At 44.9% G+C, this 117650-nt stretch overlaps 3 protein-coding genes across 5 annotated transcripts; 2 read left to right on the top strand and 1 right to left on the bottom strand.

Annotated features, from left to right (window-relative positions):
* The first annotated feature begins 4772 nt into the window (after nt 1–4772).
* Nucleotides 4773–53497, top strand: DMC1 (DNA meiotic recombinase 1). The gene is made up of 13 exons (XM_007975763.3): nt 4773–4852; nt 5435–5479; nt 6633–6779; nt 11039–11121; nt 19172–19224; nt 21522–21563; nt 23899–23971; nt 34315–34406; nt 35433–35506; nt 35636–35750; nt 36756–36816; nt 48606–48722; nt 53183–53497. The coding sequence occupies exons 1-13, from the start codon at nt 4802–4804 to the stop codon at nt 53250–53252; spliced, it is 1023 nt and encodes a 340-aa protein (XP_007973954.2). The 5' UTR covers nt 4773–4801; the 3' UTR covers nt 53253–53497.
* A 12793-nt stretch (nt 53498–66290) lies between these two features.
* Nucleotides 66291–90211, top strand: DDX17 (DEAD-box helicase 17). Of its 2 annotated transcripts, none has more exons than XM_007975760.3 (13): nt 66291–66677; nt 71766–71916; nt 73829–73928; nt 75057–75190; nt 75490–75555; nt 77795–77936; nt 78381–78541; nt 78621–78793; nt 79638–79748; nt 79998–80059; nt 81652–81711; nt 85640–85882; nt 87192–90211. In XM_007975760.3, exons 1-13 carry the CDS (start codon nt 66628–66630, stop codon nt 87695–87697), a joined length of 1959 nt encoding a protein of 652 aa, XP_007973951.1. In that variant the 5' UTR covers nt 66291–66627; the 3' UTR covers nt 87698–90211. The 2 variants fall into 2 exon arrangements, with proteins under 2 accessions (XP_007973951.1, XP_007973952.1); XM_007975761.3 differs by having other exon boundaries at nt 85640–85876.
* On the bottom strand, nt 90209–105685 carry KDELR3 (KDEL endoplasmic reticulum protein retention receptor 3). Of its 2 annotated transcripts, none has more exons than XM_038007438.2 (5): nt 105393–105685; nt 99154–99254; nt 93863–94021; nt 92136–92388; nt 90209–91120 (listed from the first exon to the last, which is right to left on the bottom strand). In XM_038007438.2, the coding sequence occupies exons 1-5, from the start codon at nt 105481–105483 to the stop codon at nt 91080–91082; spliced, it is 645 nt and encodes a 214-aa protein (XP_037863366.1). In that variant the 5' UTR covers nt 105484–105685; the 3' UTR covers nt 90209–91079. The 2 variants fall into 2 exon arrangements, with proteins under 2 accessions (XP_037863366.1, XP_037863365.1); XM_038007437.2 differs by having other exon boundaries at nt 105348–105599.
* Between the last annotated feature and the right edge of the window lie 11965 nt (nt 105686–117650).

Consider the following 117650-nt stretch of genomic DNA (forward strand, 5'->3'; position numbering starts at 1 on the left):
GTGGCTTGTGCCTGTAGTGCCATCTATTTGGGAGGCTGAGGTGGGAGGATCGCTTGAGCCTGGGAGATTGAGGCTGCTGTGAGCCAAGATCTTACCACTGTACTCTAGCCTGGGTGACAGAGGGAGACCCTGACTCAAAAACAAAAAGCAAAACAAAACAAACAAATATGTTTAAGGGGAATTCTACCCAGTGAAATTTGTACGTGATGAGCCTTCATTCTTTAGTTCTCTATTAAAGCATTTCTCAAATTCAAGCTCTTGAAATTTCAAGAATATGTATCAGCAAGCATCACTTTGTAGAAGCCCAACTATATGTGCTGGAATCCTGTGCCTCTATTTGGTTATGAGGTGACTGTCCACGGAGGGGCAGTAAAGTGTAATAGTTTAAAATTCAGGTCTTAACTATAATCCCACTGCCTATTTCTTTATTTCTTAAAATACTATAAAAATGACACAAAATGTTAAAATTGTATAGAGAAATTGTGGACTTCCTGAAGGATTTGAAAAATTAGGCAAGCTATGCTATCCAGTTAATAATTGACACAAAAGCTCTGGTTTGCCATGGTCTATATTGTGGATAGGAAAGTACCATTTTGCCATGCAGAATATATTTTTTAAAAATATAAGCATACTTATCAATTTTTCTTTTCCTTTTTTTTTTTTTTTTTTTTTTTTTGAGACATCTCACTCTGTCTCCCAGGCTAGAGTGCAGTGGCACGATCTTGGCTCACTGCAACCTCTGCCTCCTGGGTTCAAGCAATTCTCCTGCCTTAGCCTCCCAAGTAGCTGGGATTACAGTTGTGTGCTACCATGCCCGGCTAATTTTTGTATTTTTAGTAGAGACAGGGATTCACCATCTTGGCCAGGCTGGCCTCGAACTCCTGACCTCGTGATCCACCTGCCTTGGACTCCCAAAGTGCTGGGATTACAGGCGTGAGCCTCCGCACCCAGCCACTTATCAGACTTTCATGGCTTCTGAGTTTTGTATCATACTTAAAAAGATGTTCCTTATTACAAAGTAATTTTGAATGTCCCATATTTTCTTCTAGTACTTTTATTATTTTATTGTTCAGATTTAATTTTTTGATCTGTCTGGAATTTATTTTGGTATAATGTGTAAAATGTGGTTCCAATTTTATTTTTCTTCCAGATGGTTACCTAGTTGTTCTAACACTATTCACTGAATTCATCATTTCTCCACTGATCTGAAATGCCACCTTCATGATATTCAGAGTTTTTGTATGATATGAAAGACTAATTTTTTTTGGTTCCGACTTTGAGTCGAAAGGTCTTCATGTGCACTTGTTAACTGCCCCAGAGTTTGTTGTTGTTTTAAACATTTTAAAAGTTGTCTCTAACCATCAATATGATACCCAAATAAGATCTTTCTCCTCCCTTCATGAATTTGTCATTACCCAGCTCATTTTAGTTTCTTTAAGTGTACTGCACACAACCTTCAAATATTATGAACATTTCTCTCTCCCAGCTGTCACTACACCAAACTACATATGTTATATTTCCCTAAATCATCTTGCTGTGCTCTTTGCAGCTCTTCTGTAGACTGTTGATGTCTTCACCTAACGAGTTGCTCAAAAGTTCCCATAATTATTTAGGTGATGCCTCAGAGTGAAAGCCTTTCATCACTATCCAGTTCCTTCCCCAAATGGGCATTCATTTCCATATAACAGGGACGGCTATGTTTGGGCGAAAATAACAGATTTGGAAGCACAATGGCAGTTATTTGTTGGATCTTGAAACGATCCACCTGTTGGGGGCGGGGGAGCGTCCTACACAAAAATGCCAACTGCTATTGTGGGAATGTTTTGCTATTTATTCCAGCAAAATGATTCAGACAGAAAAAACAAAAAAGGATCGCCCTGTACTAGGTCTTGAACCCAAAGAACTGTTTGCACAGAGATTCATCCAAGATACATCACAGCCTCCACCTCGGCAGCTGCTCTCTCAAATGTTTCCTGACTCTCCTCAAGTCAGTCTCCGCGTGAGGGGAGGAGGAGGACGCTGCCAGCGATGGCGCTGCTGGCACGAAGGCTGGCCTGCGACTTCTATTTAAAAGCTGAACCAAAATATACTTGGCGTCTGTGGTCTATTTAAAACTTCAAGTTAAGACAGAGAAAAAAATTACTCTCCATCCTGAATGGGCCTTGGGTATCTCAATCACAGACAAGAGTGGCAAATGGTGAGAGTCAGAAAGCGGGAAATTAGGAACGCTGAGGGAGCACGGCCAAACTCTGAAGCCAGGCATGAAAACCTGGAGGCGAAAGAGAAGCCATGGGCAGCGGCGGCGGGGGGAAAGGGGCCCGGATTCGACCTTCTAACCCAAGGCTCCATCTGCTACTCTCGCGACCAAGACTTATCGCCAACGTCAGCCACCTCTGCTCAGCGCCCCTCCCCCGACTCAAGGCGTCCTCCTCAGAACCCTAGTCTCAGGGTCCTCTCCCGGACTTTAGGGAGGTGCACAGATCGAGGGACGCCCCAGCTCAACGGTCTCCTCCCTTCAAGGCCCCGCTCCTCAGGGCGCTCCCTCCACAGCGCCCCTCCCTCACTCCCTCACCTCAGCGCGCCACGCGCCGCAGGCTCCTCTTGGTTTCCTGCCCCTCAGTCCTCGCCCCGCCCCCTCGCCCTGCGCCCTGCCCCGACTCTCCCCTCGCTACGCCCCCTGCAGGCCACGCCCTCTGGTTCCCCCAACTGTGAGCCCGCTCTTCCCCCGCCCCTCCTTCTTCGCCCCGCCCCCATAGCGCCCCTCCCCGCGTCGCCCCCTGTGGGCCCGCCCGCTCCCCGCCCTTCCACCCTCACCCCGCCTCCTCACCCTGCGCCCCGCCCCGGCCCCTTGGTCCTCGCCCCGCCTTCCTCATTTGGCGCCAAACCCTGTGGTCAACTGCGCGCGGGTTTCCAGGCTCCGCGTTCTGGGCCCGAGTTAGAATCCTGTCAGCTGAGGACTGGAAAGGTCGGGCGGGGGCATAGGGGCTTCACCTTGAAAATCTCGGGGAGACTGTGGGTACGAGGGGGGTAAGTGGCATAAACGGACAGCGTGCGAAGACTGAGCGGACGCTCGTTTTGAGAAGACGCGCTTCCCTTTCTAGCTCTTTTTTTAGGGTTCCCGGGCTAGTGACTCTGAGCGTTCCGCTCCGACCCCTGGGGAGGAATTTTAGTGACCTTGAGAGATTTCCAACCTCCTTATTTTCAATCTAATCGGACCTAAGTCTAGGAGAGCCCGCCTCATCCTCCTGACCAGGGAATCCCGTGTCAGGAAAATGTCCGGCGGCCGCACGGGGTCTGCCCAGGCCTCCTGCTGAGGGAGGCGTTGAGGGCGACCCGACCGCGCTGCTGCCCCCACCAGAGAGGGGACAGCTGGGTGGTCTTAAACCGGGGGATTGGGGAGCCCTGCCTTCAAGCCAACCGTTGAGTCCATCGACGGCTCTTTGAGAGATGGGGGACAATCTTTTCATTTCATCACGGGGAGAAGAAATGGATGTTTTTTTCTTCGATGGGGACAGTAAATGTGGAATTGGGGTAGTCATAGCTAGCCATCTGAAGGACAGTGTCCCCGAAGATCCCATCCGAACGGTCTCGGTTGCCTTCCATCCTTTGCGGTTTGAGGTGCTGGGTGGTAGGACCCTGCTCCTGCCTTCGTATTAATAGTTCGTTCCCTTTGTTCTAAGGTCCAACCCCTGACTTTGGTATCAAATGAGGAAATGGAATCGACCAAGAAAAATGATTATTTGTACCGCATTTTATTGTAATAAACACAATCACGCCTTGTGGATTCCTGAGATTTCTCTTTGGGTCTACAATGTTAAAAACTTTAACTGCTTATCAGCCTTACTATAATATTATGATCCACCAATTTTTTTTTTTTTTTTTTTTTTTTGAGACTGAGCCTCTCACTGTTGCCCAGGCTGGAGTGCAGTGGCGCAATCTCGGCTCACCGCAACCTCCGCCTCCCAGGTTCAAGCGATTCTCCTGCCTCAGCCTCCCGAGTAGGTGGGATTACAGGCGCCCACCACCATGCCCGGCTGATTTTTTTTGTATTTTTAGTAGAGACGGGGTTTGGCCAGGCTGGTCTCGAACTCCTGACCTTGTGATCTGCCCTTCTTGGCCTTCCAAAGTGCTGGGATTACAGGCAGTGAGCCGCCGCGCCCGGCCCACCATATTTTTAAATCTTAAAAAAAAATCATGAAACTAGTAAATACTGTGAAAGAAAGTATAGCTAATGTTCTATGAAACAAAAAGGTAGGTGTTACAGGAGTACCCATTCATAATCAGCAGACAGGAAGGCATTCATCATAGATGAGAAAAATAAAATCCATTTATTGAGGACAAAGTTGGAGGTGCCAGGGAGGACACAAGGAAGAATGATATATTGTCAAGGTTCTTAGAGTTTTGTTGTTAAACATAAACAAGAAAGGTTAAAAGCAATAAGCAATTTTAAATAACATTTCAAGGCAGTAATAAAGTCGTGATTAGCTGTGCAATGGAAACCAGATGATAAGTGATCACTATTGGGGAAAGAGAAGAAACTAATCACCCCCCAATTTGCCCCTCAGGCACCTGTGTGCATGTGGGGACACACACAAACACACACACAAGAAATAATGCCACATGCCTCACAGAAAGAAGATAGACTGGCCTAGTCTTTCCAAGTTAAATGCTTCTCTTATTGTCCTTCTAGTCCTTGGTGACTTTGAAATGAAATCAGAGGCCCCTGGACAAAGGACTACTTCTTACATAATATTTCTTTTTTTCCCAGAAGTGTTTATTTTTCTGTTGTTCACCTTTCAACATGAAGGAGGATCAAGTTGTGGTGGAAGAACCAGGATTCCAAGATGAAGAGGTATGACTAGAATGTTGAAAGATACCTAGATATTCGGTCATTCCACAAAAATCAAGTTCCTTCTCTGTTAGCTACTATTTTTAGAAACTGAAAGTAGAAATAACACATAGTTATATATTGCAAATATGCAACAACTTGTTTGGCAAGGATGCTAAGATTAGCTACTTAGCAACTGGTATGAAAGTATTTTAATAACTTAACAGCTGATATGGCCATACTGGTACCTGTATACACTGGTACGGAATAGCAGCCTGGTCCTAGAGGAAGGAGTTTAGGATCTGGAGGGGAAGAGGGTTGAGAAAACATATTTAAAATAGGTCAAATGTTGTTCCAGTCCTTTGGGTAAAGGTTTCAAAATTTTAGGGAGGACATGATGAAGGTAACTGGCTTCCCAGCCCTTTCAATGTTGGTGCTTCTAAGTATGTGTTTGAAAAACAGTATTGATCCTTCCTCAATCTCTAGAGAAGTGGAATTTGAGGCATTTTGGAGTGACTCATAGTATTGAATTACCTCTTTAAAAGATGTGAAATAGCTGGATATGAAGAATCAAAGCTTCATTTTTTTCTGTTTCATCTCCTTTAGGAATCTTTGTTTCAAGATATTGACCTGTTACAAAAACATGGAATTGTAAGTAGTTTTTCAATGCTGTGTTAAATTATCTGATTCAGGATTTCTCAGCATCAACCTTAGGGACATTTGGGCCTGGATAATTCTTTGTTGCAAGGGGCCGTCCTGTACATTGTAGGGTGTTTGCAACATCCTTGGCCTCTACTTACTCACTGCATGCCAGTAGCACCCCTGCAGCTGTGACAATCAAAATGTCTCCAGACATTATCAAGTGTACCCAGAGGACAAAATTAAGTTCTATACGTCAGATGACTGGAATAAATGATGTTGGCAGAAATCCAGCCTTTGTATAATGAACTGGGTGGATTTCTTTTTTTTTTTTTTTTTTGAGACGGAGTCTCCCAGGCTGGAGTGCAGTGGCGCGATCGCCACTCACTGCAAGCTCCGCCTCCCGGGTTCACGCCATTCTCCTGCCTCAGCCTCCCGTGTGGCTGGGACTACAGGCGCCCGCCACCGCGCCCGGCTAATTTTTGTATTTTTTTTTATTAGAGACGGGGTTTCACCATGTTAGTCAGGATGGTCTCGATCTCCTGACCTCGTGATCCACCCATCTCGGCCTCCCAAAGTGCTGGGATTACAGGCGTGAGCCACCGCGCCGGGCCGAACTGGGTGGATTTCAACAGCAATCAGTTGATAGAACTGTGCTGACATTATCTGTTGTAGCCCTAACATTTAATCTCTTTCAGTGGTTTTAGAAAATAGAAGCAAGAGAAAATCCTGGTCCTTTGGTGATGTAGTTATTTGCATTCTCCAGGGGCAGAAGAAAAAAAAAAAGTCTTTAAAAATTTAAAAGAACATGTTGGTAATGAAGTTCTGTAGAAGGAAGGAGCTGAACTGAGGGGGTGAATGTGTGATAAATTTGTTAGCTTTTCCACCAACAGACTTTTCTTTTGAATTCCTTGTTACATTGCCATGGTCTCACTAACATTCGTGGGAAATCAGGGCGCAGTCAGAACATTTGGCAGCCTGCTGAGTATGTTCTACTCAGATATTTCCAGAACATTTGGCTACATGGTGGGAGGGTTCCACCTGGCAGCTTGTATAAAATTGGCATCATGGTGGAAGGAGATGGACACAGAAACACATGACATAGTATGGGAGCCTTTCAGGCTGGCATCTTAGCAATCTGCTGTGCCCATTCTTTAATTTACAGAACGTGGCTGACATTAAGAAACTGAAATCAGTAGGAATCTGTACCATCAAAGGTATACAGATGACAACAAGAAGAGCTCTATGCAATGTCAAAGGACTCTCAGAAGCCAAAGTAGACAAGATTAAAGAGGCAGCGAACAAACTAATTGTAAGCAAAATCCATTCTTTGTTGTTTTAGCTTAGAAGGGCCTTGTGAATCTTTATAGGCTTTCTCATGAAAACTAGAAATTATTGTGGGAACTGAGTTCCTGTAAATCACAATATGTTATACTCCCAATGTTAACTTTTTATCAATTCAGTTTCAAAGCAAGAGCAATTGATTTCTGAAAGATGAAGGTAGGGATTAAGAGACCTTGAACACTAATGAAGGTAATTATTTTTGCCAAAACTTTTTTGTCTCCCTTTATATTACTTTTTCTGGCTGTCTCTGCCTTTCCTTCTCCTTTCCCTTTTTTTTTTTTTTTTTTTTTTTTTTTTTTTTTTTTTTTGAGACAGTCTTGCTCTGTCACCAGGCCTGAGTGCAGTGGCGTGATCTCGGCTCACTGTAACCTCCACCTCTGGGGTTCAAGCGATTCTCCTGCCTCAGCCTCGTGAGTAGCTGGGACTACAGGCACACACTACCACGCCTAGCTAATTTTTGTATTTTTAGTAGAGACGAGGTTTTACCATGTTGGCCAAGATGGTCTCGATCTCCTGACCTTGTGATCTGTCTGCCCCGGCCTCCCAAAGTGCTGGGATTATAGGCATGAGCCACCGTGCTTGGCCCTCATTTTTATTTTTTACCTTCCTCCTCCTCAGTTTTGTCTTGTCTCCTCAAATATCATACCTATGGCTGTTGTGAAGCACTCAGTACCAAAGAAGCTGCTCTCTCCTGGTATAGGAGATTGATATCTAGCCAATTGATAAGAGAGCATTGGGTTAGAAAAAGACCAACGGTGGTTGGGTCTATATATATATGTGCAGTTGAGATAGATATGAATGTGCTCACTGAAGCAGCTGAGCTAAGCTAACCCATACTGATATAGGGCAGGTGAGCCCCCAAATTGGGGCTTAACCTGGGAGGGTTCTTGGCTTTGCCCAAAGGTGAGCCAGTGGTGTTGGACAGTAACTTTTGTTGAAGTAGCCCAGTACAGCACAGCAGAGATACTGCTCCTTGCAGAGCAGGGCTACCCCATAGGCAGTGTGCCCAGAAGTAGCAGCTCAGAGGCAGTTTTGCCATTATAGTTATACCCACTTTTAATTACATGCAAATTAAGGGGCAGTCTATGCATAAGTTTCTAGGAAAAGAGTGGTAATTTCTGGGCCATTGGGTCATTGCCATGGAAAGGGGCAGTAACTTCCAGGTGTTGCCATAGCAATGGTAAACTGACATGGCACATTGGTGGGCATGTCTTATGGAAAGCTGCTTCTGCCCTGGACCTTGTTTTAGCTAGTTCTCAATTTGGTCTGGTGTCTGAGCCCCACCTCTGGAGTCAAATCCCACTTCCTACCTTACTACTTTCTAGCAGGGCTCACTGGCTGTGAGGGGCCTTTGCAACTGCCAGGCTACCAGACAAAAACATATATACACCTTTGACTCAAGCTTTTATGTAGAGCTTTTGGAAACCACTAGAGGTACCAGCTCTTGAAATAGGAAAGCAAAGAAAGGTAGTCACTAAGTCTTCCTCCTCATTTAATAGCAGGCCTCTCCATTTCTCTATTGGTATATGAGGGTCTCATTCCCAGCGAGTCTGAGAAGCTCTCTTCACCAACAGCCATTTGGTTTCCTTCTTCAGAGCCAGTCAAGGCAGGAGAGTGATGCAACTGGCAGTGTGATCCTGAACTTGGAGAGGACCCAACCGAACTGAATTACTCTGAACCCAGCTCAGTTGCTCTAGCTTCTGAGTACACTCAGGCAGTGTACCCACAAGTGAATTCCACAACTGCCAGGGTGTTTAAGAAAGCCCTGGAGCAGTACCCAGGGTTTGGGAAACTGCTCTATGACATTAGAGTTGTTTTTTTTTTGGAAATTAAATCTTATTACCAAAGAAAAGAACCTCTCTCCTTCTCAAGCACCCACTACTGCACCAAGAATCTTCTCCTTTTTTAGCTTAAACTATTTATCCTTTTTTATTTTTATTTTTCAAGAGAAGGGATCGGGCCAGGTACAGTGGCTTACGCCTGTAATCCCAGCACTTTGGGAGGCTGAGGCAGGCGGATCATGAGGTCAGGAGTTCAAGACTCACATAGTGGTCAACATAGTGAAACCCTATCTCTACTAAAAATACAAAAATTAGTCGGGAAACATAGTGAAACCCCATCTCTCCTAAAAATACAAAAATTAGCCAGGCATGATGGCAGTTGCCTGTAGTCCCAGCTACTTGGGAGGCTGAGATAGGAGAATTGCTTGAAACCGAGAGGCAGAGGTTGCAGTGAGCCAAGATTGTACCATTACACTCCAGCCTGAGCAACACAGCGAGACTGTCCCAAAAAGAAAAAAAAAGAGAGAGAAAGAGAAGGGTATCTCACTATGTTGCCCAGTCTGGGCTTGAACTCCTGGGTTCAAGTGATCTTCCTGCCTCTGCTTCTGAAGTACATGGGACTACAGGAATATGCCACTGTGCCCAGCTTTATTTATTTATTTATTCATTTTTTCATTTATTTTTGAGACAAGGTCTCACTCTGTCACCCAGGCTGGAGTACAGTTTCTCAATCACAGTTCACTGAGGCCTTGACCTCCCAGGCTCAAGCGATCCTCCCACGTCAGCCTCCTGAGTAGCTGGGACTACAGGCACATGCTACCATGTCCAGCTAATTTTTTAAGATTTTTGTGGAGATGGGATCTTGCTATGTTGCCCAGGCTGGTCTTGAACTGCTGGCATCAAGCAGTTCCCGCCTCAGTGTCTCAGTGCTGGGATTACAGGTGTGAGCCACTGCACCCAGTTGTTTATTCTTAGAGATAGAGAAAGAGATTTAGAGAGAGAGACAGAAAGAGAGAGACGAGAGAAAGGAAGGAAGTTAATTTCATAGTACAGTGGTTCTAAACAATGATGTGTATCAGTATCACCTGGTGTGGCTAATAAAGAAAACAGAAGCCCAGACTTGGCTCACTGAAGTAGGATAGGACCTGGGCTTGGCTGTCCCCATTCTCCTAGTTCTCCAAAGTTTGAGAACCACAGTCATAGTATAAAACAACAAAGAGGGACACCCATTAGACTACATTGGTACCCATTTTCACTAGTCCTCCACTGCATCAGCTATACCTTTTTAATCAGTCAATAAGTAGTATATCTACCGTGTGAAAAATGTTGTCTCAAGAATAATGAAAACTGGAATTTCTGTGCCCCTTGAAACTTCTACAGCTGGAAAAAAATGATTCTGTTGAATGAAAAAAAAAGTGAATTGTTAGTAAAATACCCTCTGCTTTATACCATAATTATATCTCATTTGGCTGGGCATGGTGGCTCATGCCTGTAATCCCAGCACTTTAGGAGGCCGAGGCGGGTGGATCACCTGAGGTCAGGAGTTTGAGACCGTCCTGGCCAACATTGTGAAACCCCATCTCTACTAAAAATACAAAAAATTAGCCGGGCATGGTGGCAAGTGCCTGTAATCCCAGCTACGTGGGAGGCTGAGGCAAGAGAATCACTTGAACCTGGGAGATGGTGGTTGTAGTGAGCTGAGATCGCACCATTGCACTCCAGCCTGGGCAACAAGAGTGAAACTCCGTCTCAAAAAAAAAAAAAAAATATATATATATATATATATGTATGTATGTATAAAATTTAAGGGCGGGTGCAGTGGCTCATGCCTGTAATCCCAGCACTTTGGGAGGCTGAGGCGGGTGGATCACCTGAGGTCAGGAGTTCGAGACCAGCCTGGCCAACATGGTGAAACCCTGGCTCTACTAAAAATATAAAAATTAGCTGGGTGTGATGGCGGGCGCCTGTAATCTCAGCTACTCGGCAGGCTGAGGCAGGAAAATTGCTTGAACCTGGGAGGCAGAGATTGCAGTGATCCAAGACAGTGCCACTGCACTCCAGCCTGGGCAATAGAGCGAGACTCAGTCACCCCCCCCAAAAAAAGAAAAAAAATATATATATATATAAAATTTAATTTTCACAGCTACTCTTTGAAGAAACACTTATATCTGTTTGATCCAAAAGAGGAAGCTGAAGTACAGCAAGATTAAGTAGTTTACTCCATATCATACAACTAATAACTATTAGAGACATGATTTGAACCTAGAAAGGGCAGCTCTAAAGCCTGTGTTCCTAACCATAATCTTGTACTGCCTTCAAGGACAAGTGAACTGCAGCTTATACCAAATGATATCTTAATAATTGAGTATATCATTTTGGGCAACATTTGAAAATAAAACCATCATCTTTAAACCCTTTTTGAACATTTCGTTTTATCTTTCTGTAGGAACCAGGATTCTTGACTGCATTTGAGTATAGTGAAAAGAGGAAAATGGTTTTCCATATCACCACCGGGAGCCAGGAATTTGAGTGTGTATCTTACATTTTTTATAACCACTAAGCATAGTCTTTGGAATACCATGTTTCTTTTCCTCTTTCTGGTTATTTCTACTATAAGTAGTAGAAGTAGCTTCTTCATTTGAAGTTTGGGTGTGTGTGTGTGTGGTTTTTTTTTTTCTAAATGCTATCAAAAAATTCCAGACTGCTTGGAGGAGCAAGATTAAATGTCTTACAAGAAATTCAGATCTAAAATCTAGTTTCTGAATCAGCCAATATTAATCTCAAACCACTTTTAAAAATCAGTTTTTCATTTACTTTCCTTCTCCATTGATGAAGGAGGTTTCATTGCAAATTTTGATTTTACTCAAAAAGCAGTTGTTAGATTAAATATTTCAGAAATAATGCAGAGTTATTTTTGCTCTTCTGCAGGAGAAGTTTTAATATCCCTTTTTATTTACTGTTTTATGATTCCCAAGACATATCATCATCTTCTCAATGCAAGTTTACTAAAATGTGGGGTTTTTTCTCCCTCCCTTACTAGAAAGAATTAGCGTTTCATATGTTATAGCAGTGCCCAAGAGCAATTAGAACAAAAGCAGTATTTCCTCTAAGTATTCATCAAAACCCTGGACTCACAAGATACATTAAGAAAAAAAGGATTTCATAGTCAAATATACCTCCACTTGAATATCTAATTGATAGCTCAGACTTCACAGGTCCAAAAATCAAACTTCTGACCTTTGCCCCAAATCTACTTCTCCCAAAGGCTCCCTCATCTTAGATCTATCTCTTTCCTGATCCTCTGACCTAAAACCTGGGTGTTATTCTTGACATCTTTTTTCTCTCACACACCCTAACTCTAACCCATTAACAAATCATGTCTGTTCTACTTTCAAAATATATTTAGTCAGAACAAACCTCTTTAGTTTCCTCAACAAATAAATTACAAGGAGGAAAAAAGAGATGGAGTCAGGGAGAAGACCTATAGATTAAAGAGATTTAAAAGACATATCACCTGGCCAGGTGCAGTTGGTGACACCTGTAATCCCAGCACCTTGGGAGGCCAAGGCTGGAGGTGGGGAGGGGATCTCTTGAGATCATCGTAGCAACAAAGTGAGACCTTGTCTCTACAAAAAGAAAAAAAAAAGTTCACACCTGTAGTTCTAGCTACTCAGGAGTCTTAGATGGAAGGCTTGCTTGAGCCCAGGAGGTAGAGGTTGAGGCTCTAGTAAGCCACGATCTTGCCAGTGCACTCTAGCCTTGGTGATGCACAGAGAAACCTTGTCTGGAAAAAAAAAATTAAGGAATTACTAAATTTTTAAGTGTGATAGTGGGAATATGGTTGTTAAAGATGAGAGTCTTCATCTCTTAGGGATACATACTGAAATATTTATAAAGAAATGATATGTTACTTAGTATATGCTTAAAATAATATGGGAAGGGAGGTAAATGGTTAGCGGTCTATATGAAAAAAGATTTACCCTGAGTTCGTAGTTGACAGTTGTTGAAGCTGAGTGATAGACATGATAGTTCATTATATTGTTTTTGTCTACATTTGTTTATGCTTAATATTTTCTATAATAAAAGATTAATATATAATATATATTATTTTATGTGTATATGTGTGTGTGTACACAGAGAGAGTGAGAATATAATTCAACTATTTCTTACCACCTCTACTGTTACCTCACTGGACTAAACTACCACCTATTAATATCTCCCCTGGATTTTTTTTTTTTTAATTTTTTAATTTTTTGAGATGGAGTCTCGCTGTGTCGCCCAGGCTGGGGTGCAGTGGCCAGATCTCAGCTCACTGCAAGCTCCGCCTCCCAAGTTTACACCATTCTCCTGCCTCAGCCTCCCGAGTAGCTGGGACTACAGGCGCCCGCCACCTCGCCCGGCTAGTTTTTTTGTATTTTTTAGTAGAGACAGGGTTTCACCGTGTTAGCCAGGATGGTCTCGATCTCCTGACCTCGTGATCCGCCCGTCTCGGCCTCCCAAAGTGCTGGGATTACAGGCTTGAGCCACTGCACCCGGCCTCCCCTGGATTATTATAATAACCTCTAATTAACCTCCCTCCTTGAGACCTTGCCCCTACTGTTTTTTAAATTCACAAAACAGCCAGAATGGTCATTTTAAAACATACGTTAGGCTGGAGTGCAGTGGCTCATAACACCCTAATGATTCCCCTTCTCACTCAGAAAAAAAGCTGAAGTCCTCTCCAATCTCTAATATTTCACTTTTCTAGTTTTCTACGTACCAGCCATAGTGACTTCTTTGCTATTCCCAGAACATGTCAGATACACTTCTGCATCAGGGCCTTTGCACTTTGTGTTGCCTCTGCCTACCATACTCTTTCCTCTTAGATCTACATGGCTTGCTGTCATCTCTTTCAGGTCTTTGCAAAAATGTCCACATCTCAATGAGAACTTCTCTGATCACTTTATTTGACAATATAACCTCCTCACTTTCATACTCTGTCTTCCTTATCCCCTTTCCTGGCCTTATTTTTATCCATACCATTTAATAACATCTGACGTACCACATATTTTACATATTTGTGTTTATTTTTTATTTTTTATTTAATTTTTTTTTTGAGATGGAGTCTTGCTCTGTCACCCAGGCTGGAGTGCAGTGGCGCAATCTCAGCTCACTGCAACCTCCGCTGCCCAGGTTCAAGCGATTCTCCTGCCTCAGCCTCCCGAGTAGCTGGGATTACAGGTGCCCACCACCATGCCCAGCCAATTTTTGTACTTTTAGTAGAGACAGGGTTTCAGCATCTTGGCCAGGCTGGTCTTGAACTCTTGATCCCGTGATCCACCCGCTTCAGCCTCCCAAAGTGCTGGGATTACAGGTGTGAGCTAACGGCGCCTGGCCTATTTGTGTTTATTATCTCATCTCCCACTAGATTGTAAACTTCGTGAGAGAAAAAATTTCGTCTCTTTTGTTCTCTACTTTATCCCAAGTGCACAAAACAGTCTCTGGCATAAACTAGGTGTGCAATAAATATTTGTTGAATGACTAAATGAATGAATAAACAAATAGTGAATAAGTTTGAGAAGTACTGTATACTATATATTCTTCTTAAAGATTCACAGTGCACACTAGCCTGTGAAATCCTGCAGTGATACAAAACAGCTGTTTGGGCAGGGCACGGTGGCCCACGCCTGTAATCTCAGCACTTCGGGAGGCCAAGATGGGCAAATCATCTTAGGTCAGGAGTTCTAGACTAGCCTGGCCAACATGGTGAAACCCTGTCTCTACTAAAAATACAAAAAAAAAATGGCTGGGCACAGTGGCTGACACCTTTAATCCCAGCAGTTTGGGAGGCCGAGGCGGGTGGATCACCTGAGGTCAGGAGTTCGAGACCAGCTTGATCAACATGGAGAAACCCCGTCTCTACTAAAAATACAAAAAATTAGCCAGGCGTGGTGGTGCATGCCTGTAATCCCAGCCGCTCTGGAGGCTAAGGCAGGAGAATTGCTTGAAACCAGGAGGCAGAGGTTGTGGTGAGCCAAGATTGCACCATTGCACTCTAGTCTGGGCAACAAGAGCGAAACTCCATCTCAAAAAAAAAAAAAAAAAAAGAAAAGAAAATTAGCCAAGCGTGGTGGCATGTGCCTGTGGTTGCAGCTACTCGGGAGGCTGAGGCAGGAAAATCGCTTGAACCCGGGAGAAGGAGATTGTAGTGAGCCAAGATCATGCCAGTGCACTCCAACCTGGGCAATAGAGTGAGACTCAGTCTCAAAAAGAAAAAGAAAACATCTGTTTAACCCGGCATCGTCCCAGACTTTTAAAATCACAGACCCTTTTTTCAAGTAAAGTTAAGGAATAGTCTTGGGGAAATCCTACCCCTAGGCAAATTGGTCAAAATGAGGTTGATCAGCAAAACACTTGATTCAAATGACAACTTGGTTTTCTCTAGTCACTCTACCACATGGTGGTCTAAGAACCACTGGGCTAAAGAAATAATTACTGTCATTGTGAGTTTTCTGGTGCCCTTGATGTTTGCTCTTGAGAACAGAAAAGATCATTCAGGAGCTAGGTTTTTTTTGTTGTATGTTTGTTTTTGAGACAGAGTCTTGCTCTCTCGCCCAGGCTGGAGTGCAGTGGTGCGATCTCGGCTCACTGCAACCTCTGCCTCCCGGGTTTCCCCGGGAGAATCCCTCCTGGGATTCTTCTGCCTCAGCCTCCTGAGTAGCTGGGACTACAGGCGTGTGCCACCACACCCGGCTAATTTTTGTATTTTTAGTAGAGACAGAGTTTCACCATGTTGGCCAGGCAGGCCTCGAACTCCTGACCCAGGTGATCCACCCACCTTGGCCTCCCAAACTACTGGGATTACAGGTGTAAGCCACCAGGCCCAGCCAGGAGCTAGGTTTTTAAAAATTAATATTTAATTAATTAAAATATTACACATTTTTCCTTAAGCTTTAAGTCCCTTTATAAATCTATCACATTTTAAGGGAGCTTTTTTTTTTTTTTTTTTTTTTTTTGTTTGAGACGGAGTCTCGCCGTGTCACCCAGGCTGGAGTGCAGTGGCGCGATCTCGGCTCACTGTAAGCTCCGCCTCCCGGGTTTTACGCCATTCTCCTGCCTCAGCCTCCGAGTAGCTGGGACTACAGGCGCCCGCCACCACGCCCGGCTAGTTTTTTGTATTTTTTAGTAGAGACGGGGTTTCACCATGTTAGCCAGGATGGTCTCGATCTCCTGACCTCGTGATCCACCCGCTTCGGCCTCCCAAAGTGCTGGGATTACAGGCTTGAGCCACCGCGCCCGGCCTAAGGGAGCTTTTATAACAAGATTAACTAAATTATCTTAGACATTTTAATTATGTTCATACATTTAGTGTATTGTATTTTCTCTAAGAACTTTATTTGTCGGCCAGGTGTGGTTGCTCACGCCTCTAATCCCAGCACTTTGGGAGGCTGAGGCGGGTGGATCACAAGGTCAGGAGTTCAAGACCAGCCTGGCCAAGATGGCAAAACCCCGTCTCTACTAAAAATACAAAAATCAGCTGGGCATGGTGGTGGGTGCCTGTAATCCCAGCTATTCGGGAGGCTGATGCAGAGAATTGCTTGAACCCAGGAGGCAGAGGTTGCAGTGAGCCAAGATTGCGCCACTGCACTCCAGCCTGGGCCACAGAGTGAGACTCTGTCTCAAAAGAAAAAAGGAAAAAAAAAAATTGAACTTTGTCTAATTATTAACAGCAAAATCTTCCCAATTACCTAAATATCTTTTGTAACTCAAATAAATTTAGAAGTATAGTGAGTTGTAGGCAGCCTTAAACGTTCAAATACTGTTTATAAAATTAGTTATCCACTTGAAAATTGCAGGAATGTACCATTTAATCAGTCAGAGGCCAATCCATTACAAAAAGGTCAAATTATCTTAAATGTTAAAAGGTCTCAAATAGCAAATATGCACAGGTTATTACCAAATTTATTTATTTATTTATATTCTATTTTATTTTTTGAGACAAGGTCTCACTCTGTCACCCAGGCTAAAATGCAGTGGCTCCATCACGGCTCACTGCAGCCTTGACCTCTCTGGGCTCAGTGAGGTCTCCCACTTCAGTTTCCTGAGTAGCTGGGACTGCAGGCACAGGCCACCATGCCTGGCTAATTTTTGTATTTTTTGTAGAGACTGGATTTCACCATGTTATCCAGGCTGGTCTTGAACTCTCAGGCTCAAGCGATCCACCTGCCTCGGCCTCCCAAAGTGCTGAGATTACAGACATGAGCCACCATGCCCATATTGCCAAATTTAATATGAAAATAGTAATCTAGGCCGGGCGCGGTGGCTCAAGCCTGTAATCCCAGCACTTTGGGAGGCCGAGACGGGCGGATCACGAGGTCAGGAGATCGAGACCAACCCGGTGAAACCTCGTCTCTACTAAAAAAATACAAAAAACTAGCCAGGCGAGATGGCGGGCGCCTGTAGTCCCAGCTACTCGGGAGGCTGAGGCAGGAGAATGGCGTAAACCCAGGAGGCAGAGCTTGCAGTGAGCTGAGATCCGGCCACTGCACTCCAGCCTGGGCCACAGAGCCAGACTCCGTCTCAAAAAAAAAAAAGAAAATAGTAATCTGTGTGTTTGATTTGTGTCTCTATTTTTAAATCTCCCTGTATTTAAAAAACACTATTTCTATACTTAATTCTAATTTTTCCTGAGTCTCAAAAAGGAAACAATTGTGTTATCCCAAATAATTTGGGGTATCCTCACAGGTAAATTTTGGGGTTACCTTTTCAGCTGATTGAGATTACATATCAACAAGAAATTATGTCTGGGGTTTTCCAGAGCTTTTCCATAGCTTTCCAGGGTAATTTTTCTCAATAGTTGCTAGCCCCACCACCGTGGCACAAGTTTACCTGTGTAATAAACCTGCACATCTGGCACATGTACCCCTGAATTTAAAGTAAAAGTTGAAGAAAAAAAAATAGTTGCTGGGCCTGTGAGATCTCCAAGTGTATTCCCTCCAAATGGGTTGATCGCTTAGCCCATGTCCTTTAGATTTAAGTTGTGCAGGTCACTATCTAGATTTTTCTTTTCCTCATTGGAGTCTGCAGCCCTCACTAAATTTGTGGATAACTTCCAACATTGTTTAAATTTACATTTAAATTGCTCTCTTAAACTATGTAAATGTAAATCTATTGGATTATCTATATATCTTAAATTTTTGTCTGACCTGTGATCATATCCCAAAAAGTCATACTAATAGAGACTATGTACAAAGTTTTTAAAGTGCCCCTACCAGGTCTTAGCACAATTAACACAATTGATATGTGTTGCATTTAATGAATGAATGTGATCATGACTTAAATTTAGGCCTTTTCATATTCAGAACTTTAAATGCACTACAACATTGGGTTACCAATTAAATATATGCTGTCAAAATCTGACAGTTATTCTTCTAACTGCTAGCATTACCTACAACATCTTTGAACATTTACTATTCTGACAGGTTCTCCATAAAATTTAGTTTATGTGAGATAACCTGACCATAATGACAATCACTGGATTTTCCTAATACCTGTTTTTCATATGTTTTCCAGTATATTAAAAATTGAAGCTGGGCATGATGGTTCATGTCTATAATCCCAGTACTTTGGAAGGCCAAGGTGGGCAGATGAGTGTTTGAGCCTCAGGAGTTTGAGACCAGCCTGGGCAACATAGCAAGACCCCAGCCATACAAAAAATAAAAAATTAGCCCTTGTCAGGCTACAGAACAAGATCCTGTCTCAAAAAAGAAAAAGAAAAAACATTGAAAATTCAATTGACTTTAGAAACATAGTTCCAGCACAATATTAAATACCCAATTAATAACTAAGATGGGCCAGACATGGTGGCTTATGCCTGTAATCCCAGCACTATGGGAGGCCAAGGCAGGCGGATCACCTGAGGTCAGGAGTTCGAGACCAACCTGGCCAATATAGTGAAACCCGTTTCTACTAAAAATACAAAAATTAGCCGGGCGTGGTGGCAGGCACCTGTAATCCCAGCTACTTGTAAGGCTGAGGCAGGAGAATCTCTTGAACCTGGCAGGCGGAGGCTGCAGTGAGCCAAGATCATGCCACTGCACTCCAGCCTCGGTGACAGAGCAAGACTCCATCTCAAAAAATAATAGTAATAATAAATAATAATAACTAAGATGATCTGTAACTCAATTCGATTCTAAAGACTAGTAAGACACAAGGCCTTGCTAACACATTTACTATTTTTAAATTTTTTTCTTAAAAGAATTTTTTTATTATTATTTGTTAAGCCTACAGCATGCAGTATTCCCAGGCCCCATTCACTATTGAAGTAAGAACAATAGGGTTTATCATTTGTTTTGCTGATCCACTTGCCCGTACACAATAGAACCGGTGATCTGAGCAAGTGGCATGCTATTTGTTCAGCCAAGAATTGCTGTTCATGTTCTGTAGATAGATAGGTAGATGATAGAATAGATAGATAGATAGATAGATAGACAGATAGATAGAAAGATAGATAGGAAGGATACTAATGATATGAATACTTTCTCCTCCCTTAATATTTCTATTTCTGTTCCTGTTACTAATGCTTTCTTTCTATTTCCAGTAAGTTGCTAGGAGGTGGAATTGAAAGCATGGCAATTACAGAAGCTTTTGGAGGTAGGTAGAACCATAATATTTTGTTAAATGAAATTTTATACACACACACACACATCTATGTGTATACATACACATATAATTAAATAAACAACCAATAATGTAACTATTTTGGAAATTATAAAATCTCAGTTATCATAATATGAGATCATTCTGTACTGCAACGAAAATATATACCAACATTAACAGATGGTTCTTATCGACACTTTTCATCTTTTGTGATTCTTATAGAAGATAATAGATTTTTTTTTTTTTTTTTTTGAGATGGCATCTCGCTGTGTCGCCCAGGCTGGAGTACAGTGGTGCGATCTTGGCTCACTGCAAGCTCCGCCTCCTGGGTTCACGCCATTCTCCTGCCTCAGCCTCCCGAGTAGCTGGGACTACAGGCGCGCACCACCACGCCCGGCTAATTTTTTTGTGTTTTTAGTAGAGATGGGGTTTCACTGTGTTAGTCAGGATGGTCTTGATCTCCTGACCTCATGATCCACCCGCCTCGGCCTCCCAAAGTGCTGGGATTACAGGCGTGAGCCACTGAGCCGATAATATATTTTTTTCACTTATTTGTTCAAAACGTAATTGAATAATGAGGCTGATTTTATTTATAGGCTATAATGTTCCATGAACATAGAGACTAGATTCTCTCTTCCCTGATTATATCTTCTATTTTTTAAAAAAAAATAATAGATACAAGGTCTCGTTATGTTGCCCAAGATGCTCTTGAACTCCTGGACTCAAGCATTCCTTCCACCTTGAGCTCCCAAAGTACTGGGATTACAGGCGTGAGCCACTGCACCTATCCTATTGTCTATTTTTAAAAAGCAATTCACGCATAGCTACACTGTGTGTCACATCTGGGAATTCCAGTATTTGCTATCCTTGGATAAGTAAATCTGTTTTTTGTTGTTTTTTTCTGTTGACTTGGGCACTAAATCTGGTTTTCATTATTTCTGTTGACTCAATCTTAGTGGCTTACCTTCTTCTGTATTTATTGGTGTTTCTGAGCTTATTGTTTGATTTTAATCTATGAGAGTTCAGTGGACCTGGACTGGTAAGTAGGAAAGTTTTCCTCCAGAAAGAATTTGCTTTTGCTGATAACTAGGGGATGGCACCAATTTGAGACTACTTCAGCTCCCCTTTGAGAACCTCAGTTCAGTAGGGGAGCCCCAGGCTTTCTTTCCTGTGGTAGGGTATTTTATTTTATTTATTTATTTATTTGGAGATGGAGTCTTGCTCTGTCTCCCAGGCTGGAGTGCAGTGGTGCCATTTCGACTCACTACAACCTCTGCCTCCTGGGTTCAAGCAATTCTGCCTCAGCTTCCTGAGTAACTGGGATTACAGGCACCTGCCACCATGCCTGGCTAATTTTTTTTTTTTTTTTTTTTTTGGAGGTGGAGTCTCGCTCTGTCGCCCAGGCTGGAATGCAGTGGCCTGATCTCGGCTCACTGCAACCTCTGCCTCCTAGGTTCAAGCAGTTCTCCTGCCTCAGCCTCCCAAGTAGCTGGGACTACAGGTGCACGCCACCACACCCAGGTAATTATTTATGTTTTACTAGAGATGGCGTTTTACCATGTTGCCTAGGCTGGTCTTAAACTCCTGAGTTCATGCAGTCTGCCTGCCTTGGCCTCCCAAAGTGCTAGGATTACAGGCATGAGCCACTGTGCCCAGCTAATTGTTTTATATTTGGTAGAGATGGGGTTTGCCAGGCTGGTCTCGAATTCCTGACCCCAAGTGATCCATTCATCTCATCCTCCCAAAGTGCTGGGATTACAGGTGTGAGTCACTGCACTTTACCCCATGTGGTAGGGTCTTAAACTTTAATTTATACAACTAAGGAAAACTTGGTTTAAATTAATTTATATTAAACAAATACAGGCTCACGCCTGTAATCCCAGCACTTTGGGAGGCTGAGGTGGGCGGATCACCTGAGTTCAGGAGTTTGAGACCAGCCTGGCCAATATGTTGAAACCCCATCTCTACTAAAAATACAAAAACTATGCAGGCGTGGTGGCAGGCACCTGTAATCCCAGCTACTCAGGAAGCTGAGTCAGGAGAATCGCTTGAACCCGGGAGGCGGAGGTTGCAGTGAGCCAAGATCGTGCCACTGCACTCCAGCCTGAGTGACAGAGCGAGACTCTGTCTCAAAAAAAAATAAATAAATAACACCCGAGATACTTTATAAGTAAGATGTGTCAGTTGGAAAAGAAAAAGAAAACAGTAATACTCTGAGGCCATGTTTTATTCTTTATGAAAATATCTAGAAATTATGCATTTTTTAAAACTTTTTTTTCTGTATTTCACAGAATTTCGTACTGGAAAAACCCAGCTCTCTCATACCCTCTGTGGTAAGGATATATAACAACAATAACAATAATAATCATAGCTATTATTTATCAAACATCTACTATGTGCCTGATACTCTAAATAATCTCATATAATCTGAACATACTTGCAAGGAAACTAAAACACAGGCAGATTAAGTAAACTGCCCGTGGTTATACAGCTGGTCTTTGAATGTGTGATCCTTGAGGTGATGTATTTGCTACACTATGAACACCTGAGTAGAAATAGAGAGACGTTGAATGGGTATATGAATGTGTTGGTGAGGAGTCCACTGTCTCAATTTTTCCCATTCCATCTTTTCTATATCTTTTTTAGAAGAGTGACACAAAATCTATTGAGTCCTAGAATCTTTCACTTTCCATGGTGTAAAGTTGGCCCTAAGAGAGACTTAAAAACAAAATTGTTTTAAACAAAATAACCAAAGGTATCTCCTTTTCCACAAATACACTACTGTGCATTTCTTTGGGCTGTGGAGAAGGAACTTGGCAAAGTGGTTAAGAAAGGAGTTCTGGAATCAAAATGCCTGACTTCAGTCCTGGTTCTATCACTAGTAGCTGTGTGACCTTGGGCAAGTTACTCTACTTCTCTAATTTCCCCCACCAATAAAATTCAAATAATGATAGTGCCAAATCTTAGGATTGTTTTGAAAAGTAAATGAAATAATGTATATACCTGGTATAAAGTAGCTCCTTAATGTTAACTACTACTACATAAAAAGTGATTGCAGTTGAGCATGGTGGCTCACACCTGTAATCCCAGCACTTTGGGAGGCCAAGGCAGGAGGATCTCCTGAAGTCAGGAGTTTGAGGCTGAGGCAGTAGGATCTCCCGAAGTCAGGAGTTTGAGACCAGCCTGGTCAACATGGTGAAACCCCGTCTCTACCAAAAAATACAAAAATTAGCTGGGCCTGGTTGCACGTGCCTGTAATCCCAGCTACTGGGGAGGCTGAGGTGGGAGAATCACTTGAACCTGGGAGGTGGAGGGTGCAGTGGGCCAAGATCGTGCCACTGCATTCCAGCCTGGGTGACAAAGTGAGATCTGTCTCAAAAAAAAAAAAGTAAATGCATTTTAAAAATTTGACATACATTAATTGAAAGGTAACTTAAATTGGTTACATAGCATAAATTATAGTTGTGACTATTTCTTTTTTTTTTTTTTTTTTTGAGACAGAGTCTCGCTCTGTCACCCAGGCTGGAGTGCAGTGGGGTGATCTCGGCTCACTGCAACCTCCGCCTCCCGGGTTCAAGCAATTCTCCTGCCTTAGCCTCCTGAGTAGCTGGGATTACAGGCATGCACCACCATACCTGGCTTTTTAAAATTTTTTTGTATTTTCAGTAGAGACGGGGTTTCACCATGCCTATTTGTGACTATTTCTTTCTTTCTTTCTTTTCTTTTTTTTTTTTTTTGAGACGGAGTCTTGCTCTGTCACCCAGGCTAGAGTGCAGTGGCATGATCTCAGCTCACTGCAACCTCTGCCTCCCGAGTTCAAGCAATTCTCCTGCCTCAGCCTCCAGAGTAGCTGGGATTATAGGCATGCACCACCACACCCGGCTAATTTTTGTATTTTTAGTAGAGACAGGGTTTCACCATGTTGGTCAGGCTGGTCTCGAACCCTTGACCTCAAATGATCCACCCACCTTGGCCTCCCAAAGTGCTGGGATTACAGTCACGAGCCACCACGCCCGGCCATATTTGTGACTATTTCTTGTAGAAAGAAAGTTAGTAGGTCGGGCATGGTGGCTCAAGCCTGTAATACCAGCACTTTGGGAGGCCAAGGTGGGCAGATCACGCGGTCAGGAGATTGAGACTATACTGGCCAACATGGTGAAACCCCATCTCTACTAAAAGTACAAAAATTAGCTGGGCGTGGCAGCGCGTACCTGTAGACCCAGCTGCTTGGGAAGCTGAGGCAGGAGAATTGCTTGAACCCGGGAGGCGGAGATTGCAGTGAGCCGAGATTGCGCCACTGCACTCCAACCTGGCAACAGAGCTAGACTCCATCTCAAAAAAAAAAAAAGAAAAGAAAAATTAAAAAAGAAAGTTAGTAATATTTAAATTTTATTTCCATTCTTTGGGAGAACTAACTTTCACGAATATCTTCCATTGTGAAAGATAGTGAAATTATTTGTAGAATTACGGCTATGCTGGCAGAATACTTATAATTTCACCACTGGTTAAGTAATATGAAAATATAACATGTTGTTTAGAAACGAAAGGATCATGACTCTTTGTAAAATGTACTAAAGAGTTGCAACAGCAGATTCCATGTGTATTTATATAGTCATTTGTACAAAGTTTATTCACTCTTATTAATATAAATTTTTAATTGCTTCCTAGTGACAGCTCAACTTCCAGGAGCTGGTGGCTACCCAGGAGGAAAGATTATCTTCATTGATACAGAAAATACTTTGTAACCTTTTTATTTAAAGTTGCTAACATAATATTGTGATATAGGAATATTACCACTAAAGAGTTTGTCTGAGATATACCATCTTTGTAGTCATCCAGTAAACCAGTAGTAATGAGACAAACTAAAGGGAAAACAATTACTGGTTAAGTTCTCAAATCACTTTTTATTTAATGAGGTTTCACTTCTTCATATGGGTTTATGAGACAAAACAAATACATGAGAGGAAATTATGTCATCTTCATTTTGAATTCTCTTACTTCTCTAAAGATTTTGCTCAATAGTTAGAAGTTTTTTGTTTCTTTGTTTTGAGACGTAGTCTCTCTCTGTCGCCTAGGCTGGGGTCCAGTGGGGCGATCTCGGCTCACTGCAACCTCCATCTCTCGGGTTTAAGCAATTCTCCTGCCTCAGCCTACCGAGTAGCTGGGATTACAGGTATGTGCCACCACACCTGGCTAATTTTTTTGTATTTTTAGTAGAGATGGGGTTTTGCCATGTTGGCCAGGCTGGTCTGGAACCCCTGACCTCAGGTGATCTGCCCGCCTTGGCCTCCCACAGTGCTGGGATTACAGGGGTGAGCCACTGCGCCTGGCTGAAAGATTATTGACTCACTGAAAGTCATGGTCTCAAATGAAGGGAAAGGTGTGAAGGGGGTGAAAGTTCATAAGGAAAACAGGCAGAACCTGTTTGGGTTACAGAAAGAATTGCAGTTTAATTAAAGTGTAAGGTATTCCAGGATATGGGCTAGAAAGATGATTGGGATCTTAGACATGAAAGGCTTTGAAACAAGATGGTGGGTGTAAATTGGATACTTTAGCAATATTCTAGGCAAGTAATGAAAACTTGATCTAGATTGGAAGTGGTAAGAATAAAAAGAAAAGTAAAAGAAGTATTAGAGAGGAAAATTGATAGGACTTGATGGCTATAGGTGGTAGACAAAGGAAAGAGAGGTTTGAGAAATCGCTCAGGTTTTTTGTCTAGATACTGGGAGAATAGTTATGCAATGCTAACAATAGAACTGGAAAGATCATGTTTCAGAGAAAAGGTGATGTTTCATTTTAATATACTAATTTTACTTTTTTTTTTTTTTGAGACAGAGTCTTTCTCCATCACCCAGGCTGAAATGCAGTGGTGCAGTCTCGACTCACTGCAACCTCAGCTTCCCAAGTAGCTAAGTTTACAAATGTGCACCACCACACCTGCTTAATTTTTGTGTTTTTAGTAGAGATGGAGTTTCGCCATGTTGGCCAGGATGGTTTCGAACTCCTGACCTCAAGTGATCCACCCACCTTGGCCTCCCAAAGTGCTGGAATTACAGGTGTGAGCCATCACGCCGGGCCTAATTTTTTTTCTTTTTTTGAGACAAGGTCTTGCTCTGTTCCCCAGACTGGAGTGCAGTGGCCCAATTACAGTCATTGCAGACTCGAACTCCCAGGGTCAAGTGATCCTCCCACTTCAGCCTTCTGAGTAGCTGGAACTACAGACACACACCACCACACCTGGCTAATTTTTTTTTTAAGTTTTTTGTAGAGACCAGGTTTCACCAGGTTGCCCAGGGTGATCTCCAACTCCTGGGCTCAAGCGATCTGCCTACCTTGGCCTCCCAAAGTACTGAGATTACAGGCATGAGCCACTGCACCCAGCCGTCATTTTAATGTATTGAATATGATATACATGAGGATATCCAGATGGCAGCTGGAAATATTGAATTCAGCTTGAGAAAGGGGTAGGCCCAGAGATATGGACGAATTAACCAAGTGGGAAAGAGAACTTATAGAGAGAGAAGAGAGGAGAATGGAGAACATAACTTTGAGGTATGTTTATATTTAGGAAGAGGACTAAAATGAGGAATCCAGAGACAGAGGAAGTAGAAGGAAATCTGGTTGTAAAAGTCAAGCAAAAGGAAAGTTTCAAGACAAAAAGAGTTGTCAGCAATGTTACACACACATGGATTTTAAGGATAGAGCCTAAGAAAGATCACTGAAGTTCAAAATTAGGTGTTCAAGCAAACATTTGCCGTAGGGTGAGGTGATAGAAGCTTTATGTAAATAAACAATAAGGGAGGGAGGCAGTATGAAATTGACCAATGAAAGGAAGACGGCTTGGCATAGTGGCTCACACCTGTAATCCCAGCACTTTGGGAGGCCGAGGCAGGTGAATCACCTGAGGTCAGGAGTTCGAGACCAACCTGATCAACATGGAGAAACCCTGTCTCTACTAAAAATACAAAATTAGCCAGGCGTGGTGGCACATGCCTGTAATCCCAGCTACTCAGGAGGCTGAGGCAGGAGAATCACTTGAACCGGGAGGCGGAGGTTGTGGTGAGCCAAGATCGTGCCATTGCACTCCAGCCTGGGCAACAAGAGCAAAACTCCATCTCAATAAAAAAGAAAGGAAGAAAAAATATACTAGTTTGAGGAGGTATTCAGAGGAAATTATTTTTAATAACAAAGAAGACCTATGCACGTTTGTAAGGCCATTCACAGTGAAGCCCCAGCCTGCCTCTCCAAGCTCATTACTCACCATTGTCACTATTAGAGGCAAAGAGATGAATCCGTTTTAGTCCATCCCATTGCCTGTAAACATGCTTTGTTATCAAAATTTGCACATACGTCTGGTCTTTCTCCAGTAATCCCAGAACTTCAGGAGGCCAAGGCAGGAGGATCACTTGAGGCCAGGAATTCACAGACTAGCCTGGGCAACATAGTGTCTCTACGAAAAAAATTTTAAATTAGCCGTGTGTGGTGGCTATAAATCCCAGCTACTTGGAAGGCTGAGGCAGGAGGATCATTTGAGGCCAGGAGTTCATGATTCACCTGGGCAACATAGCAAGACTCTGTCTCTACCAAAAGAAAAAAAAATCTAAAAACATTGTACATCAGCAGTTATTTAGATTTAACTATAAAGATTTTTGTTTTCTTTGTTCATTGTGGTTTCTTGCATCCCAAATGTTACTCTTTCCTGTATTTTTGTTTTGCTATAATATTTAAGTATTTCTTTCAGAAATATAATCCAGGTGGTAAACCTTGAACCTTAGTATGTCTGAAAGTGCCTTTATTTTGCTCTTACTTTTGGCTGTTAATTTGGCTGGTCACAGAGAACTTTGCATGGTATATTTCTATCTTCTTGGGTATTTGCTCCTTGCATCCCCATCTCACAGTCTTTCTGAATCATACAAATCATTTAAGGCTCTCATTTCAAGGTCTGCTTTTTCTAATCTTCCCTAATAACTCAATTTAGAAAATATTGTCCTTCTTGACCTATTATAGAATTTACTATCTAAAATACTCACTTCGAAAACAAAACAGAGAACTGTTTGCAGAAGTCCCTTTTCAGAAATGCCAGGCATGAGAAGACTCTGAAAGAGCCTTTTAACTTGGGGAAGGAGGGTGAAATGTTGTATAGGGCTTTAACAGGGGGCTCAGCTGGAGTTCAGCCGGTTTCAGAAACAATTGATTAAGGATGATTCTCCTCTCAGAGAGGAAAGAATTGTTCTTGCAGATTAGCAGCCACTGTTTGGGCAATTTGGATTTTTTTTTTTTTCCAAGACAGAGTTTCACTCTTGTTGCCCAGGCCAATGACACGATCTTGGCTCACCACAACCTCCACCTCCCGGGTTCAGGCGATTCTCCTGCCTCAGCCTTCCGAGTAGCTGCAATTGCAGGTGCACGCTACCATGCCCCGCTAATTTTGTATTTTTAGTAGAGACAGGGTTTCTCCGTGTTGGTCAGGCTGGTATAGAACTCCTGACTTCAGGTGATCCACCCACCTCAGCCTCCCAAAGTGCTGGGATTACAGGCGTGAGTCGCCATGCCTGGCCTGCAATTGGATTTTATTAAGAACAATAGGAATAGTTAGGAGTTAAGTCATATGCAAGAGAGAGTGGAGAAGAACAGCTGGATGGGAGTGCAGGGCACTGTGGCAAGGGCCATATCGGAATGTTCTCATTCTTTGGGTGTCTCATACTTACACTGCTGTCTCTTTATATTTTTCTTTTTATATGTTTAAATTTTGCCTCCTTAATTATGTTTTAAATTTACCTAGGGCATAGGTTGTCTTAGGACTCTTATATCCTCCATAATGCTTTACCTTGGTAATTGGTTGATATGGTAATTAACTCCATATGATAATTGGTTAATAAATATTTATAAACGATCTGAACTTCCCTTCAGCATAAGCCCAAGTTTTTTCATTTTAAATTGTTTTGTTTTGTTTTGTTTTTGAGACAGGGACTTGCTCTGTCGCTCAGGCTGGAGTGCAGTGACATGATCATGGATCACTGCTGCCCTCGACATCCAGGACTCAAGTGATCCTCCCACCTCAGCCTCCCAAGTAACTGGGACTACAGGCATGTGCCACCATGCCCAGCTAATTTTTGTATCTTTTTGGTAGAGACAGGGTCTCACCATGTTGCCCAGGTTTGTCTCTAACTCCTCAGCTCTAGTGATCCTCTCACCTGGGCTTCCCAAAGTGCTGGGATTATAGGCATAATCCACCATGCCTGGTTTTGTTTTTCCCTGTCTTTTTTATAAAAGCCATATTAACTGGGGTGAGATGATGTTTCATTGTAGTTTTGATTTGCATTTCTCTGATGATCAATGACATTGAGCACCTTTTCATATAGCTATTTGCCGTTTGTATATCTTCTGTGAACCCAGAAAATCTGAAACAGGTCTCAGATAGTTTAGAAAGTTTATTTTGTGGCCGGGTGCAGTGGCTCACACCTGTAATCCCAGCACTTTGGGAGGCCAAGGTGGGCAGATCACAAGGTCAGGAGATCGAGACCATCCTGGCCACCATGGTGAAACCCTGTCTCTACTAAAATACAAAAAAAAAAAAAAAAAAAAAAAATTAGCCGGGAATGGTGGCATGTGCCTGTAGTCCCAGCTACTCAGGAGGCTGAGGCAGGATTTTGTAATCACTTGATCCCAGGAGAGGGAGGTTGCAGTGAGCCGAGATTGTGCCACTGGACTTCAGCCTGGCAACAGAGCAAGAATCCATCTCAAAAAAAAAAAAAAAAAAAAAAGAAAGTTTATTTTGCCAAGGTTGAGGATGCACCCATGACACAGCCTCAGGAAGTCCTGACGACATGTGCCCAAGGTGGTTGGGGCACAGCTTGGTTCTACACATTTTAGGGAGACATGAGACATCTATCAGTATATGTAAGAAGAACAATGGTTCAGTCTGGAAAGGTGGGACAACTTGGAGCAAAGACAGGAAGACTCTAAGCAAAGTGGGGAGTGGGCTTCCATGTCACAGATAGGTGAGACACAAATGGTTGCATTCTTTTGAGTTTCTGATTAGCCTTTCCAAAGGAGGCAATCAGATATGCATCTAAGTGAGCAGAGGAGTGACTTTGAATAGAATGAAAGGCAGGTTTGCCATAAGCAGTTTCCAGTTTGAGTTTTCCTTAGTGATTTTGGGGACCCAAGATATTTTCCTTTCACACTTCTTTTGAGAAATGCTTTTCAGATATTTTGCCCATTTTTAAATAAGATTATTAAATTTTTTTCCCTACAGAGAGTTGTTTGAACTTTTTATATATCCTGGTTATTAATCCCTTGTCAGATGGATAATTTGGAAATATTTTCTCAGCAAGGCAATTTTACTTCTATAAAAGGGTGTGACTCACTGATGAAGCAATGGTGAGAGCACACCTGAACAAGGGAGGGGAAGGGGTTTTTATTCCTGACTCAGATAGCCCCTACTGCTGTGTCATTCCCCTGTTGGCTAAGATTGGACTGCACAGTCTAAGCGAATTCCTATTGGCTATTGTTTTTTTGTTTTGTTTTGTTTTGAGACGGAGTCTCACTTTGTCGCCCAGGCTGGAGTGCAGTGGCACGATCTCCACTCAGTGCAAGCTCCGCCTCCCGGGTTCACTCTATTCTCCTGCCTCAGCCTCCCATGTAGCTGGGACTACAGGCACCCGCCATCACGCCCAGCTAATTTTTGTATTTTTAGTAGAGACAGGGTTTCACTGTGTTAGCCAGGATGGTCTCAATCTCCTGACCTCGTGATCCGCCCGTCTCGGCCTCCCAAAGTGCTGGGATTACAGGCGTGAGCCACCATGCCCGGCCCCAATTGGCTATTTTAAAGAGAGCAGGGGTATGAGTCGGAGTGGTGGAGTGAGTAGTTTGGCGGGAAGGATGGTTAGGAACAGGTGACTAAAGGTGATTCACGCCAGAGCAGGTGACCAGGGGTGACTCAGGACAGAACAGATGACATGGGGAACTGATGTGAACTACTGATTAGAACTGGTGGAAAAGGTTGTTTACTGAAACTAGGAGCAAGAAAGCGAGAAGAACAAGGCAGTTAAACTTTAAAATGGAGAACAAAGAACAGGGGAGCTGAACATACTGATACATCGGTTCCTTGGAGAGGATCTCAAAGCTCATTGTACTTAACAATTTACAGGCTAAAACCTTTCAAGAGGAATTTATTATATCCACAGTTGCCTGTGCTTGTGTAGTATTACTCAAGAAATCTTTCTTTACCCAGTCCAATGTCCTATAGAGTTTCCCCAATGCTTCCTTTTAGTAGTTTCGTAGTTCAAGGTCTTAGATTTAAGTCTTTAATCCATTTTTATTTGATTTTTGTATATGATGAGAGATAGATGTCTAATTTCATTCATCTGCATATGAATATCCCATTTTCCCAGCACCATTTACTGAAGAGACTGTCCTTTCTCCAGTGTTATTGGCACCTTTGTCGAAAATGAGTTCACTGTAGGTGTTTGGATTTGTCTCTGGGTGTTATCCTCTGTTCCATTGGTCTATGTGTCCGTTTTTATGCCCATACCATGTTGTTTTGGATACTATAGCTCTATAGTATAATTTGAAGTCAAGTTATGTGATTCCTTTAGTTTTGTTCTTTTTGCTCAAGATAGCTTTGGCTATTCTGGGTCTTTTGCGATTCCATATAAATTTTGGGATTGTTTTTCTATTTTGCTGAAGAATGTCATTGGTATTTTGATAGGAATTGCATTGACTCTGTAAATTGCTTTGCATAGTATGGACAGTTTAACAGTATTGATTCTTCCAACTCATGAACATGGAATATCTTTCTGGTTTTTGTGTGTCCTCTTCAATTTGTTTCATCAATGTTTTATAGTTTTCATTGTAGAGATCCTTCACTTCTTTGGTTAAGTTAATTTCTAGGTATTTAATTTTATTCATAGCTATCGTAAATGGGATTAATTTTTAAATTTCTTTTTCAGATTGTTCCCTGTTGGTATTTAGAAATTCTAATGATTTTTGTATGTTGATTTTGTATCCTGCAACTTTACTAAATTTGTTTATCAGTTCTAACAGTTTTTTGGTGAAGTCTGGATTTTTCCAAATATAAGATCTTATTATAGGCAAACAAGGATAATTTGACTTCTTCCTTTTCGATCTGGATGCCCTTTATTTATTTCTCTTGTCTGATTGCTCTAGCTAGGACTTCAAGTACTATGTTGAATAACAGTGATGAAAGTGGGCATACTTGTTCCAGATCTTAGAGGAAAGACTTTCAGTTTTTTCCCATCCAGTATGATACTAGCTGTGGGTCTGTTGTATATGGCTTTTATGTTGGGTTATGTTCCTTCTATGCCCAATTTTTTGAGGTTTTTTTTTTAATCATAAAGGAATGTTGAATTTTATCAAATGCTTTTTTCAGCATCAATTGAAATGATCATATGTTTTTTGTCCATTCTGTTGATATGATATATCACATTGATTTGTGTATGTTGAACCATCTTTGCATCCCTGAGATGAATCCCAATTGGTCATGATGAATGATCTGTTTAATGTATTGTTGAATTGGTTTGCTAGTATTTTGTTGAGGATTTAAGCCCAATTTTTATACCCCTGTTCACATTGTTCTCAGACCAAACTGAGGATCAGGCTGCTTATTCTTGTGGCCCGATGATGAGATGCAGATGAACTGGGAAAGGAGGGAGTTTTTGTTTCTGTAACTGTTTACAGGGAGAAGACCTGGAAAATAACATCAGACCAACTCAAAATTACAAAGTCTTCCCGAGCTTATATACCTTCTCAGCTATATATTTACTTGTGAGTGTGCATTCATCTAAAGACATAGTCACTTTGGGAGGCCAAGGTGGGTGGATCACTTGAAGTCAGGAGTTGAAGACCATCCTGGCCAACATGGCGAAACCTTGTCTCTACTAAAAATACAAAAATAAGCCGGGCATTGTGGCACACGCCTATGGTCCCAGCTAGTCAGGATGCTGAGGCAAGAGAATCACTTGAACCTAGGAGGCAGAGGTTGCAGTTAGCCGAGATTGTGCCACTAGACTCCAGCCTGAGCAACAGAGCGAGACTCTATCTCAAAAAAATAAAATAAAATTTGTAAAAAAGATATAAGTGATTAACTTCTTTTAATCTATAACTAAGATCTGAATCCTAAAGACCTTCCTCTGGAGCCTCAGTAAATTTACTTAATCTAAATGGGTCCAGGTGCTGGAGTGATTACCCTTATCTTGTCTCCTGCTAAATCATGGAGGTTTGGGGAGTTCCTTCAGACCCCCAATAACTTGTTTATGGAGACCTGGGGAGTTCTTCAGACCCCCAATAAAACTCATTTAATCCTAAACAGGTACTGTTAAGAATTCCTTCGTTAACTTGTCATGCTTCAAGACCCAGGAAAGGCCTGGGCAAAACTCTTGGTGGGCTTTTGTTACGTTCCAGCCTTTGTATAAGGGCACTTTGAACTTTTAGTATTTAACTTAACCACTCAGTCAGTGCTGAAACAGTTGTTATGGAGGCCTGCATTAGTAAGACCTGGCCTGCCACAACATAGTGTCTGGGATTTGTAGAAGCTGACATGATGAAAATGTTTTTATTGACTCTTCTAATTCCCTGTCTTTAACTTGTCCACCAAAAACATCTACTGGGTATACTCAATAGCAATGGAAGATTTTTGTGGCTGTTACCAAAGCTCTAACAACAAGAACATATCTAGTGCATTAGGCTATAAATGACTGGGATATCCTAACGACAATTCAACTAAACAGTTATTAAATTAATTGCAAACATCACAAATAAGATTATAAATAGTCCTTGATTTACAGTTACTTATACTGGGATCAGTGTTATGTAAACTCTATAAACAAAGTGAAATAAGGTCACAAACATGCATTTAATTTTACCTCATTTGACTTCAGACATATTGTTGGGATCACCAAAGACCTAAAAAAGCATGTTTATTACTCCTTTATAGTTTATAGATAGAAGTGATTATTAGCTTCTTCCAAAATACCTTTGCAGGTGCACTTAGTTTGCTTCCCTATGAATTTGATAATTTCAGAAAGCTAACAACTCCTGGCTAGGCATGGTGGCTCATGCCTGTAATCCTAGCACTTTGGAAGGCCGAGGCAGGCAGATCGCTTGAGGTCAGGAGTTCGAAACCAGCCTGGCCAACATGGCAAAACCCCGTCTCCACTAAAAATACAAAAATTAGCTAGATATGATGGCTTACGCCTGTAATCACAGCTACTCAGGAGACTGAAGGAGGAGAATTGCTTGAACCCAGGAGGCAGAGGTTACCGTGAGCTGACATCATGCTACTGCACTCCAGCCTGGGCAACAGAGTGAGACTTCATCTCAAAAAAAAAAAAAAGCTAACAATTCCTTTAGAAGAAAGTAGATTTTAAACTCTGTATACTTTCCAGGTAAGATTTGAAAAGAAAAAGAAAACCTGTGCAAACAAAACCCTTTGGTCGATATTTCTCTTCTGGACCCTTGAAGTTACCTTTTTGACCCTTTGGTTCATGTAGTCACATTTATCATTTAACAACACGTGATTAATGATATAATAAACTATTTCATATTGAGCAAATGAGGGTTTTGAAGAGAGTGAATTAATCTACTTTGCAGTTACTGAATTATAATTCAGTGATATTGTCTATTATAGGTCTATTATCTATTGTAGATCTGAGAACAAAAAGACTCACAAAGCTTAGTTTCCAGTTTTTCTCTTGTAACTGATTTGCTGCATAAGCTCAAGTCATTTGCCTAATCTGTTTGCCAGTGCCCTATGTTGTAAAATGTAAAATAGGCCATAAAAACTAGCTTCCAAGGTTATTGTAAAGATTTGATCATTTAATAGTTAAATTCATTACTGCCCCACATTTCTATGACCATTATCACTACCTATGGTAAGTTGAGGCACTTATGAAAAAACAAATCTTGTATAGACTTTAAATGGTTGCTAGCATCCTCTAGAATACCTTCACAGGTACATTGTTTGGCTTCTCTGTTAATTTATGTAAGATACTATGTTTTGTAGTGGTTGTCTAAGCTTTTTTATAATTGATTTATTGGATCCTTAATCTTGGCATACTCCAGCCGTCCAGATCGCCTTCGGGACATTGCTGATCGCTTCAATGTAGACCATGATGCAGTACTGGACAACGTACTTTATGCACGTGCATATACTAGTAAGAGCCCCATGCAGTTGGATGCTTGGGTCAATGTAAGGTTGGCAGCACTGATTTACTACTTGAGTGATATAACATTTTGATACTTTTTTTCTATTTTAATTTTCTCTAAATTAATTTACTCAGTCTATAAATTTTATCATCTGGTAGGTCCTTAGATAATAAAGTGCCCTTAAATTATTTATTATTCTTAGTCTTTGAAATGAAGAGTAACATTCTTTTTGGATAATGTAGCATTTGGTGTATATGCTAAGGCAGAATATGCAATAATTTTTTTTTTTTTTTTTGAGATGGAGTCTCACTCTGTCACTCAGGCTGAAGTGCAGTGGTGCAGTCTCGGCTCACTGCAACCTCCACTTCCCGGCTTCAAGCGATTCTCCTACCTTAGCCTCCCAAGTCGCTGGGATTACAGGCACGTGCCACCACACCCAGCTAATTTTTGTATATTATATATATTTTTTAAACTAGATAGAGTCTTGCTCTGTCACCCAGGCTGGAGCATAGTGGCGCAATCACTGCTCACTGCAGCCTCAGCCTCCCAGGTTCAAGCAATTCTCCTGCCTCAGCCTCCCGAGTAGCTGGGATCACTGGCGCCCACCACCATGCCCAGCTAATTTTTGTATTTTTCTTTTTTTAGTAGAGACAGGGTTTCACCATGTTGCCAGGCTGGTCTTGAACTCCTGACCTAATGATCCGCCTGCCTCGGCTTCCCAAAGTGCTGGGATTACAGGTATGAGCCACCGCGCCTGGCCTAATTTTCGTATTTTTTTAGTAGAGTCAAGGTTTCACCATGTTGGCCAGGCTGGTCTTGAACTCCTGACCTCAAGAAATCCACCCGCCTCGGCCTCCCAAAGTGTTGGGATTACAGGCGTGAGCCACCATGCCAGGCTGCGATAATATTTAATGAAGTAATAAATAAGAGAATCCTTCAAGGACTTTCTTTTGCCTGGCTCCCAAGAATATGAATGATCTTAGCCTCTGCTTCTTTCAACTTTTATAACATTTTCTCACTGCATTTCCCACCAGGTGAACATCAGATGGAGCTACTTGATTATGTAGCAGCAAAGTTCCATGAAGAAGCTGGCATCTTCAAACTATTGGTACAAGCTTTTAAATACTGCTTTCACAGAGCTATTTAGCGTAATATTTTTATTCTATTGATCTCTATTCAAATAACGTTTTCCTTCAATTTCCAAATGCATGTTTATTTTTACCTTAATCCTGTGTAGATTATCGATTCAATAATGGCACTTTTTCGAGTAGATTTCAGTGGCCGTGGAGAGTTGGCCGAACGGCAGCAAAAATTGGCCCAGATGTTGTCACGACTCCAAAAAATCTCAGAAGGTATATCTTTAAAATAAAATGGCATCTGTGACTATGCTTGTCAAGTATACTTTGCAGAGAAGCTTGGAATATAATGTCAGGAGGCAGTGGTTTTTGTTTTTTTTTTTTTTTTTAAATAAAATTACCTTCATGAGAATACAACTGTTTTTTTATTTTTTTTTTCTTTTTGAGGCAGTGTCTCGCATTGTTACCCAGGCTGGAGTGCAGTGGCACAATCTCGGCTCACTGCAACCTCCGCCTCCCAGGTTCAAGCGATTCTTCCTCCTTAGCCTCCTGAGTAGTTGGGATTATAGGCACCTGCCATCATGTCTGGCCAATTTTTTGTATTTTTAGTAGAGACGGGGTTTCACCACGTTGGCCAGGCTGGTCTCAAATTCCTGACCTCATGATCTGCCCACCTCAACCTCCAAAGTGCTGAGATTACAGGCATGAGCCACTGCGCCCAGCTTTACAACTGTTTTTTTAAACCAAAAATATTTATTCTAACCTTAATAATAATAATAACTTAAATAATTTTTGTTGTCAATGAAAAATAGGAATATGATGTTATTTATAAAATAAATTCATGATGCAATATTTCTAAACTCTAAAATCTAAATGATGAACTTTTAAATATCTATATGGCCTTTCTTGGCTCGCGCCTGTAATCCCAGCACTTTGGGAGGCCGAGGCGAGCAGATCACTTGAGGTCGGGAGTTCGGGAGTTCGAGACCAGCCTGACCAACATGGAGAAACCCCGTCTTTACTAAAAAACATAAAATTAGCCTGGTGTGGTGGCACATGCCTCTAATCCCAGCTACTCGGGAGGCTGAAGCAGGAGAATCACTTGAACCCAGGAGGCGGAGGTTGTGGTGAGCCAAGATCACGCCATTGCACTACAGCCTAGGCAACAAGAATGAAACTCCGTCTCCAAAAATAAATAAATAAATAAATAAATAATAATAATAATCAATATATATATATATAGCCTTTCTCATAGTTTTAAAATTTTATCTCTTGATACAGAATATAATGTGGCTGTTTTTGTGACCAATCAAATGACTGCCGATCCAGGAGCAACTATGACGTAAGCCCCAATATTCTACTTTTTATTTCACAGAGGTTAACATAAAGAAGGTTAAGGGTAAAACAGAAAATAATTTCAAGGCTGGGCACAGTGGCTCATGCCTGTAATCCCAGCACTTTAGCACACCAAGGCAGGCAGATCACGGGGTCAGGAGATTGAGACCAGCCTGACTAACATAATGAAACCCCATCTCTACTAAAAATACAAAAATTAGCCGGGTGTGGTGGCGCACACCTGTAATCCCAGCTACTCAGGAGGCTGAGGCAGAAGAATCACTTGAACGTGGGAGGCGGAGGTTGCAGTGAGCCAAGATCGTGCCATTGAACTCCTGCCTGGGCAACAGAGCAAGACTCCATCTCAAAAAAAAAAAAGAAAGAAAGAAAAGAATTTCAAAATCATTAGTCTTTATGTGGACACAAATATATCACAAATCACTTTATTGCCGGGCGCAGTGGCTCACGCCTGTAATCCCAACACTTTGGGAGGCTGAGATGGGTGGATTACCTGAGGTCAGGAGTTCGAGACCAGCCTGGCCAACATGGTGAAGCCTCATCTCTACTAAAAATACAAAAATTAGCTGGGCGTGGTAGCATGCACCTGTAATCCCAGGTATTCGGGAGGCTGAGGTGGGAGAATCACTTGAACCCAGGAGGCAGAGGTTGCAGTGAGCCAAGATCACGCCATTGCACTCCAGCTTGGGCAACAAAAGCAAAACTCCATCTCAAAAAAAAAAAAAAAAAAAAAACACTGTATTGCACAGCGTATATTACTTCATAATTGTAAATATCAATTGATATCCAGAATCTATTTTTCTCTAGTTCTTTATAGAATAAAGCGATACTTTAATCATTTTCAGCAGTACTTTGGGCTTCTCTTTGGTCTAGGGCTAAAGGGGTATGGGAGGACGATAAGAAATAGATCCTAGGAAAATAAAAACTAATATTGCAGCTTATCAGTGCAATAAAAACCATACATAAAAACAAAAAAGTCATCATTCTACAGGATATACATGAGATATATTTATCAGAGGCCCTATGGGAGAAGTCTCCTGTTTGAAGAAAAAGAACTTCAGTTCACATTAGGCATATTCAGAATTTGTTGAAGTGTTGTGCACATGACATAACCATCGATGGCTCTGAAACACCGCAGTGAATAGAAAGACACAGAGAGCTAAAGTAGGATAATAAAAATAGAAAAATCAAAGAAAGGTTTGTTGCCACCATAACAAATTTTGAGCATTATGTGTCTGAATAAGCAATCAAACTAATCCTAAATTCACACCACTGCACTCCAGCCTGGGAGACAGAGCAAGACTGTCTCAAACAAAGCAAAAAAAATCTAAATTCATGATAATGCTTTTTAAAAATGTTTTCTTTTTCTTTTTCTTTTTTCTTTTTTTTTTATGAGACAAAGTTTCACTCTGTCACCCAAGCTGCAATGCAGTGGCACCATCTCTGCTCACTGCAACCTCTGCCTCCCAGGCTCAGGTGATGCTCCTGCCTCAGCCTCCTGAGTAGCTGGAGGGTCACCACGCCTGGCTAATTTTTTAATTTTTAATAGAGACTGGGTTTCACCATGTTGGCCAGGCTGGTCTCAAACTCCTGACCTCAGGTGGTTCACCCACCTCAGCCTCCCAAAGTGCTGGGATTACAGGTGTGAGCCACCACGCCCAGCCTGTATATGTATTTTTTGTTGAGTCATTTGAGAAGTTTCTTCTGAACCACTGAAAATTATTGGCAGACATCATGACACTTCACCTCTTAATACTTCAGCATATCTCTTCTAAGAATGATGTTCTACATAGCCACAATACAATTATCACATTCAGAAATTCTAACACTGGCATAATAATGTTATCTAATATACAATTGTATTCAAGTGTCTCCAATTGCTCCAATAATGTCCTTTATAGTTGTTGGGGTTTTTTTGTTTTGCATTCAATTCAGGATCAATTAAAGAACATGCACTGCGTGTAACTGTCATGTCTCTTTAGTCTCCTTTAATCAGAACAGCTCTTCAAACTTTGTTAGACTTTTTTTTTTTTTTTGAGACGGAGTCTCACTCTGTTGCCCAGGCTGGAGTGCAGTGGCCAGATCTCAGCACTGCAAACTCCGCCTCCCGGGTTTACGCCATTCTCCTGCCTCAGCCTCCCGAGTAGCTGGGACTACAGATGCCCACCACCTCGCCCAGCTAGTTTTTTGTATTTTTTAGTAGAGACGGGGTTTCACCATGTTAGCCAGGATGGTCTCAATCTCCTGACCTCGTGATCCGCCTGTCTCGGCCTCCCAAAGTGCTGGGATTACAGGCTTGAGCCACCGTGCCCGGCCACTTTGTTAGACTCTTGTGGCACTGACATTTTTGTAGAACACAGGCTGTTTTGCAATGTCCCTCAATTTGAAGTTGATTTTTTTCTTCATTATTTAAAATGTTAAACATTTTGACAGGAAAACTACATAAGCAATATTAAGCCCTTCTCAGTATATCATATCAGGAGGCACATGATGGCAGTTTGTCCCATTATTAGTGATATTAATTCTGATCATATGATTAAAATGATATTCACATGAGGTCTCCATTGTAAAAGAAAATTACAAAAATTCTGTTTTGCATTTAATTAGTAATTTGTGGGGTGATAATTTGAGACTGTGTAAATATCTTGCTCTGCAATCAGCTTTCATGTATTTATATTAGCATCCATTGAAGAATCTTGCCAAATTAGAATAAATTAATTATTACTCTGATGGTTGCAATACAAAGTGCTATTACTTTAAAACAGAAGCAGTACATCGTGTGGTAGCAGATTAAATGAATCATTGACATATATATATATAAAAAGATATTTGATATGCTGGAGTAAATTCTGTAAATTGTATTGAAATGAATGTGTCTCTCTTTAGGCATTTTCCAAACTTACCCTTAACCTTTTGCTTAATCTTTTGCAGTTTGATATCTATCTATCACTTTTCAAGGCCCCTTTTTTTTTTTTTTTTTGAGACGGAGTCTCGCTCTGTCACTCAGGCTGGAGTGCAATGGCACGATCTCGGCTCACTGCAAGCTCCGCCTCCCGGGTTCACGTCATTCTCTCACCTCAGCCTCCCTAGTAGCTGGAACTACAGGTGCCCGCCACCGCGCCCGGCCAATTTTTTGTGTTTTTAGTAGAGACGGGGTTTCACCGAGTTAGCCAGGATAGTCTCAATCTCCTGACCTCGTGATCCGTCCACCTTAGCCTCCCAAAGTGCTGGGATTACAAGCATAAGCCACCGCGCTTGGCCTCAAGACCATTTTATAAGTATTTTCTACTTAGTTACAAGAGATTCTTATGAAAAATATTAACTACTCAAATGGTATTAAGCAATTTAAAAGATTGAGGAGGGGAAATCAATCATTTATTCACTCAATGAATATTTATTGAAAATCTACTATGTAACAATATTCTGAGAATTCACTAGTGAACAAAAAAGACAAAAATCCTGGCCTTGGCCAAGCATGGTAGCTCACACCTGCAATCCCAGCACTTTGGGAGGCTGAGGCAGAAGGACTGCTTGAGCCCAGGAGCCTGGGCAACATAGAGTGACCTTATCTCTACAAAAAATAAAAAAATTAGACAAGCATGGTGGCAAATGCCTGTAGTCCTAGCTACTTGCGAGGAGGCTGAGGCAGGAGGATTGCTTGAGCCTGGGAGGTCAAGGCTGCAGTGAGCCATGTTTGCACCACTACACTCCAGCCTGGGCAAGAGAGTGAGAAGCTGTCTCAAAAAAAAAAATTATTGTGGCTGGGTGCGGTGGCTCACTACTGTAATCCAGCACTTTGGGAGACCAAGGCAGGTGGATCACAAGGTCAGGAGATCGAGACCAGCCTGGCCAACATGGCGAAACCCCATCTCTACTAAAAATATAAAAATTAGCCGGGTGTAAAGACGCGTGCCTGTAATCCCAGCTACTCAGGAGGCTGAGGCAGAAGAATGGTTTGAACCCGGCAGGGGAGGTTACAGTGAGCTGAGATCTCACCCCTGCACTTCAGCCTGAGTGACAGAGTAAGACTCTGTCTCAAAAAAAAAAAAAAGAAAGAAGGAAAATAAATGATGTCCGTTCAACTCAAAAGTTTAGTCTTGGTAAGTCACACATTGTCTATAGTGTCTATAGTATAGTCGTTGAGTGGTTAAGGCAATCATCTGTTTTATGGGGTGACTTTCATACACAGGACATGAAGTGCTTCACAAAGAGAATAATTTTAAACCGAAGAGAAATGGAAGATTTTTAAGGCTGACTTTAAAAAGAGAAAATGACTCATTGGCTCAGAGGGAGGAAGTGGGTTGCATTCAAATAAAACAGTACAAGTTAAAGAGCAATGTTCTTTCTTCAGGTGTTGGGAGGGAGCATTGAAGAGGCCAAAACTGTCACTCTAGAGTTAGAAGGCAAAGGAAATCAGTGGAAATTAGGTCAGATAGGGGTTATTTTTCTTATATTTGTAGAAAGTTTCAAAAAGAGTAAAACAATTTTGAATTAATTCCAATAAGACAATGAAAGAAATGGAGAGGTGACAGATAATTGAAGAGGGAGTTGGAATGGGGAGGAGACTGAAAATGAAGAAGCTAAGTAAAGTGCTAGACAAAGTAACAAAGGCTAGTATTTTTACTGGGTAAGTCAACTCTGAAACATCATCTCCTCCACCTAGCTGAATTGTTAGGAAACAAGGTTCACTATAATTGGTATGTTAATAAAGTATATTAAATTATAACAATACAAATTAAATGCTTGTCTTTATATAAAGCATAAAAGTTGCCACGGCTAAATGGGGGAAAAAAGGACAATTTTAAACTAAAAGATTTTAAATGCTATTAGGAAACCTCCCATAAAGAAAATATCTTTGTTTTTCAGTGTTGGGAAACTCCAAGCTGCAACTCCTCTGGGGCCTGTCAGGGAAATATCACTATAATTGGTATGAGTCCGCAAGTACCCTGACAGTAATTGAGGGTTATATCCCATGTATTATACTTGATCGCACATTGTATTAAAAAGGAACGAAGTTATAGAGGCAAGGAGCTGCCATACAGCTCCTAGATGAGGCTTACAAATACAGACTTTAGAACTGTAATGATCTAGTTGATGAAGACTTGGAGATAAAAAGTCAAAGTATCAGTCCATAAAGTCTCACACTGGGGCAAATAACAAGATGAACAACAAATAAGACCGTGATGTTGCCACCTACTTCATTTGTGTATTTGTTTTAGGAAAACAAAAAGTCACCTTAGAACACTGGCAGTCTTATAAATGTACAGTCAGTTTATTCTCTTAAGGATGTCACCTTCTTTTTGTTTGTTTGTTGTTGCCCAGGCTGGAGTGCAGTGGCATGATCTTGGCTCACTGCAACCTCCGCCTCCCAGGTTCAAGAGATTCTTCTGCCTCAGCCTCCTGAGTAACTGGGATTACAGGAGCACTCCACCACACCTGGCTAATTTTTGTATTTTTAGTAGAGACAGGGTTTCACCATGTTGGCCAGGCTGGTCTTGAACTCCTGACCTCAGGCGATCCGCCTGCCTCGGCCTCCCAAAGTGCTGGGATTACAGGTGTGAGCCACCACACCTGTCCTAAGGATGTCACCTTCTGATCCAACATCATTAGCATAAATTAGAGGCAACATGATTAGAGAAAAAACATTAAACCAGGGTCACTAGCATGGTGACCTTGTACAAGTGATTTGAACTATTGGAACTTCATTTTCCTCCCTCTCAAAACTAATTTATATTTATTGATTACTTACCATGTGCCAGGTGCTTTTATGCATCATCTTATCTAATTATCATGTGACCCAATGTAACTCACAGCCTCCTTGGAGGCTCCCTGTTGTTTTTGTGAAACCAATCTCAGTATGTTGTTGAATCCCTCCCCATCTCACCTCCCCACCAAAAAAAGAACCCAGAATTCCATCTTTAAAATGTTGAAAAAAGTATATATTTTTCTGCATATTTTGGAAGAAGACAGAGGGGAGAATTACTTAACAAAACTTCTTAAGCATGTCCTTTTTTTTTTAACCATCTCTTCTCTTTCTTCAAAATTCTTCTCCTTTGGCGGTACTCCCCTTTCCCCCATCTTCCCAAAATCTCAAAGCCTCCCCTGCCGGGCATGGCTCACAACTGTAATCCCAGCACTTTGGGAGGCTGAGGCAGGTGGATCACCTGAGGTCAGGAGTTCAACACCAGCCTGGCCAACATGGCGAAACTGCATCTTTACTAAAAATACAAAAATTAGCCTGGTGTGGTGGCGGGTTCCTGTAATCTAGCTACTTGGGAGGCTAAGGCAGGGAGAATTGCTTGAACCCAGGAGGCAGAGGTTGCAGTGAGCCGAGATCCTGCCACTGCACTCTAGCCTGGGTGACAGAGCAAGGCTCCATCTCAAAAAAAGCCTCCTCATTCTTGGGCAAGTTCAATCTTTCTCTCCTCAATGGACCACTTCTCGAAAATGCCATCTGTAACCTCACTCCTTAGCAAGTAAAAAGCACCAGGAGTACTTATTGTCCCTCAAGCTTGCCCTTGCTCATGCCCCTCAAGATCCACACTCCAATCAGTATTTAAGGTAGGCATGATGATTATTCCTAATTTATAAAGGTGGAAACAGAGGCTCAGAATACTTAGTGCTTGCCCAATCCCAGAATTTAATAATGTGGGAGACAGGATTTGAACCCAGGTATCTTTGACATCAAAGTTAATGCTACTTGAACCTCACTGTACCATCCTCCCCATCCTATACCATAACTCTATATGTTTCATGACTCCAGCATCCTAATTTGACATTGCCAGGTCAGGCTGTTTTGGGTCTTACCCTCAACAATGTAATACGCCATATCCTGTTCAACCAGAGGGGGAGAAATGAAATATTCTCATCCCCTCTTTATTACTAATATCCAGCTCCATCTCTTCCTCCTCCTCGCCATACTCCCCAGTTCCCTGACAAAAGGAAGAGAGAAGAAGAGAAGAAAATATAAAAGAAAAGGAAATAAGATGATAGGCTCAAGGAGGGTTGTGGGTGGTTTTCTGAAGCTGTTTTTGCTTGGTCAGAAATAGAAGAAAATTAAAGCCCTCTAAAAGAATGTGGAATGCTATTACACCTTCTTGTACTTCACCTCAAGACTTGGTTATAACTGCTGTAATAGTCAGGAAGTTCAAAGAAACTTAAAGAAAAGTTTCCTGGTCTACTTTTCACTGACAGAGTGACTGTTTTAGCTGAATTGTTTAGTTAAATAATAGTTATCCTATGTATTATTTTAGTTTAGTTTAGTTTAGTTTAGTTTAGTTTAATTTTTGAGACAGGGTCTCTGTTGCCCAGGCTGGAGTGCAGTGGCATGATCTTAGCTCACTGCAGCCTTGGACTCCCAGGCTCAAGTGATCCTCCCACCTCAGCCTCCAAGACAGCACAGAACCAGGCACATGCCACCACACCGAGCTCATTTTTTGTATTTTTTGTAGAGACAGGGTTTCACCCTGTTGCCAGCCTAGTCTCAAACTCGTGGGCCTCCAAGGGATCAAACAAGCGATCTGCCCACCTTGGCCTCCCAACGTGCTGGGATTACAAGTGTGAGCCACTGTGCCCAGCCAATAATTATCCTTTATCGAGGATCTCTTATGTGCCAAGATTGCTGTAAGGATAGAACAAATGTATGTAAGTGAACAAGTACAGTTCCTGGCACATAGGAGGCTTTTATGTATACTATTCGAGATTCAGGCCGGGCGCAGTGGCTCACACCTGTAATCCCAGCACTTTGGGAGGCTAAGGCAGGCGGATCATTTAAGGTCAGGAGTTTGAGACCATCCTGGCCAACATGGTGAAACTCCACATTCTAAAAATACAAAAAAATTAGCTCAGTATGGTGGCACACACCTGCAATCCCAGCTACTCAGGAGGCTGAGGCAGGAGAATCACTTCAGCCTGGGTAGTGGAGTTTGCAATGAGCCGAGATCATGACACTGCACTCTAGCCTGGGTGACAGAGTGGACTCTGTCTCAAAAAAAAAAAAAAAGATTCAATATATCTTGAATCCTCACAATGCCCTAAGAGGTAAAGTCTTTTTATTCTCATTTTATAGTGAAAGAAACTGAGGTTCCTAAAGGTAGCCCAAGGTAATATAGGTAATAAATGTTTAAGTCAGGATTAGGAAAGCATGTAAATAATTGTAGTCACTGAACTTATGCCTTACCCAAATTATTTCATTTTATTTTACAACTATTACAGTTATTATCCCCCATTAAAAATGAAGAAATAAGGCCAGGCATGGTGACTCACACCTGTAATCCCAGCACTTTGGGAGGCTGAGGCAGGCAGATCACCTGAGGTCAGGAGTTCAAGACCAGCCTGACTAACATGGCAAAATCCCAGCTACTTGGGAGGCTGAGGCAGGGATAATTGCCTGAACCCGGGAGGCAGAGTTTGCAGTGAACTGAGATTGTGCCACTGCACTCCAGCCTGGGTGACACAGCAAGACTCCGTCTCAAAAAAAAAAAAAAAAGGAGAAGGAGGTCCAGTGCAGTGGCTCACACCTCTAATCCCAACACTTTGGGAGGCCGAGGTGGGTGGATCACTTGAGGTCAGGAGTTCAAGACCAGCCTGGCCAACATTGTGAATCTCTGTCTCTACTGAAAACACAAAAATTAGCCGGGCATGATGGCAGGTGCCTGTAGTCCCAGCTACTCCAGAGGCTGAGGCAGGAGAATCGCTTGAACTTGGGAGGCTGAGGCTGCAGTGAGCTGAGATCCTGGCACTGAACTCTAGCCTGGGCGGCAGAGAAAGATGCTGTCTAAAAAAAAAAATAACAAAAGAAGAAACAGAGATTTAGAATGGTTAAACAATTTTCTTCAAGTCATATGGCTAAAAAGCCAGAATTTGAACCCAGGTCTAACTCCAGAGCTCATATAACACACAGTATATCAGGATTGCTTCTGCCTGGGGAATGGCTGGTATGCTGTCACCTGAGAGGTTTTGCAGGGATGTATCCCTTTTTCCAGTGAATTGACCATAGTCCAGAGCCCTCAGCCTTGCAGGCAGAGGTTTGATTTGGTCAGCCTACTAAGAACCAATCTGTTTCTTGGGAGCAGACACACATTAATCAAGCTCATGAGACTGAATGAAGAACTAGGGGGCCAGTTTATTGATAATGAAAATGTAACTACATTCGAGATTCATGTGACCAGCACATTCTCTCCCTGTAAGTAGACCTCAATAGGAATCCAAATTTTGATCTGAAATTATTTACTAGATATGGAATTCAAGCAAAGGGAAAAATGTGATGACTTAGAAGAATGTCTGCCACATAGCAAGGACTCAGTAAATCTTAGTTATTATTATTATTATTATTATTAATACCCATGTACACCAGAGGAGGGGTTATGAATTTCCTAGACTTACACAAAAATTTTTGTATGTGTATATATGTGCCTTTTTTTTGGGGGGGGAATGTTTTTATTAAATTATCAAAGTGTTAGTGACCTACAAGAAAGGTTAAGAGCCATAAATTTGTCCAGGCGTGGTCGTGGCTCATGCCTGTAATCCCAGCACTTTGGGAGGCTGAGGCAGGCAGATCATGAGGTCAGGTAGTTCAAGACCAGCCTGACTAACATGGTGAAACCCCATCTCTACTAAAAATACAAAAATTAGCCGGGCGTGGTGGCATGCGCCTGTAATCTACTACTAGCTACTCAGGAGGCTAAGCCAGGAGAATCACTTGAACCTGGGAGGTGGAGATTGCAGTGAGCTGCGATCACGGCACTGCACTCCAGCCTGGGCAACAGAGCAAGACTCTGTCTCAAAAAAAAAAAAAAAAAAATCCATAAATTTGACACAAAATCCCGAACACCTTAGTGGAACAAACAAAATTTGTTTGTTTTCCTTTCTTTTTAACCTATGGATTATATCAAACAAACAAAATTTGAATTGGCTTGATATTCTCCTGGAGCTAAGGCTGCTATGTCACAGCCTATTTTGATTAAGTATAACTTCTTAGTTTATGAATCATTTGTTAAGACTTTTTTATCCCCATAATATCTTTCTTTTTCTTTTATTTTGTATATTTTATTTTATTTTTGAGACAGGGTCTTGCTCTGTCACCCAGGCTGGAGTGACTGGAGTGCAGTGGCACAATCACGACTCACTGCAGCCTCAACTTCCTGGACTCGAGAGATCTTCCTGCGTCAGCCTCCTGAGTAGCCAGGACTACAGGCACGCACCACCCTGCCCAGCTAATTTTTGTATTTTTTTGTAGAGATGGGGTTTTACCATGTTGTCCAGACTGGTCTTGAACTCCTGGGCTCAAGGGATCCACCTGCTGCAGCCTCCCAAAGGGCTGGGATTACAGGCGTGAGCCACTGTGCCCAGCCTCATTCCTATATGTTTTCTTTGCCCTTTTGCAAATGCTATAATTTATTTCCCCATTTGGGTGATTCAAAATCATCTCCTTTTGGAAATAAGTGTTCTTAACATTCAGGCTCTTCACCTACAGTAATGACAAGCAATTGTCTCTATTCTTTTTTGCACATCGGGTACCACACTAGTAACAGCGAACAATAGTTTGCTAAGAAGAAAAATCATGACTACACATCTAGAAGCTCTAGCTTCCCAGTCTTGTTTAGGTTATCTATAATGGCATGGGAGGCATGGTGCTTCAACTGGGGGAATCTATCTTCTTTTATATTTGCCTCTGTCAGAACACTCTTCAAAAGTTCCCTGAATTGCAGTTTTGAAGATATGACACAAATCTGTGTCCAAGAAGGACCTAGACTAGGGAGTCCCAAATTGTCATCTCTGTATTTATTCCACAATATTTATGGAGTGCCCTGTATAGTATAGGCACTTTTCCAGGCATTGGAGTTTCAAAGATGAACAGAGATTTAGAGTATAGTTGGGGAATAAGACCCATACATTTAAAATTACCATGTAGTGTGCTTTATTTTTTATTTATTTATTTTTTGAGACGGAGTCTCGCTTTTGTTACCCAGGCTGGAATGCAATGGCGCGATCTCGGCTCACCACAACCTCCACCTCCCAGGTTCAAGCGATTCTCCTGCCTCAGCCTCCTGAGTAGCTGGGATTACAGGCATGTGCCACCACACCCAGCTAATTTTGTATTTTTGGTAGAGACAGGGTTTCTCCATGTTGGTCAAGCTGATCTTGAACTCCCAACCTCAGGTGATCCGCCCGCCTCGGCCTCCCAAAGTGGTGGGGTTATAGGCATGAGCCACCTCGCCCAGCCAGTAATCTCATTTTTAAAAGTCAGGCTGGGCGTGGTGGCTTGCGCTTGTAACCCCAGCACTTTGGGAGGCGGAGGCAGGCAGATCATGAGGTCAGTAGTTCAAGACCAGCCTGGCCAACACAGTGAAACCTTGGCTCTACTAAAAATGCAAAAAATTAGCTGGGCATGGTGGTGGGCGCCTGTAATCCCAGCTACCTGGGAGGCTGAGGCAGGAGAATTTCTTGAACCCAGGAGGCAGAGGTTGCAGTGAGCAAGAGCACACCACTGCACTCCAGTCTGGGCGACAGAGCTAGACTCCATCTCAAAAAGAAAGGAAAAAGTCAAACAAAATATAAACTATTTATCATAGGAATCTCAGAAGCCTAGACTAGATGAGGTATATAGCAGCTCCAAAACTCACCCCACTCCTTAGTTTATGAACAAGCCTCTGCTTGTTTAGAATATACGCTTACTCCAACTCCTGACATCCACCACAGAAAGGTTGCCTTGTAATGGCAGATATTGCCATATATAGTCCATATGATGAAACCTGAAAAGGTATTTTATTAATTCAGCTTTCAGGCAGATCCCAAAAAACCCATTGGGGGACACATTCTGGCTCATGCTTCAACAACAAGAATAAGCTTGCGAAAGGGAAGAGGAGAGCTCAGAATTGCCAAGATTTATGATAGGTAATTTTTTTTTATTATTTGTGTGTGTGTATGTGTGTGTGTGTGTGTGTGTGTGTGTGTGTGTGTGTAGAGACGGGGTTTTGCCATGTTGCCCAAGCTGGTCTCAAACTCCTAGGCTCAAGCAATTCTCCCAACTTGGCCACCCAAAGTGTTGGGATTATAGGTGTGAGCCACCGCAAGGCTGTAATTATTACTGGCAGATACTGTGTGTTTGAATTTCCTTATAAAAAGAGTATTCAATTTATTGGGAAGTCCCTACTGTGTGCTAGGTACTAGGGATTGAGGAATTCTATTGACACGTTGACTTGCTCCCTGACCTTTCAAAGCATACACCTAGATAATGAAATCATCAATTCCAATTAAAATGTAGTAAGTGCAAGGTAAGTATTCAAGTATTTTTGCCAAGTTAACTCCATTTGTTTTTCAGGTTTCAGTTTAAACATTGCTTTCTCAGGGAACCTTTCCCTAACCCTTACAGTCTAGGTTACTCAGTATATTATATGCTATATTCTTTCTCAGCACTTTATGTGTTTAATTAAGAATTACAGATTTTGGCCCGGCACAGTGGCTCACACCTGTAATCCTAGTACTTTGGGAGGCCAAGGTGGGCGGATCGCCTGAGGCCAGGAGTTTGAGAACAGCCTGGCCAACATGGTGGAACACCATCTCTACTAAAACTACAAAAATTAGCCGCACGTGGTGGCAGGCGCCTGTAATCCCAACTACTCAGTAGGCTGAGGCAGGAGAATTGCTTGAACCCGGGAGGCGGAGGTTGCAGTGAGCCAAGATCGTGGCACTGCACTCCAGCCTGGGCAACAGAGCAAAACTCTGTCTTAAAAAAATAAAAAATACAAAATTTTAAAAAATAAAGAATTACAGATTTAATAAATTTTTACAGAGAAAAACTACTACATGTTAGCTGTTCTAGGTTCTTGGGATAAAGCAGTGAACAAAACAAAAAGACTAGTTCATGCCCTCAAGGAACTTACTTTCATTTTATTGGTAATGATTTGTATAACATATGGCATCCCCTCTAGACAGTAATCCTAAGGGTTTGCTTCCTCACCGGTGTATTCCCAGTTCCTGGGACATGGTAGATGTGTCATATTTGTGACTGACTGATCAACCCCAAGCCATAAAGCAAAGATTTGCAGTAACTCTACCCTAGAGAGGAAAAAGCTGCTCCCTAAAGATCAGATGAGCTCTTAATCTGGTGTTTGCTATGAATCACAGTAGTACTTATTATGTATTATTATTGAATAAATATTAAATAATCAGTTCCCCCATCTATCTAAGATGGTTTTTGTTCCGACCATTTTGTTTTTCACCATCTGTCTCTGTTGAAGATTATAATACATAAATGCTACATTTTTGTTGTTGTTGCTGTTGTTGTTGTTTTGTTTGTTTGGAGATGGAGTCTCGCTCTGTCGCCCAGGCTGGAGTGCAGTGGTGCAATCTCGGCTCACTGCAAGCTCTGCCTCCCAGTTCATGCCATTCTCCTGCCTCAGCCTCCCGAGTAGCTGGGACTACAGGCACCCACCACCACGCCCAGCTAATTTTTTTGTATTTTTAGTAGAGAAGGGGTTTCACTGTGTTAGCCAGGATAGTCTTGATCTCTTGACCTCGTGATCTGCCTGCCTCAGCCTCCCAAAGTGCTGGGATTACAGGTATGAGCCACCGCGCCTGGCCTGTTGTTGATTTTGTTTTTGAGAAGGAGTTTTTCTCTTGTTGTCCAGACTGGAGTGCAATGGAGTGATCTTGGCTCACTGCAATAGATTCTCCTGCCTCAGCCTCCCGAGTAGCTGGAATTGCTGGCATGCACTACCACGCCTGCTAATTTTGTATTTTTAATAGAGACAGGGTTTCTCCATGTTGGTCAGGCTGGTCTTGAACTCCCGACCTCAGGTGATTCTCCCACCTTGGCCTCCCAAAGTGCTGGGATTACAGGCGTGAGCCACCGCACCTGGCCCATAAATGCTATGTTTTTTGTTTTCTGAGACGGAGTCTCGCTCTGTAGCCCAGGCTGGAGTGCTTTGGCGCAATCTCTGCTCACTGCAAGCTCCGCCTCCTGTGTTCACACCATTCTCCTGCCTCAGTCTCCCGAGTAGCTGGGACTACAGGCGCCCACCACCAAAATGCTGTTTTATGGAGCTTTGGCAAGCTCTAGAAATTTGTGACAAATGTACTTCATTGGGCCAGGCGCGGTGGCTCACGCCTGTGATCTCAGCACCTTGGGAGGCCGATGCAGGTGGATCACCTGAGGTCAGGAGCTCAAGACCAGCCTGGCCAACATGGCGAAACCCCGTCTCTATTAAAAATACAAAAATTAGCCGGGCGTGGTGGTGGGTGCCTGTAATCCCAGCTACTCAGGAGGCTGAGGCGGGAGAATCGCTTGAACCCAATAGGGGGAAGTTACAGTGAGCCGAGATTCTGCCACTGCACTCCAGCCTGGGCAACAGAGACTTTGTCTCAAAAAAACACCCCAAAAAACAAATGTACTTCGTCAAACTAAATGGTTTCATCTAGTCATATGTCTTAGCTCACCTGTTAGACATCTTAAAAGTAAAGATTCTGTCTCTTTTGTACAATCTATAGGGTCTAGTACCTGCTAAAGTATGATTTTTTAAAAAATTAAAAACTTGACTTTCTTGCAAATAAATATAAAATGAACATGTATCAAAGATTTTATTCAACCCTTGAATTAAGGAGGAAACCAGTGATTCAAATGAACATTGTAGTCAATCAAAGGAATACTGAAATGATCTTTTTTTTTTTTTTTTTTTTTTGAGATGGAGCCTCCCTCTTTTGCCCAGGCTAGAGTGCAGTGGCACAATCTCAGCTCACTGCAACCTCCCCCTCCTGGGTTCAAGCAATTCTTCTGCCTCAGCCTCCTGAATAACTGGGATCACAGGCACCCACCACCATGCCCAGCTAATTTTTGTATTTTTAATAGAGAGGGGGTTTCACCATGTTGGCCAGGCTGGTCTCGGACTCCTGATGTCAAGTGATCCACCCACCTCAGCCTCCCAAAGTGCTGGGATTACAGGCGTGAGCCACCACACCCAGCCTATTATTTTAAAGAGACAGTTTAACAACCACCTGACCATCACCTGATGGTTGCATTACATTCCTGGTGGGGTGGGGGGGCTCTCCTTCCCTGCTTATGTCTGCCTAACCACCTATTCTAACAAAATGAAATATAAATTGATGAAAAATGAGTCAATATCTATAGGAAAATAATCAATTGCATTCCACCTTACACGATTTACATCTCTCTGGACAAAATAATTTGCACTACTAATAGTTCTCTACAACTTACGGAGTTATAAAATAGATCAAAGACAATGGAAGGCATACAGCCCTCACAGAATTGGATAACATGGGGGCCGAGCACGGTGGCTCATACCTGTAATCCCCCAGCACTTTGGGAGGCCGAGGCAGGAAGGTCGGGAGTTCGAAACCAGGCTGACCAACATGGTGAAACCCCGTCTCTACTAAAAATACAAAAATTTGCCAGGTGTGGTGGTGGGCCCCTGTAGTCCCTATTACTCAGGAGGCTGAGGCGGGAGAATCCCTTGAACCCGTGAGGCGGAGGTTGCAGTGAGCCAAGATCACACCACTGCACTCCAGCCTGGGCAACAGAGCGAGACTCTGTCTCAAAAAAAAAAAGAGAGAGAATTAGATAACCTGGGAGGATATGCTAGACAACCTATGTTTCCACGGAAGGTACTCAGTAATCTTTTAATTTATTTCAAAGTCTTTTACAGTTTGCTCCTACATTAGTCCAGTCATGAGAAAGGTGCATACCCCTATAGAATCAGATAAACCCCGAAGGGGCTGCTATACAATGCCTGACACTATACTAAAAGAATACCCAGTTGGCCAGATGCAGTGGTTTACGCCTGTAATCCCAGCACTTTGGGAGGCCGAGGCAGGCGGATCACCTAAGGTCAGGAGTTCGAGACCAGCCTGGTCAACATGGTGAAACCCCATCTCTACTAAAAATATGAAAATTAGGCAGGCGTGGTGGCAGGTGCCTGTAATCCCAGCTACTCAGGAGGCTGAGGCAGGAGAATTGTTTGAACCCAGGAGGCAGAGGTTGCAGTGAGCCGAGATCTCGCCATTGCACTCCAGCCTGGGGGACAAGAACAAGACTTCATCTCAAAAAAAAAATTAATTAATTAAAATAAATAAATAAACACCCAGTTATCCTTTCACCTGTTTCCAAGTTTGGGGTAATTTTTCTTGACATTCAGAACTTTATATATAGAAATTGCTCAATAAATGTTTGTGAGGGTTAATAATACTTGTGGGTAAGTTCTGTAGGCCACATTTGGTTGTACCAACTCTCAGATGTCTCTGGAGACTCAGACTGATGGGAGCATAATGCCTGTGACTTGAATATAGTATTTATAGAAATAGAGCTTTTTATAAACTTCTGTTCCGTTGTATTCTGTTAGTCCTGAGATGCCTGAAAATGAAGCCACCTTCGCAATAACTGCTGGAGGAATTGGGGATGCCAAGGAGTAGGTGGTGAATTGATGCAAATCGCTTCTTAGTGCTTATTAGGAGCTGAAGAAATGGAAAAGCAGTCTCCAATTTCACATCTTGAAATAGAGGTTTTTTCCCACATGTTACTAAAGGAAAGTCAGCAAAAGATATTTAAATCTTATATTTATCTTAAAAGTCCTTGATTTGTGATAACTATACATTGTATGTAAATTCAGGGATATGTATATATGTGTGTGCGTGCATGTGTGTGTATACCTGACATATATAGTAGATATATGTACCTATTGAAATTCTCTCATTCTGTGTATGTATGTATACCTATGGAAAACTAGTTGTTGGGAAAGGCGTACGTGATTCCCTCCCTTTCACTTTTCAAAGTGAGCCACTAAGCAGATGGAAAGTCTAAGAGTTCAGAAATGCCCCATTCTCCTAAGGACTTTGCCTTCACCATTTTTCTAGGGTATAGTGCCACTGACTTACAGAGCTGGATGTTTTTCCACAAGAAAAAAGCTCTTTCTATTTATAATACCAAACTGCATATTCACCTTTATAGCAACAGAAAACAAACATTAAAGTAAGCCAAATTTTAAATCATTTGACTTTGACAAGCAGAAATTACTTTTTAAAAATGTATTTATGGCTGGGCGTGGTGCTCACACCTGTAATCCCATCACTTTGGGAGGCCGAGGCAGGTGGATCACTTGAGGTCAGGAGTTCAAGACCAGCCTGGCCAATATGGAGAAACCCTGTCTCTACTAAAAATACAAAAATTAGCCAAGCGCAGTGGCATGTGCCTGTAATCCCAGCTACTCTGCAGGCTGAGGTAAGAGAATCGCTTGAACTTGGGAGGCAGAGATTGCGCGAGCCAAGATGGTGCCACTGCATTCTACCCTAGGTGACGGAGTGAGACTCCGTCTCAAAAATACATATATTTTTTAATGTTAAAATTAATTTAAATGTAAAATTTCCCAATACTAGTCTTAGAAGTGTGTAAAAGATTTTTTTTTATTGTTAAACAAAAATAAAATCTTGTTTTCAAAATGCATGCATGGTGAAAATATGTAAAACTTAAAATACTAATGACAATATACAATGAAAAGTTTTATAGACTTCAATCTTTATAGACTTTAATGTTGCATTAACTTACATGAAAATTCCAAGGCTGAGCGTGGTGGTTCACACCTATAATCCCAGCACTTTGGGAGGCCAAGGAGAATGAATTGCTTGAGCCCAGGAGTTTGAAGACCAGCCTGGGCAATATGGCAAAACCCCATCTCTACAAAAAGTACCAAAAAATTAGCCAGGCATGGTGGTGTGTGCCTGTGGTCCCAGCTACTCAGGAAGCTGAAGTGGGAGGATCGCTGGAGCCCGGGAGGCGGAGGTTGCACTGAGCCAAGACAGAGCCACTGCACTCCAGCCTGGGTCACAGAGTGACACCCTGTCTCAAAAAAAAAAAAAAAAAGAAGGAAAAAGAAGAAAATTCAAGTATTCAAAGTACCATTTGTTACAAAAGGTATTTGATTATTCATGAAATTATTCAGTCACTAATTATTATTAATGTTAAGTGCTAAAGAATAAACGAGGAAAATGTGGTTCCTACTCATAAAGAATGTGTACACTAGTTAAGAGAAAAGACTAATATTTAGGAAAACAAGAGAGCAAATGGTTATATCATTAATTCATAAGCAATGTAATCTTGGATTGACCCTTAAAGAAAGTAAAATTCTGCTGGGTGTGGTAGCTCACGCCTATAATCCCAGCACTTTGAGAGGCTGAGGTGGGTGGATCACTTGAGGTCAGAAATTCAAGACCAGGCTGGCCAACATAGTGAAACCCCATCTCCACTAAAAATATGAAATTAGCTGGGCGTGGTGACACACGTCTGTAATCCCAGCTACTCAGGAGGCTGAGGCAGAAAATCGCATGAACCCGGGAGGCAGAGGTTGCAGTGAGCTGAGATTGTGCCACTGCACTCCAGCCTGGGCGACAGAGCGAGACTCCATCTCAAAAAATAAATAAATAAATAAGTAAAATTCCAAAAATGGGAGAGGAAAGGTTAAGCTGAGAGACTGCATATGCAAAGATATAGGAGCTGGGATATGGAAAGAAAACGGAGACTAACTTGGCAAGCAGAAATTGTTCACAATGCAGGATACTGGGAAATAAGAGCTTTTTTTCTTCCTTTTACCTTTTGAAAACCACAGAAGCTACTTCTCTGAATAAGCAGAGATAAAGTCATCTAGGAGCAGATTTTCTGCATTCTGCAAAATCACTTAAATGGCGTATTTTTGTATGCAAATATAAAGGCATACTTTTGTCCTAGGGAAAGGAAGGCTTTGTTACTTGATTCATTGTGTATATTTTAAATTTTCTGTGTATTATGCTGTTTTAACTTTTTTTTTTTTTTTGAGACAGAGTTTCACTCTTGTTGCCCAGGCTGGAGTGCAATGGTGCAATCTCGGCTCACTGCAATCTCCTCCTCCCGGGTTCAAGCAATTCTGCCTCAGCCTCCCGAGTAGCTGGGATTACAGTCGCCCACCACAATGCCCGGCTAATTTTTTGTATTTTCAGTAGAGATGGGGTTTCACCATGTTGGCCAGGCTGGTCTCGAACTCCTGACCTCAGGTGATCCACCTGCCTCAGCCTCCCAAAATGCTAAGATTACAGGCATGAGCCACTGCACCCAGCCTGTTTTAACATCTTGAAAAATCTTTCCAGCTGGGGAGAGACTGCCCTTATCAGGGATAGCCAATATTAGAGATAGCAAAGGGACCAGCCAGGAGCATGCCTTTGATGCACAGACTAACTAATCTACAGCCATCCTAGCTCTATCTGGCCCTTATACTCCAGAAGAGAATATTCCTTTGCCTTAATCATCCCAGGCCCTGCTACCAGGCAACTAGGGGCCACCCATCTAACTTAGAGCCTATCAAAATTTCAGCCTGGGCAACATGGTGAAACCTGGTCTCAAAAAACAAACAAAAGTTAGCCAGGTGTGGTGGCACGTCTGTAGTCCCAGCTACTCAGAGGCTGAGATGGGAGAATCACTTAAACCCAGGAAATTGAGGCCACAATGAGCCGTGATGGCACCACTGTACTCCAGCCTGGGCAACAGTGAGACCCTGTCTCAAGAAAAAAAAAAAAAGAAAGAAAAAAATTACTCAATTCGCCACTCCTCAACTGTTTAACCTGCCCTGTCTCAGAAACTTCAATAAAGGCATGGCCCAAGCTCTCTCCCATCCAGTGTTCTGCCTCCTGACTACCCCCGCATATTCCCCAGTGACCTCCGCATGGCGTGTGGTGACCCCCTCTTTAGGACCTGTGAGTATAATAAACTTTCTTGTACAAGCCTCTCCTATCTTTCCTCCTGTGGCCACACCTGACTATCCTATAAATGTACAATTTAAATAGCTTTGACAACATCCTTGATAAAAACTGAGCATCTCCTAGAGATTCCCTGGTATGAGGAGCCCTGGAGAGGGGGTGGACCAATTTGCATAGCAGCCCAGAGCATTTTAGTAGAGACAGAAATAAAACTCCCAAGACTTGAAATTCAGAGAATGTCTGGGTTAAGCAGAATACCCCTGACAAAGGACAATTTAACAAGAAGTGGGCATTCGGGTTGGAAAACAGGGCCCAAAACAAAGGCCTAGAGTTCAGTGGAGAAGCTGGTTTCAATATGGCATCTGGCTAAGGCTGGAAATCTCTCTGGGTCCAGCCAGTCTTACATGTCCTGCTTTGGAGAACAGTGGCTGAGTGTGAGGATGTGAACTACTAAAAAGCTGTAACTTGGGGCCCAACTTTGGACAGCACTACAGATTGTGCAGGTATCTGGGCCAGCAGGAAAATCACCAGTGCCCACTGAGCTTTTCTAGGCCAGGGTTCAATTTTGTTACCTGTGAGCAAAGGACCATGGTTTTCCAGTCCTCCACTCTCCATTTGCGTGCAGAAATAGGTCTGGTCTATTTCTGGCCTATATAGGGGAGATGAGCACTCAAAAAAGAGGGTTTATTGGTTAGGACTCTTGGTTGCAAGCCGTAGAAACATACGGTTACCAGAAAAGGGTCCTAATCCAGAGAGAGTTCTTGGACCTCACTCAAGAAAGAATTTGTGGTAAGTCCACAGAGTAAAGCAAAAGCAAGTTTGTTTATTGATTGACTTATTTTGAGACGGCGTCTTCCTCTGCTACCCAGGCTGGGGTGCAGTGGCACAATCTTGGCTTACTGCAACCTCTACTACCAGGTTCAAGCGATTCTCCTACCTCAGCCTCCCAAGTAGCTGGGATTACAGGTGCCCACCACTACACCTGGCTCAAACCTATAATACCAACACTTTGGGAGAACATGGCAGGAAGATCACTTGAGGCCTGGAGTTTAAGACCAGCCTGGGCAACACAGGGAAATCTTGTCTCTACAAAAATTTAAAAATAAGCCGGCAGTGGTGGTGCGTGCCTGTAGTCCCAGATACTCAGGAGGCTGAGGTGGGAGTTTTGCTTGAGCCCAGGGGTTTGTGGTTGCAGTGAGCTATGACTGTGCCACTGCACTCCAGCGTGCGTGACAGAGCAAGGTCCCATATCAAACAAACAAACACCTCATGAAGTAAAACATTACCAACACAACTGAAGACTCCTGAATAGCCCTAGGAGTAAATCTCTTTCCTCCCCATCAAATTCTTCATTTTGCTGAATTTGTTGTCAAATGATCCCATACATTTCTTTATTCTTACATTACATATATATGTGGCCCTAAATAATAAAGCATACTGTCTTGCATTCAGCCAAAACTGAGACATCAGTGAGGTGCCAGCTGCAATGGATAGAGAAGTGACTAATCAAGAGAGTCCCTGGAGCCAGGCGCAGTGGCTCACGCCTGTAATCCCAGCACTTTGGGAGGCCGAGGCGGGCCGATCACGAGGTCAGGAGATCGAGACCATCCTGGCTAACACGGTGAAACCCCATCTCTACTAAAAATACAAAAAATTAGCCGGGCGTGGTGGCGGGCGCCTGTAGTCCCAGCTACTCGGGAGGCTGAGGCAGGAGAATCTCTGCCAGGAGGGAGAGATTGCAGTGAGCCGAGATCGCACCACTGCACTCCAGCCTGGCTGACAGTGTGAGACTCCGTCTCAAAAAAAAAAAAAAAAAAAAATTCCCTGGGACATGGAGTTGCAGGAATAATCACCTGAATAACCAATTACAATTGGGGTTAAGTCTACAAAGCAAAAGCACCGGCAGTTCGAGAGTCCCCACTGAGAGAGCTGCCTAGTCTGGGGGTTAGCCTGACCCAGGTTTAGGGATGGTACAAAGGCACCAGGGACATTCACATTGTCTTGACAAGGCACCCTCTACCCTGGGTATCTCAGATGGCTGCATTGCCAACCTCCCCTCCACCATACTTCAATAACTCCCTTCCTCCAAGGGATTTCACCCCTCTGTGGCAGAGAGCAAAAAGCCTGTCCTGAACACTACCATCCCAATTCAATTCACAAGTACTGCCAAGGGAGTCAACTTCTTCATTTTCCAATCTTAGAAACGGTCTTTGCAGTGATTCCAATGGTAAAGAAGGCAAAGACAAAGCCACATGGATCTGCTCACACTGACTTATTTACTCTGAGCAGTAGCCAGTTGGGGAGGGGGTAATGGCCTGCAGAACCCCCATAACTTCTCAAACATACATGCCTGTAATTACATATTTATACAAAAGCAAAAGTCCTTCCTTTTGACTCCACCCAGTACCAATCTGAACCACCCTCAGATTAGGTAGGGGGGTGTGTGTGTGGGTGTGTGTGTGTGGGTGTGTATGGGTGTAGGCTTGGTGGTGTATTTATTTGGCACAGTCCTTCCTGGAGATGACTCTAATGCTAGTTACTTTTCCTTCAAATATGTGCACACTATATTTTGCCTCTATTATCAAAATTATGTAAATACCAGCACTTTTTTCATTATATCTTAGAGACACCAGTTGGTGTTTAACTGACCTATTGCTGTTTTCACTTTGTCCTTATGTTCTGATTTTTGATGCCAGCCTGTTGTTCTTCACATTATTAAGTCTATGAGTCTATGTACTTCTTTTTTTTTTTGAGACGGAGTCTTGCTCTGTCCCCAGGCTAGAGTGCAGTGGCACGATCTCGGCTCACTGCAACCTCTGCCGCCTGGATTCAAGCAATTCTCCTGCCTCAGCCTCCCGAGTAGCTGGGACTACAAGGCACCTGCCACCATGAGCAGCTAATTTTTGTATTTTTAGTAGAGATGGGTTTTCACTATGTTGGCCAGGATGGTCTCCATCTCTTGACCTCGTGATCCGCCCACCTTGGCCTCCCAAAGTGCTAGGATTACAGGACTGAGCCACCTTGCCCAGCAAGTCTATGTACTTCTAAAGTACAATAGACTGTAACATCATTACATTAATTACATACATTGTGGTCAGTTCACCTTACTATTTTATTTCTCAGCAGGATGCTGCCAGATTTGCTCTCTGACTCTCTCAGCTCCATGTCTGATCAACAACCCTGTATCTGTCTGGGGAACACAAAGGAATCTATTTCTAAAAAGATGAAACTACTCTTAACTCCTGTTCAGAGGCTAGGCACAGTAGCTCATGGCTGTAATCTCAGGACTTTGGGAGGCTGAGGCAGGAGAATTGCTTGAGACTAAGAATTCAAGGCCAATCTGGCCAACATAGAGAGACCCTGTCTCTAAAAAAAAAAAAAAAAAGCGGGCCGGGTACAGTGGCTCATGCCTGTAATCCCAGCACTTTGGCATGCAGATCGTCTGAGCTCAGGAGTTCGACACCAGCCTGGGCAACACAGTGAAACCTGATCTCTACTACAGCTACAAAAAAATTAGCTGGGCATAGCGGCGTGTGCCTGTAGTCCCAGGTACTCAGGAGGCTGAGGCAGCAGAATCGTTTGAACCTGGGAGGCGGAGGTTGCAGTGAGCCAAGATCATGCCACTGCACTCCAGCCTGGGCGACAGAGCTCAAAGAAAAAAAAAAAAAGAAAAAACATTTTTTTTGGCCAAGCAAGGTGGCTCATACCTGTAATCCCAGCAATTTGGGAGGCAGAGGCAGGCGGATCACTAGAGGTCAGGAGTTTGAGACCGGCCTGGCCAACATAGTGCAACCCTATCTCTCCTAAAAATACAAAAATTAGCTGGGCATGGTGGCGCATGACTGCAGCTACTCAGGAGGCTGAGGCAAGATAATCGCTTGAATTGGGGAGATTCAAGATTGTGCCACTGCATCCAGCCTAGGCGACAGAGTGAGATTTTGTCTCTAAAAATAAAAATAAAACTCTTGTTCAGCTACTATGAAATTTGGTCTGCAGTTTGGCATATACCTACTCCCTCCCCGCCAGCCTAAGAGGGCTGAATTTCCTGTTTGTGTTTGTCAGAAGCCAAACAAGAATCCCAATCATCTGTTCTTCTGAAAAGATGAAAGAACTGTTTGTGACCACGTCAAAGACAAGGGCCTGCAGCAATTCAGGAGACTGTCAGGGCCTCCTGAGCACCAGCAGGCCTAGCCACACAGTCCTGGCAGGTCTGACCTTTAATGCTTGAGCCCCAACAAGAATGAGTGAATGCTCAGAGACGGGGCCCTACAAGCGACAGAGCCGATGGTCTCTGGCCAAAGTGACCCAGTAGTTCTTTTGGGTCAGTGTTACGGCTTCTCCAGAACTGAAAAGCCGCTACTGAAGTGGCCTTGGTCCCTTAGTCTTTGGTCAGTCTAAGCCTGTGATACAGTCTTTAAATCCATTTATATCTAACAGGCCAAAGAGCTTTTATCTACTAGGATCCCCATGAGTTAGAAGGCTGCTAGAGTATTATAACAATTTTTTGTTATCAAAAAAATGTTTTCTTCGGCCGGATGCGGTGGCTCATGCCTGTAATCCCAGCACTTTAGGAGGCTGAGGTGGGTGGATCACGAGGTCAGGAGTTCAAAATCAGCCTGGCCAAGATAGTGAAACCCCGTCTCTACTAAAAATACAAAAAAAATTAGCCGGGTGTGGTGGCAGGCACCTGTAATCCCAGCTACTCAGGAATCTGAGGCAGAGAATTGCTTGAACCTGGGAGGCAGAAGTTGCAGTGAGCTGAGATCATGCCACTACACTTTAGCCTGGGCGACAGAGCCAGACTCCACCTCAAAAAACAAAATTATTTTTCGAATTAGAAAGGTCCATTTGCTGAAGCAAAGGGCAGGGTGGATGTATCATCCAGTGCATTCCAAAAGATAAATATGAAGCATTTGTGTGTGGGGTGTAGTATTTGTCACATATTGTCAATTATAAGTCCCCCTTCTGATGTACATCTTTTTTTTTTTTTTTTTTTTTTGAAACAGAGTCTCCCTGTGTCGCCCAGGCTGGAGTGCGTGGTGTGATCTTGGCTCACTGCAAGCTCCGCCTCCCGTGTTCACACCATCCTCCTGCCTCAGCCTCCCAAGTAGCTGGGACTACAGGCGCACACCACAATGCCCAGCTAATTTTTTGTATTTTTAGCAGAGACGCGGTTTCACTGTGTTAGCCAGGATGGTCTCAATCTCCTGACCTTGTGATCTGCCCGCCTCGGCCTCCCAAAGTGTTGGGATTACAGGCGTGAGCCACCACGCCCAGCACATCTTGTCAATTATAAGCCCCTCTTTCTGATTTAGATCTTTAAGATGCATTAACACGGGGCCAGGCGCGGTGGGTGACAGAGAGTCCATCTCAAAAAAAATAAATAAAGGGATGCATTAACACTTAATCTCTAGATTTGTGAGTCATTCAATTTATTTATGTATTTATTTATTTTTGAGATGGAGTTTCGCCCAGGCTGGAGTGCAATGGCGTGGTCTCAGCTCACTGCAATCTCCACCTCCCGGGTTCAAGCAACTCTCCTACCTCAGCCTCCTGAGTAGCTGGGAATACAGGCGCATGTCACCACGCCCGGCTACTTTTCTTGTATTTTTAGTACAGATGGGGTTTCATCATGTTAGCCAGACTATTTCTATTAGGCCCGGCCTATTTTTATTATTATTACACTGTAATATATAATGATGGCCAGGTGTGGTGGCCATGTAATCCCAGCACTTTGGGAGGCCAAGGTGGGTGGATCACTTGAGGTCAGCAGTTTGAACCCAGCCTGGTCAGTAATGGCAAAAGCCAGTCTACTAAAAATATAAAAATTAACTTTGTGTCGCGTGCTTGTAATCCCAGCTACTCAGAAGGCTGAGGCAGGAGAATTGCTTGAACCCAGGAGGCGGAAGTTGCAGTGAACCAAGATCGCACCATTGCAGCCTGGGCGACAGTGAGACTGTCTCTAAAAAAAAAAAGCTACATAGGCCTCTCACAATTTGCCCACAGAGAAATTCCTTGTAGGCCTCCAAGATCTTTACACCAAAACAGTTATGTGGACTTTCACCCTGACAATGTACATGGATGGTTTATCATCACAAGCACAGGACAAAGGACAAAACTAAAAAGTCATCCCTCTGCTCGCCTGAGACAAACACATATCTGACTGCTGCCCTCTGCTCTATGATTATTTTATCTTATGTGAAAATGCAGATTAACTGAGCATGAGCAGAAAGCATCCGTGAAGACTAATCAAAGACTCAGAAGAGGATACATGGACACATGGAGCTGGGAAACAACACACACGGGAACCTGTTGGGGGTTGGGGGAGGGAGAGCATCAGGAAGAATAGCTAATGGATGCTGGGCCTAATGCCTAGGCAAGGGGTTGATCTGTGCAACAAACCACCATGACACACGTTTTCTCGTGTAACAAACCTGCATATCTTGCACATGTACCCCAGAACTTAAAATAAAGGTTGATGATAAAGGTCAGGTGTGGTGGCTCAAGCCTGTAATCCCAGCACTTTGAGAGGCCGAGGCGGGTGGATCACCTGAGGTTGGGAGTTTGAGACCAGCCTGGCCAACATGCTGAAATCTCATCTCTACTAAAAATACAAAAATTAACCGGGCGTGGTGGTGGGCGCCTGTAATCCCAGGTACTCAGGAGGCTGAGGCAGGAGAATCACTTGAACCTGGGAGGCAGAGGTTGCAATGAGCCCAGATCATGCTACTGAACTCCAGTCTGGCCAACAGAGCAAGATTTTGTCTCAAAAAAACAAAACAAAGCAAAACAAAACAAACAAACAAAAAACCTTGATGAAAGAAATCAACAACATCAACAAAAAAGACTGGGAGGAATGCAACTGCTTGCCTCTTTTATCTACCCTCCCTATACCTGCTTTTTTTCCTTTCTTCCCTTTAAAAATTGAGGTTCCCCAGACTCTTCTCAGAAAAGAAACATGGACCACTGCTTTTTCTGTGGTTCTGTGTTCTTTTTCCCCAAGTGCGTTCTTAACCTTGGCAAATGAACCTCTTAAAGTGATTGAGACTTGCCTGGGTCATATTCTTTTTTTTCTTTTTCTTTTTTTTTGGCTGGAGTGCAGTGTCTGGGATCACAGGTGCTTGCTCCCGCATTTGCCTAATTTTTGTAGTTTAGATGGGGTTTCACCATCGTGGCCAGGCCGGTCTTGAACTCCTGACCTCATGATCCACCCACCTCGACCTCCCAAAGTGCTGGGATTACAGGCCTGAGCCACCGCACCCGGCCTGGGTCATGCTCTTTTATTTACCCTATTAACCCTTCGCAATCCTCATCATCTCTTGCCTGGATGACTGCACTTGCCTCTTTTTAATCTGCCTGCTCCTGCCCTCCCTCACTCTGAATTTATTCACACTGCAGTCATAGGGGTCCTTTTATTATGTCACTTTGCTTAAAATTTTCCAGAGGTTTCCATCTTACTGGAAAGAAAAGACAAAGGCCTTACAGCCGCCTACAAGCCCTTCAGGATACAGTCCTCTTCTGTCTTTCCTCCTTGTCCTACTTCAGCCACACTCGGCCTCACGGCCTTCGCACTTGCTCTTTCCTCTGTCAGCAAGGCTAGATACCTCACTTTAGGTCTGTGCTTGGATGTCCCTGGATCAGGGAGGCCTCCCCAGACCCCAATGCAACACTGTGTAACCTGCATACTCTGCTCCTTCACAAGCACACATGCATTCTCTCTTTTCCCTTTTTCTTTGCTTTCATTTTAGTTAGCAACTGCTTGACATAAACACTTTTTGTGTCCCTCCTAGAGTGTAAAATCTGTGAGTGCAGGAACTTGTTCACCACCTTGACTCAGTGCCTATCTGGCACAATGCCTGGCCTTTTAGTCATTCGACCCTTGTCCAGTGAGTCCGTGACTGTCTCTTTGTGTTTCCGGGGCAACTGACATCTCAACGGCTTTTGTTTTTTGAGACAGAGTCTTGCTTGCTCTGTCGCCCAGGCTGGAGTGCAGTTGGCTCGCTGCAACCTCCGCCTCCCGGTTTCAAGCGATTCTCCTGCCTCAGCCTCCTGAGTAGCTGAGATTACAGGCATACGCCACCACGCCTGGCTACTTTTTGCATTTTTAGTAGAGACGGGGTTTCACCGTGTTGGCCAGACTGGTCTCGAACTCCTGACTTCAGGTGATTTGCCTGCCTCAGCCTCCCTAAGTGCTGGGATTACAGGCGTGAGCCACCTTGCCTGGCCTCAAGGGCCTTTTTGAAGCTCCTTTTTTTATGGTATGTTCCCAATAATCTGGGAAACACTCAGCACCCACACTGAGGGGCCAAATCTCCCCGCTTCTAGCCATCTGTTGAATTGAGACGTTAGATGGGCCCGTCTCGAGGGCCCTAACAGCTCAACAGTTGTGTGACGCCATTTGGCCAAGCTTGCAGGGCTTTAAAATGCAGTTTGAGAGGACAGGAAGCAGGTAAGGAGAGGGAAGCCAGTCTGGAAGGAATTGAGCGGAGAATGTGGGCTAGCCTGGTTAAACACTTGTCCTTAGCTTTCACTTTTTATGCATCTAAAGACCATCACTCTGAAACCTTGTTCGCCCGAGAGTGCTGGGGTCTTCTCGGGGCCTTCTGAGGAGCGCCGTTTAACGGCAGCAAAGTGCCCACGGAGTCCACTGGGGCTCCAACCAGTTTTTTTTTTTTTTTTTTTTTTTTTTTTTTTTTTTTTTTTGAGACATGGTCTCGCCCCGTCGTCCAGGCTGGAGTGCAGTGGCAGGATCTCGGCTCACTGCGACCTCCGACTCCCGGGTTCAAGCGATTCTCCTGCCTCAGCCTCCCAAGTATCTGGGACTACAGGCGCCCGCCACCATGCCCTGCTAATTTTTGTATTTTTCGTAGAGACACGATTGTGCCATTTTGGCCAGGCTGGTCTCGAACTCCGGACCTCAGGTGATCCTCCCGCCTCGGCCTCCCAAAGAGCTGGTATTACAAGCGTGAGCCACCGCGCCGGGCCTCCAAGCACATTTTGTTTCTGTATTAGCAACAGCTGTGCTCGGCCGGAGACGGTGAAAATACACGGTTCAGAAAATGCACCTCGATGTGAACCAAGTGTAGCTGAGGACGGTTTAACCTGGAGCGGACATCGCCACCTCACAAACTCCCGAAAGAAAGGGACATGGCGCATCCATCATGGCTGCCGGAGACAGAACAGCGAGAGGCAACGGAAAGGAAATGGCGCCGGAGCCCGCCGCCATTCTCAGCGGGCCCAGGGCTGCGGGGCGAGAGGGCTGCCGGCGCCATGTAGGAAGGCCAGCCAGGGAACTTAAGACCCTCCCGACTTCTGGCACCAGGAGACCCTGAAACTTGATAACAATATGGAGGACGGTTATTGTCTCTGCAAAGCAACTTCCACAAGCCGGCCGCGGGGTCTGTCCCGAGATCGGAATCAGACAAAATCCTCTATTCTCTAAACAGAATGCGTTACGCATACTGCGCATCTTCGCAACAGCGGGCCGGCTAACGACGCAAAGAATGTTACGTCGCACCAGAGGCGCTTCCTCCCACCTCACCCCGCGTTCTAGTTCAGGTGGCGCGAGAACTCTACGCTCGCTCCGTACTTTGTTTTTCTTGTACAGACCGCAAAATACGCCGATCGTCGCAACTGACGTAAAGCGCTTCCAAGAATACCCGTAGTTCCCCGCGGAGCCCTCGGGCTATTCCGAGACGCTGTTTACGTATCGTCTCCGCCGTACGTAGCGTTAAGTTGGAGCCGACTCAGCGGCGGCCGCCATTTTGTGCAGTCGCTGGGAAGGAAGGAGACGCCTAAACCGTGGCACTGCCCGGTTTGAGCGTAGCCAAACCTGCCCACCGGCTTTATAGCCCCGATTCTCTGTATTTTGCTCCCGTCTCCGACGAGAGAGGCGGCGACGGTGGCGTCTGCGACGGGAGACAGCGCGTCGGAGCGAGAGAGCGCTGCGCCTGCCGCCGCCCCAACAGCGGAGGCGCCGCCGCCATCGGTCGTCACCAGACCGGAGCCGCAGGCCCTCCCGAGCCCGGCCATCCGTGCCCCGCTCCCAGATCTCTATCCTTTTGGGACCATGCGCGGAGGAGGCTTTGGGGACCGGGACCGGGATCGTGACCGTGGAGGGTAAGGGTGGGGGAGGAGAGGAGAGGCCTGGCGTGGGGGTGGGGGTGGGGGAGTTGCTTTCTGGGGAGGCCCAGCGGACTGCGGGCCTGGGAGTCCTGCTCCTGACCCCGGGAGGCGAGGCGACTCGAGGCCAGACAGCGGTTTCGTGCGCGGGCCTCGGCTCCAGGGTCACTCGGGACCCAAGGAGGGCGGCGGCTTGGCCACGCTGGGCCTCTCTTTGCGAAAGGCAGTCGTGGCGCGGCCCGGCCTCGTCTCAGCCCCGCGGGGGATCGGGAGGGGCGGCCTGGCCGCAGCAATCCCGGCCCGGGCTTAGGCGCCTCGCCTGGCTTCCTGGCTCTCGGGCCTGGCCGCTTGGAGCGGGCCGTTTGATGTCTTCAGGCCTCGGCGTTCATCTGGAAAAACACGGATCTTCCTAAGAGAAGACTTCAGCCCAGGAAAGCTTTACACGAAATGGCAGCCTTGACGTTCTCTCCCCAGAGTTCACTGTTTAAGACACTGGAGACGAAAAGACCAGCTTCTCATTTTTAAAAATAGGTTTTAATCCTCTTCAGTCGTATTTTAAGTCGAAGGAAATGCATTGGGATGTAAAGCAATGGAGTTGCTTGCCATCTAAATGACCGTGTTTGGGGGAAGGATGTTTTTTTGGGTCGTTGATTTAGTTTTAATATTTCGGCGTTTTTTCTCTAATTGGACTGCAGCATCAACTATTCTGCCTCGCTAGAAAGTTCTTGGTATTGTGGGCCGGGCGCAGGCCTCAGGCCTGTAATCCCAACACCTTGGGAGGCCGAGGCGGGCGGATCACCAGAGGTCGGGAGTTCGAGAGCAGCCTGGCCAACATGGAGAAACCCTGTTCTACTGAAAATACAAAATTAACCTGGCTTGGTGGCGCATGCCTGTAATCCCAGCTGCTCGGGAGGCTGAGGCACGAGAATCGCTTGAACTCGGGAGGCGGAGGTTGCAGTGAGTGGAGATAGCGCCACTGCACTCCAGCCTGGGCAGCAGAGCGAAACTCCGATCGCCCGCTCCCTGCTTCCAAAAAGAGTAATGTGACGCCACTTTATATGTGTGTGTGATCTTGGTCAAGATCCATAACTTTTGTGAGCTTGTTTCCTCTGAGGAAGGTGATAATAATTGCCTTTACTTTGATGTGTTGTCAGGAATTAAGAGATAATGGATGTAATAGTCTCGCTGTAGTAGGCTCTCTATTAACCATACTTTCCCCAAACGTTTTTGTCTTTTGTGGTTCAGATGCACAACTACTGGATTTATTAGTCACAAGCACTTCAGTTACCAGTTTTTACAAAATTATTTTGATTTATACCTTATTAGGAAGGAAAATATTTGATCTCATTGTTTAAAGGACGAGAGATGGAATGTTTGCTTGTGTTTGACAGTATTGCTGAGTTTAGAAGTGAATTTCAGTACAACCACTTAGAAAAAGAATTTAAGATTATCTAGGAAAATTGAAAACAGCCCAGTAATTCCTCCCTAAGCTTTATACCCTAGACTGTAATGCCTAGAGAAATCCTTGCACACGTGCCTCAGGATCCTTGTACAGAAAAGTTTATATACCAGCATTCCTGCTAACAGGATATTGAAAACAACTCAAATGTCTCCATAAATTGTGGGTATTTGTGTAATTGAATACAATTTAATCAGCCGTGAAAAAGAGAAAAGAACTTGGATTAATGTGGATGAGTCACAGACATGTTGAGTTAAAAAGCAAGTTGTGGTAGGGTGACACATTTAAGGATATGTGCAAATATGACAGGAAAGGGAATGGTTAACAAAATTCAAGGTAGTGGTTATTAGGGTGAAAGTTGTAAACTTGAAATAGGCACATAGAGGGGATACAAGGTACTAATAGTGTTCTGTTTCTTTACCATGGCTGTTTGGTTTAGTATTTCCTTTCACCATATATATGCTTTAATAAGTTATTTGAAAGGAAAAAAGTGAATTACTGATCCATATTTTAACTCTTTAAGTATCAGATGACATTTTTTAAAAATTTCAAAGGAACTGGCCTTCTTTCATCTTTGTCACAACTCTCCCTTTCCCAAGAAATGTTCTTGATTTTTTGAATTGCTGTTTTATTCTTAAATGAATGCTACACAGTTGAAGTGGTGGTTACTTTGAAAAAGGAACAGGTGAGGTCAGTTCATGTGTTTCACGTGTGTGATGCAAAAATGATATGCATTGTACATGTGATGGTTTTTAATGTTTAATATATGAATGTTAATATGTGGTTTTTAATGTTAATATATGAATCTTCAAAGGTGAATTTTTTTTTTTTGCAAAGCCAAATTAAACTTATTACTGACTGGATAAAAACATTTGAGCAGCATAGTGTACCAGAGAGTACGATGTGCATTTTTTTTTTTTTTTTTTTTTGAGGCGGAGTTTCGCTCTGTCGCCCAGGCTGGAGTGCAGTGGCCGGATCTCAGCTCACTGCAAGCTCCGCCTCCCGGGTTCACGCCATTCTCCTGCCTCAGCCTCCCGAGTAGCTGGGACTACAGGCGCCCGCCACCTCACCCGGCTAGATTTTTGTATTTTTTAGTAGAGACGGGGTTTCACCGTGTTAGCCAGGATGGTCTTGATCTCCTGACCTCGTGATCCGCCCGTCTCGGCCTCCCAAAGTGCTGGGATTACAGGCTTGAGCCACCGCGCCCGGCCACGATGTGCATATTTAAAGATGGTATGGATAAGCTCAAAAGTAAGAGGTTTTCTTGAATTTTGAGGTCATTAATTATGTCAGCATTAATTATAAACATGGAAGATGGCATATTTTCCAAGAACCCCATGTTTCAAATTATACGTTTAGTGTAGAATAGTATGTCTTGAATAAATAGCCAGGAAAATAAGGAGAGAGGAAAAAAATACATAAATGATAATCATCAGTTTAAAGCCTTAACAGGAATCTTTCAAAAGTTTTAGTTTTTCCTACATCAGTGAGGTTTGGGTAGCATTGCAGTGCAGCAGTAACAATGAAGTATTTTATAATTTGCAAGAGTGATAATCCAAAGACTTTCTACCTCTTGAAAAGTACCTTATTTATCTGCTTCATTTGCAAGTGTGTTGGGAGTGGCAATTGAGGTGGCCTTTTGGTCTGTTCAGTAATGAGCCTTAAGCTGAGGATCACATTAAAGATGTCCCTGACACGTGTATCCCTATGCTATGTGCTCTTCCTGTTCTGATTCTTAATTTGTCTTACTCAGTAGTGGTATAAATGGAATTAGCCAAGTTCTGCCTGTTGAATGTAGGTATCCAGTGATCCCAATAAAATCTGCCATCAATTTTTGTTACGTGTGTTCTTAGAGGAATGTCTAGCTGGTTAAACCAGACTTCTAAAGGCTTTGAATTTCAGGAAATGAGGCCCTGTAGAATAATACACGTACTTGCCTATCAGTGATAAAGTGGAACTTTATATAAGATGAAGTTACAAGTGGGTTAGAGTGGGAAAAGGAAACTAAATTCAGTACAATATTTTACACAGAGTAAAGAAACTGAGTGAAGAAATGGCTATACAGTTTGTGTATGCTGAAGACTTGTACTTCACAAGAAGGAAATAGGGAAAATGAAGGCCATCTTAGTGTTAAGATTCTTCTAGGAAAAGTAGCTTGTGATTTCTTAAATTTTAGCTTTGGCCAGTGGTCATATTTGTATTCCCCTTGGGCTTGTCTGTTGTGAAAGTTTTATAAAAAGCCAGAAGTTGATCTTAAGTAATTAGTTGAGTGTTAAAGCCTTAAGTAAGTCTTGTTAGTGTTTTTTTTTTCCTGCAAGTTAATAATACCATTTGGGAACAAGAAGGAGATAGAAGGTAAAAGTAGAGACCAAAGAAGGAAGGGTCATAAATCTATGTTCAGCTCTTTTGTTTTTTCTTTTTTTTGTTTTTTCTTTTCTTTTTTCTTTCTTTGTCTTTTTCTGTCTTCCTTTCTTTCCTGTCTTTCTGTCTGTCTGTCTTGACGGAGCCTCTCTCTGTCTACCAGGCTGGAGTGCTGTGGTGCCATCTCAGCTTACTGCAACCTCCACCTCCTGAGTTCCAGCAGTTCTCCCGCCTCAGCCTCCCAAGTAGCTAGGGATTACAGGCGTGCGCCGCCACGCCCAGCTACTTTTTTGTATTTTTAGTAAGAGATGGGTTTTCACCATGTTGGCCAGGCTGATCTCAAGTTCCTGACCTCAAGTGATCTGCCGGCCTCCGCCTCCCAGAGTGCTGGGATTACAGGCGTGAGCCACTGACCCCGGCAGGCTCAGCTCTTTTATTAGCGTAAGCTAAATATGAAGACCAGTCTACCAAGTCCTTTCCAGGACCCAGTTTTGCTTTGCAGATTAGCAGACAAGTGGAGTGCTTATCACACGGAGGAGTGGGCCCAAGAAGCTATTCTAAGATTGAGGGACTTGCTTGGAGTGTATTTTCCTGCTTGTCCACAATCTTGCCTTTAATTGAAACTTAAACTAATGTCATCCTTTGCCTGCGTGTCTGTTACCCAAGAGTAGAGACTTGTTTCTGTTTTATTTAGTAACTCCAGCACAGCACCACTTAAAACAGTAACTGATACATACTTGGTTCCTAATAACTTGGTACCTAATAACTATTTGTTGAATGAAATGATGCTAAATTGTGCTGGGTGCTGGCTATGCCAGGTAGTTTTATAGCACATTGCACATTATTAGGTCATTTTCTCAGCAGCCTCTGAAATAGGTGGTATTATTTCTGCTTTACATAGGAAACTAAGGTGTGTAGAAGTTAAATAATTAGCTTCAAATTACACAGTAAGTGGCAGAATCAAAACTCAAAACCATGTCTGGATCCAGAATCTGTGATTGTAATCCCTAGGATGTATTTCTCTCAATAAAGGGGTTTTTAATTTTTCGCCTATTGTAGACATACTCATAAAACAGTATTGTTGGCTAGTAAAGGAAGTTTTACACAGTTCTCCATACCTTTAAATAGGAGTAAATAAAATGGTCTTTTTGGAGGTAGGCTGGTAGTATCCTTAGAACTCCATCCTTTTTGAATGTTTTTATGACATGTATGATACATTGCTTTGAAAATACTGATGAACTAACTAAAAATTCTGTTGTTCCTAGATTTGGAGCAAGAGGTGGTGGTGGCCTTCCCCCGAAGAAATTTGGTAATCCTGGGGAGCGTTTGCGTAAAAAAAAGTGGGATTTGAGTGAGCTCCCCAAGTTTGAGAAAAATTTTTATGTGGAACATCCGGAAGTAGCAAGACTGACACCAGTAAGTTTATATGTGTATTTTAATGTACAGATTATTGAACCAAGTAGATACATTGGTTAGAGTTTATTCATACGCTACTGTTGCTGTTTTACATTTTATTCCAGTGTGGTGGTATTTTTCTTACAAAAACCTTTTGGTTAATTTTTTTCTTTTTCCTTTTTGTAGAGAGTGGGTTTTGCCATGTTCCCCAGGCTGGTCTCGAACTCCCTATCTCAAGCAAACTACCCGCCTCAGCTTTTCAAAGTGCTGGGATTACAGGCATGAGCCACTGCACCCAGATGATTTTTTTGTTTTTTTGAGACAGTTTCACTGTTGTTGCCCAGGCTAGACTGCAATGGCATGATCTTGGCTCACTGCAACCTCCACCTCGTGCGTTCAAGCGATCCTGCTGCCTCACGAGTAGCTGGGATTACAGGCACCCGCCACCATGCCTGGCTAACTTTTTGTAGTTTTAGTAGAGACGGAGTTTCACTATGTTGGGCAGGCTGGTCTCGAACTCCAGACCTTGGCCCTCAGGCGATTAACCTGCCATGGCCTCTCAAAGTGCTGGGATTACACACGCCCAGCCTTTTTTTTTTTTTTTTTTTTTTTTTTTTTTTTTTTTGAGACAGAATCTTGCTCTGTCACCCAGGCTGGAGTGCGAGAGACAGGGTTTCACCATATTGGTCAGACTGGTCTCCATCTCACAATCACCTCGTGATCCACCCACTTCTGCCTCCCAGAGTGCTGGGATTACAGGTGTGAGCCACTGTGCCCGGCCTTTCTTACATTCTTAACTAAGACCCCAATACTCATAAAAGGGGACCAGTTTCAATATGCATTGAATTTGTTCTCATTTGTTGATAATGCTTACTAATCTGTTTATTATATATGATTGAAACTACTGTATATTAGGTCTTGTCTTTTCATCTGCTAGTGAAAAATATCATATATTGGCCTTGTCTTTTTTTTTTTTGAGATGAAGTCTCGCTGTGTTCCACAGGCTAGAGTGCTGTGGCATGATCTTGGCTTGCTGCAACCTCTGCCTCCCAGGTTCAAGCAATTCTCCTGCCTTAGCCTCCCAAGTAGCTGGGATTACAGACGCGTGCCACCACGCCTGTCTAATTTTATTTTTATTTTTTTGTTTTTTTCAGTAGAGGAGGGGTTTCACCATGTTGGCCAGGCTGGTCTCAAACTCCTGACCTCAAGTGATCCACCCACCTCAGCCTCCCAAAGTGCTGGGATTATAGGTGGGAGCCACCGTGCCCAGCCAACATTGTCTATTCTTGTACCTCATTATCATTGTTTTTTGGACTCTACACATGAAATGGTTACTCTTTCAGAAGAAAGTGTAATGGAAAGAGTACTTGGGTCCAAGTTCCACTTTTTTTCCTCCTCGTTCTGACCTTGGGCAAGTTACTTACCTGTTTTCTCCTGTAGAAAGTGGAACTCTTGGCCGGGCGCGGTGGCTCACGCCTGTAATCCCAGCACTTTGGGAGGCCGAGGTGGGCGGATCACAAGGTCAGGAGATCGAGACCACGGTGAAACCCCGTCTCTACTAAAAATACAAAAAATTAGCCAGGCGCGGTGGCGGGCACCTGTAGTCCCAGCTACTCCGGAGGCTGAGGCAGGAGAATGGCGTGAACCCAGGAGGTGGAGCTTGCAGTGAGCCGAGATCGCGCCACTGCACTCCAGCCTGGGGGACAGTGCCAGACTCCGTTTCAAAAAAAAAAGAAAGTAGAACTCTTAATCACCTACATCGTTAATTAACTTGCAAAATTAAAGTGATACACATGAAAGTACCATGTAAGCTATTAAACATTTGCCATCGTAGCTGTGGACTGGATAATTGCTCAGCTAGCTTGGAACATAAATTCTGAATGTTTAGAGTAAGTAGTTTACTAACTTGTGTTATTTAATTTTTTTTCCATAGTATGAGGTTGATGAGCTACGCCGAAAGAAAGAGATTACAGTGAGAGGGGGAGATGTTTGTCCTAAACCTGTGTTTGCCTTCCATCATGCTAACTTCCCACGTAAGTATTCTTCAGTCTAGAGCCTTAATTTGTTAAATTGGGTTGAATGGGAGACATGGGTATTAGGTTAAACTCTTTGAGCCAGGCTTGGGGTTTTGTTGAAAGGACAGGAGATTGTTTTTATGGTTTTATGGTCATCAGTTCTTCTGTTCTTGTATTTAGACTGAGAATTTTTTTTTTTTAAGGTTTTTATCTTTTTCTAGGGTTTTGCCCTCTGCCTTTTAGAAAACAGCAGAATGAAATTGCTTTCTAGCTGGACATAATGTGAATTTGGTAAACAATAAATGACTGCCATGTTCCCATGTCCTGTTAGATGCTTTAGGGTAACGGTTTTTCAAATTTCTGAGAGAGGTAGACTATTATAGCAGCTTTTTTTTTTTTTTTTTTTAACGGAGTCACAACTTTGTCACCCAGTTTGAAGTGCAGTGGCGTGATCTCAGCTCACTGCCTCCTCCGCCTCCCGGGTTCATGCGATTCTGCTTCACCTTCCCGAGTAGCTGGGATTACAAGCGCCCGCCACCACTCCTGGCTAATTTTTGTATTTTTAGTAGAGACAGGGTTTCACCATGTTGACCAGGCTGGTCAACTCCTGACCTCCACTGGCCTCAGCCTCCCAAAGTGCTAGGATTACAAGCGTGAGCCACCTAGCCTGGCCCAGAGCAGCTTTACGGTAAGCTAGTCGGAGATCCAGTAGATAAAGAAAACACTCTGGAGAGATGAAGCTGGGTAAATCTTACTTTAGTGAGCTTAAAAGTTTTTTCGGCCGGGCGCGGTGGCTCAAGCCTGTAATCCCAGCACTTTGGGAGGCCGAGACGGGCCGATCACGAGGTCAGGAGATCGAGACCATCCTGGCAAACACGGTGAAACCCCGTCTCTACTAAAAAATACAAAAAAACTAGCCCGGCGAGGTGGCGGGCGCCTGTAGTCCCAGCTACTCGGGAGGCTGAGGCAGGAGAATGGCGTAAACCCGGGAGGCGGAGCTTGCAGTGAGCTGAGATCCGGCCACTGCACTCCAGCCTGGGCGACAGAGCCAGACTCCATCTCAAAAAAAAAAAAAAGTTTTTTCAAAACTCTTTTGGTTTGTGCCCTTAAACACAATAAAATGTGTAAAATAAAATTCTCTTACAGAATATGTAATGGATGTGTTGATGGATCAGCACTTTACAGAACCAACTCCAATTCAGTGCCAGGGATTTCCGTTGGCTCTTAGTGGCCGGGATATGGTGGGCATTGCTCAGACTGGCTCTGGGAAGACGTTGGCGGTATGTATGAGCAAGAGAAGATCCTTGATATTGTGGTAACTTATTTTGCTATTCTGATTATCATGCATTCTCAGTTCTTCATAGAAATGCTGTTAAGATAGTGTAGGTACTATTTTAGTTATTAAATATATGAAAGCATTTTATGTTCAAATTTGCATCGCCTGCTGTATGTGGCAATGGTGAGTTGTTTTTCACTTCCCTATTTATGCATTAATTCAGTAATTACTAAGATAGTATTAAGTATCTTAGTAAGATTGTACTTCTAAGTATAAGGTTGTCATTCTTTTCCTCCTCCATAGTATCTCCTGCCTGCGATTGTTCATATTAACCACCAGCCATACTTGGAAAGGGGAGATGGCCCAATCGTAAGTGTGTTTCAGTTTCTTTGTAATTCTAAGAAAAACTACAATTTAGCAACTATTTAGGCATGGTGCTTTACATTATCCATTTGTACTCTTCACCACACCCTCCATACATGGAAATGGTTTCATTCTCATCTTACTTGCAATTAAATGACTTACCCAAGATCACTCAGCAGTTGAATAGCTGAGCTTACATTTGAACCAAAGTCTTACTCCTAAAGAAACTGTGCATGCTACATTGGCACTTACTGTGCAGTAAAGTCAAGTGTTTTCTGGGTGTTTTTTGTTTGTTTTTTTTTGTTTTTGTTTTTTTGGAGTTTCGCTCTTGTTGCCCAGTTGGAGGGCAATGGCGTGATCTTGGCTCACCGCAGCCTCCACCTCCTGGGTTCAAGCGATTCTCCTGCCTCAGCCTCCTGAGTAGCTGGGATTACTGGCATGTGCCACCATGCCCAGCTAATTTTGTATTTTTACTAGAGATGGGTTTCTCCATGTTGGTCAGGCTGGTCTCAAACTCCTGACCTCAGGTAATCAGCCTGCCTCAGCCTCCCAAATTGCTGGAATTACAAGCATGAGCCACTGCATCCAGCTTCTTTTTTTTTTTTTTTTTTTTTTTTTTTTTTTGGGAGACATAGTCTCTCTCTGTAGCCCAGGCTGGAGTACAGTGGCAAGATCTCAGCTCACTGCAACCTCCGCCTCTCAGGTTTAAGCCATTCTCCTGCCTCAGCCTCCTGAGTAACTGGGATTACAGTGTACACCACCACGCCCAGCTAATGTTTGTATTTTTAGTAGAGATAGGGTTTCGCCATGTTGGCCAGGCTGGTCTGGAACTGTTGACCTCAGGTGATCTACCCGCCTCGGCCTCCCCAGGGTGCTGGGAGCCACAACGCCTGGCATGGAATGTGTACTTTTTTTTTTTTTTTTTCTTTTGAGACGGAGTTTTGCTCTTGGTTGCCCACGCTGGAGTACATTGTTGGCACAGTCTCAGCTCATTGCAACCTCTGCCTCCCAGGTTCAAGTGATTATCCTGTCTCAGCTTCCCAAGTAGCTGGGATTACAGGCATGTGCCACCACACGCGGCTAATTTTTGTTTTTTTAGTAGAGACGGGGTTTCATCGTGTTGGCCAGACTGGTCTCGAACTCCTGGCTTCAGGTGATCCTGCCTCAGCCTCCCAAAATAATGGGATTACAGGTGTGAGCCACCACGCCCGGCCTACTTTTTAATTTTAAGAATTAAGCTTGCATTTGTCATATGTATTTATGAACATGTACAGTATGTCTCAAGATATTCACAAAAAGAAATAATGCAGTACTTTAATACATAGTATATGTCTGACAGCATTATTAATTAACATCTAATGGATCAGTATACAAAGCAAGTTTCATAATTTGGTATATGATACCTTGATTTTTGTATTATTTGGCCAGATTGTACGCAGTTTTGTCAGATTACATGTAAATTTTCATTGTTTTTGCCTTATCTACCTGGTGAAGTGCTTAAACTAGAGGTCAGGAATGTGTCCTTCTGCCAGTTTTGTGACTTCTAGTTTAAGTCAGGTTGACCATCCAAAATTTTAAATTTTAGGCCAGGCACAGTGGCTCACACCTGTAATCCCAGCACTTTGGGAGGCCAAAGTGGGCAGATCACGTGAGGTCAGGAATTCAAGACTAGCCTGGCCAACATGGGGAAACCCCATCTCTACAAAAATACAATAATTAGCTGGGCGTGGTGGCGCATGCCTTCAGTCCCAGCTACTCAGGAGACTGAGGCGCAGGAGAATCATTTGAACCCAGGAGGCAGAGGTTACAATGAGCTGACATTGCACCACTGCCCTCCAGCCTGGGCGATAGAGTGAGACAAAACAAAAATCCAAATTTTGAGGACCAATATGATTCTCAATGCTGGAACATTTTGGTTTTTCGGGTTTAGGATGCTCAACCTGTAAATGAGAATTGTATACTTAAAACCAGGTAATACAATCTGTATACTCACTTAAATAGTACATATAAACTATAATGATTTGATAATGTGTCATTGTAAAAGTGACCAGGATACCAGTATCATTCCAAATGCTAAATATGAAGTTCTAATAATTTCTTCTACATTCCATTGTACTAATATTCCCTCCTTCTGATCTTCACCCCATCACTTTTAATGTCCTAGATTAGACAACAAAGATTTTTGGTTTTTTTGTTTGTTTTTAAACCTTGGGTGGGGTCTCAAATGTCTTTTTGTTGATTTCAGTGTCTAGTTCTGGCTCCTACCAGAGAGCTTGCCCAGCAAGTACAGCAGGTGGCCGATGACTATGGCAAGTGTTCTAGATTGAAGAGTACTTGTATTTATGGAGGTGCTCCTAAAGGTCCCCAGATTCGAGACTTGGAAAGAGGTAATAAAATATATCATGTAAAAGAATTGTTAGTTTATCTTTACCAATTCCTGTGGATGAAATTGGAGAAAAAAGTGGGTTCTTGTGAAAAACTCAGAATTTCAGCAGCTTAGAAATTTTCACATGTGACCAAAATAACTATTTTGAGAGAGAAAGTTCAACATGACTGGAAACTTTGTGAGGATTTGGTGATTGTACATAAATCCCGACATCATGCTTTTGCAGGTACTTTGTTAAAATTTAGCTTCTCTGCAGCATTGAGTACAGCCACCAGGGCTAGTGCTGCTGCGTTGTTGTAGAGTCGGGGTCTTGCTATGTTGACCAGGCTGGTTGTGAACTCCCGGCCTCAAGCTGTCTTCCCGCCGCCACTTCCCAAAGTGCTGGAATACAGGTGTGAGCCACTGCACCTAGCTGATTTGCTCGATCATCGGTTTTGTTTTACAGGTGTTGAGATCTGCATAGCCACTCCCGGACGTCTGATAGATTTCCTGGAGTCAGGAAAGACAAATCTTCGCCGATGTACTTACCTTGTGTTGGATGAAGCTGACAGAATGCTTGATATGGGATTTGAACCCCAGATCCGTAAAATTGTTGACCAAATCAGGGTGCGTAAAACTAATAATAAGCAGTCTTTATGCCATTTGTCCAAGCTCCTTAGCCTGAAAGCCTTTCCTTTTTTGATAGCCTGATAGGCAGACGTTGATGTGGAGCGCAACCTGGCCAAAAGAAGTAAGACAGCTTGCAGAGGATTTCCTTCGTGATTACACCCAGATCAACGTAGGCAATCTGGAGTTGAGTGCCAACCACAACATCCTCCAGATAGTGGATGTCTGCATGGAAAGTGAAAAAGACCACAAGTATGAAAGAGATTTTACTCTCTGATTTGATAATACCAATAAACCTTTTCTATTAATAACCCTCCAAAATCAGTATTACAGAAACCAGTATATTTTGAGGCCTGAAAGCATTAAAAGCATTGCTAACTTTCTGATAATCCATCTTTATGTCATTTGTCAGAACATTATGGTTAAATGCAAGGATTCTGAATTCTTGAGTTTGAATCTCAGCTCTGCTGATTACCAGCTGTATAATTTTGCACAATTTTATTTTATTTTTTTATTTTTCTTTTTTTTGAGACGGAGTCTCGCTCTGTCTCCCGGGCTGGAGTGCAGTGGCCAGATCTCAGCTCACTGCAAGCTCCGCCTTCCGGGTTCACGCCATTCTCCTGCCTCAGCCTCCCGAGTAGCTGGGACTACAGGCGCCCACCACCTCGCCCGGCTAGTTTTTTGTATTTTTTTTAGTAGAGACGGAGTTTCACCGGGTTAGCCAGGATGGTCTCGATCTCCTGACTTCGTGATCCGCCCGTCTCGGCCTCCCAAAGTGCTGAGATTACAGGCTTGAGCCACCGCGCCCGGCCAATTTTGCACAATTTTATGTCTTGGTGCCACAGTTTCTTCATCTGGGACATGGGAATAATACCACTCACTTGAGACTGTGAGGATGGTATGAGTGGTATGAATTAGTATTTCTTGAGCACATAGCAGAACCTGACTCGGGACTCTATATTAATGTTTATTAAAAATTTTAAAAACATAATGTGCAAAGAAAGTACTATAGCTTTGGGAGTTGATATTGTAGACATAATCTTCCACATAATAGATACTTTCTGTGTGATGAGTGCATTGTTGGCCTTGTTTTCAGATTGATCCAACTAATGGAAGAAATAATGGCTGAAAAGGAAAACAAAACAATAATATTTGTGGAGACAAAGAGACGCTGTGATGATCTGACTCGAAGGATGCGCAGAGATGGGTGAGTATAGCGCCAAGGCAGTTAACCTCTGGTTTTATAGTTAACTGGAAATTTCTAAATTGGTATTCCAAATGCTGTGTAATATTTCAATAATGCCTATCCATGCAGTTTGCTCTTTTAATGAGCACAGTCATCTATTCATGAAGCCTGACAAACCTTACAAAAATTGCATTATAGCATTTGGCTTTAAAGTTTGATTTTCCCCATTTTAAAATATTTTTAAAATATCGGTTACTTTTCTTCTGATAGTTGGCCAGCTATGTGTATCCATGGAGACAAGAGTCAACCAGAAAGAGATTGGGTACTTAATGGTAAGTTTAAGCATTTTTTGTTGATATTTTTTTCCCACCATAAGTGAATGTCCATGCTCTATTTCAGGGATAGGCAAACTTTCTGTAAAGGGCCAGATAGTAAGTATGCTTGGCTCTTTAAACCAAATGGTGGTCTGTGTTATAGCCACTCAGCGCTGCTGTTTTAGGACAAAAGCTGTAGGCCATAGATAATATGTAAAGAAATGGCCTAGACTGGGCGCTGTTGGTATCTCATGCCTATAATCCCAACACTTTGGGAGGCCGAGGTACATGGATCACCTGAGCCCAGGAGTTCAAGACCAGTCTGGGCAACATAGTGAAATACTGTCTCTAAAAAAAAAAAAAAAAAAAAGCAAAACAAAACTTAGCCAAGCTTGGTGGTGCACGCCTGTAACCCCAGCTACTCCAGAGATTGAGGTGGGAGGATTGCTTGAGTCTAGGAGACAGAGGTTGGAGTGAGCCAAAATCGTGCCACTGCACTCCAGCCTGGGTAACAGTGGGACCATGTCTCAGAGATAATGTGGCTGTGTTCCAACAATATTTATTTGCAAAAGTGGGTGTTGTGCCAGATGTGGCCCAAAGGCCAGTTTGTCTTGCCTCTGCTGTATAGTTAATTGAATTACTGAGGGCACTTTTAGTATGTGCTCATGGTCCATGATGCTGGCTCTTTCAGCTTTGTCACAACTTTCACCACCCTCCTTATATTAATAAAGTCTTCAATTTTTTCCTTCTGATTGTAAAAATATAACTACCATTTGGGGAGAATTAAACTGTTATTGAAATATTTTTTTTTAATGCTTCTTAATTATTGAGTCATATTTTAGCATATTTCCTTTCAGTCCTTTTTTTCAGGACTACTCTTAAGGGAAGCCAATGAGAAATGGAAGAGGCCATATCTTATTTAAGAAATAATATGCGGCCGGGCGCGGTGGTTCACGCCTGTAATCCCAGCAGTTTGGGAGGCTGAGATGGGCGAATCACCTGAGGTTGAGAGTTTGAGACCAGCCTGACCAACAGGGAGAAACCCCATCTCTACTAAAATACAAAATTACCCTTGCGTGGTGGTACATGCCTGTAATCCCAGCTGCTTGGGAGGCTGAGGCAGGAGAATCGCTTGAACCCGGGAGGCGGAGGTTGCCGTGAGCCGAGATTGCGCCACTGCACTCCAGCCTCGGCAATAAGAGCGAAACTCCATCTCAAAAAAAAAAAAAAAAAGAAAGAAAAAGAAATAATATGCATACCTCTTGGGGGGAAATTCAGTTCTTTTCATTTCGTATCTTTTAAACTTGTTTCCTACCAAACCCCAGCTTTTGATTGTGTCTCATTTGGGAAATAACTTCAAGGGGAAAAAATTCTAGCTCATATTAATTATGTAACAAATTGCCACACTATCTTAACGGTATTTCGTTATTAGAGGTGACTGTTGTACTGCTGAAGATGAGTGTGATAAAGGTTTTCAAAAGAATAACTGTCTGTCATTATAAGAGCCTGGGATTTTCTGACACCATTATTTGAAATTTTAACATGATGATGTAAACAGATCAGATAGCTAGGAATGCTTATTTGATGATGATTATTGTTTGTTTTTACAGAGTTCCGTTCTGGAAAGGCACCCATCCTTATTGCTACAGATGTAGCCTCCCGTGGGCTAGGTTTGTATAGATAGGCGTCTCTGTCAATGGTATATGTATCTTTTGGTTTAAAGATTTGTCATTTCAAATTCAAACTTCAAGTTTAGAAAGTTGTATATACATGTGGTTAGATAAATATTTGAAAGAAAAGAATACAAAGCGTGATTCTCCCCGTTCCCCGCCCCCCACAATTTTTTTAAAACCTTGGTTTCCCCCACCCCCCTTTTATTTTCAAAGTCTCTTCCTGCTCCTAACAAACAGGCTTTGGTCTGCAGCAAGGCCTAGGCATGACTATACAAACGGAGAGGAGGCGGTCAGTTGAATGGCTCAACTTCTCTCTGGTGGTGTTTTCTGGCTGGATAGAATAAGCCTGATGAAACCTAGCTATTGTAAGCTAGTTTCTTCAGTTATTCTTTTCCCTATCCCTGTCTAAGTTAGATATATACAGAGGTCCAGTTTTATGAATGCTTATTAGATGGAATGTTATAAGTCTAATGCAGTATCAGAATAGCAATCAAATTTGTATTGCCCAGTTTAATTTACTGACGTCAAATTATCATGGGCACTTGGCTATCCCCTCCTCATACCCATACGCTTATCTATAGGTGTGTTATCCAACCGATGGTTTTCTGGAGTTTTTGACCCATTACCATTTAAGATATACAGAGAATTTTATGGTAGTTTAGCCCACTATTCTGAGCTAAACAGGTCTAACTCAGAACTTTTATATTTTAAAAAAAGATATTATCTGTATTACAAGGAAATCCTTAAATCATTGACAAGTATTTAATTTGCCCAGTAAGGTGAGAAGTACCATATTATTCCCTTATACTATTTAATATAAAGAGAACAGGTATTCAGACTGGAATACAAAAGTAATGAAGCCTTTTTATGCATTGCACTCATCATTCCCTCCTTCAGAGGTGGTGACCTGCAGCCATGATGGAAAGTTCTCTCTGCCCCTCTGCCCTCTGAGGTCATGTCTGGATCTGTGCCATTAGAACTTGGGCCTGTTGGGAGAGGAGGCGGAGGCCTGAAAGCAGTTTACATAAAGCTTTCAGTAATGGTTGGTTTTTAAACAGGCTTGCTATGTGCTGGTAGCTTCTTTGTGCATCTTGCCTAGACAATTAAAAATATTTGCTCTATGTCCCCTTGCATTTCTAAACCAAATTAATTGGCTACCATTAGAATAACTTAGACTCTTCATCCCACCCCCACTCATCCAAGTGAGGGGAGAGGGAAGGTACCCGAGTCTGTTTCTTGTTACTCAACATCAGTGCTTGTTTTGGGCCCCTTTGTTTGCTGCCTTGTAAAAAATCAAAAGAGGGAGAAAACCCACCAAAATGGCAGAATTCTGACCAATGTCCTACAAGATCCTGGAAAGTGAAGGCTTCTACCTCATAGACAGGGGTGCAATTTTCAGCTGAGTCACCAGGCCTTTTTTCACTTCCTGTCAAGCGATGGTCTCTTAAATGTTCCCTTCAGGTAAGTTCTTTGATTCCCATGATTTTATAATAGTCATCCTTAGGCTCCCACTTCCCTTTCCACTGGGATATTTTTTATTTTTCCTTTTTTGTGTTTAAACTACACACTGTTAAACTAAAAGTATTGAATTTATTTTGTTTTGTTTTTTAACAGAAGCTTTGATATCAGCTGCAGATCACTCAATACATGGCCGAGACAAATCTACATTGGCCGGAAGCAGCTCTAGATGAGCCTCTTGGCTAGACTTAGTCCCTCCTAATTAGTGATTGGAGATTCAGGCCATGTCATAGGGCCTTTCAAACAAAAAGTTCCTATCCCAGTCAGCTGGCCAAAACATTAACTTTCGATTTCTTACCCTGCTACAGCATCATCTAGAAAGGCAGCAAGATAATATTGTGGCAGTGCACAGATAACATCAGGGTAGACCTGACTGGAGAAAACCAAATTCTACGCTTGCGCATATGTGCCCCCATCCAGCTGTGTGTGCACACACAGGACACCTTTCTAGTATGAAGAACTTTGCATCATGTCTGCCCTCTATTGAACACCCCCAGAAATACTTCCAAGTATTAGCATGTGAACTGTTGACTCCAGCCCCTGGTGCTTTCTGCTAGGAAAGCACACTTACGCATCCAGTGTAGTAATTGAACTTGTTCTGCTGCCATGGTCCTATGCAGTGGGATTGCATAAGGAGCATTATCCTAGCTCTGAAGATACCATGGAGTAGAATTCCCCACCCCCCTGTCTTACATCCACCCTGGCCCTGTAAATTCTTTTTTCCTTTGTTGCGTCAACGACCCTAGCCGGAGACTCAAGCTGCCCCCTGTGATAAGTGCCTTCTCGTCTTTCTGGTGTGATTCAGGACTTTAGGGGTCAGTAAAGACCGAGGAGCCTTTATTGTAATAAGAAACAGACATAATGCCCCTTCTTCACAAGCCCTGTAACAACAGCTAATTTTTTTTTTTTTTTTAATCTCCCCTTTCTCCCTTGAAATTAATCCAGTCTGGGCAATAGATGCAGTCTGACCCTTTGGATGTAACTTACATTTTTTTTATTAATTATTTTTTTCTACAATCACCCCAATTATCCTTGGGGGAGGCGTTGGAGGACCTGAAATTTTTACCCGAACCCAGGTTCTCCGGCGCTTGGCAACCAAATGGGGCTACAGAGAAGCATCTAAGCCAGTTCACAGAGCGAGCGTGTGTGGGGACTTCTCACTGCCACGGACCCTTGATGCATGCTCCCCGCGCTCCAGTGGTCCCGTGTCAGAAGGCGGAGTTTTCGAAAGGAGGCCGCCAAAAATAAAAGGCAAAGAGACGGGATCGGCTGCAGCGGTTTCCCAAAGGAGGAGGGAGTGTGCATCGGTCTGGTAACAAACAGAGAATGTTTTTTAATTATTTATATCACAAAAATCTGTGTTTTATCTAGGATATTTTCTGAATATTCTTTGTAAAATGCAGATTTTTTTCCACAAAACAGTAGGATTCTTTGTTATATTCTTAAAATTGTTTGTTTAGGTAAAAATATACATTCAGCTGAAAGCATTACACTAACATTTACATTTTAAGCCTTAGGAGGTTATTCAGCCCAATTCCCAGCAGTGGAGAGAATACTAAACTTGTGTCTCAAGGTTTCATGGTTTTCCCACATTCTTTGGCTATTAATTTAATTTCCCAGGTCACGTAGACAATCATTGGTAATTGAAACAAGTCCTGAGTTGAAATAACCTTGAGTTGAGCAAAAATATCCTCATTTTGGCAGAAGCTGGGCTTGGTAGTACAGTAAAATTTTAGTGTAATGTGCTCTTGTAATTGAAAGGGGATAGATAATCTGGATGTTTCTGCAAAGGAAAATAGGTGTGTACTTAACAGCTTTGACTCTACTCAGTTTCTTAAAAATATAAGAGCAAAAAAACAAGTTAAATGTTTTGATTAAGTTTCCTTTAAATTGTAGTAATAAAATATATGAAGCTCCTTTTTTTACTTTGCTCTGTGACTGGTTTAAAGGTAAGTTTGTTATGTTGTTGGTAGATTTTGCCAGGCTTCTCCCAACAGAGTAGAAGTGATTAGGCCTTGTAACTTAACAGTGGTTTACCACTTTGTTCTACATTCCAGTTTTGTAAAGGATAGTATTGGAATTTGCGTCTGAAGACCAATCTTGGTGTAACTCCTGTCAGTATGTTGGTAAAATGTAGCAGAGGCAGGAGTTTGGATGTTTGGATGGGATTCCCTTAGGATTCTACAGCCAATAAAGATGCTACTTCCCATGCATGTCCTAGGAATCAGTAATCCTCTTTTACTCTGTTGGGATGAGTCTTTTTTTGTTTCTGTTCAGAGTGGTTACTAACTTCACCTTCTTTCCTCTTGCTGTCATCTGCATTCGTGCTTCCCACCTGTTGTTGGCATGTCCTTTACCTTCTCTTTCCCTGCCACATCAACCTACACACTCATCATTGACGTGGAAGATGTGGAAGATGTCAAGTTTGTGATCAACTATGACTATCCAAACAGCTCAGAGGATTATGTGCACCGTATTGGCCGAACAGCCCGTAGCACCAACAAGGGTACCGCCTATACCTTCTTCACCCCAGGGAACCTAAAACAGGCCAGAGAGCTTATCAAAGTGCTGGAAGAGGCCAATCAGGCTATCAATCCAAAACTGATGCAGCTTGTGGACCACAGAGGCGGCGGCGGAGGCGGGGGTAAGGGTAAGTCCTGGAGTTTTCCAGGTACTGCCAAGGTATCCCTTTATGCTTACTGTGCCTTGTTTTAGTTGCTGGTTTTAACCATGTGAAGGCTTTAAGTGTGTTGCTTCATAACAAAGGACACTGCCTAATGCTTTTTATAACCTTTTTCAGCTAAGAAAATGTGAAGTTTGTTGTGATAGTTCTATCAGTTAAGCTAAATTGTGAGTTTTTTTTTCCTTAGAGACTGGTCTGGTTTTTTTTGTTGTTGTTGTTGTGTTTTGTGGTTTTTTTTGTTGTTGTTTCTTTGAGATGGAGTCTTGCTCTGTCACCCAGGCTAAAGTGCAATGGTGCGATCTCGGCTCACTGCAACCTCCGCCTCCCAGGTTCAAGTGATTCTCCTGCCTCAGCCTCCCAAGTAGCTGGGATTACAGGCGCCTGCCACCACACCCGGCTAATTTTTGTCTTTTTAGTAGAAATGGGGTTTCACCATGTTGGCCAGGCTGGCCTCAAACTCCTGACCTCAGATGATTCACCTGTCTCGGCCTCCCAAAGTGCTGAGATTGCAGGAGTGAGCCACCACACCCGGCCGAGACTCACCTGGCTGAGTTTTAATGTGGTTGCTTTGGCAGGGCGGGGGCAGAGACAGAGTCTCTGTGTCTCCCAGACTGGAGTGCAGTGGCACGATCTCGGCTCACTTCAACCTTTGCCCCCTGGGTTCAAGCGATTCTCCTGCCTCAGCCTCTTAAGTAGCTGGTATTGCAGGCTTGTGCCACCATGCCCAGCTAATTTTTGTATTTTTTGTAGAGTACTGACCTCAAGTGACCCTCCTGCCTCAGTCTCCCAAAGTGCTGGGATTACAAGAGTGAGCCAGTGTGCCCCCGGTCATGGTTGCTTTTTTTTAATACTTTCAAAAATGCTTAGTAGTATATTAGGTTTACAGTTTTCCATACGGAGAGATCAGTCATTTTACACTGTTTAGTGGTCGGTAGAAACTGAGACATAGCAGTTGGATGTATAGTTGCAGAATATCCGAGGATCTGGGCTTCCTGACTCAAGGTTTCATATTTTAACACCGTGTTTCTTGATCATCCTCAAGTAAAGGGCCTAAAAGAGTGAAAAGGTCTAGTGTCCTTTAATATTTACTGTGCTTTTGAATGTGCCCCATTAAATAAATTATGAGTATATTTTTACAGTACTAACTTGGAGGCTGGCCAGCATAACTAAATATCAAGGAAACATGCTTAATACTTTTGTACCCAGTAGAATTTTTACATTGTTATGTTTAGGTCATACATCTGGCATTAAAAATTCCCTTGTATCTTCCCATTAGGTGGTCGTTCTCGTTACCGGACCACTTCTTCAGCCAACAATCCCAATCTGATGTATCAGGATGAGTGTGACCGAAGGCTTCGAGGAGTCAAGGATGGTGGCCGGAGAGACTCTGCAAGCTATCGGGATCGTAGTGAAACCGATAGAGCTGGTTATGCTAATGGCAGTGGCTATGGAAGTCCAAATTCTGCCTTTGGAGCACAAGCAGGCCAATACACCTATGGTCAAGGCACCTATGGGGCAGCTGCTTATGGCACCAGTAGCTATACAGCTCAAGAATATGGTGCTGGCACTTACGGAGCTAGTAGCACCACCTCAACTGGGAGAAGTTCGCAGAGCTCTAGCCAGCAGTTTAGTGGGATAGGCCGGTCTGGGCAGCAGCCACAGCCACTGATGTCACAACAGTTTGCACAGCCTCCGGGAGCTACCAATATGATAGGTTACATGGGGCAGACTGCCTACCAATACCCTCCTCCTCCTCCCCCTCCTCCTCCTTCACGTAAATGAAACCACTCAAGTGGTAGTGACTCCAGCAGACTTAAATTACATTTTAAGGAACACTCTTTCCTTTTTTTTCCTCTCCCCTTTTCTTTTTTTTATTTTTCCTTTTTCTTTTCTCTTTTTTTTTTGTTATTAATTTTTCTCCCCAACCATCGTGATTTGTCTTTTCATGCAGATTAGTTAGAATTCACTGCCAGGTTTCTTCTGCCCGCCAAAATGATCCAGTCTGTAATAACATTTTGTAAAAAAAAAAAAAAAAAAATACATATATATATATATATATATATAGCTGACTGGAAGAGATTAATTTCTTCCCCCAACTTCTTGCATGTTGAAGATATTCGAGCTATTTTTCATCTTAAAGAGTAAGGTATTAGGCCCTTTTGTGGAAGCCCATCTTTTGTTTTTTTCTGAGCTGGTGGGGAGGGAGGGAGGGAGGGGGGAGGGCTCAATCGTTTTGCAGAGGAAGATGGCATCTGTGCTTTAAATTTCTCATTACTGGGTTAGAAAACAAACAGGGATTTCCCTGCACATTTTCTTTTGTTATTTTAAATGTTTCTCAAGTTGGAACAGGTTTCCTCAGGCCTGTTTTGACTGATTGCTTGAGTGCATTTGACAGTTAAAAATCACTAATTGGTTTTATCTCCCTTTACACTCTGCCTTTCCCCCGCCCCCATTACTGAAAAATAACCATTTTAGTGTCAGGTTAGAAATTGAAATGCGGAGTCTTGTGTATCCTTTAAATTAAAAACCACAAGTGTTTATTGCAGTGGTTTAACTGTAGCATCTCAGCATCTGGGTGGAAGCTGCCTATATTTCCCGGTAAAACTGGGGACCATCTGTGAAATTAATTTTCCAGCCAGACAGCTGCTGTGAGCAAATGAACATAAATGCTCACTGGAAACTAACCAGTTTTTATATTGACCTGCAGTGTAAAAAGCACATTTAATTATAAACAATATATTCAAAATGGGCAGATTTTCTTTTGAAATGCAGTGTAGAGCTAGAATAAAAACAACTCTTTGCCAGCTACTCTGCCCTTTTGGCAAAGTTACCTTGAACAAAGAATCTTCAGGGTTTATTAAGAACTCTTATTTTCTTCATACCCTGTTCTCTGCAGTGCTTTCTAACAGCTTCTGGGTGCAGATTTTCTTCGGCATCATTTTGCACTCAGCTTATTACAGGTAGGTAGTGCTTAAGAAAAGTCATGGAGGACTAAAGCCTAAGTCCTTTTCACTTTTCCTCCATCTGAAGGTAGGTGAGTTCATCCTCTTCATAGTAATGCTGTTTTACCAAGACTTTTTATATAGCAGATGAACCCAGAAAGAATTTTCTGCTATTGTGTTCACTACAACAGGATAGAGACATCAGACAGCCCCAGAAACCCCTTTCAGATCTGATACGGGACTATTAATTTTTATGCTGTTAATTTGTATTCATTCACAACGCAGTTTAAGGCGGAAGGCTCCACTGCATTCTTTGGCTAAGGCTTGAATGCTTGCTGATTTGTAAGATCTATATTTGAGATTTTTGTTTTCCTTTTAAAATTCTTTAGGGAGAGAGGGATGGTTTCTGAGGGGTTCTGAAAGTATGATTCAATGTGCAACATACAGGTAGGTCTTCAGCATAAGCTGAAATGTATGCATGTAAAAACTTTGACATCTTTTTTTTAATTTTCCACTTTCTTCTTTCTTAACTTTACTTCTCTTTTTGTCCCCCCCCCCCATCTTATAGAAGTTGAGGCCAAGGGAGGATGGTAGGCACAGACGAAACGTGGCAAACTGCTCTGTGCTTTCAAACCAAAGTGTTCCCCCCTACCCCAAATTTGTCTAAGCACTGGCCAGTCTGTTGTGGGCATTGTTTTCTACAACCAAATTCTGGGTTTTTTTCTTCTTTCTTTAAACATAGAGGTTCCACCACAAGGGATGCCCTACTCTCTCGCAGCTCTTGAAAGCATCTGTTTGAGGGAAAGGTCTCTGCAAGCAAGTGGTTATTTGGATTGCTTGCTTCCCTTTTTCCACCTGAGACATTGTAATCATAAAATAACAGTAAAACCTTAAAAGCTATTATGGCCTGAGCACAGCTGAAATCTAGCAGAGTTTAACTCTTCTGCCTCCATTTCTGTCACTCATAATTCAGGTTCTGCTGTTGGCTTCAGAACATGAGCAGAAGAATCATTTTATGCTAGTTACTGCATTCATGGTTGAAACTCAACTTAGGGAAAGGGTTTCAATGTATTAAGCAATGGGCTGCTTCTCCCCCAATCCTCCCTAACAATTCGTTGTGTGGACTTCTCATCTAAAAGGTTAGTGGCTTTTGCTTGGGATCAGTGCTCTCTATTCATGTTCTTGCTGGTCTCCAAACATTCCTGTTGCATTAAGACTTGAAAGATTTGTAGATGTGTGATGTTCAGGCACAGGATGCTGAAAGCTATGTTACTATTCTTAGTTTGTAAATTGTCCTTTTGATACCATCTTGTTTTCTTTTTGTAGGTATAAATAAAAACACTGTTGACAATAAGGTGTAAGGTTTTATTGCTTAAAAATTCTCTGAATAGTTCAATGTAGACATCTTAAAACAGGTTTTATTTGTTTCAAGACAAAGGGGGAATATTGGATTGACTGATTAGCACCTAAAACTGAAAGGAAAGTAGAATTGATTAAACTTAAGAGTTGGAGTCGAAAACCCTAGCAGGATACCTAGTAGGTAAGGGTTTGGATGTATCTGTATCTGCTCATAAGTAAAACAGTGATTGAGCAAATGGTACTCACCTAAGTACCATTAGGTTATTGGTATTAAGGTACTAAGTGCAAGGCAGGTATCAGTCACTGGTTTGAAAAAATTCAAACCGGTAAAAGATGAGGCACAAAACTCTTCCATCCAAACCTGGTAAATTTCAGTATGAAAGTGAAATACGTTTCACACTTAAAACTAGCTGTCACCTTTATATCTTGACCACCTAAATTTGGTCACCTACCTGGAAAGTGGAAATTCACAAGAGCGTAGTCTAATATTTTAACTGGTCTTTAGTTGGGACATTCTTAAGAGGAGGGACATTGTTCCAGATTGGGGTTGACTTCCTCATCATGAGTCTTGCCCTCGGGCCTTGGAGAGCAATCATTTATTTGATCTTTTTCGTCGGTAAGGCACCTTAAGGTTTCTTGTTGCAGTCATTTTGAGGCACCGTATTTGTGCAGTTGGCCCAGGTTTTTATGACCTTACAATGAGTCTTTAAGGGCAGTCTATTGATGAGAAGGTCTTCTGGGTGGGATGATCAAGTTTTGCTGAAATCCACACTAAGCATTTTTCTGGTTTTAACATTTGATCCCAAATTATGGATAAGTTGCCAAAGAACATTCAAAATGGTGTAGACTATCTCAGAGGGTCCTCAGATTGGCATTGGAAGACTTAACTTCTTTCCCTTAAGGACTGGAAGAAAATGGAGATGAAATGAGAATTTACCATCTGATGAAAGGACTGCTTTATAACTTGGTGCATAATCTTATTATCATCTCTTAATGGCCGGCTCACAGTATATGTTCGATTGTTAAAGCAAAGGGGGAGTCTTCATCTCTGGTTGACTATGGACCTGCTGATCCCCGACTTGGTTACTGGCACCCTTCCCCACAGCTGTAAACTTAGTAGTTGGCCTCAAATTGTCTATTGTACATCTCAAACAATCCATCAGCAGTCCCTCTCAAGTCCCAGAACTTGTGTCCACATCTCTTTCTACCTAGAGCCTTTTCCCTGAACAACTGCAACTGCCCCATAGCTAGTCACTGTACTTGGACTGCTTTTTACCCTACATAGCAGCTAGTGGGTTGAGTTTTTTAATGACACAATAGCCGCCCTTGGCAATCAGAACATAGTGCAAACCCCTTACGCTGGCCTATGAGGTGCTAGGTCAAGCTTGTCCAACCCGTGGCCCAGGATGGCTTTATGGCCCAACACAAATTTGTAAACTTTCTTAAAACATTGAGGTGGTTTTTTTGTTCATAAGCTATCATTAGTGTATTTTATGTGTAGCCCTACACAATTCTTCCAGTGTGGGCCAGGGAAGCCAAAAGGTTGGACACCCCTGCCCTATGTGAACTGGTCTTGGTTGACCTGTTATCTCCAGGTTTATAGATTTTGACCACGCTAGCCTTTTTGTCCATCACACCAAGCTGTTTGCCTTGGGGCTTGTGATAAGTTCTGGAATGTTTTTCACTACTAACCAAGTATTCTGTCATATGTCATCTCACAGCTGTCTTGCATAGTACACATAACCTATTGACCATGTTTTGATAGCATTTCTTGAAAATATTTGTCTTGCATTAGGAACACAGCACTGTGAATGGCAGAGACTTGACTGTTCATGTCTGTATCTGCTGGAATACTTATTGAATGGATGAGTAACTCCTTAGGCCAGTGCCAGCATCAGTGCTGTTATCCCAGGACCTACCTTTGGTCACATACAAGTAGAAGAAGTCACAGTAGAAGATGGTTTGTACTACTCCAGACACCACTGCGATTTGGTCATAGAAATTCTCAGTCTGGTACCGCCTGATCCAGTTAGCCAGGTAGAGTGCCCGGTACAGACCCAGAAAGAACAGGTAGTGAGTAGTAATGGTCTCAGCCTCTCCAGTCTTGCTGATCATGAAGAGCTGGGGCAGAATAGCCACTGACTCCAGGTAGATAGAGAAAGTCCAGAGGATCTGAGCCAAAGAGAAAGCGGCCAGAGACTGAGCAAGACCAAGAAGAGGCCCATCTCGTTAAAAGAACATAATCACTAAAACAATAGCTTGCTGGGGAAGAGGTATACAGTAAGGGGGGAAAAAAAGTTCTCAATAAAAATTATATTTTAATCAGTTTAATGTACCATCTCTAGGTAAATATAAGGGTTTTTTTTTTCTAATTTTTGAAAGATTATACAGTATACTGCTTTTTTCACAGTGTGGCATGAGCATTTATATAAAAAACTACTTTTAATTGTTTTTTAAAGATGGGGTCTAGCTGTGTCATCCAGGCTGGAGTACAGTGGCATGATCATGGCGTCCTGCAGCCTCGACCTCCTAGGCTCAAGCGGTCTTTCCATCTCACCTTCCCTAGTAGCTGGGACTACAGGCATGTGCCACCAAACCTGGCCAAAAATAACTTTTTTTTTTTTTTTTTTTTGAGATGGAGTCTCCCAGGCTGGAGTGCAGTGGTGCGATCTCAGCTCACTGCAAGCCCCGCCTCCTGGGTTCACGCCATTCTCCTGTCTCAGCCTCCCGAGTAGCTGGGACTACAGGCACCCGCCACCACACCCGGCTTATTTATTTATTTATTTATTTGTATTTTTTAGTAGAGACGGGGTTTCACCGTCTTAGCCAGGATGGTCTCGATCTCCTGACCTTGCGAGCCACCGTGTCCAGCCAAAAAGAACTTAAATGATAGTTTCATAGTATAAAATCATAAATTAAGCCACAATTTCTTAAAATCTAATCATGTTGCCAGGCTCATACGTATAATCCCAGAACTTTGGGAGGCCGAGGTGGGTGGATCACTTGAGGTCAGGAGTTGGAGACCAGCCTGACCAACGTGGCGAAACCTTGTCTCAACTAAAAATACAAAAATTAGCTGGGTATGGTGGCTTACACCTGTAATCCCAGTTACTCGGGAAGCTGAGACAGGAGAATCACCTGAACCCAGGAAGCGGAGGTTGCAGTGAGCTAAGATCGTGCCACTGCACTCCGGCCTGGGCAACAGAACAAGACTCCATCTCAAAAAATAAATAAATTAAAAAAGTCATGTCCATGAACACCAGCATCAGAATCTCCCAAGATGCTTGTTGCCTGCAGATTCATGGGCCACAGTCCAAACTTACTGAGCTGAAATTTCTGAGCCTGGATTGTGCTACAGGGATTCAGGGATCTGCTAATCATCTGTTGAAGAGAAGGTCTCAACAGCCAGAAGTAGGGGAAGTAGGGCTGTGATGCCTGCTTGGTTTATGGGCATCATGACTATTTAGATGTGCTCATTTCCAAGTAAAGCATTGTAAATAGCTTGTCAATTTCTTCTCGACTTATAACTGAAGGATACATGAGTAATGGTCACAGTTGTAAGCAGAAGGCAACCCCAGGGTCTGGAGGGAAGGATACGGGGGAACATACTTCCCTTTGAGAATTGGTACTCAGTCCCTTCCCTTACCTCCAGCGGAGTGAAACTGTAGTTTTCAAGGAAGGAAAGGCCAATGACTGGGACCAGAAGAAACTCCAGGCGGAATGTGTCATTCTCACTGTCAAAAGTTTTACGAAATTTCCCATATATCATGTACACTGTAACATAGGCGCAGAGGAGAAAAACCACCTAAAAAGGGAGAGAGACATGGGAATCTATGAAGTCATTGCCCTGCGTATTTACTAGGCTCCTAGCCTACCAAACGTAAGGGTCAGTGTTCTGCCATAATGTAACATGAAGAGGTTAAATGTGTTTGCAATTTATCTTGGGTCCAGTTGCCTAGAATTTGAAGTCAATGACCCTTTCATTAAATAACTCCATGCTTCTATACCGGGACTGACAGTGCTACCATGAAGAGTCAAAAGGTGCCCTTGTCATCCCCTTCAGTTGTGGAACACTAGGCGAAACAGGATTGTTGTGTTTCAGGGGATTTCCCAGAGGCATTCCAGGGCTGTTGAAACAATTTTAAAACAATTTTCTGGATATGCATCAGTGACTTCTGAGCATTATTCCACAAGGACTAGCATCTTTATTATTTTTTTTTAAGGTTGCCCAGTCTGGCCTCTAACTCCTGGGGTCGAGTGATCCTCCTGCTTCAGCCTCCCTAGAATCTGGGACTACTTATGTGCCTGCTAACAGTCCTTGAATTAACTGACCATTGCTCCCTCAGAAAGGCTCTCCATCTAATCACAGTAGCTGTCCTCTAGCATATAATGATTTCATTTTGATATGGCCTCTAACCTTCCAGGCCAGCAGTTCTCAAACGAGTATGCATCAAAACAGATGCTGGCCGGGCATGGTGGCTCACACCTATAATCCCAGCGCTTTGGGAGGCCGAGGTGGGCGGATCACCTGAGGTCAGGAGTTCGAGACCAGCCTGGCCAACATGGTGAAACCCCATTTCTACTAAAAATACAAAAATTAGCCAGGCGTGGTGGCAGGCACCTGTAATCCCAGCTACTCGGGAGGCTGAGGCAGGAGAATCGCTTGAACCCGGGAGGCGGAGGCTGCGGTGAGCCGAGGTCATGCCATTGCACTCTAGCCTGGGAGATAAGAGTAAGACTTTGTCTCAAAAAAAAGAAACAAAAAAACAAAAAAACCCACAGATGCTATCTCTTCCCTTGCCCCAAGAGCTTTTGATTTCATAGGTCTGGATGGACCTGAGAGTTTGTATTTCTTTCTTTTTCTTTTTTTTTTTTTCTGAGATGGAGTCTTGCTCTGTTGCCCAGGCTGGAGTGCAGTGGTGCAATCTTGGCTCACTGCAACCTCCACCTCCTGGATTCAAGCGATTTTCCTGCCTCAGCCTCCCAAGTAGCTGGGATTACAGGTGCCCGCCATCATGCCTGCCTAATTTTTGTATGTTTAGTTTCGCCATGTTGGTCAGGCTGGTCTCAAACTCCTGACCTCGTGATCCGCCCGCCTTGGCCTCCCAAAGTGCTGGGATTACAGGCGTGAGCCACCGCGCCCGGCCTTAAAGTTTGTATTTCTAACAAGTTCCCAAGTGACGCTCATGCTGCCGGAGCAGGACCACACTGGCCTAGAACACTCCTATTTGTAGTCCTATTTGGAGTTATTTCCTCGAAACAATCCTTTTTTCTCTAGAATGAGGCACACATTCTGTCGCCAGAGCTCCATGTGAGCATGTTCATTTTTACCCGTGATCACATGCTTTGTAAATGTCTATGTACAAGTCCATCTTCCCTCTAAGAGAGGACTCCATGGCAGGGTCCACCTCTTAATCCTCAGCTCCTAAGTCAGTCCCTGGCACAAAACAAATGCTGGAATGAGTGAAAGAGGTGATCAATTTTTCATTTCAGAAATATAGAAACTAGCCTGTTTGAGCTTCCGAGAGCTCATTCAGCTATGCCAAGGGCTGAGTCTGCCGTCTCTGCCAGGAATGCCCAAGGCTGACTTAGGCTGAGAAATGAACTAGGCAGGTGATGTTTGATACATGTGTGAACTTAAGATGGTGATTTCCAGTCCTCAGATTCACATTCACTAAATCTGAATGAGTTCAACACCTCACAAGTAACAGCAACCTCCACCCTACCAACTAGTAACAACATGCCTGAAATCCCAAAGGGATGTCTCTGATATGGAAGAGAAGGACAACCGCTTTGGTTAAATATTTTCTAGGTGCTGTATGTTATCTCACGTGATCTTCTCAATAACCCTGCAAGACAGAATTCCCCCATGGAGTCCTTCTTTCTTAGAAATAAGACTCCTAGGCCGGGCGCGGTGGCTCAAGCCTGTAATCCCAGCACTTTGGGAGGCCGAGATGGGCGGATCACGAGGTCAGGAGATCGAGACCATCCTGGCTCACACGGTGAAACCCCGTCTCTACTAAAAAATACAAAAAACTAGCCGGGCGAGGTGGCGGGCGCCTGTAGTCCCAGCTACTCGGGAGGCTGAGGCAGGAGAATGGCGTGAACTCGGGAGGCGGAGCTTGCAGTGAGCTGAGATCAGGCCACCGCACTCCAGCCCAGGCGACAGAGCGAGACTCCGTCTCAGAAAAAAAAAAAAAAAAAAGAAGTAAGACTCCTAGGCTGGGCACAGTGGCTCTCACCTGTAATCCCAGCACTTTGGGAGGGCAAGGAGGGCGGATCACAAGGTCAGGAGTTTGAGACCAGCCTGGCCAACATAGTGAAACCCCGCCTCTACTAAAAATACAAAAATTAGGCATGGTGGTGCGCGCCTGTAATCCCAGCTACTCAGGAGGCTGAGGCAGGAGAATCACTTGAACCCGGGAGGCGGAGGTTGCAATGAGCTGAGATCACGCCACTGGCACTCCAGCCTGGGCGACAGAGGGAGACTCTATCTCAAAAAAAAAAAAAAAAAAAAGGCTGGGCGTGGTGGCTCATGCTTGTAATCTCAACACTTTGGGAGGCCAAGGTGAGCGGCTCACGAGGTCAGGAGACCATGCTGGCTAATACGGTGAAACCTCGTCTTTATTAAAAATACAAAAAAAAAAAAAAATTAGCTGGGCATGGTGGCATGCGTCTGTAATCCCAGCTACTCAGGAGCTGAGGCAGGAGAATCGCTTGAACTTGGGAGGCGGAGGTTGCAGTGAGCCAAGATCATGCCATTGCACTCCAGCCTAGGCGACAGAGCTAGATTCCGTTAAAAAAAAAAAAAAAAAAAAAGCTAGGCATGGTGGCAGGTACATGCCTGTAATCTACTCAGGTGGCTAAGACATGAGAATAACTTGAACCCGGGAGGCGGAGGCTGCAGTGGAGCGAAGATTTCGTCACACCACACACCAACCTGGGTGACAGAGGGAGACTCTGTCTCAAAAAAAAAAAAACAGTGGGGGCAGTGGGGGCTGGGTGTGGTGGCTGCAGTGGGGTGGCTCACGCCTGTAATCCCAGCACTTTGGAAGGTCGAGGTGGGCGGATCACAAGGTCAGGAGTTTGAGACCAGCCTGGCCAACACAGTGAAACCCCGTCTCTATTAAAAAAAAAATACAAAAAATTAGCCAGGTGTGGTGGCAGGTGCCTGTAATCCCAGCTACTCGGGAGGCTGAGTTAGGAGAATTGCTTGAACCCGGGAGGCAGAGGTTGCAGTGAGCTGAGATTGCGCCACTGCACTCCAGCCTAAGCGACAGTGCAAGACTCCATCTCAACGACAAAAAAGACTCCTAGCTGAGCATGATAATTCCAGAACTTGGGGAGGCTGACACAGGCAGATCCATTGAGCCCAGGGGTTTGAGACCAGCCTGGGCAACATGGCGAAACCTTGTCTCTATTAAAAATACAAAACAATTAGCCAGGCATGGTGGTGTGTGAGTGTAGTCCCAGCTATTCAGGAGTCTGAGGTGGGAGGATCCCTTGAGCCTGGGAAGTTGACGCTGCAGTGAGCCATGACCACACCACTGCACAAGAAATAAGATTCCTATTAGACATTATCTAATAGGAATCAACTAAAATCTACATTTTGGCTGGATGCGGTGGCTCACACCTGTAACCCCAGCCCTTCGGGAGGTCGAGGTGGGCGCACCACTTGAGGTCAGGAGTGTGAGAACAGCCTGGTCAACATGGAGAAACCCCATCTCTCCTAAAAACACAAAAATTAGCTGGGCGTGGTGGCAGGCGCCTGTAGTCCCAGCTACTTCGGAGGCTGAGGCACAAGGCAAGCTCCCGGCTTGAAACCAGGAATTGGAGGTTGCAGTGAGCTGAGACTGCGCTGCTGCACTCCAGCCTGGGCAACAGGCAACAGTGAGACTCTGTCTTAAAAAAAAGAAAAAAGGTGTGTCCTTTGATCTTTACACGGCTAGTTCCTTGTCACTAAGCTGTCAGCTTATATGTCATCTCTTTGAAGAAGCCCTGACCACACTCCCTAAAGTAGCTCTCTAATCCTTCTCTTTCACCTAAAACATTTTTTTTTTTTTTGAGACAGGGTCTCGCTCTGTTGCCCAGACTGCAGTGGCATGATCGTGGCTCACTGCAGCCTTGACCTATCAGGATCAGGTGATTGTCCCACCTCAGCCTCCTCAGTAGCTGGGACTACAGATGAGCACTACGCCTAGCTAAATTTCTTAAATTTTTTGTAGAGGCAGGGTCTCACTACATTGCCCAGGCTGGTCTCAGACTCCTGAGCTCAAGCAGTCCTCTCGCCTCAGCCTCCCAAAGTGCTGGGATTACAGGTGTGACCCTTTATTGAATGTTTAATATATGGCAGGGTTTTTTACATTTACATTTATTATCTCGTTTAATGTTCCCAACCAAACCCTCTGAGCTAATGGTGTTGTCCTTTTATTTTATTTTATTTTATTTTATTTTATTTTATTTTATTTTATTTTATTGTTTTGAGACAGAGTCTCACTCTGCCACCCAGGGTGGAATGCAGTGGTGTGATCTTAGCTCACTGCAACCTCTGCCTCCCGGGTTCAAGCAATTCTCCTGCCTCAGCCTCCCGAGTAGCTGGGACTACAGGCATGTGCCACCACACCCGGCTAATTTTTTGTATTTTCAGTAGAGACAGGGTTTCACCATGTTAGCCAGGATGGTCTCCATCCACCCGACTCGGCCTCCCAAAGTGCTGGGATTACAGGCATGAGCCACCGTGCCCGGCTCTGTCCTCATTTTTGCATGAGGACACTGAATACAAAGAGGCCCAAGATGAGGTCATGCAGCCACTAAGCAGCAAAGTCAGGATTCAAACCCTGGTCGGCCTGGCTCCACACACTGAGTTTCCAAGCAGGCCACCTCACAGTTTGTGAGGGCTTGGTGGCCTCCCCCGACCATCATCACCCAGCCCCTCACCTTCATTACTGTGTTGTAGATGGAGATGAAGTTGGTGAACAGGTCCAGGTATCTGGTGGTGAAGACGAGAGCAAAAAGGATCTGGCTCTTCCCAGAGATGCCTGTGGCCAAGGGTAGACAGGAGACAATGAGGACACAGACTCCTAAGCCTTCCCACCCTCAAGAAGTGCACAGCCTGGAGCTGGGGAGGCCTTCAGAGTGTCCACTCCCACTCAAAGACCTCCTGTCCAGGGCACTGTCGCTCCCTAAGGGCCAGGAAACTCACCCTTCCCATCAGCTCACTTGAGTCCTTGTTCCTCTCATTAAGCTGTAATCTGTCTCCCAGTCTCCAAATAAAGACACGAACACCGAGTTCCCAGTCCCCCTGCGTGTGCCTGCCTGGGCTCTTGCTCTGGGGAGGATGTCGGGGGTGGTGTGAGTCGGGCTTGGTGGGGGTTGTTGAGGCTTCTCTTCACTCCACCCCCAGAGTTCCACTGACAATCCCCAAAGCTCAGTCTTAAGAACAACTCACTGACTTTACAAGGTGTTGATTCACCAGGAAGACCGCAGCAAGCAGAGGAAGGTTCAGGGCCACGGGAGTATTCGATTTTATTTTTCAAACTGTAAGATTTTAAAAAGCCTTTTCTTTTTTCTTTCTTTCTTTTTTTTTTTTTTTTGAGATGGAGTCTCACTCTGTTGCCCAGGTTGGAGTGCAGTGACGTGATCTCGGCTCACCACAACCTCTGCCTCCCGGGTTCAAGTGATTCTCCTGCCTCAGCCTCCCAAGTAGCTGGGATTACAGGCGCCCACCACCACGCCTGGCTAATTTTTGAATTTTTAGTAGAGATGGAGTTTCGCCAGGTTGGCCATGGCTGGTCTCAAACTTCTGACTTCAGGTGATCTGCCCACCTTGGCCTCGAAAAGTGCTGGGATTACAGGCATGACCCACTGCACCCGGCCAAAAAGCCTTTTTTCTAGTTACAAAAGTTATGCCTATATTTACTCTTTGCAAAACAAAAATCAGACAATATATAAAGATGCAAAGACAGAAATATCCCAAAGCCCTAGGTTCAACCTTCCAGATCTTTGTGAACAGGTACACACATGACACCTATGTGTACACATATGATGCACATGGATGCACTGAGTTGACAAAAAAGTTTCATAATCTCCATGCAGTTTCTTCCTTTTTTATTTTTTCTTTTTAGAGACAGGGTCTTACTCTGTCTCCTAGGCTGGGGTGCAGTGGTGCAATAATAGCTCACTGCAGCCTCGATCTCCTGGACTCAAACAATTCTACCTCAGCTGGAAACTATAGACACAAACCATCAGACTGGCTAATTTTGTTGTTGTTATTATTATTATTATTATTGAAACGGAGTTTCACTATGTTGCCCAGCCTGGTCTCAAACTCCTGGGCCCAAGTGATCCTCCTACCTCATTCTCCCAGTGTTGGAATTATAGGTGTGAGTCACCGCGCCCAGTCTAAATGCTGTTTCTTGACCTACTTTGGTCTCTTTCTTTTTTAACTTTTTATTTTGAAAGAATGTTAGATTTACAACAGAGTTGTAAGGACAATACAGACAGTCCCATATATCCAGCTTCCTCTAATGTTAACATCGTATTTGGGCTAGGGGTAGTGGCTCATGCCTGTAATACCAACACTTTGGAAGGCCTAGGCGGGAGGATCACCTGAGGTTGGGAGTTTGAGACCAGGCTGACCAACATGGAGAAACCCTGTCTCTACTAAAAATACAAAATTAGCTGGGCGTGGTGACGCGTGCCTGTAATCCCAGCTACGTGGGAGGCTGAAGCAGGAGAATCGCTTGAACCCAGGAGGTGGAGGTTGCAGTGAGCCGAGATTGCGCCATTGCACTCCAGCCTGGGCAACAAGAGTGAAACTCTGTCTCAAAAAAAAAAAATCATCGTATTTAACGACAGTACTTTATCAAAACAAATAAATCAACATCAGTAGAACACTGTTGACTGAACTCCAGGCTTTATTCTGATTTCACCAGTTTTCCCACTGCCGCCCTTTTTCCATTCCTAGGTTCTGTCCAGGAATCCATGCTGCATTCTGTTGTCATTCATGGTCTTTAGTGTCCTTTGGCCACTTTTTTTTTTTTTTTTTGAGACAGAGTCTCACTCTGTCACCCAGGCTGGAGTGCAGTGGTGTGATCTCAGCTCACTGCAACGTCTGCCTCCCGGGTTCACGCCATTCTCCTGCCTTAGCCTCCCGAGTAGCTGGGACTAACAGGCACCTGCCACCATGCCCGGCTAATTTTTGTGTTTTTAGTAGAGATGGGTTTTCACCACGTTGCCTAGGCTGGTCTCGAACTCCTGACCTCAAGTGATCTGCCCGCCTCAGCCTCCCAAAGTGCTGGGATTACAGGCGTGAGCCACTGTGCCCGACCAGCAGTCTTGGTTATCAGATGGAAGAAACAGTATATATATAGGGTTTGGTTTAACCTGTGGTTTCAGGCATCCACTGGCAGTCTTGGAACATATCCTTTGTGGATAAGAGGGAACTACTATGGTGTCTGATTCAGGTCTGGTTCCCCTGTACCCCTGAACTGTACCTTCTCTAACCACTCCTCTGGTTCCAGACATTTGGGGTGGGAGAACATTTTTTTTTCTTTTTTTGTGAGACAGGGTCTCACTTTGTCACCCAGGCTGGAGTACAGTGACACAATCACAGATCACTGCAGCCTCAACCTCCCCAGGCTCTGATGACTGTCCTACCTTAGCCTCCTGAGTAGCTGGGACTACAGGCAAATGCTACCATGCCCGGTTAATTTTTATATTTTTTCTAGAGACAAGATTTTTGCCATGTTGCCCAGGCTGGTCTCAAATTCCTGGGCTCAGGTGATCCTCCTCCTTCCCAAAGTGCTGGGATTACATGCGTGAGCCACTGCACCCAGCCTGGGGGAACATTTTTAAAATGAGCAAGAAGGAACACCCCTGAAGTCCCTAACATTCTGGAGAATGTGCTGGCTTGAGGGCGAGCCTGGGTCTCACATTCCTCACCTGCCAAACAGCCCCTCATGCAGAGTGGCAGGACTGAGGTGAGGAATACACAACGCTCAGTGAGAATCTGAGTCCCTTTGGGGGGTCTGGCACGCGTGCACGTGCACTTGCCAGGGTGAGGGGGACAGTGGGGCTGGCAGTGGGTAATGAACCCCACTGGGGGAGGCCATACTGACCCGAGGCCAGCTCTGGGATGGCCTGATGTTCATCTCACTGAGCCCTCACACAGACTTCGCCAGAGAAGCCCTTGGCCCCACGTAGGACAGTCTGGGAGGTAGCCCTAGTAGGGGATGCTTGGCCACCTGCATGGGCCTTCCCCTACCCCTCTTTTCTCTTCATCCCCAGCCTGCCAGCCTCTTGGGTTTCACTCACATTTTCCTTAGCGCTTTGGGAACCCTGGTGATCTTTTGTTTTGTTTTGTTTGTTTGTTTGAGACAGAGTTTCCCTCTTGTTACCCAGACTGGAGTGCAATGGCGTGATCTAGGCTCACTGCAGCCTCTGCCTCCCAGGTTCAAGCGATTCTCCTGCCTCAGCCTCATGAGTAGCTGGGATTACAGGCACCCATCACTATACCCAGCTAATTTTTTGTATTTTTAGTAGAGACAGGGTTTTGCCATGTGCCAGGCTGGTCTTGAACTCCTGACCTCAGGTGATCCACCTGCCTTGGCCTCCCAAAGTGCTGGGATTACAGGTGTGAGTCACCGCGCCCAGCCCTCCGGTGATCTTGAGCACGATAGTTTTCATACTTTTGAAAACAATCATTTCCACCAGGAAGCTGCACATGGAGACCCGGGACACAGAGGACAATGTGAGCCTGGACTGGCCAGAGTCCCTCCGGGCTCCACTGAGCACAGGTGGACCCCACTGCTGGGGCAGCCCTCACTCCCATTTGACAAATGGGAAAACAGAGTCCCAGGGTCACACAGCAAGTCAAGGAGAGGAGCAAGAGTGAAGCTCAAGTCTCTGGCCTTTGGGACTGGCTCTATTGAAGTCACCCCAGGCCCTGCCTCCATCCAGGCACCTCACCTCTGATTTCTCTCTGCGCACGCACAGGCCCATCCCTGCCACCCAGCTGCCCTTTTTTTGTTCCCATAGTATTCACTATGGCCTCTAACAAACCATGTCATTTGCTCAGTTTCCTAGGACTATTGTTTATCGATGGCTTCCTACCACTAGAAAGTCAGCTCCACCATTTGGCCGGGCATGGTGGCTCACACCTGTAACTTGAGCCCAGGAGTTCGAGACCAGCCTGGCCAATTTTAGTAGAGAGGCGAAACCCCGTCTCTACTAAAAATACAAAAATTAGCTGAGTGTGGTGGCGGGCATCTGTAATCCCAGCTACTCGGGAGGCTGAGGCAGGAGAATAGCTTGAACCCGGGAGGCAGATGTTGCAGTGAGCCCAGATTGTGCCACTGCACTCCAGCGTAGGGGATAGAACAAAACTCGGTCTCAAAAAAAAAAGGTGGGTGCAGTGGCTCATGCCTATAATCCCAGCACTCTGAGAGGCCGAGGTGGGTGAATCACCTAAGGTCAAGAGTTCAAGACCAGCGTGGCCAACATGGCGAAACCCCGTCTCTACTAAAAATACAAAAATTAGCCAGGTGTGGTGGTGGGGCCCTGTAATTCCAACTACTCAGGAGGCTGAGGCAGGAGAATCGCTTGAACCTGGGAGGTGGAAGTTGCAGTGAGCCGAGATCATGCCACAGCACTTCAGCTTCAGGGACAAAGCAAAACTCTATCTCAAAAAAAATAAAAATAAAAAATAAAAGAAAGTCAACTCCACTAGGGTTGGGCCTCTGCTGTCCGGGCTGTATTTCAGGTGCCCAGCAGTGTCTGGCAGACAGCGGCCAGGTACCAGTGTCCCTTCTTGGTTATGGTTGCTCACTCCGTTCAGGGCCCTCAGCGAAAGTGCAGGGATAGGTCAGAGCTGATTCTCCCCTCACCAGGGCCTGCTGCTCCGGGTACCCCACTCAGCATTCCTGGCCACCTCCCCTGAGGAAGAACCTGAAGAGACACCATCTCTGTACCTGTCTCTCCAGAGACCCCAAACCCAAATGGCCTCCAGGCCTAGAACCACTTCCTCCGCACCGTACTGTTGTTCATGTCTGCACCGACCCCCACCCTGCCAGGCCTCCCCCAGTTCTCTGTGCCTTCTCTCTCAAAGCTTCCAAAGCGACCTGCTTCAGGCCCCCTTCCAGGCCCCTTTCCCGCTCCCAAACCGTGAAGGCTCCCCAGACCCAACTCCCCGGCCTGACAGAAAAGGCCTTTTCACATCTGGACCAGCCTCCCTCCTGTACTCATCTCCCTCCAGACCACCTCAAATCTGGCTACCCACCCTTCCGGGGGGATGCCCGGTGCTTGGTGACCTCCATGTCTGTGCATCCCCAGAGCCCTCCACAGCACACACTTCCTGGATTGACACCTGTGCGTCCTCCAAGACCAGCACCGAGCTGCTCCTTCCACAGGGCCTTCCGGGCCCACTCTCGGCCTCCTCAGCCCCGTGAGGAGCCTGAGCTCATTCCTGCATCCCCACACCCAGTGCCAGGCACAGGGCAGGCACCACAAGGACGCCGGTGGACAAAGATGGCTGCAGGAGGCTCTGGCAGCCTTTGGTGGCTCTGGATCTGTTTGGCGACCGTGAGTCCAGCCTCAACGTTTCTCCAAAGTCCCAGCAGGGCAGCCAGAATGCAAACAGGGTACCCCTCCAGCCCTCCCCGGCTTCCATTCAGGGGCCGCTCCACACCCACCTAAGCCAGGCTGGTCCCTCCTGCCACATCCCAGCCACCGATACCACACATGCAGGCAGGAGAGGGACGAGGGCTTAGTTTGGGGGGCGTGGGGGAGGTCTGGGAAGGGGCAGGAAAGAGAAGACCTTGAGAATCGTGGGCCGTTTCCTGAGTGCATACCAGCTTCTCCCCTCAATCGAGGGTGGAGGGAACAATGGGTGTAACTGGTGAGAGGGAGGGGTTGTGACCTCCCTCATACCCCTCATCTTCCAACCATCAGTAACACTGCCAACCTGAGGGGGCGTCTGTGCAGGAACAAACCCACCCTCCTCCCATCATCTCGAGGGGTCCTCCTTTGATTTTATACAACTTTACATTATTTTTGGAAGTGGAGCTCTGCAAAGTTTCAAGGATCCCCATGCCGGAGTCCCCGCCCTGAGCAGACACCGTGGAGCGCCCTACCCTGCACGCAGGGGCATGAGGCTGGCCAGAGAGGGGGTCCCTCACCCGTGCAGCACTTGGACCTCCAGATCTTCCCCAGCAGCAAGATCATGGCCAGGAGGTGGCTCAGGTCGCCGAGGATTCGGAACACGTTCATGGTTCGGCCCGTCGGTCGTGCGCCCGCGCCCAGCAAACTTCTAGGAAACTTTCTAGCGGGCAGGGCGGCTGCCACGTCCCCGGCCCTGATCTCTGGGTGCCCTAGAGCCCTGCCTGCGCCTCACAGCTCCGCGTTCGCACCCGCCGTGCCGCCGCCCACACACTCTTGGCCGGGCGGTGACGTGGCCAGGGCGGCCGCCGGCGCAGGGTGGGGAGCCAGGAAGCGGCGCGGCCCGGAGTTCCCGCCTCCCGCCCATCCCAGCGCCCGGCTCCCGGGTGGGGCGGGGCGGGGCGGGGCGGCCCGGTGACGCGGGGGTCTTCTGACCTGCGCCCGGCTGCCGTGTGCGCCGGGTGCCCGCCACGACCCATGCCGCCCATGCCCCAAGTGTCCTCTGCCTTCCCTCCGCAGAAACCAAAGGCCTGCCACCAAGCCCCTGTCTCTGCCTCAGTTTCCTTATCTGTACACAGGCCCCATAACACTGGTGCCAGCGCTTGGCAGGAGCCAGCACGTGGAAGTGCCCTGTGGGGCGATCCCTGCTATTGTCCTCATTTTCCCAGAGCTGGAGCTCCCTCCTTGGGAGCGTGGGGTGGGGCGGGGCGAGCCGAAGGGGAGTCCTCACCTCTGTCTGTTAATTTGGATGTCCACACAGTCGGGACCCGACCTTGCTGCAGGTGGACAATGGTAATGGCACACCACTCAGCAGCGGAATCAGACTGACCTCAGCTGCAGCCTGGGTCGGTGGGCCTTCCCCTCTCCAGGTCTCAATTTTCTCACCTGTAAAATGGGGTTGTTGTGAGTAGGAAGGAGGTCAAGTTGGTCAGGGAGATCCAGGGCCCTCTCTTCTTGGTGTTACTAGGATATTAAACAGGGATGCACAGGCCAGGAGAGACCCCGGAGGGCTGAGCGGCAGGAAGGGTGGGGAGTGAAGGGCCCCCTGGTGGGAGGGAGTCCTCCCAGAGCTGTGTGGTCTGAGCAGGTCCACCACCTTCTCTGGATATAAGTCTCTGCATCTGAAAGAGTGGGCCAGGTGAGCTGAGGGCCCTTAGCCTCCCCTCCTTGACCTGAGTAAGCCCTCCTCCCACTCAGGGCCCTCATCTCTCTCTAAATAACAGACCTCCTCCTTTCCCTCCCACCTCCTGCCACAGATAACCAGAGAGGCTTTTCCATGACAAGTGTATTTAAACAGAGATGGGGTCTCACTATGTTGCCCAGGCTAGTCTCAAACTCTTGTGCTCAAGTCATCTGCCTGCCTCAGCCTTCCAAAGTGCTGGGATTACAGGCATAAGCCACTATGGCCAGCCCCTTTTCTGTGATAAAAATCTGTCACTCCAGGCCGGGCGCGGTGGCTCAAGCCTGTAATCCCAGCACTTTGGGAGGCCGAGACGGGTGGATCACGAGGTCAGGAGATCGAGACCATCCTGGCTAACACGGTGAAACCCCGTCTCTACTAAAAAATACAAAAAACTAGCCGGGCGAGGTTGCGGGCGCCTGTAGACCCAGCTACTCGGCAGGCTGAGGCAGGAGAATGGCGTGAACCCGGGAGGCGGAGCTTGCAGTGAGCTGAGATCCGGCCACTGCACCCCAGCCTGGGCGACAGAGCCAGACTCCGTCTCAAAAAAAAAAAAAAAAAAAAAAAAAAAAAATCTGTCACTCCAGTGGTCAAGACAATTCTATGGCCCCCTATGTCCCCTACTTTCCCTACTTTGACTCCCAGGGAAAGGCAGTCCTTTTTTTTCCTTTTTCTTTCTTTTTTTTTTTTTTGAGACAGAGTCTCACTCTGTGGCCCAGGCTGGAGTGCAGTGGCACAGTCTTGGCTCACTGCAATCTCTGCCTCCCGGGTTCAGGGGATTCTCATGCCTCAGCCTCCCAGGTAACTGGGATTACAGGCGCCCGCCACCACGCCAGGCTAATTTTGTATTTTTAGTAGAGATGGGGTTTCACCATGTTGGCCAGGCTGGTCTCGAACTCCTGACCTCAGGTGATTCGCCCGCCTCAGCCTCCCAAAGTGCTGGGATTACAGGCGTGAGCCACCGCGCCCAGCCAAGGCAGTCCTTTGAGACCCCAAATGCAGTCCAAAGACCAGTAGCATTGCTACTGTTTGTTGGGAATGCAGAATCTCAGTTCCTGCCCAGGCATTCCGGGGTGAATCAGACTCTGATGTGCACACGAATGCCCTGGGGACCTTGTTTAACTATAATGTTCCAAAGGCACTCATCTAAACAACACTGTGAGGAAGCCCTGACCTCATTCTCATTTTACACATGGCGAAAGCGAGGCAGGGAGGCTAAATAACTTGCTTGAGGTCACACAGACACTAAGTAGTCCTGTAGCCCAGATTCCAACACACGGTCTGCCATGAAATCACTACCTTACGCTGTGGGTTGCCATGGCAGGTGATGAACACCCTGTCACGAGAGGTGGGTGAGCAGCGGGTGGGAGCTCATTTGTCAGAGATTCAGCAGTGGGCCCTCCTGCCCTGGCAGGGAGGTGGTTATCATCATAGCCATCAAGTATTGAGCATGGGTGCCAGGCATGGGTCAGGCCTGTTACTCAGGTTCTTTCCATCAATAGGCACGTGGTTCTGTGGCCTTCAGAGACTCGCTTTGCAGGGGATGGACCTTGAGGTCCAGGGAGGTGAGATGCCTGGACCAGGTCCCTCTGGGAGGAGGAGCCAGGCGCTCATCCCTGGACTGTGGCAGGTTCCAAACGGCCCTTCTGTTTCCCGCTCCCCTCCAACCCTGCCCAGATGCCTCCCCCTCAGCCGGTGCCCAGAGAAGGCGGAGGCTATTTAAATCCCTCAGGTGTGGCTGCGGTTCTCTCTGCCCAACCAGCTGGCATTTCCTTCTCAGCGCCCACCTCCTCCCCAAGCCAGGGAAGAGCACGTGCAAGTGCCATTTGGTGAAAACATCTGTCCTCCTGCGAAGCAGCCCCCACTGTGTGTGTTGGGGGGGAGGTGAGGTTGGAATGAGGCTGGATCCTCCCTTTCCCTTTATTTCCTCAAGACCACAGGGAACCTGGCCAAGGCCAGGGACGATTTGAGGAGGGACAGTGGTGCTGGAGGGAAAGAAACCCAAGCTGGATGGCTCCAGGGGCTAGACCTTGTCCCAGGCCTGCCACTGTGGCCTTGAGCCTGCCATGTCCCCTCTCTGGGCCTCAGCTTTTTCATCTGCTAAATGGGAAAAATAAAGACAGAAGTAGGCCAGTCACGGTGGCTCACACCTGTAATCCCAGCACTTTAGGAGGCAGAGGCAGGGGGATCACTTGAGGCCAGGAGTACAAGACCAGTCAAGGCAACACAGCAAGACTCGTCTCTACGAAAAATTTAAAAAACAGAAAATAAAACAAAGAATAACCGGGCATGGTGACACAAACCTGTGGCTCTAGCTACTTGAGACGCTGAAGCAGGAGGATCGCTTGAGCCCAGGAGTCGAATGCTGCAGGGAGCAATGATCACATCACCGTATTCCAAACTAAGTGACAGAGCAAGACCTTGTCTCAGAAAGAAAAAAATAAAAAGAGGGCAGGCGCAGTGGCTCATGCCTGTAATCTCAGCACTCTGGGAGACCAGGCGGGCAAATCTCTTGAGCCCAGGAGTTTGAGACAAACCTGGGTGACCTGGTGAAACTCTATTGCTACCAAAAAAAAAGACAAAAATTATGGCCAGGAACAGTGGCTCATGCCTGTAATCTTAGCACTTTGGGAGGCTGAGGTGAGCGGATCACCTGAGGTCAGGAGTTTGAGACCAGCCTGACCAACATGGTGAAACCCCATCTCTACTAAAAAGACAAAAATTAGCTGGACTTAGTGGCATGCACCTGTAATTCAAGCTACTTGGGAGGCTGAGGCAGGAGAATTGCTTGAACCCAGGAGGCAGAGGTTGCAGTGAGCCAGCATCAGGCCCTGCACTCCAGCCTGGGTGACAGAGCGGGACTCCGTCTCCAAAAAAAAAAAAAAAAAGACAAAAATTAGCCAGACGTGGTAACACGTGCCTACAGTTTCAGCTTCTTGAGAGGCTGAGGTGGGAGGATCACCTGAGCCTGGGAGGTCAAGGCTGCAGTGAACTGAGATCACGCTACTCTACTTGAACCTGGGCGTGGGTGACAGAGTGAGACCTTGTCTCAAAATGAAATGAAGTATTGCAGGTGCGTAGTCATTGCTTTTTGCATCCAGTTTTCCTGATGTCCCTACTAAATGGATACTATGTCCTCATTTTACAGATGAGGAAATCGGGGCGCAAATTTTTCTTTTTTTTTTTTTTTTTTTTTGAGACGGAGTCTCGCTCTGTCGCCCAGGCTGGAGTGCAGTGGCCGGATCTCAGCTCACTGCAAGCTCCGCCTCCCGGGTTTACGCCATTCTCCTGCCTCAGCCTCCCGAGTAGCTGGGACTACAGGCGCCCGCCACCTCGCCCGGCTAGTTTTTGTATTTTTTAGTAGAGACGGGGTTTCACCGTGTTAGCCAGGATGGTCTCGATCTCTTGACCTCGTGATCCGCCCGTCTCGGCCTCCCAAAGTGCTGGGATTACAGGCTTGAGCCACCGCGCCCGGCCTCAAATTTTTCTATTGCTCCCCAAAGTCACATGGCTCTCCTCTCCCCAAAGTCCTACCGCTCTGTCCTTAGTAATTAGCCCCGCCTCTTTCGTGTCCACTCGGCTCCCAGGTGGAGACTTTTCAAAGCTTCCCATGGAGAAAAGGGGAAACCTTTACTCACGGAAAACATTTGGCTCTAGCCCCTGCCAGCACTCTGGCCACCTGCACGGTCATTCACTATCTGTCCCTGCTGCTGGGTGGATCCCGGCAAGTCCCTCACGTCTCTGAGCTTCCATTTCCCAACATTCAAAAATGTGCCCTGCTGCAGAGGAAAGCAAAGAGGGGAATTTCCTTTAGCTCAAAGAGCAAGGACTGTTTTCTTCTAACAAAGCAAATTCTACGTTCAAAGTCAGATGTATGGGAGAGAGAATGGGGGACTTGCTCAAATATTTTTTAAAATAGGTATATATAATCTCTCTCGCTCGCTCTCTTTTTCTGGTCCCAGCCCTTTCTTATATTTCACCACTGTTTGGAATATCCTGCAAACTGCCTCCAATTCTGTGTGGAAGGAAAGAGGGGTGTAAAGTGAAAATCACTCCACTTAATCGGCTGTCTCTCACCGGGCAGGGGCCTGGAAGGAAAGCTATGTCCCGGGTTTCCGGGGCTCCCCTGGAGCTTCCTCTAGGCCGCTAAGTCTTCCTCTGGCCTAAGCGAATGGACGCTCCCTAGAAGGAATGACCTCTTCCCAGGCAGTCCCTGAGGTCCCGCCCGCCCGGAGGCGCGGACGAGTCCATTTCCTAATCGAGCGCGGGGTGGGCCCAGCCTTCCTCTCCCTGCGGTTCCACCCCAGGTGTTCAGGAAGCTCTTTCCCCGGCTCAATATCTTCGGAGTGACAGGAGGCAGGGGCAGCGCGGGCTGCATTTTACTGAGACACCAAGGTTACAAACACCAGGGGTCAAAACCTCTCTTTTAGTTCCAAGCACATTTACCAGAGACCAGCTGGGCACCAGGCGCCTTGCGGGTTGAACTTAGGTGCAGCCTTCAGGAGCCTTTCTGGTGCTGTGGGAGGCGGGTGCCTGTGCACGGACTGGACCGCACAGAGGAAAAACGGCAATCACTCTGGGTTGGAGGGAGTCCCTGGGAGGATTGCTCTTAAGGAAGGCTTTGGGGGAAATGATGCTCTAGTGGGCTTTGGAGGGTGAATAGAAGCTTGCCTCGGAGACAAAACCTGGGGGACAAGAGGAGAGTCCCCAGTAGAAACTACTAATTGCACAAAGGCGCGGAGATAAGACAAGGCCTGTCCCCGCCCCCAGTGCTTTTTACTTGTACCATTATTTATTTATTATTATTATTATTATCATTATTATTATTTTCAGACGGAGTCTCACTCTTATCACCCAGGCTGGAGTGCATTGGCGCCATCTCAGTTGACTGCAACCTCCACCTCCCGGGTTCAAGCGATTCTCCTGCCTCAGCCTCCGGAGTAGCTGGGATTACAGCTGCCTGCCACCATGCCTGGCTAATTTTTTGATTTTTAGTAGAGGCAGGGTTTTGCCATGTTGGTCAGGCAGGTCTCTAACTCCTTACATCAGGTGATCCACCTGCCTCGGCCTCCCAAAGTGCTGGGATTACAGGCATGAGCCACTGCGCCCAGTCTGTAGAAGCCAACGAAGGGAAGAAGAGATGAGCGTCAAGGTCTAGACAGATGAGTTAGACCCTCAAACTCCACCACGTTAAGAGCTGTCTGAATTTAGAATCTCTCTAAGTTACAGTGTTCAAATCGTTAACCTGGGTATAAACCAACTACTGACCTCATACAACAGTTATGTGGGTTAAAGTTAGCTAAATATCTTTTTTTTTTTTTTGAGACAGAGTCTTGCTCTGTCGCCCAGGCTGGAGTGTAGTGGCGCGATCTCTGCTCACTGCAAGCTCCGCCTCCCGGATACACGCCATTCTCCTGCCTCAGCCTCCCTCCTGCCTCAGCCTCCAGAGTAGCTGAGACTACAGGCGCCTGCCACCACGCCAGGCTAATTTTTTGTATTTTTAGTAGAGACGGGGTTTCACTGTGTTAGCCACGATGGTCTTGATCTCCGGACCTCGTGATCCACCCGCCTCAGCCTCCCAAAGTGCTGGGATTATGGGCGTGAGCCACCACGCCCGGCCAAAGGTAGCTAAATGTGTAAAGCGATTTGCAAGCTATAAACCACGCAATGCACATCACCTCGGCTCCTTGTTTGCCTTCAGAGCCAACTGAGGCCCAAAGAGGGTCTGCCAGAGCAGAGAGGGGCAAAAACAAACTCCAGGGTTTCACAGATGGCAAAATATATTTTGCCAGGGGCAAAAACAAACTCCAGATGGTGACCTCTCCCTCACTGGTTTATTCCTGAAGATGTGAGACTTCTAGGGCCTGGAAGTCTTCTGTCTTGATCATGGTGGTGGTAACACGAGTTTTATGAGTATGTCTGAAAAATTAATCGAGCTGTATCTTTCTTTTTTTTTTTTTTTCTTTTTAAGAGGCGGGGTCTGGCTTTGTTGCTCTGGCTGGAGTAGGAGTGCAGTGACAGGAATGATAGCTCACTGCAGCCTCGAACTCCTGGGCTCAAGCCATCCTCCCGGCTCGGCCTCCCGAGTAGCTGGGACTACAGGTGCTCGCCACTACACTGTTATTTTTTTCTAAAAAACAGGGTCTCGCTATGTTGCCCAGGCTGGTCTCGAACTCCTGGGCTCAAGGGAGCCTCCCGCCTCGGCCTCCCAAAGTGCTGGATTACAGGCGTGCGCCCCCGCGCCCCGCAGAGCTGTACTCTTAAGATATTCGCTGTACTGTTTGTAAGTTACACCTCAATTAAAAAGAAAAGCATAATAACCCGGGCCGCGACGCCCCCACCCCTCGCCGCTGGCGACAGGTGTCTCTCGGTGACCGAAACGCGGCTCTCAGCGCGCGGAGTCGTGCGCCGCGCGGAGGCCCTGGCGAGGTTCCTACGGCAACCGCAAGCGGCTCGCAGCGTCTCCAGAGTGACGAGGCGGGAACGAAGACCCGGAGCTCGGATTTAGGAGTCACAGAGCGAGGCTGGAGACCGACCGCGGCGGGCCAAACGAGAAGGGGAGCGTCTGGGCCACCCTTCGTCCTTGCGCTGGCATTCCGAGGACTTCCAGCAAACACCACTCCCCAGTCCTGACGGTGGCCACAAGCCGCTGCTTGAAAACACCCCTGGGGATTCATTCTCAGCTTTTCAGGTGGGAAGATGGAGGGCCTGGCTGCCCCCCAGTAACTCAGGGCTCATCAGGGGCAGAGCTAGGCCCTGCACCCGGTGGCCTTCTTCCAAGCTCGTGCAGTGCAGCCAAGTGCAAGGCACTGGGGCTGGGTGCTGGCACCCCCTTGGGTTCCGGGTCCAGCTCTTCTAGTAAGTTACTGTGTGGCCGTGGAGTTCTCTCTCCTCTCTGAGACTCAGACATGGGGACACCTCCACCAGTATCTCAGAGTAGCTGTTACCAAGTGTGTGAAATAATGCAGTGTAAAAGCGGCTCACCAACTGGAAAGTGCCTTGCGCATGCCACAGACCATCACAGTTGCCACCCAATTGCCATCTTGTCCTCTTTATCACCCCAGCCCCTGGGGCTCAGAAATCTCCGTGCCCAGAGGTTTCAAGTCTGCAGGTGAGAGTCCACTCCACTTTCCCCTTGGAGAAGTGGGTCCAGGGCAGCTCTCTTGAGCACCAGGCATCATCTGGTCCCCAGACGTAAAGGGGTTCACAGAGACACAACCCTCCATCCACCTGCCTGCCACCTCCTTACCTTCTGCCCTGTGGTTGGATCGTAGAAGTTCCCCACTAAGTGAGGATTTCTGGAAACCCTAAGACACAACACCCGGGACAGAGCCTACTGGGTAACACCACTAACTGCCCTTTAGGTGCCACAGGCTGGGCATGTGTTTGGACAGTTGTGTGTATCTGTGAATATGTGTGTCCATGTGCTGTGAGGGTATATGTACATTGGTGTGTGTGTGTGCCCGTGTGCCTGGCATGCATGTATTGGTGTACGTGTGTATTTGGGATGGGTGTGTGACTATGTGGATATAGAAGCATGTCTTTGCGGCTCCATGGTGTGTGTATGCAGGTGGATGTGGTGTAGTTGTGGCATATGTTTACCTGTGCATCTAAGGCATCTTTGCTGATGTGTGTGTACCCCTCGGTGGGCATGCACGGGACTGTATCCGTGGTGTGTACAGTGGATGTGGAGAACCGTGATAACCTGTAATTGTGTATGTGTGGGAGTGTGCTGGTGGGTCTTGGGTGCCGGGAATTCTGCTCCCCTATCTCCTATCACCTGAGTGACCTTCTTCCCCAGCTGAGGACTGTGACTGAAGTCACAGGCACGCATGGGACAGCTCCTGCCCTTCCACAGACCTGTGGCTGCCCAGGTCTTGGGCCAGGGTGGGCACCAGGGGCCAGGATGGGTGGGTGAGCCTGGGGCGAGGACTCATGTGCCACCCCCTCCCTCCCTGGTCTCCTCCCCTCCCCACAGCAGGAGCAGCAGCGGGAAAGGTTGGCGGAGGGGGGCTATTTTGGGAGCGTCTCCTTAGCAACAGCTGCCACGGCCGTCTGTGGCGGTTTTTCTATAGGTGCTAAAATATTCCACCCTGGTGACTACTGAGTGCTGGGGGGTGGGCGAGGGTGGAGGTGGAGGGCAGGAGAGACCCCTACAGTCCTCTGTCTCCAGGGCACAGCCTGCTGGGATGGGTTCTGGGCCTCTGGCCCCCCGGTGTCCCTTTAATCACCTCTGGACCTCACCCCCTGGGAGCTGCTGGGACTTTAGAGCTCCGAGGCGGGCCAGCTGTGTCCTGATCTGATTTCTAATCTAAGTAGCTAGGCTACCTCAGTTTGCCTCATCTGCAGAATGGGCTGGCTGGACTTTTTTTTTTTTTTTTTAGATGCAGTCTTGCTCTGTAGCCCAGGCTGGAGTGCGGTGGTGCAATCTCAGCTCACTGCAACCTCCGCCTCCCAGGTTCAAGCCTCAGCCTCTGGAGTAGCTGGGATTACAGGTGCGAGCCACAGTGCCTGGCTAATTTTTATATTTTTAGTAGAGTCGGGGTTTCACCACGTTAGCCAGGCTGGCCTCGAACTCATGACCTCAAGTGATCTGCCTGCCTCGGCCTCCCAAAGTGCTGGGATTACAGGCATGAGCCACCGCGCCCCGCCCTGGCTGAACTTTAAGACACTCTAGGCCAAAAACCTCTGGACTCTGTGACTCTAGCATTTTGAAGTAGCCTTTTCCCTCTCCTCCCCAGCTGTCCACCTGCCTGGCCCAAGTTGCCCTCCCTTCCACTCCTCTCAGCGCTCTACACAGGCTCTCAGGGCTCCTGTAGGACCCAGGAAGTGTGAGCAGGCCCCCAGAGTAAATCGGTTAGTGAGTGCTCTGCTAGCCTGGAATGACCTTTCCCCAGAAAGTGGAAGTTGAGCCTGGTTCAAATCCTGGCCCAGACAGTTGCTTACTGCCTGACTGACCCCAGACAAGCCACTTCCCCTCTCTGTGTGTCAGTTCAGAGTCCTCAGCTGTGACGTAAAGACAGGCATAGCCTGTACCCCACAGAGATCTTGTGAGGATCAAAGGCGAGAATGGAGAATGGAGATGGCCAGGACATTTTGCCAAAGTGTATGGATGGACAGAGGTTTTACCAGCATTCTCCTCCAAACTTCAGAGCGAACCTCATTCCTCCAGACCATTGTTCCTGGTCACCCCAGCCATGCCACTCATGGCAGTACTGTCTGTGCCTCAGTTTCCCCATTGGTAACAGGTGCCTAGAGAGATCTTGCAAGAATCAGAGGAGACAATCCCTGCAAAGGTCTGGATAGTGCCGAGCTAGGGGTACAAGCGCAGGGGAAGTGGGTTGTCCTCATTCCATCCGGGGGACACATCTGTGCTGAATCATGACAAAGCCCCTTGCCCTTGGGAGACCTAGTCCACACTGTCCCATTACACACGAGGCCTCTGAGGTCCAGAGAGGACACGCATCTTGCCCAGGGTCACACAGGTTCTGACACCAAAGCCTTTCCTCAACTCCCTCACACTGCCCCCAGGCCTCTGCATGCCCATTTCCATCTCCACCTCCCACCTCACACAGGGCTAGAAGCTACTCATACATAAGGTGAACAATGTGAAGTCTTCCTTTAGTCTTCGATTATCCTCAAAACACCTGCTCGACCACGTGCGGTGGCTCACGCCTGTAGTCCTAGCACGTTGGGAGGCCAAGGCAGGTGGATCGCTTGAGCTCAAGAGTTTGAGACCATCCTGGACAACATGACAAAACCCCATCTCTACAAAAAATACAACCTGGCATGGTGGCACACGCCTGTGGTCCTAGCTACTCAGGAGGCTGAGGTGGTAGGATGGCTTAAGCCCGGGAGGTGGAAGTTGCAGTGAGCCGAGATGGTGCCACTGCACTCCAGCCTGGGCCACAGAGCCAGACCCCATCTAAAAACCAAAACAAACAAGCAAACACACACACAGATGCTCAAAGTGGGTGTTAGATTTCTCACTTTACATATGAGGAAACAAAGGCCCAGAAAGGAGAGTTGAGCTGCCCAGGGTCACACAGGTCTGGAGAGGAAAGGACTCTTTCCTGGGGCTTCCGAACCTCTCCCTGCCTGGAGCTCCTCTGCTTGCCTCTCCCTACCTCCTCCCAGTCCAGTTTCTTTGCAGGATGAGCAGCTGCCCCAGGGTGCGGCCCAGGCCCAGCAAGGTGACCCTCCTTGCCCCAGAACCCCCATGCCATCTTCAAGTTTGTGCCCAGGGACTTGGCATCAGGAGACTGATTCTGTGACAGTAGATGCTTTGGATCATCCGTCTCCATTTTCCCCTCCTGCCCGCCCCTTCCTTCTCTCCCTGTACCCCACACTCCCAGGACGGCTACCAGGTCAGGCCTGTGGCCAGGCAGGTCATTTGTCTTCCGCATCCTCCCACTTTCAATCCATGGAAAAGACTGAAAAAGATCAGGCACACATCTGTTGCCGACAGGGCACTCAGGCTGCTTGAGTCTCCCCTGCATCCACGCACTGAGCGTTCATGTGATGGAACATCAGTCCTGGCTGTCTGCCTGTGAAGACACAGCAGGGTAACCAGGGAGAGGCGTGGAACAGGACGTGCGTTCTGGAGGTCTGCACAGTCGGAGAGAGCCGTGAGAAACGATGGCCACATTTATTGAGCACCTACCATGATCTGTGCATCCACCTCACTTAATCTACCCCTGGGGAATGGAGGACATTAGGGTCCTCAATTTAGACAGATTAAAAAAAAGTTGTTCAAGGTCAAGTAGCTCCTAGGTGCGTTTGAGCCTAGGTTAGCCTGACTCCTCATCCCACTAAGCAAGAACCATACTTGTGCCCAGCCCAGGGACTGGTACGTGGTGGGTGCCTAGTGCTGGTTGAATGAATGAGTGGGTGATAAATGCCTTCTGCTGGGGTCATCAGGAGGCCTTCTCAAGGAAGTGGCACTGAGGCTGGACTTGGGGAACAGCAGGAATTCTCTGGGCAAAGAAGGTGGAAGGGCATTTTAGGCAGGAGGAACAGTGCGTGCAGGCAGAGAGGTGTGGAGGCCTGTGGCATGTTCTGGAATCTGTGGAATCAGGGTGTACCTGTGAATTTATGG

Source organism: Chlorocebus sabaeus, chromosome 19 (genome assembly GCF_047675955.1).
Source record: "Chlorocebus sabaeus isolate Y175 chromosome 19, mChlSab1.0.hap1, whole genome shotgun sequence".
Lineage (NCBI taxonomy): Eukaryota > Metazoa > Chordata > Mammalia > Primates > Cercopithecidae > Chlorocebus > Chlorocebus sabaeus.

What these genes read in the sequence shown, in the direction of transcription:
- DMC1 (XM_007975763.3), top strand. Translation starts at nt 4,802, where the DNA reads ATGAAGGAGGATCAAGTTGTGGTGGAAGAACCAGGATTCCAAGATGAA. An exon ending in TGTTACAAAAACATGGAATT is followed by an intron (nt 5,480 to 6,632) that starts GTAAGTAGTTTT and finishes TTTAATTTACAG; the next exon opens with AACGTGGCTGACATTAAGAA. An exon ending in ATTGATACAGAAAATACTTT is followed by an intron (nt 23,972 to 34,314) that starts GTAACCTTTTTA and finishes GGCATACTCCAG; the next exon opens with CCGTCCAGATCGCCTTCGGG.
- DDX17 (XM_007975760.3), top strand. Translation starts at nt 66,628, where the DNA reads ATGCGCGGAGGAGGCTTTGGGGACCGGGACCGGGATCGTGACCGTGGA. An exon ending in CGAAGGATGCGCAGAGATGG is followed by an intron (nt 79,749 to 79,997) that starts GTGAGTATAGCG and finishes TTCTTCTGATAG; the next exon opens with TTGGCCAGCTATGTGTATCC. An exon ending in TGTAGCCTCCCGTGGGCTAG is followed by an intron (nt 81,712 to 85,639) that starts GTTTGTATAGAT and finishes TTGACGTGGAAG; the next exon opens with ATGTGGAAGATGTCAAGTTT.
- KDELR3 (XM_038007437.2), bottom strand. Translation starts at nt 105,483, where the DNA reads ATGAACGTGTTCCGAATCCTCGGCGACCTGAGCCACCTCCTGGCCATG. An exon ending in CTCATGCCCCTGCGTGCAGG is followed by an intron (nt 99,255 to 105,347) that starts GTAGGGCGCTCC and finishes CCTTGGCCACAG; the next exon opens with GCATCTCTGGGAAGAGCCAG. An exon ending in TCTACAACACAGTAATGAAG is followed by an intron (nt 94,022 to 99,153) that starts GTGAGGGGCTGG and finishes CTCCCTTTTTAG; the next exon opens with GTGGTTTTTCTCCTCTGCGC.